The following is a 130,050-nucleotide window of genomic DNA, read 5'->3' as shown; positions in this document are numbered from 1 at the left end:
GCAAAATCTAGGCCAACACCAGCAGTTGTTGTTTTAGCAAAGTTTTAATGACCATCCATATTTATTTACCACTCTTTTTATTGAGATACAAACAAGGCACAGGAAATACACACACACACAAAATAGGCAAAAGTCAGTATTTTGTGTGACATCCCATGGCAGTAAGCACATCTTGAACTCTTTTGAGGTCCCGAAGTCATTAGATTAGAATTAGAAATTAGGGTTTCGTTTAATTTAGGTTTAAGAGAGGTTGCAGGTTTTTGCTATTGCTGACGTGTAAGGGGAGATTACACTTAACACTTGACACTTTAGCTTATAATTTTATAGTTTGATAAATAATTATATATGGCCAATATACTATTGCTAAAATTCAAATCTAATGGGGACATGGTTGTCTAGGATGTTGACTGTACAAACTTACTTCATATTTTTTTTTTTTTTTAAAAACACCGAGGACTTTTGTTTTCCCTCTCTGCCCTACTGACAAATCCAGCATAAGATTGCGAGCTGGTTTTAGTTGGTCTCCCAGCTTGGTTTTAGCTGGTTTTGCTGGTGAAGCAAGCTAGCTGTGTTTTGGTCACTTTTTAACAGACTGATCTCACGGAAAGTGATGTTTTAGTCACGCAAAATTTTATAAAATTCAGCTTTTTTCAGTATGATTTTTCAGTAGGGTGCTGCCTTTGCAATGCAATCCATGAGCCATCAACTAATAAGCAAAAAGCAACCAATTAGCATCGCATGCTAACAGGTGGTCCTGTAATAACATACATTCCTACTAAATGTTGCCATTTATATTTAATATTTATTTTCTGTTTGAATTCAAAGTAAACATCTAGATGACGGGAATATTTAGTGTTTCATTTTAATATTTGGAAATTCACTGAAATCTATTTTATAAATGTTTTTGTTTGTTTGCAAAACACTTATTCCCTTAAGACATATTATGAAAATCTGACATCATGTTTAAGTGCTATAATTGGGTCCACAATGCATCTATCAACCTAGAAAATGTGAAAAAGATCAACCCAGTAACTTAGTTCTGGTAAACCATTCTCTGTGAAAAATGTGAAAAATAGGGAATTGAAATTTGTCTCCCCCTGTGATGTCAGAAGAAGATAATACCACACCTTATGGGCATACTCACCAAACGCGAGTTCAACGATTTGCGCGAGTAGATTACATACAAAGTCAATGCAAAGGCGCAATCAGATGCATCGTCGCGTGGTGTGATGCGGATGACGCGATATGGGCGACCCGATTGCTGTGAAAACACGCGCTATTCACCTCAAACAAAAGTTGAAAATATTCAACTCAAGCGAAAAATTCACATGATACGAAGTTAAATCCCGCGAGTAATCTAGAGCAGTGGTTCTCAAACTTTTTCCACGTGTGGCCCCCCTTGTACGGTGCATTCCTTCGCGGCCCCCCCAAAGAAAATTTATGACAAAAACTGTTCTAAAATTTAACATTTTAATTAAACAAAACATATTAAGTTATACAAAGTAGTGCTGTTGGTTAGTAGCCTTATTTTTTTAGGTTTAATTACACAGAATTCATGATAAATTAATGTATTTTATAAAATGTCATAAAACTGCGGCCCCCCTGGCACCATCTCGCGGCACCCCTGGGGGCCCCGGACCTCAGTTTGAGAACCACTGATCTAGAGCAAGTAACGCGATGCCCCGCGTTTGGTGTGTATGTACCATAAGTCTGCAATATCCAACCACGACACTGCCATTTACTATAAAGATCAGCTCATTTGCGTTTAAAAGGACACACCCAAAACGTCACATTTTTGCTTACACCTACAAAGTGGCAATTTTAACATGCTATTATAAATTATCGAAATGGTATTTTGAGCTAAAACTTCACATATGTACTCTGGAGACATCAAATATTTATTTTACATCTTTAAAAAGTCTTGTGAAATGTCCCATTTAAAGTCCCATTAAAACGGAAATAGTGATTGTCTTATTTTCCCCGTCGTGACGTATATCGGCTTCTGAAATGAGAAAAAAGGTACTGTAGGACAGGACTTGAATTCATCCATCGAGATTTGATTGGACCATTGGAAGTTGGGTCATGTTGCTAATTGCTAATCGCTGTGATCTTTCCCCGGGCCCCGCCTATCTGACATAGCTCGTGACCAGAGGTAAAGAGAGATCTTTACGGCGAGGATATTAGCATTTTTGATTAAAGATTATGAGGGCACATGAACTATTTATTTAAAAAATAATGAAGCTCACTGATAAGTTACTTGTAAAAAAAATACCACATTATTATAAAAAGAAGTTTTTAATTTAAATTTCATTGTGATTTTACTGAAATATTGCATATATCTGTCTTCAAAATACAGTTATGTTTCTTTTCAATTTATTTGTTAAACATCACTATTGTAACTTTACACAGATCTACTAACATCATGATGCTAACAAGGCTTGTTGGATTTTTTTAATCTATGAAGCGTCACTCAGGAAACCGAGCATCTCAATTTGGTTGTTGACGTCTGGTACAAGCACGAGCTTCACGCAGCAGTGATATATCGATTAGTAAATAATCAAACGGTAATGAGAGATGACATATCCGTTTGCATGTGGTTGGGAAAGCAAAGCAAGTTATTAATCACATAGCAGTTACATAAAGGCGTGCTGGAATTGTGTTGCATGTCAACATTTGGCTTCCCCCTCCTGAAACATGTGCTCCAAATGAGGCTTTTAATGTGTTTCCCTGCTATTCCAAGAGAACAGCAGGCTCTGATGGAGTGCAGCCTTCAGATTGGCAACGGGTCATGAACCAGTCAGAGGAGAGCAAATAAAATCAATGCTTCATATCTTGCCATGTGCTTCATTCATCATTGCTAACCTTTATTTATGACGTAGGGTCGCCTACTGCATGTCGGGACTTAGAGATCCAAGTATTGGATCCAAACCATTAATATTTATGAGTTAAAATGTATTTTTTAAATATATGTTTTAAAGAACATAGCGCATTACGTCAATTTTGTGTAATTGCTTGTTCGGTTAAATTTACGATGAACTTATACGGCTTTTTTGCGTTCGGTTTACAAACAAGACCGTTAAACACAAATCCAACACATACATGATTTCATGCTTAGATTTTAAACATCATGTCAAAATTATGCTCTTTTTTTATCTAAGCCCAAGAAATGCAGCTGTGTTTGGGTCCAGACCGTACAGTAAAGGTGCTGGAACTTTGTCAAGAAAAAGATGTAATGAGATCTAAGGAGGTGAACAAACGTCCCTGGGAGAATTACTCCAGCCAAACGGCACAGGCTGACCATATAGCTCAAACCATCAGTCTGATTTATGTGCTGCTTTATCTGATTTAATGAGCATTTCAACAATTAGGTTAGCCCGTATCAGAGCGTCGAGCGCTCTATCAGTCATGACCTGCGAAACTGCAGCTGTTTTTATAACGATGGCAAACATGGGGTTTCTTTTTAATGGGCGGATATCACAGCTCGGTCGCAGGCGAAGCTCATTATGTCATCTTGTAAGGGGAGCCGTCATTTCTGTCTTTTTCTGTGCCACGGCCACTGACTTTTAGGGGAATAATATATCATCTCTTAAAATAGCCGTCCCACACTGCAGGTACGAGGGAGATCGGAAGATCAATTAAAGCCACGAGGCGGCTTGTTGTCACTGACGCGTCATTAGTAACTTAATCAAGAGTAGCTTGATGCCTCTTCAACCAAAAATGAATTCAAAGTCCATCCCCTGGTGGGGCAAATGAGGCATGGTGTTTTGATTCCTTCGGTCAATACAGTGGGAAGGCACACGGTCTCTGTTGACATGTGAAGGGGTCGGTGAAGGATTTCTTCACCTCCTGTGTGTATTGTGAAATGTAGTTAGGTGTAGAACAAGACTTTTTTGGCTCCACCTGCATACGCAGACACTTTTTTTTATTCTAGCATGGTGGGGACTTGCCATTGACTTTGGGTTGTTTTTATACTAAGCTAATGATATTTTTAGCCTCATACATTTTTAGGTTTTCAAAAAAACTGCAATCTGTAACTTTTTTAGGTAAAAATAAATCCATAAAAAAATCTGTAGTATTTAGTATTTAAATTTGAACTTATTGCTTGATCTGTCACACTTTTGTATGTAGCCTACTTCTTACTGTTATGTCGATGTAAAATGACAGATCATCTCTAATGTCGTGATCACAGACATCAGATTCATCCGTGAAGAGTAGCGGGGCGAAGCACAATGCACGTATGGAAAATTACTTCACAAATAACTGCAATTTAATGTTTCAAACAGAGATGGCGATAGAGGGGCAAATGTCTTCCGAACATAGACTGCGTCCGAAAACTTCAGGTTGTTGCCTTCTGCAGCAGCTTTCCAGGGCAGGAAGGCATCAAGGCATGTCCGAATCCAATGTTAGGTTTACTTCCTGACTCCTGAGATCTTTTCCCGCAATTCTATGCATGTGCGCACATGGGGAATGTGATTGGTCGAGCCTGGTCGAGTTCAAAAAAATTAAATGGTGGCCAAGAAAGCGGCTGGAGCACAAATTTAGTGTAAATAAATGTATATTTTTACATTTTAATTGCATTTCTAGCGAGAAATTAATATTGTAGTTTTCAAATATATGATTAGTTATCACAAAGGCGCTCTCTGTTTATATTTCAAAAACGCTCCCTTTGAAGTTTGTCCGAAAGCATTTCTCTAAGCTGCCTTCCTGGCTCTGAAGTCATTGCCTCATGAGGCAGCGAGGCAACAAGTCAGCTGCCTAAGTTTTCGGACGCAGCCATAGAATGTAAAAAAAGATGGACGACGTGACGTTGCTTCCTTCTGTTGTAATAAATTGGCAAATGTCCAACCATAATGGGCACTGCCATGTTACGCAAAAATGTCAGTTTGGGGCCAGGGCATGCGCAGAAGGAATCGTCCGTGGAGCCCGAGGTGTAGCCGCGGTATCAAACGTCCACCCAAACGCTTGCACGCCCAATTCAACAACGCTCACTGAACGTCTCATTTGACTGGCTTGCCAAAATAAGGTAAGTTAAATACAACTCATTTTGTCAGTGTGTAGCATAAACCAGAATCAAAAATGAATTGTTGGTTACATCTTTATCAAGAGTCGTCTCAGAGAAGCTGTCAATAACAATGTCAATCATAATGACACGCCCCATTTCTATAGCATCAAATTACTAGCTAAAATGAAACTTATCACAAAAATGAACAATTAAACATACAGTATATCAGCGTGATAACACTAAAACCATCTTTCGGAAATTTTTTTGAAAGTGTAATTTATTTTGACCAGAGTCTCATTAATTTGCATGGAGGGGGCAGGGTTTATGACTTGTACTGCACCCAGCCACCAGGGGGCGATCAAAGAGCCAGCAGCTTCACTTTTCAAGATATACGAGGTACGACCGCTCTTGATGTCAGGCTTAGGAGCGGGAATAAGGGTGGGGTTTCGTTATTATTTTTGTTTATGATGATCGTACGTTTTTGCCGAGGGGCAACCGTCCGAATTCTCTGATGAAGCCAATACGGAAGTGACTTTTACTGCAATTCATTGACGGGCCACTAGAGGCTGGCTCCAAATGGGAGTCAATTCCCATAGACCTCCATGTTAAAATGCCCAACTCTACATTAGAAAATAATATGTTTACAGCCTGGTACAAAAAGTGTTTTGGTCTATATAGCTAATTTTGCCCTTTATGACGAATGTGAGAGGGTGACTTTTTTTGTAACTCATCCGTTTCAATTATATTAAGCCTTAAAGTTCTGAACTGCCACTGCTGTCACTAGAGTCGAGCTAGGTGGGCGTGGTTTTAGCAACCAGCCACCTCCCCTTCACCCACATCCTCCCTCTTTACCCATTTTCGGTTATCTGCAAGTGATGCGCGGTGACGCACGGCCAAGATGGTGATGGCAGGCACTGCCTACTATTGGCTTCAAAAAAGCTCTTCACAAACCTATGGGTGACGTCACTGACAATATTTACAGTCTATGGTTTTTGCACAATTAACTTTGTACGAATTGATACAAATTATAGCCAACTTGTAAAATATGAATGAATTCTCGAGAGATCAGGCTGGATGTTTCATGTAACAAGAATGTGCAGCGTTGCAAACTATATATCAGAGATATGAATTATCTGTACTCAATTATCCGTATTCAATGTTTATTTTTTCTAAACGAAGTGAAATATGATTTCTTTAGTGGAAAAATCCCTTATATACACAGTAAAGAGTGGGTACAATGTTACCCAATCCAGACTAATAAAAATGTTCAGCATAAGATTCATTAGTCTTAAAGTAAATCAGTAAATCAGTTATTTATCAGGCCTGACTCTCCAACTGGATTTGATTTAATGATCTGATCCAAGAAGTCTGTGTATATCTGGAGTTTCACACAGCATATGTTGCTAATTTAAGGGAAGGTCTTGGTCTTAATCAGAACTTCTAAACTCAATACAGCTCTCACAGTCATTCCTATGATCTACATTAACTTTGTGAACGGTGAATTGAATTTTCACAGTTCCTCCTCTTTGGCTGGCCACTGTCTCAAAACACTTCAACTCTGTGGTTTGCTTGAACTTGTTATAGCTACAGTATAATCTTTTAGGTAAAAAGTATCTACCAAATGCATAAATGTAATTTTGTTCCTAATTCAACATGAATTTTATTAAAAGCGTATATTGGATAAGGCATGGATCTAACATGGGTGGGATGAAGAAGTTGAGAGATCTAAAGGAATAGTTCTCCCAAAAATGAACGTTCTGTCATTATGTACTCACCCTCATGTTGTTATGAACCCTAAATTACAAAAAATGGAGACTAGAGCACCAATAAATTACAATAAATGTGGTCTGATACAAGATCTAACACAAAAAAATAATGCTTAATTCATGGCATTACTTCTCTAGTGAGCACATCAAAGATAGCTACATGTAGAGAAGATATCATTATCTTTAGTAAACAGTGACTTTTTTCTCACAAAGCTATCATATGTCTTCAAAAGGCTTAGTAATATAACACTCAGGGACCACCGTTGGCAACCTTTTTGTAACTTTAAATCAACAAAGTCAACAGCACATGTTCGGGATTTCCTCTTATGTGTTTTAAGGAATGAAGAAAACAGAGATTTGAAACACAATTTTATAATGTATTATTATTTTTTGATTGTTTCTGGTGCAGCTTTTAAACAAGAAAAATATATTTAGTTTATAAATAAATGTCAGGGTTTATATTAAAGGTATAGTTCACCCAAAAATGAAATTTCTGTCATAATTTACACTGTAAAAAATTAGCTATAATTTTGATTAATTTACTGTAGAAAATACATACTGAAAATGTTTCATGTTCATTTAACTTTGAACAAACTGTTGCCAGTAATACACAAATGTAAAATCTACAGTAAGTTACTGGCAATCAGACTGTAATTTCTACAAAAAATGTTTACAGTGTACTTACACTTAAGATCCAAACCATTCATTTCTTTGTTCTGCTAAATAAAGGAATATAAGCAAGCAAAAAACAGGAGCACCATTGAATTCTACAGTAGGAAAAACAAATAGGCCTACTATGGAAGTCAATGGGGCTCATAAACGCTTTGGTTACAAACATTGCTCAAAGTGTTCAGCAGAACAAAGTAAATGTTGACAGAATTTTCATTTGTGTGTGTGAACTATCGCATTATTAGTATAATTACAATAATGTTTACGTTTTAAAATGGCATTATGATTGAAAACCAGCATGGTTAACTGCAGCAAAAAAATCACACTGTATCGGTTACAGAGGACAAACTTCTCGCTGGAGAAAATGACACTATTTTCTTCCTTCCCAGTAAACACAGTGAAAGGCAGTGGTAAAACTATTTGACACAGTTAAATTAATCACATCTTCATGCCTCAGGCACCCCATGTGAATCTCTGCATGGTACCAGGACAGACAGGATATTGGCACGCTTTAGATTAGCAGATAGAAAAGGACAGTCTGTGTCAGTGACAGTGTCTGTCTAAAAAACAAAAATAAATGCAAAATACCCCATAGGCTGGAACTGTAGATAAACAGTCTACATTTATAAAGGTGTTTATGTGCTGTCCTCACAGATAAATGATTTGGACTCTTGAATAAATAGGGCCGTTGATGTTTGTTTGATTAAAAATCACAGTCACTGAAATCTAACCAAGCAAAGTCAAGGTTTATGTGAGGTCTACAAACAGTATATGATGGAAAAATCTCAAGGCTGATGGACACATAATAGGCATTCTGTGGTCCTATCTGCGAATGACTCATGCAACACTTAATCTGGTGATTCAGCTGAGGAAAACCCGACATTTTATAAAAAGCAAAGGCTACAAATTATAGGATTGTCCAGCTCCTCCATTATTTATTTGATCTTTAGACACATCTCGGTCTGATAATGAATTGGGTTGTAATTTGTTAGTGAGGACCGATATAATCTCCTGTTCTTAGCTGGTCTGAAATGGGCAGTATTCTCACAGGAGGGCTGTAAAACAACACATCGTGTCAGTGATTAGACAAATCCATTATGTTCTAATTAAATCACCACATACAGCACATTACTGTTCTGTGAGAGCTACGATGCCTTTTATCAGTAAGACCCAGAGACAATTATGTGATTTATTTCATTAGCTGGTTTTTACTTCACAGAAGGTCCTAAAAATAATGCACTTCTCAGAGTTGCTTTTTATAGATTCTCTCTCTCTCTCTCTATTTTTAATAAAAAGCAGTTTTCCCTTTATAATCTTAGTTCATGTTAAACATTGTCTAATCCATCTTGCATCCCACCCTGCTGTTTTTAATCACCAGCTTAAAACGCTGATATATATAACAAAAGAAAGTTGGCGAGTGAAAGCAATTCCTTGTGTAATGCAGCTTCCTTCCTAATTTTACCCTTTAACCTGATGTTAGACTGGCGCTCTTGTATTTAGGTGACCCACCTGGGGAGAGGGCAAAAGTGTTAATTATTAAATCACCGTGACCCCTGAGGCTTAGAGTCTTAACCCTACTTCACTTTCTTCATATATTTGGGGGACCGGGGCTAGTTGTCACACTTTTTACTGCTCTCTTTTAATGTCTCAAGGTGAGTTTATTTAAAGTATTTAAAATTTGAGGTTTACATAGAATTGTTGCCTAGGAGAAAGTATAAAGTTCACTGAACGCCTGTTTTCACACTAAATGGTGTAAGCTGAGCCTGTCAGACTGTTACTTTGGCCTGGAAATGTGGTAATTAATAGTATATATATTAAAGCTGGGCAAAGATTAATTTAGATTAATCGCATACAAAATAAAAGTAATTTTTTTGCGTAATATATTTGTGTGTGTTGTGTGTAATTATTATGTATATTTAAAAACACAATATTTATTACACACACACACACACACACATAAATGTTCCATAATAAATACATGAATATGTGTGTATTTATATATACTTAATAATTACGCACAGCACACACTTGTATATCATGCAAAAAAAATCACTTTTATTTTGGATCCGAATCTAGATTAATCTTTACCCAGCACTCATACATATACACTCACCTAAATGATTATTAGGAAAACCTGTTCAATTTCTCATTAATGCAATTATCTAATCAACCAATCACATGGCAGTTGCTTCAATGCATTTAGGGGTGTGGTCTTGGTCAAGACAATCTTCTGAACTCCAAACTGAATGTCAGAATGGGAAAGAAAGGTGATTTAAGCAATTTTGATGCCAGGCATGGTTGTTGGTGCCAGAGGGGTCGGTCTGAGTATTTCACAATCTGCTCAGTTACTGGGATTTTCACGCACAACCATTTTTAGGGTTTACAAAGAATGGTGTGAAAAGAGAAAAACATCCAGTATGCGTCAGTCCTGTGGGTGAAAATGCCTTGTTTATGCTAGAGGACAGAGAAGAATGGGCCGACTGATTCAAGCTGAAAGAAGAGCAACTTTGACTGAAATAACCACTCGTTACAACCGAGGTATGCAGCAAAGCATTTGTGAAGCCACAACACGCACAACCTTGAGGCAGATGGGCTACAATAGCAAAAGACCCCACCGGGTACCACTCATCTCCACTACAAATAGAGGCTACAATTTGCACAAGCTCACCAAAATTGGACAGTTGAAGACTGGAAAAAATGTTGCTTGGTTTGATGAGTCTTGAATTCTGTTAAGACATTCAGATAGTAGAGTCAGAATTTGGCGTAAACAGAATGAGAACATGGATACATCATGCCTTGTTACCACTGTGCAGGCTGATGGTGGTGGTGTAATGGTGTGGGGGATGTTTTCTTGGCACACTTTAGGCCCCTTAGTGCCAATTAGGCATCGTTTAAATGCCACGGCCTACCTGAGCATTGTTTCTGACCATGTCCATCCCTTTTGACCACCATGTACCCATCCTCTGATGGCTACTTCCAGCAGCATAATGCACCATGTCACAAAGCTTTAATCAATTCAAATTGGTTTCTTAAACATGACAATGAGTTCACTGTACTAAAATGGCCTACACAGTCACCAGATCTCAACCCAATAGAGCATATTTGGGATGTGGTGGAACGGGAGCTTCGTGCCCTGGATGTGCATCCCACAATATCCTATCAATCCTATCAATATGGGCCAATATTTCTGAAGAATGCTTTCAGCACCTTGTTGAATCAATGCCACGTAGAATTAAGGCATTTCTAAAGGGGAAAGGGGGTCAAACACAGCATTAGTATAGTGTTCCTAATAATCCTTTAGGTATATATAAATATATACACACACACACACGGAAACATTCCTCAACCCCACTTTTCGGAAAAATTCCCATGTCCTGAGAACACAGTTTTCTTTTCTGGTAAAATGCATCTTTATTACATCGTTGACTTTTGCTTGACTGCATGCCAGTGCGGTTTTGTTGTGTTTACTTAGAGAAAACAAAATTGTGTACTTGAACTTTTGACTCAAAATCTTACTTTTTTACCAACTTCCCTTTGTGACGACATTCCCCAGGCCTTTACTCACCAAAATCGAAGTGCATTAAAACATTAGTGCACATCAATCTTTTCCATAAAGTTAATTGAATTTGTCTCCATATATAGTCTGTGCACAGTCAGTACAGACATCAGTAGACACACCAGGACATTTAAAGTCTCACCGTGTCCAATCTCCTACCAGGTGGCTTACATGTTCTGACATGTATACGCTATACCATAACATGCATGTTAATTCTGAATGGTGCATGCTGGGGGGGGTAGATAAATTGAGACGTATTAACAGTAATTGCCACTTTTACAGTAGACAAAATAATGAAAATAAATGAAAAAAGTACACTGTTTCGCCCACGTCCGTCCAGCATTCCTAGCCCAGCGTGTCATGCGGTCGTCCCTGTGCAGCTAATAAATTCACCCCTAACAGTAAGATACTGATGGCAGGTTTCCCCTTGCAAAGCTCCCGCCGCACATTAACTTATAAGTACCCGACACATGGAAATTGGCTTTTACATTTTCTGCCCCTCTGCTCCTGTTGGAACCTATCCCAGACAGATGTGTCATTTTGAAAGATTACACTGTACTGCAACCAAAAAAAATCACATTAGTATCAGCTGAGATGTCAGGCAGATATTAACAGGTTAAAGGTTACAAAGATGCAGGGTGCTTTCAGATCATTCTACATCATTTTGTGATTATTCTTTCATTGCCAAGATTATTTTCAAAGTACAAATTTATTTCGGGCTATAAGGTGCCAAAACATCCCAGGTGTTGTTTGGAAATACCATCTGGTTCATTCATTTAAAGTATTCCAGAAAATTGCAGACCCCCCTACCAATGATGTATGAAGTGAATATATAACTCAAGCACATGGAGCATTTTAAACACCCAGCATAAAGGAAGAAAACTTCAGATGGTGTAAGTGCTCGCAGCATGTGTACAGTGATTAGAGTAGAAAGTGTAAAAACTAACCACTGAGTATTCCTAGGTTACGGATTAATTGGCTGACAGACTTTCGGCCAGTGGTTGAGGCTCCTTTTGAATAGCAATACCTGGAAGTGACCTGTGGTAAACCAGGGTAGACCTGTCATGGCAGTGTTTGACATATTTACCCTCGAGGGGTAGAGAACCAGTAGTCTCCCACACTCTCTGGTTAACCTTTTGTCACTTAAGGGCAATGAGCAAGACCCATTTGAACCCTAATAAAGGAGACAAGCACTCACATGTGTCTGATTGACAAACGGTATTACTAGTAAAGTCGTTTTAGTAAATTAAAAATGTAAAGTTACTCTTAATTGTGAATTTACATTGTGTAGACTTTCACATGGTTTTCTTTGCTGGCTGTATGTGCCCCAAAAGCATTTCTGATTAAAACTATTCAAAATTATTGTACAATTTCAATTTGTACGTTAAGAACACTCAAATAGCCAAAGATATTGGATATAATCAAGATATATCACTGCTATTTCTGCTAGAAAGACCCAGAAGGCAATGTAACGTTACAATGGTATTTATTTAACAATTCGTCAGCAAAAGGATGCTGCAATGATGTAGATCTTTGTTGTAGGCCCTGTCTATAGCTCAAAGCCAGAGCGTGGTAGATCCTTGCTGCTCCTGCCTGAGACGAAAGCAGGGGCGGAGCCTACCCCCAATGCATAGACAAGGGCCAACCTGGTGGGGGTAGGAAAGGTGGAGGTCAGCATCTGCACACGCAAAAGAGGTTGAGTAGGGCACTTAAATACTCCAAGAGTTAAGTGATGATTGGCAAGATCAAAATGTAATAAATTTTGTAGCATTAATGCCCAATCCCAATTCTACCCCTTTCCCCTTCCCCTTTGTTTTGCGCGTTCACGTGAAGGGGTAGGGGTGTCTCAATTCTCTTTTTGCTGAAGGGGAAAGGGTAGGGGGAAGGGCCAGGTACCCCTTCAAACGAAGATTTTTCGGGACCACACTTCAGACGAAGGGGTATGATAAATTTCAATATGGCCCATAAACTTAAATATTTTTTGACATTAAAAAGTATTTTAATAACAAATAATCACTTGTTTTATGTTGCCTTTATTTTGAGCTAAAACTTCACACATGTGCTCTGGGAACACCAAAGATTTATTTGACATCTTAAAAAAGTCTTGTGACATGGCCCCTTTAACAAAAAAAGGGGGTATGTATCCAAAAACATGTGTCCAAAAGTAGGAGTTACTTGACATAGGCTAAATCGTTTACATCTGTGGTTCACCCCAAACTATGATAAAACCAGTAATCTCACAAAATCATGTATGTATCATATCAGAGCATTTAAGACAAGTCCAATGGAATCATAGACCCAGAAATCATGGGGTTAGACAACAAAATTACTTAGCCAGGTCAAATAATGAAGGAGTTAGGATATTTTGAGGGATTCCTGCCCATCTTGGACGCCATCTTGAAATTACACCTTTCTAGTGGTCAAACTTTGGTAAACGTTTAGAATGTTATTAAAGACACCTAATACTACAAAAAACAGCTGAGAAACCTTTTATTACAATTTTCTATGGTTAGGTGTTTTTTTCATATATGCAGCCGCCTAACAGGATTTTGGTATAGTGCATGCTAATAAGCTTGCCGCCTATACCTACATGAGCAACAGATTTATCTAATAGGATTTTGTAACTATTTTACAAGGTGGCTAAATTTGTATGAATTTGTTTGATGTGTAACATACAAAAACATGATTATTAGAAAAAAAGCAATAACATCACCTCTTCACCCAACATCACTCGTAGAAATGAAATCATAGGAGCTTATATAAATTAGCCATCTTGTAAAATTATTTGAAATGACATATAGTAGTCAAAGACTAGTTACATGTCTGACTATACAAATTCAGCACTTGTAACTATAAAGAATTAAAAATAAAGTAGGGCTGTCACAATGATGAAATAATCGTCTCCTCGCGATTGTTTGACCTCATTGCCATGATTTCAGATCACCACAATGATTGCACATCTCTAAAAAACACAAGGGGGAGCTGCAGCGCCTGTATAAACAAGTAATGGCGCTCCTTGACTGACAGTGTAACGCAATACATTGCAAAGCCATTTAATACAGTGGAAAAACAAAACTTTGATGAGCAGTAAACTGCCAAGTAAAACATACATTTCCAAAAAGCCATTTCAAATTTAGGGAAGTGAAGGATGCTATTCTTAAGGATCTGTAAGGAATAGATTTTTTTGCAGCCACTACAGACATGTGGTCCAGAACTAATATGACCTTTGTAGGATTAGCCTATATTTAAGGCCTGTTTTGGTATAGTCAGTTCATTTTGATTGCATTTTTATTTTCAGTTATTTTTCAGACACTTTATTGTGTTTATTTCAGAAGAATTTTCAGTTCTAAAGATATATTCATTATGTGGATTATTATTTACTGACAGGTAAACTTTGCAATGTGTGAAAAGTATTTAATGAACAATTAAAAAATATGAGAATTAAATCTCAAAGCAATAAAACAGACAATTAATCGTCATAACTGTCACAATTTATTAGTCAAATAACCATCAGCCAATTTCATAATTATGACAGCCCTATTATAAAGATGTATAAACATTACTTAAAACAAAATTAACACTTTTGTTATACAAACATACTAATTCGTAAAATAGTATGCTGACATTTTAGAATACACTGCATGCAATAAATAATGTTGTTCACCTGCTGTGAGTAAACCATACTTTATTACGCCGAGATTTGGCAAGGCGAAGACAAAGGGGAATACAAACATTTGCAATATATAAAGTGTTGTAATGGATATCCGATAGCCGTGCCGTTAAAGTCAACAGAATCCTAATTCATTCACATTCATCCAGATACGCCACCTTTACCAGTTTACGAGAAGCCAATTAAACACACATTAGTAAGTTTTTATGATGGAAAAAATTTCACAACAACTCGCACCTTTCAGGGATTTCCAGCAGACCTTATTAATGAGCGCAGAGACTCGCTCGTACAGCTGTTGGCACACATGGGCAAAACTGCTTGATAATGTACAGGTGTGTTTAACCCGAAAATCAAGAGGACAAACTTTATTTACAGTGAAAAGTTGAGCATGCCATCTGCGTAATATGTTTATGTGGTTGTTATACAGGCAGCTATTCCATGCAGAATACATTCAAACCCCAGAAACAGTATGAGTAGTATGAACAAAGCTGGCATGTTAGCCGAAAAATACATTGAGTACTTAAAAGTGATCAAACTGATCTAAAGTTCAAATTCTGTATGTGATAAGGTCAAGTTCACAAATGATGCCGTAGGTCTATGAATGCACATCTTTTATGGCCTGTCATAATGCAGAATCAATGCATGCACACATATCACAAACAAAGCATCAGTGATTGCATTTCTACATCATTTCAAGGCAGGGCCCGCCGCATTCCTGCCAAATAAATGCAAATGCCTGTGAAACATGAAATTAGGGATATTTTTGTCACTTGGGGATGTCAATAAACAATGAAGACATTGTAATGAGCTGTATGAAAATACATCTATCAGCGCAGATGGAGGCGAGCAGGAGAGAGAGACGGTTATTGAATGTTCATGCCATGGGTGCCGCTACCCCCCCAAAGTGATGGATCTCGCGCCAGCGCTCCAGGGCTCACGCGACCCCGATGCCAGATTAAATCTGACACTCATGACCGCAACTGTCAGGCCCACAAAACGAATGGAAAACCAAGAGCGACAGACTAATTAGGTCTTTCCTGAGAGGTGGTTTATTTTCATATTTACTCCAGAGCGGTGAAGGCCAAATCCCAGCTCACCCCCTCGAACTACCGTTCCACACAAACAGATCATAATTACAAAGAAAATAGGCCTGATTGCTTTTTGATTGGTTTAATAGGCATATTGAAACATACTTCATCTGCTGGCACATGCACGGGACAACAGGGGTGAGAAAAAGCACAGGTTATTGGCCTCGATTAGTTTGGAAGACACACGATAATGGTTTTTAATGAATATTGTTTGTATTAATCTTGTCTGTGGTAAAACATATTGAAAGCGCAGGGCTGGCACTCCATTATTCCTCAAAATTACACACAAACAGAGAATGAATCACGGGTCATGAGTGACAAAAAATGCTGTGAATTACAAGCCATATTTACTGATTTATAAGACTGTCCTCTCAGTTTATGGGTTTGTCGGGAAGATGGAGAGGGCTGAGGGAATGACTCCAGATTCTACAGCTGCAAAGTCAATGTTAAGATACAATATGTGTGCCAAAGATATGATTTCTAAATTTAGGACTTTAATTTTTAATATACAGGGGTGTATGTATTTACTACACATTATATGTCAATATAATGTGATGTAAAAAACTTTATTAATGACTGCTTGAATGTCTATACATTTCTTAATATTTGCATTATTACATTTATTTTAGCTTGGTTGACTGTGTTCATCAGTGTTGATATGTTTATGTAGCCCACGATGAACTAATTCCCACATTTTTCTACACATTCCTACAAGTTTTAAGTGGGACGGTGCCCTTTAAAAAGGCCCTATCTAGTAACATTGTGGTGCAGATGTGAACCTTTGGGGTACTTATATGCGATCTTTATGTACAAAGGTATCATTTTGAAAGGGTAACGCCCAGTGACAGCTTTTGTGCCTTTATTCTTGAGTGTGTTGTGTGTGGGGAGGGAAAACTAAACCAGCACCTGTAGATTATACGCCCTCTGGTGGTTAACAAAGGGAATGCTTGTGTTTTATTCAGCCACACAGTGCTTAGCCGCCCACTAAGTACATAAATGAGCATTAATTGGACATTATCTCCTTTTCACTTGGAAGCCTATAGGAATCGTCTAGTTAATAGCAATTGGGATTTGTTTGAATGAATAATGCAAGGTATTTAGAGTTAGTTAACAAACAAAAGATAAGCACAGAGTCCTTTAGTAATAATAAATTGTTTGTTTTATGCGTACTGTATACAGATGGTTTCAGCAGTGACAACATAAACAACGCCTTGTAACTTCCGGTAACTTCGCTAAGAATAAATAACAACAAAGTACTTTAAACGTAGTTTATTTATATAACAAGCAAAATAACCAAAACATTTGTTATTTTCGACGAGGTATGAGTTCAGTTTAGCAACTAGTCAGACCGAGGGTGTGCACGTGACGTCCCTTCGGCGAAAGTGGCTGCGGTTACGCCCACTGATTGCCAAAAGACAGAGTGGCAAAATGAATGTACAGTGTGAAATCAGCGAAAACACGAGGAAAACGCGTCTAAATGGGAAACAGCTGTTGTGCGATAGACTGCAACGTTACTAAAAGATTAACAAGAATTCGGAGCTATTGTTTTATAGACTGCCAAAAAACGGAGAAGGAGAAGAAAATAGATCGTTCATTCAAACGTCCACAGACCACAGGTGGGTCACTATCAAGCGGAGGTTTTACTTACTACTTAAAAGTATTTTTTCAAGTATTTGTATTTTATTCCTGTTTTTCCTAGGAAAACATACATTCCAAAGCATATTATCATAATTTTTACTCTCTTACATTTCATAAATACAAGTTTTTGTTTACATTTAATATTTAATAACATTAACATACTTTTACTCAAGTAAAGTTACACAATTTTAATTTAATTAGGTTTTAAATAGATTTTTATATGCAATATTAAAGAATACCCAGTATGATTCTATGCTTGCTAGAATGTAGTGAAGTAAATTTTTTCCCAATACAAACACCCTAATAAAGCACAGATGCTTGGAAAATGTAACTTATGTAACCAAGTATTGTCCACCTCTGCTATCAAGTCCAACTAAATTCAATTTAAGCTGATAATAGTCAGTTTTACTGGCATTTTTGCAGCAGTCGCTATGAAAACCAGCCAGTTCTGGCGTGGTCACGTGGAAAAGTGACGTCAATGCATACCCTCTATTGCGTCACCGCACGTGCGTCCGATGAAACGTCTATATGCAAGGTTTTTATTTTAGAAAGTTATTAAGAATGTACTGTATATAAAAATAATCAGGGTTTTAATTCTTTAATAGCATTTAAATGCATTTTCTTGCTGTTTCTTACTCAATCTCAATCACTCATCTGTTTATGTGGCAGAATTTGTGTTTGATCTTCCCTCAAGCATAATTATAGTGTAAGTTTTACTCAGATACCCATAGTAATAAAATTACACTTCACACAGTTCATTTTTCATTCCATCGCCACTGTGCTTCTTAAAATATAACCTTAAGTCTGGTGAAGTTGAGTTTCTCATGCCAACCACAATACAGTGTTCTCAGATAGAGCCGCAGTTGCTTGATTATAGCATTACTATTGACCTCAAGCATGTACGAAAACAGAAAATCGCTACAAGTATTCCCAAAGCGTCAAGATTGTTTTGATAAGATTTAGTTGTTAAGCAGAGTGACAGTGTTGTGCTCCAGATGATACAAAGACTAAACAAAGCATCACTGTAGATAACATGGGTAGGGCCCATTTCCCAAATACTATTTAATTCCCAGTGTGATATTTGCATATTACCATCAGGGGTTTGTTGTGAATCTATAGGCACCCGTATAGTGCAGGTCCGCCACTGCTAACATATTTTTACTAAAAAGAAAAGTCTTCATTTTTTTGGTGCCCCTCAGAAGACCTTCACTGCTCTTATCGTGTTCCCTTTGCAGGGTCTGTTACCCATCTTCCTACCGTGGGATTAACCCAAAACATGTTTTGTTTGATGGCAACGGCGATCTGAATGTGGGATTTCAATAAGAAGCTATTTCATTCTTGGCCAGAAAGATAATGGGCCGAATGGAGGTGGCTCAAATAACACTTCCCCTTTGCCAAAGTCGATCAGAAATACTCCAGGTACAGAATAAAGAAGCGTGAAATAGTATAATAATACTGTTTGAAATGCATTTAGACACAGCTGCGGCCTCAAAAACCCGTTTTGAATTAGACTTATATTGTGCTTATAAACAGCCCAGCAGAAGCTAGTAAAGAGGAAAATGAAAGAAATTTGATATGTGACTGTCTGGTGCACTCTGGGGTGCTGACTCCTCAGGACAGACACTGATGTGGATGAAGAGAGAAAGAGTTTTTTTTCCTTTTACCGGATATTGTTAACAACGACTCAAAGTGAAACTAAAGCCGCAGTTAGGGGCTGTTAGGAGTCATTGGTGGGAGATTTTCACCGTGAATTGAAGCTTGTGTACATTCAATGACGGTTAAGGGCTACTTAGAGAACATATCGAAACTGCACACTCGAGTTCCAGGGTTTATGAGAGGCCCTTAAACATCACAGTCAAGTGAGGATTGGTTCTTGCGGTTATTAACTCGATTCAGAAAAGTTTTGAGTTTCACAGTCCGCTGTGATGATCTTTGTTACAGAGTTCACTTTGGATTTAAAGGTGACCTTCAGAAATCGCTGGAAATGGTTGAATTTACTTGCTGTGAATAAACTTTGTTTTGCTTTAATGGCGCCAAGATGTTTGGTCTTGTTAACTCAAAATTGGTAACATTTCTGAATATTTCTTTGTACAGCAAATAAGATGTGTCTTAAAAGATGTCTGCTTACACACAAATGCAAAAGTCTGGGTTTCCTTAAAGGTATAGCGGAGGATTTTCTCGAATTTTAGAAAAGAACCGCCTTCTCCACTTTTTTAAAAAATGCAATTGCGCAACACTCCTGATTGACAACTAGGAGGACCAATAGTCTTGATGATCCACCCGGAAAAAGAAAATCCTCTGCAATACCTTTAAAGGGACACTCCAATTTTTTGGAAATAGGCTAATTTTCCAGCTCCCCTAGAGTTAAACATTTGATTTTTACCGTTTTGGAATCCATTCAGCTGATCTCTAGCCGTTTCTCAATACCAAGTACGCCAAACTCGGACTTGTGTCCTTCGTAGTTCGAACTTGCAAGTTCAGACTCGGAAGAACGAACTCCTGACGCGAAATGCATAATGGGAAACTTCGCTGTCATAAGTCCACACAAGTCTCCTCTGATGCATCCTCGATAAAATGACACATCCGGGGATTTTATGTGAACTTGGGCTTGATGCGAACTTTGAATTGGAACAGTACTTGGGCCGCGACTGATGACGTTTCACAAGTCCACAAGAACGCAAGTACAGACAAGAGCACATATTGAGAAACGGCTTCTGGGTCTGGCGGTATCACTTTTAGCGTAGCTTAGCATAATCCATTGAATCTGATTAGACCATTAGCATCGCGCTAAAAAATAACCAGAGAGTTTCTATATTTTTCCTATTTAAAACTTGACTCTTCTGTAGTTACATCGTGTACTCAGACCAACAGAAAATTAAAAGTTGTGATTTTCTAGGCCAACATGGCTAGGAACTATACTCTCATTCTGGCGTAATAAATAATTAAGGACTTTGCTGCCGTAACATGACTGAAGCAGGTGCAATGATATTATGCACTGTCTGAAAGTAGTCCCCTTGGTAACTTTCAATAGCAGTGAAGTGGAGTGTCACTTTAACTCTAAACAGAGCAGCACCAGAATAAATGGTCGCAAGCTGTCCCTTTAAAGGGCTATACCCTTTAAAATGTCATAACATGGACAATGCATTTGGTACCAATATATACCTTTGCAGTACTAATATGTACTCTTTGGTATCATTATGTACCTCTGAAGTGCTAATATAAATTCTTTAGGTGCAAAGGTGTACTTTTTGAAAGGTTAAAGCCCCGATTTTTTGACAATTGTTTCTGATTGTGTAAGGACAAAACAGCACTGGTTTACTAGTAAAATAGGAAAAGCATTTTTCTTGTTTAAAAACATTATGCAGCTGACAGTGACACATACTTTGTATGTGAATCACTGTGGTTTATTTGGCAGATCTGCTGTTGTTCTTTCTTAGCAGTTTTCTGTAACATTCTTTAGTTATTATGTACGAGTTGCTTAGATAAAATCTCACGCTGAACACTATTACAGTGCTATTTACTGTAGGACACATGTTAAAGGTTTCTTTCTTGTTCATGTTTGAATGCAAGCATTCAGCAGTGGGCATTTCACCAGTGAATGTAAGAGATAACTGTGCTGCCGTGTCTGAATGCTATTTAAATGGTGACGTTATGAATTTAAGTTTTGAAGGTGAATGGAAAGGCCTTTGAGTTTGGGTTTTATTGAAGCCTCATTCTTAATGAATAATGGAGTTTTGATTTTCATTGCAGAGGCTATTTTATTCATACCTGACCTGCTATGAACCTTGAGTAATATCACTAACAAATATTTTGAAGCTGCATACTGGAAGGCTGGTGTCAATGGTCAATGTTGAGCTGAAGGGAATTTCAAATAATGAAATGTTTTTTAAAATGTAAATGGATTCAGACTTGCTTACAAGAATGAACCTGTGTTATTTTTGTAAGTCTTCAAATATGTTTTATTTATATGTTATAAAAATATCACAGATACATCTGGGGATCATGGATATAATTAGCAGATAATAAAATAAACAATTACGTAACATAACATTTAGTTTCAAAAACATCTTGTTTTTGTGTCTGCTACTCATGTCTCCCAGTGAAGAAGATCAGAGGTCTGAGAAACTGTTACTGACAAAGCTATATATTACAGTGATAGTCTGGAAAAACAAAATTGGTCCACCTATAAATCCTCCCGGTTCTTCTCTAAACACAGGTCAAGCTGCACTAATCTGCTTGTATTTTAACCATGTGCACTGTAAACCTGCAACATTTTTACAAGGTTGAAACCTTTATGAGCTTTTTGTGCGTAACCTTGTTAGCCGTCCTTCATGTGTGCCATGACACAGATTACAGCTTCCCCACAGGGCAGAAATAACACAAATTAGATCGCATATATCTTGTTTTCACCCTGCTCACAAGGAAATTAATGTGGATTAATTGGTGAGATGTGAAATGTAAAAACGTATAATTATTAGAAAAAGCAATAATAAAGGCCCACCCTTAGCCCCTCTTCTAAACCCAGTGTGACTGGGGTGACAGCAAAGGGTACACTCTAAGAAAGGATGTGTTAATTTTAACACATTGTTTTGTGTTAAACTATTTAACACACTATGTGTTATTCCAACACACTGTGTGTCATTTCGTGTAGAATGTGAGCTTAAATAAATGAAATGGACAACACAAGATGTGTTAAAACAACACAAAGTGCGTTATTCCAAATACAACACAGAGATGTGTTAAGTTAAGGACAACACACTAGATGTGTTGTCCTTAACTAGACACAAGATGTGTTAATTTAACACATTCATTTTAAGAGTGTACTAAAATGTACAAATGAGGTCATATGAATTTAATAAATATGTCGCTTAATACAATAGTTTTAGAGATTGTGTTGGGGTTTTTTGTAGAAAGTGAAAAAATGTATATGCCTTGTCAAAAAATTGAGCCGCCTCAAATTTTTATATTAATCAAATTGTATGTGAACATACTTAACTTCTTATTTTAAATCTTGATTATACACTTAAATTTTTTTGACTATACACACTTAAAAAACACTTAACCTAATGTCATACTTAACCTAATGTCATGTTTCAGAGTAAAAATAAGTTAAAATTGCTTAATCTGAAGTTAAAAATGACTTGCATAGCCAATTTGATTAAACTTAAAAATTTAAGGCAACAAAATGCCTTAAATCAAATGTTTCTTACGAGATAAAGACCCTAGTAAACTATATGTATATGCAGTGGTGCCGCTGGTGACTGCTCTTCTGAGGGGCGCAAATTCAAAAAATGTGTTAAGAGTGTCATGTGTGATATGTGTTTATTGCATCATCTTAACCATGTGTATCATGTATCTTGTCAAAATAAGTGCCTGTTGCACACACGTCAAAACCGTTTATGATAAAAGAGATGCTCACGTTCACAAAATATTTGCAAAAAAAAACCAGTAAACTCTGATTACGCATGAGATTATGCGAGTATCGATATTGCAGAGGCCAATATATCGGCCGATATTTGGATTTTTTTTTTATTGGCATCGGGCAATAATCGCCAGCAATTTTTTTGTGATTTTCACAAAAGCTTCACAAAATGCCTTCCAGGAAAATTTTCTACAAACAAAACGGGAATGTTTTTTCATCCTATCCATATTTTTATCTGCTTTTAAACTCTTAAATATGGATATTTTTCTTTAAAAATACAAATTTTTTAGAAAAAAGCTGAAATAATTGCATTTTCGCAAAGGAATTTTGTTAGAGGTGAGATTCAGAACGATTATCAAAACATTCACAGAGTTTAAAATTACTAAATAACATTTTTTCTTCAGTTTTTTTTTATAAATTTGGTAAGTGATAAGGGTATTGCAGAGTAATATAAAATTCATCAGGAACACTTTTTTATGCAAATGTTTTCTCTTAATTGATGAGATAACTGATCAATGGCAAGGAAAGGGTTAATAGGCCAGTCAATTTCTCTTATTACTTACATTTGTTGTTTGTAATGAAAAGACACTCAATGTAAATCCAAAGTCTGACAGACAGTAAAATGTCATTATTCACTTTATAACATGACATTATTGTGTTACACACACAACAACATACTAGTTTAACACACTTATTTAAACAGTACCGTGAGATGTCAGATCCAGATTAATTATGTCTTATTATGTTAATGATTAATTATGTAAATATGTTTTAAGTACTTTAAAAGAGTATATTTATAAATCTTAAGCAAAACAAATGTTTATGTAGTTTCATCAATTTTCTGTTTGTCTCTTATTTACTGTAATAACATCTGTGATATATCGGCCAGTCTGCCATACAAAAACATATGTCGACCACTAGTAAAAGCCATTACTGGTGTGTATCTTGAGACAAATCAATGCACTGGCTTTTTTTAAGAAGTTATTTTAGTATTATTTTAGTATTTTAGAAGTATAAGAAGACAGCTCGAACATGTCTAGGCCTAGGCTTAAACCTTGTCTTTAAAACCAGGGGATAGAGATTCAAAGAGCTTTCAAAAATGTTTCACAGTGCATTTAGATTTTCCCAAATGCCAAAGTCTACAACTTAGAGGTTTTAGTACAAGCTTTGTGATTTCTCATCACAAATTTTCCAAACCAAAATATATGTGCAATACTATCCACATCAATTTATAACTCCATACTATTACTCCATCAACAAATGTCTGATTTGTGTTTATTTTCATTTCTCCTACGGAATAGTACGAAAACATCAGTTGATTCGAATAAAACTCCATTTAATCTCCGAAGCTATAAAACGGCGACCTCCAAGCAATGAAATTTCCTCTGGGTCATACTGAACTTTAAGCATTTGTACATACTCAATAAAATGGCCAAATAGATGAATGAGAAAAACATGTGTCAAGAAGGCCAGACAGCATTACAGTTTAAGCTCTGAAAGTGCTTTTGGACATAATTTGACCGAAGGTATTATTGCCCCCATAACTGACATGTAGCAGAACCGGACCCTATCCAAACATATCCTGAGTGCAGAAGACCCAGTCACATACCATGTGGTCCGGCTGTTTAAACCCAATTCGGAGCTTTTTGGAAGCCATGTGGTTCTTAGTGCCGACCCATGGAATGTGCACTTTGGGGTTTTGACTCGTAAATTTGGCAAAGAAATGTGGTTCTCAAACAGTGAGGCAGTAACAAGTAAAGCCCTCTGATTAGCAAGCTTTAGCGGCTGCCAAACATTCTGTCAGTTAGCCGAATACCCAACGTCTGTACTGGATTAAATCTTTTAATACGTGCACCTTGTTGTACTGAACGCACCCATCCGCTCTCACGTGCCAGAATTTCACCCTTTATTTATTGTGGAACGTTGCTTAGATCTCGACCCCCTTTCCATAAATTATTTCACTCAGTCCATCAATTCTCCACCTACACTGAGCCATACAAAGCTAAGGGAAAAAAAGAAAAACAAAGGCCAAACCAATAAAAGCTGCCTGAAGGGAGAGCCTGTCTCACCTCATCTATTAGTATATACAAATCTTTGGTGTTATTTTAGCCGTTATGAAGCCAAATGTACAGCGCTGAGAGGTTTTCATTTGAGTCAATACATCGTTTTCCGAGTTTAGTTCTCAGGGCAATGAGACAGACGGTTTGCCAAGAACAAGTTCAGACCTCATAGTTTATATAAGTGGGAAAGCTTCAAAATGGACATGAAAGCTTATGTAGACAGGAGTACACAAGCGCTGTTAGACAGATTACATTGTGGTTATGTCACTCATACTGTATACGGTTGTCTTGTATAATAACTGATGGTCAGGAAAAAAAATTTGATTTGCTGCTTCTTGGCTTCACCGTCTAGTTTGGTTGTTGTTCTCCGAAAATATTTCGAAGTGTAGTTTATTGCAAAACTTGCATTTTATGATCACCTTACACGTCAAAAAAGCCTCACATACTTATCGTTCACATGTACTTAAGTAGCGCTGTAATAAATTTCACACTTAGAGCTTTATTACCAAGTGGGTCTCTTAAAATTATGATGTAATGAAAGACTAAAACCCCATATTTGGGAGTTTATGACAGCGCCCACGCATGCACACAACCCCACATGCATATGCGTGTGAATGTGCGCGTATAATTTACGACGCCCAAGGTATAAAAACATTCCTCACTGCAAATGAAGGGCAACATTTCAGTGTGCTTATAATGGACCATCAGCATATCATTTATCGAGGTTTGAAATATGCAACAAGTTTGCGTTTGTTTTGGTTCAATGTATCACGCCTGACACATTATGGTGCTTGAAGCTCTCGAATATATTAGCAAAGCAAATGTTAGGAATATAATGGCTATGCATTTTTATTGTCTGACTTCAGAAAAATCCTGAGGCGAACCGAGTATCAAGCGCACTGACAAATTAGAACATAAACAACACAATAAACTGTTATTCAACATACAGAATTGGTTTGCTTTGCAAGTTTGATAGCGTATTATTTTATAAAGCGCATTACCACAAATGTGACTATTTTTCTATATTAGTTTCTCGTAAATTATATAAATTCATAAAATATTCGTAGAGCTACAACAGGTCGAAGACTTTGATATTTTTTCCCTGTATGTTTGCACTTCAAACGTCTACTTCTACAAGGCCATTGAGTAAATCAAATTAACATTCACAAAGGTTTTCCTTTAAGTTCAGAGCCACTGACTCTTAAATGTTTCTAATCAAGCTCATAAACGTGGCTTTTTCGACTGCTCATTAGTAAACCTAACCTCTGTGATGTCAACCGCTTGCTCGGGGACAGATAAAACTCATCAGGGTTTATTTTTTCAGTCAGTCATCAATTAGAAAGCAAATGCTTTCCAGCCCCCCATTTGCATAATTTGGCAGTAATGTTATTAGTGCACATTATGTCGAATGAGGCATACTATTATATGACCGTGTCATTTAAATGTTTTCCTTGTATGCTATTTATTTGATTATAGGTGAAGTACAATCACACAATAAAGCAAAACTCGACTCGACTGCATTTCAAATTCAGGCTATCATATTAACAATGGCAGTCTTAGTAAGAGGGTTTTATCAAGGATTGGCAACGCAAGTCTTATGACATGCTGTGCTTGTCCTGAGCATGACTGAGCTTAAGGCTTTATTTGTGTGTAAACAGATGTGTTTTGATATCTGAGAAAAATAACCTTCAGCGTGGCAAAAGCGCACTGGTGTCTCATTCATGTAGGTGGTAAATTATGCCTTGAAGGGATAGTTTACCCAAAAATGAAAATTCTGATATAATTTACCCACCCTTGTGTTATTTTAAACCTGTATGAGCTTCTTTATTTTGTTGAACAGTGAACACATGAAGTAACCACACAGCTGCCAGTACCCATTGACTTTCATAGTAGATCAACAAATACTATGGAAGTCAATGGGTATACTGTTAACTGTGTGCTTACTATCATTAATCAAAATATCTGATTAATATAACATTTATTTTGTGTTTAACAGAAAAAAAGATGCTCGTACAGGTTTAGAACAATGTGAGGGATATTTTGACAGGATTTTTATTTTTGGGTTTAAAAGGTTCACATGTTTTTTTTTTTATAAAAACATACAGAAAAAATAAATAATTAAAGGCATGCAAAAAAATGCATGGAAATCATATTTGCACATGTAATATGCATGAATGCCAAGACAATACTGCATCTGGATCTGCATCATTCCCAATACTTTAGTTTTTTCCTACAGCCTGATCCTAGACGCCACATCGAGTGCTTTGGCTTGTTGTTGCGATGGGTCAAAAGTGCTGCCATATTAAGAAAAACAAAAGTGAATGAGCTGCATTTTTATTTTATTTCACGTGTTCGCATTAACATGTAAACGATAGGGAATGAGATAAAGAATGTTTGGCGTGCTGTCCGAGGTCGGGCTCCGAACTTAGAATTTTAGCCGGAACTCTAAAATTTGTGATAGGGAGGAGGAAGGATGCTGCAAAAACTGTCACGGGACAGAGGTGAGGGACTGCTACTTATAGGCACTTCTTCGCGCTGATTGGATCACATGACCATGCTCCTCCCAAACTTAGTTAAATAAATATTCTTTTATTTTATTTGTTAAATTATTATTTTGTCCCCATTATATAAAGAATAAAAATATATAGATAAATAAATACATGCAACAGAAAAAAAAATGAGACTGACCACGGTTTTCCTGGATAAAAAGCACAATAACATTTACATTCATTGTAATAAGAAATTGTAAAAACTTAGGATGGTCAAGCATTTTTTCTCCCGAATTTAATACATGAGGAGCTCAAATGCAAAAGCCACTAAACACCACCTCAATTAAAAATTTGATAATGACAGAATGCTTTAGGCATGTATATGTTCTGCATAATCCCAGCCTCAGGCCATTGAGAAATACTGCTTTTTTGGCAGAATCCACTAAATGCCATGTAGATTTTTCAGCAAAGTCCTTTAAGTGTATAGACAAGCTTGGGTCCCTTGTGAGTATCTGGACCTGAATACAATCCGAATGTGGCAGTGACATGCGATCACAGCCCCCCAATGTGTGGTTAAAGGGATAGTTTGGCCAAAAATGATATTAAACCCATGATTTACTCACCCCGAAGCTGTCTGAGATGCATATGTCATTTTTCAGGTTAACACATTTTCAGTTATTTTCGAAAATGTTTTAGATCTTTCAGTTAAACAAATTTAAAGTTACGGGGTCCACATCCTTCAAGTCCAAAAAATTTGCATCCATCCTTCACAAAAGAAATCCAAACAGCTCCACGATGATAAACAAAGGACTTCTGAGGGTAATCCGCACGGTGTTGTTGTAAAAATATCCTAATTTAAAACTTTAATTTTTTTTTAAATAACTAACTTCCAGTAACCCCGCCATCTTTGTCGCGTCCGCATTTAGGATGAGAGCGTACGCAGTTTACGGAGGTTTCTCTGCTGCTGCTCTGTGCCTCCACCCTCCGAATTTGTCATGCATCACTAAGAAAAGTGCGTACACTACGCTGGTACTCTCTTCTGAATACAGAGGAGTTTAAGATGGCGGCGTTACCGGAAGCTAGTTATTTTTGTTTATATTCAAGTTTTGAAGCTCCCGTTCTTTCTGTGTTTTTGAAGCTTTGATTGTGTTTACAGTGCGCAATATAACGTGTTCATGTTTCACGTGTAAAAAAACGCAGTATTTTTCACAGAATTTACTTATCTTAATAGCGCTGTTTTCACTGCCCTAAAAACAGGCTGATGTCTTCCTTGTTCTATGAAGTCCCTCCTTCAGAAATACGTATTGAGTTCTGATTGTGTAGCTTGTTTAGTGTGTTATGATTCGTTAGCAGCTTAGCTTGCCATTAGCTTAGCTGGCGCCTGACATATTCCTGTGGGCTGGGTTTAGTCAAAAACCGCTCTACTGACGTCATTAAAGCAGGAAGTAGAGGACTGTAGTCCAAACGGGCCGTTCGCTGTAGGCTTTAAAAGGCGAATTCTGTTAAAGAAAAAATATCGCCTGGCTGTGAACTTTGAGCTTTATCATTTTACAGGTATTATTTATGCTATTATAGCAACATTACACACTAACTAGGGTTTAAAAAATGGGATCAGAAAGAATGTGACCTTTAAACATGGATATTTTTGTTGCATATTTAGTGATTTTGCAACTGTCCGAAGTAGTGGAGGTTTCTGCTAAAAAATCTTGCATGCACTTAGAGAATTTCGCCAAATTTGTTAAATACCAATGAAATGACTAAAGTGAGACTTAAGGCAAAAATAAGGCATTTCAGTTACTGACTAATAACTTTTTATTGCCATCAAAGTGAAATCACTAAACGTAAACAAAAGCTCATTTACAAGAAAACATATCAGATGCACTTATAGTGTTTTGCATCTGAGCTCTCATTCAAAGTACATAAAATGTGCTTACTAAAAGCACAGCTCGTTCACTTTAAAGTACTGATATTTCACATGCAAACGCTTGGCAGATATTTTAATTTAAAGTGAACAACGATTACCATCCTGAGGAGGTAATGCAATAAATAACACAAGAATGCTATAGTACCTAAACTACACTACTTTCTTTTTTTAAAATATACTAAGCAGACTGACTGTCACTATTTGATTTGTGTGAATGAGCCGTGTTCTGTTCTGACCCGTAAAAGAAAAGCTAAAACCATGACAGAAAAAGCCACATATCATAAACATTAAATTATATTACCTTATTGATGCTCAATTATTAACCAAGAAAAATAATGCAAATCACTGCTTGACAAGCCTGAGTTTTCACAATTCTTTATGAGAATGAACCATTTTCCAAGTGTAACTATCGAAATTCAAAGTGGAGACAGAATGTTTTTGTACTCCACTTAGATCGTAAACCATTGGAATCGGTTTAAAAATGTGAAGGTTTTTGTGATTTTCATCCAGAAACCACAGCTCTTGTGTTTATAAGGCTTCCTGCCATTCCCTAATATGGCGACAACGCTGACCCGTGACTTGGCGGCCTCTACGTATCCATTGCCTGCAAACATAACTTTCCCACTAAATTAACATTTTATGCAGACATAGACGACGTCAACCAGATATTAAATCTAATAATTTTTACCAGGTCGCAGTTGTACGATAGCTGTGGTCCATGTGTACTCCCACTCCAAACTTCCTTATAGCAGTGAGCAGCATGCAGGCCACAGGAATTCATTTGATCTCATGCTCCTCACAGCTCTCTGGGTTGGCATGAGATATGGGGCTGGATCGTAGCCAGTCCCGACAGGATCCTTTAAGAGAATCATCAAGAATCCTTAACAGACATTTTAGCAAATCAGCAACATTTCTTCCTCCACCACCATCTTAGGTTACCACTGATGCAAGAATTCAACTGCTTTCTCCAAAACGCTATCATACATTAAAAAAAACACTTTTTACTTGCATTTACCCTCTCTCTGTGTGTGTTCAGTCACGATGGCTGCAGTGTTGTTAAGAGTTAAACTGAATGTGTGGTCGAGCTGGTTGGCTGATTGCAGGGTTGTCAAGTTTAACTACAGCCTTCATTATGCCATTAAAAAAAGCTAACCACAGAGTTGCCTGAAACTCCATCATATCAGAAACTACATTTGTGAAAAGATTACATCATAGCGGTGCCCTGCTCATTTACCACTAAGATGTTTGAATAACAGGGGAGGTAAACACTGGTTAAAGTATGAAAAAAAAACATTAGTCAATGAATTAATGAATGACTTTATTATTAAACAATATGAATAATAATATTACAATAAAAAACCAACAAAACATAACTCATACGTCAGAAAGGATTAGAAAAAACATAAGCTTACTGCTTACCTGCACGTTGCCAAAACAACCACTAGGTGGAGACAACAACACATTACGAATGGTCACCAACAATCAACAATGTTTCAACTGCAGAACACGACATCCAGGGGGCGAGGTTGGATCCAGATAACTTTTTATAGGTTTTATACAAACGCACAATTTTTACTATTACTTTATTATTTACCTATTATTAGTTATATAAAATTTTGTCTTGCCGAATGAATATACCTTCATTTACAGAAGTACCGCAAGAGGGCGCCCTTTGAACAATAGTAGACCCTGTACTATTTCTAAGCACACTAGGTCTGTCGAGCTTCATAAACAATATGAACAAATGGTCTTAAATAATAAACCCAGGCATTTTTAACCCCTGCTTTTCTCTAAAAATAAATCACCTTAAAACGAACTTCTACATGTCCGAAAAGGAGTATGAAGAAGCATAGCCATATTGTTTACCTGCACGTTGCGATTATAACCACTAGGTGGAGACAACAACAAATATTGCGAATTTTCGCCATTAACAACCTTCAATATAGTTTTAAACTCTGCAAGCAGAAACCACTTGTTTTGTGTCTTTTACAAGTATTTAAAATATAGGGGTATCAACTAACTTTATACTAGATGAAGAATATGCAGATAATGAAAGCACAATACCTATCTTGCCTTATGCACGTGACTTAATATCATACGATGTTCTTTTTATAGGTTTTTATACAATCGCACTATTTTTAAATTATTTAACTATTATATATATATATATATATATATATATATATATATATATATATATATATATATATATATAGATAGATAGATAGATAGATAGATAGATAGATAGATAGATAGATAGAGATTAATCTCATACAAAATAAAAGTAATTTTTGCATAACACATGAGTTTGTGTTAATCTATGCCCAGCCCTAATATATATACACACTATGGGGCGGTTTCCCGGACAGGGATTAGACTGGTCCTAGACTAAAACATTTTAAAGAGCTGTCCAAACTAAAAAAATTGCACTTACATGTCTTAAAATACATCAGTGCCCTTTGTTTTGCCTCAAAATGCACACAGGTAATGTTTTTAGTAAGGCATGTTTGTTAAAACTAGTTATATTTCTTAATTAAACTAAGGCCTAGTCCTGGATTAAGCTAATCCCTGTTCGGGAACGTAACTGCCCCTATATAAAATAATGGTTAATTTATAGAAGTAGTTCATTTATATAAGTACCACAAGAGGGCGCCCTTTGAACAATAGTAGACCCTGTACTTTTCTGAGCACACTTGAACTGTCGAGCTTCATGCAAGTGGTTTTAAATTAATCAATTCAGGGCTCTTTGAACCCCTGCCTTTCTCTAAAAAAATACTAACTTACTTAATAATACATACTTATTTAATAATAGCATAAACTGCATGCAGAACAAATGTAGTGCAAACTTTTCATAAAAATATTTTTAAGGGTATGCTGTTTGATGGCATGTTAAATTGATGAAATTCTTTTGCTTTAAAGTTATTGCACCCACCATGCTCCTGCAATAAACTAATAAATACCCTATAGCTAAATATGAAGACTTTTGTTTGTTGAAGCTTTTGAGGTTGTTTAAGCGGTGATAAAAGGTACCGGTGATAGCCAGACAAAAGCCAACGATCCTCTGCCCATATGGCTGCCCTGTGGGACCCTTTTGTGAAGTGATGGATTCATTCACGTTAAAGACAGCCATCTTTACATTTTTTTCCTGCAGTTCAGATCTCCACCTTCCCTCCTCCCTTTACCCCTTTACAAGATGGTTGTATCTGCAAAGTGTGCCTTTCGTTTTGAACACAAATCCTGCATGCCCCTTGTCCTCTACACACCCCCACCGGCCCCAGACTTTGTGTTCATGAAAAGGGGCATCTCGAATATCCAGTGCAGGCGCAGCAGCTGCTGATGCGACCGCGACGCTCTTTCAAACCTCCAACAAAGGGTGGGGAGGTTTTTTCCTTTTGACAGGGGGCTCTGTGCACTTTTGTGTTCTAACACCACCCCTGACCCCCCCCCCCCACCCCACTCCTACTCTTTTTGAATCAGGAGCAGAAGAGGAGGCTGTGGCTTTTGTCTGCTTTTGGAGCCTCTCCGCACCACCTCCTTTCAACCATCTGATATGGCTCTTCTGCAGCCCTCGGGGCCCAGGCTGCACCCGGCAGCACAGCTGGTCACTACAGACAAACTCTCTGACCCAAACCCCCTAACAATGTAACACACACACACAAAATATTCCTGATACAAAAACACGTTCTAGTCCTGCAACATCAAGAGGGGAACGAGCCTACAGCAATCTTTAAGAGTCATAACAACGTCTGGCAGATAGAGCTTCATAGAGCTTCAACACTAGCAAGCATGCATCAGCAAAGCACAGCCTTGATCTGGTGCTGATATGAAGCCTGATATGTCTGTATTTAGACAATGCACGACTGTGTGTGCCCATACCAATATGCATTCTTATCAATACAAGTGCATTTGCAGTATAGTGCTAAATTAGTTATCAATACCTTTAAGTAAATGTAAATGTAATGTAAATTACTATACATTTACATTTTGAATTTAAAGGAAATGCTTTTAAAGCAACTTAAGATATTTTCTAGAACGACATTGTTTTCATTAAATTTTGCTAGCACCATGCAACAGATAATGGCGAAACGTTATGTTTGCATCATGTTTTGCAACACAAAAAAGCAAAGCATGGAGCAACAAGGAATTTTGGGATTGTTCCAAATTTTTGTGACTAAAGCTCTACATGCAGTTGAATGTTTGAGCAGGTGATGTGGAGGAGAAGAGACCCTGGCGCTCGTGCAGGGTTGTCAACATTAGGCAGGAGGCCTGACCCTCTGACCCTGTTCATAAGGACAGCTGGCTCACATAATGAGTGATTACCATACACTGCAGACTGTAGTCTCTCCTGCTACAAAAATATAATCTGCAGGCCTCCCTTCCAGTCTGCTAGGCAACATGCAAAGCAAAAGCAATGAAAATGAAATGCAAAAAAAAAAAAAAATGCAACAAGAATGCATTTAATTGACAATTTGTTCTTATTTAATATTCATTTTAGTTATTTTTAAATCTTGTGTAGCTCATTTGTTAGAGCATTGCCGTGCAAAAAAGCATGGGTTCGATCGCAGGAAATGCACAAACTGATAAAATGCATACGTTGTAATTGATGCATCAATGTACATTTTCAAATGTCTCATTTTTATATTTACGGTACACAAATAAATAAAGTGTTTGCATGCGTTAGCAGTAGACTATTATTTACAAACATATCAAAGCAGCGTAGCTCTTCAAAATGCTTGTTGATTTTGTTGACATCACAATCAAAGCATTCCTGCTTCGGTTGTTCCTCATCTTTTTATAACACCCCAAGGCTCATTCTTGATAAGGTGTTTGTTGGGGCAACAGAAATACCGATGCCGTAACCTCGGCAACAGGAGACCCCTTCCCAATTCTCCCTTCGCCATCTGCTCCCGTTCCTGGAGCATCTATACAGGAGGGGGGCGATGAGGGTCGAATGAAAGGGCCAATCAGAGCATGCAAAAGCGTGTGTTGGGGCGACAGAGATAATGTAATATTATAATAAGGCCGTTAAAGCTCCTCATAGCATCTGTAGGGGGGTGCAGAGTAGCACTCGTATATCAAAAGTAGATGGCCTGGACGTGACAGCAGACCTCATCTCTGGGACATATGTAGATCCTCCCTCGGTTCTCCAAAGCGGTCCGCCAATGAAACACGGGGGGTATTATATGGGCCACTCAGTGGTGAGGGGCAGATGTCCCCAGGGAGAATGGTCGCATGGAGACTGGCTTGTGCCAGGCACAGGGCCTCCCCCTGCTAGGCACCCACACTTCAGCTCATTATGCAGAAGAGCAGATGGAGCGGGTTTTTGTGGCTTAGTCTCTGGATAGGTTTTAGGTTTATAGGGCTTGGCTTTATTTGTATTCTGCAGGCACTGGCTGTCTGAAGCAGCACAATGGAGCTCGCCTGCACGCTGGCGTATTGTTCTGCAGGGGTTTATTTAATTGCTCCTTTACCCTTATGGTAGTTGAGAACAATGCTGGAGATTCAGAGCTAATGTTGCAGAGATAATTCAACTGCATGCGCCTGCAAGGTCATGCAATGTTTCTGAACGAAAGTTGCACCAAAGATTAATTTAAAGAGATATTTTATAGTTTGGCTAAAAAGGTTGATTATGCACTCAACAAGTTTTACTAATATTAACTTTTGCAAGCATGCATAGTACATGTAATGATAGTTGCAGTGTGCTAAACGTTTAAAACAGTATACATATCCCCTTATATTTTCATTCATTTTAATGTTGACTAACAAAAGTTTATAAACATGCTGTGTAAACCACTTAAAAGTGTAATATTAAATGCTGAATTCTTTTTTTTCTGTTTTATGACCAGAAGTTTTGAGGGAGTGGGGAAGGGTGACCAGATGGTACTTTCTCAGCCAATCAGAAGCTGTTGTTAAGAAGAAAATCCTCGTCATCTGAGTCTTTACAAATAATAGGAGGAGAAAGTTCAGTTAGTGTCATTGACTAAGTTGATACAAAAACTGATGCTGATGCTAAGTTTGTTTTAGTTCCTGTATTCTTCAAAATGCACATCTATATTTCACTTTAAAATGAAAATTCGGTCATCATTTACTCATCCTCATGTTGTTCTTAACCTGTATTAATTTCTTTTTTCTGATGAACACAAAAGAAGATATTTTGAGAAATGATGGTAAACACACAGCAGTAAGTGACCATATCCATAGTAGGAATAAAAAATATGATGGAATTTAATGGGTACTGCCAACTTATATAGTATGCTTACCATCATTTATCAAAATATGTTTTTAGTCATTTATCACAATAATTCCAAAATATTTTTTCCTTCTGTGGAAGTCTATGGTCACTTACTGCTGTGTGTTTACCATAATTTCTCAAAATGTCTTCTTTTGTGTTCATTAGAAAAAAGAAATTCATACAGTTTTAGAACAACATGAGGATGAGTAAATGATGACAGAATTTTCATTTTAAAGTGAACTATCCCTTTAATGAATAAAACCCGGCCTGGTTTCACAGACAAGGCTTTGCTAAATCCAGGACTAAGCCTTAGTTAAATTAAGACGTTTAAAGGGATAGTTCACCAAAAAAATGAAAATTCTGTTATCATTTACTCATCCTCATGTTGTTTTAAACCTGTATGAATTTCTTTTTTTCTGATAAAAACAAATGAAGATATTTTGAGAAATTATGGTAAACACACAGCATATAGTGTCCATTGACTTCCATAGTAGGAAAAAAATATGATGGAATTTAATGGGTATCGTCAACTGTGTGCTTTCCATCATTTTAAAAAATATTTTTTTCATCATCACAATACTTCCAAAATATTTTTTTCCTACTATGGAAGTCAATGGACATGCTGTAATACCATCATTTCTCAAAATATCTTCTTTTGTGTTCATAAGAAAAAAAAAACTCATACAGTTTTAGAACAACATGAGGATGAGTAAATGATGAGAGAATTTTCATTTTTGGGTGAACTATCCCTTTTTGCATTTTATATAAACATGCCTTGAATAAAACATTACTTGTGTTTATCTTGAGACAAATTAATGGCACTGGCATATTTTAAGATGTTTCAGCGCAAGTTATTTACAGTTGAGACAGCTGAAGCATGTCACGTTGAGAACTAGGCTGAAGCCTTGTTTGTGAAACCAGGGGTAAGTGTAATAATTTAGCAATATCACACACGCAAGAGTGCTTTGTACTGAAGCTTATCCACTTAATGTTGTGAAAGTTGCCCTGCTGGATAAACATATCTATTTCACCTAAGAAAGTTACTCAGTATTTCTCACTATTAGAACTTTTACAAGTTATGTTCTTCAATCAAAATAAGATATATTGAGTTTATTAATTTAAGTATAAAACATTCATAAATAATTAATTTCAATTATACAAAGGTTTGTCAGGCCCTACACTAAACTACTTTGGAACAGACATATTATCCCTATTGTATTACCATATCTAAATTTTTGATTATTTAAACGCTGTTAAACCTAAAGCAAAACTTAATTTTAGTGCACCCTTTAAGAGGTATAACAATACAGATGATTTCTCTGTTTAATATGTATTTTTGTTAAATATGACATTTAATTAAACAACCATTTACTCACAACCTATATGCAAAGCTGGAAGATGAAGATTTTAGTTTAATTTCAAAAAATAACTTAAAGGATGAAAGTCTTAAAATGTGACTTTACAGTTTCTGACTTCTAGAGGAAATTTAGAAAGTACACAATTTTTAAGAAAACATTACGGCATCATAACTGAAGTCTGGATTCTGCATTTAAATGTCATTTGTGATATGAATATGTGTAACATTTAGATTTTAACTCTGTTAGCAAGACTTGTCATATGCACATATGGAGCTTTCATTATTTGGGCAATGTTTGTGTGAAAATAGACAATTTGATTTTAATAACATGCTTATACTATGAAGTTTTTTTCTTATTGCAAGAAAAGATAAGAATTATAAAACCTGTAACAATGTAAAACTATTGTATGGTTTCCCAGAGAGGGTTTAGGGTTAATCCAGGACTAGGCCTTAGTTATATTAGGACATTTAAGTAGTTTTTACAAACATGCCTTACAAAAACATTACTGGTGTGCATCTTCAGACAAAACTATGGCCCTGATATAGTTAAAGATAGGTCAGTGCAAGATATTTTCAAGTAAGACAGCTAAAACATGCATTTTAGTCTAGAAATATAGGCTTAAGCCTGCCTGGAAATTGACCCTATGGGCGGTTTTCCAGACAGGGATTGGACTAGTCTTAGACTAAAATAAATGTAAGAGTTCTCCAAACTCAAAACAACTTGCACTGAAATATCTTTAAATACATCAGTGCCCTTTGTTTTGCCTCAAAATGCACATAAGTAATGTTTTAGTAAGGTATATTTGTAGTTATATTTCCCAATTAAACTCAGGTCTAGTCCTGGCTTAAGCTAATCCCTGTACGGGAAACCACCCCAACTGTTATCATATCATGCACAAGAATGAATTGGCTGCACAAACAAGCTTAATTGAAACTCTTTTATTTGAATTTTTCTGACCCAAAATATCCACAATGAAAACTTTAGACAGCGTTAAACATTTCTTCATTTCTTTTTTGTCTAGAATTATTTAAAACAAATAAATATGTTTTCTTGTTTCGTATCACATCATTCTAAAGTTTAAACTTTAGATTTACTTTAATCTTTCTTTTCTGTTATTTTTATTTCTCTTTTTTTGTCAAATTAATTTTTCTAAAGTGAAACCTTTAGAGTATAAGACAATTCTGGAAAGTGGAAAGCACATTGTTGACAATAAGGTACGTTATATTGTGCAACAATTACATTTTTAAAAACGTCGGTGATGTTAAAGTCCATTTTCAAAAACGTTGCTTCGACGCACCGCCGCGTCCTCTGCGTGTCCAACGCATGCGATATTTGCTCTGTGATAAACAGAGGCAAAACTCGCTTCTCCTTTCTCTCCAAACCTCATCCGCACAAAGAATGAGGGCCATTGTGTCGCTCTCGTGGCATACCTGACCTCATTCACATAAAGAATGAGGATCATCTTGGCATGGACGTGACGAGAAACGACGTAGAACCGCGGGGGCCACTCGGGCCTGCCTCGCGCTGCCTGGACTGATAAGCCTCCTCAGGAGCATCCAGGGATGTGGAAACATCATCATCCTTAATTCAAAGAATGAGCAGAGTATTCCTCAAGGTTTACATCATCTCAGCAAAGAAGAGTAAAGCTCCAGATCAACGCTCGGGCAGGGTGATCTCAGGAACCCAGTCGTTATAACTGCGACTTTCCTCGCAGAACAGGTGGAGCTTTTCTAGAGCAGGATCTTCCCATGAATCATCAGCTGGGTTCTGTAAAAACATAAAAAATTCAATCAAAAACATTGGAATGCACTGCAAAATAAGATGATGATTGTGCTCTTAAATATAAAATCAATCTTAAGCAGCATGCGCGCTTACCGTTATAAGGACACAGTGCGCGTCCTGGCCCTTGGCACCAACCAGGTTTCGAAGACGTTTCAAGTCATTCACCCTGACGATGCTTATGTCGTTGTCAAAGCAAAAGGCTTGAATCAGAGTAAAATGGATTTGGAGAGCGATGTCACACTCAAAGTCATCAGTAGCCAAAACGCAGAAAGACACACTGTCAGGGTCCCTGTAAAAACAAAAGAAGTTTGAGGTGAGTTGACATGCAAAAACAGACATTAAATAAGCCATATAACAAATATAATATATTTCGTAAAGACGACAGATTATTTCCAGACTTACTCGTTCATTATTTGTGCGCTTTCATAGACACCAACAGTAAGTCGACCCTCTGCCTTGGCAGACAGCAGAGCTTCAGACAGAGATTTCCCTTCAATAACCATCCTGGCTTTGAATAAAGTAGACTTTGGCCGTTTAAGATACAGTATATAGTGGATCGAGAAGAGTGAGCACAAACCTGACACGCGACCAGTACTTATAGTGCGACAGTGGCACGCGTTTCCACCGCGCGATCTGATTGGCTGGTCAGAACAAAAAAAGAAACGGACGTATCCAAGACGCGTGCCTTTAGACATGCATGACATCTGTAGAAGTCTAAGAAAGGATCAAAGTTTGATCCTTTTTAGTATACTGTTCACCTTTAATAATCAGATGACATGCCAAAAAAAATGAACAGACTAAAAAGTAATGTTTATATTTATTGTATAAGCCTACGTAGGCGCTGTAACTTTAATCATTACAACATAGGTAGAAAGTTAGTTTTGGTGTTTTTTTAATGTTCTTTTATGTTAAGTTATAAAGGAATGAAAAGATAAATATAATAAGATAAATTATATATTTAAATTGAATGAGACAAAATATTGCTTGTAAAACATTTTTGTAAGAATCATGAGTGATGTGAACAGCCTATTACGAATTTGTCACAAATAGAGAAATTATAAAACTTTTGCTGCTCGTTTGTGCAGAGTTTATTATTTATTACCTATTGCTGATTGTATCAGACACGCGTGGCTAATTTGCATACCCAAAGATGACCGGACTTAAGGCGCGTGGCATCTGGACCTGCTTCTCTTTTGCTATGGAAACACTGCCCATCTGCTGATGGGGGAAGATAAGAGATCAGCTAAGCAAGGATTTAACTTATACATAACTTATATCTGACTTATCAACCCATTCTCACCAAAAAGCGTACAAATGACACGCAGTGTCATTATCGTGCAATAGATACGCCAAATTCCGATTTTGCGTGCATATGATACGCTAGTCCTTCCCATTCACTTATATGGCGAATCGTTTCGTGACGTTTTATTTATTGTTTTCTCATTTGTTTTCTGTTTTTTTACCATTTTGTTTAATTTATGGAAATGTATAAAAAAGTGTAGTTTTAACTGCATGATTAAAACATATAACTTTTGCTTAACTTTTATTGATTTACTTGTAATTCGTATACAGAAAACTTCAATGACTTTCTGACAGATGACTGTGCTAATCTGCAGCTACAGGAGGGAATGCAATTGTTCGATTAGTCTGCTTTGCGCACGAGCAGGTTTGTCTTAAAACACCTGTCACTCTCGTGCACCAAATGGGGGGTAGGGAAGAGTTGTGCGGCGGTCTGCAGATGTGATTGCAGAACAATGCATCCATCCGTTGCAGGAGTCTTTGCTATATGAAACTACTTATTGAGTTCTTTTCATTTTGCAGGACTACATTGTACTGTGTAAATAAAGCCTTTAAAGAAAGTTTTGTATACTGTATTTATTTACTGGGTGTTTCTTCTACAGCTGCCCGTCATTTCTTTGCATGCTGCATGAAACTTACAATGTGCAGTTAAACATATAAAAAAAATATTTTGCATGTAGTGTTTTCTTTATTCTACTAACGAAGAGTTAAACCGAACCTATTTTATGTCCAATTCTTAGGCACACACGCAAAAAAACATGCACACAATAGTCATATGTGGGGCGAGTGGGGGCATCCAAAGTGTGGCCTCTCCATCTGCTCCTGTTCTGCAGGGTAACAATAGGCCTGCATCAGTCATCGTCAACCTGTTATCTTGGCCCTTAAGTAACGAAAAAGAAACCTTCTTGCACTCAGTGCATATATGCTTATTTTTAGAAATTAGGACTGTGACACGTTTGTTCGTTATAACACGTTTGTTTTAAAGAACACTTTATGAAATAAATAATGTGCAGATTTAGACCCTCCTGTCTACAGAGTGAACACAGCATCAGTGCATGTAAAGCAAATCGTTTGTTAGCAAATCATTAATAGATGCTGAGTTAAACATCCTACAGAACACAAACTCGCAAAATAGAATATAAACACACTGCAGGGTGGCCTACATTTGGATAGCTGTATCTAATCACGTGGTTTAAGGGTGCAGCAGCAGGGCAGATTGGGCACCGGGGCGTCATGGCACGCGCATCTTATTTGCATTTGTAAAGGCGTCTAATAATAGAAGTTTCTGCACTCACAATAGGGCCGTTTCAGTGTATCCACAGATGGCCACACTCCACCTGTCCTTTACGCAGGGGGTGGGGGGCACAATCCCTTATCCACATTGGCTCACTTTCATCATTTATTTATTTTTTCATAATAAAAAGTTCTGAAAATAAAGCAAACTTATATTTTTGTGTATTAAAATATTATGTAAGGGGCAGAGCAATTCTGTTTGTTTCAATTCTGCATTGAAACGCAAAATTTAGAATCATACAAACATTTTCTTTGTATAAGAATACATTTCTCTTATAATATAAGCTTACATTTAATCAAACAACCCTTTTATCCAAGCATTACACAACATTTTTGAGAACATATTAGTTTTATTTCACAAAACAACAAAATCTGTTAAAGTATAAGTCCTAAAAGTGACATACAGCCCTCATCAATCTGCCACGAGCCGGAGTGTGACAATAACATTAGCATAGCAATACACCATTCAGGATGAACCAATCAGAAGACGCCTCTTTCATAGCCACCACGAGCCGATGAGGATAAAAGGACCAAGCACGCGCTACTCCAGCACCAATCCTCTCGGATTATCTCCAACTGCAGAACTGCTATCATCTCCCTTGTGGACGTATCATCTATCCTTTCCAGCATCATGACTCTTGAGGAAGTTGTCATCCAGAAGCCCATCGAGAGAGCTCAGTGCACAGGGAAAGCACTCGAAGAAGTTTTGGTTTCTGCCCAAAACAACGAATGCCTCACCGTCGGTGTTTATGAATCTGCTAAAGTGATGAATGTGTGAGTATTCCGTTCATTGCTTTTCTCATGCAACACGTTTAACTTTCATGCTGCTAAGCGTTGTACAAGTGATACTTATGTTTTGTTTTTCTTATGTTTCAGTGACCCAGACAGCGTGTCTTTCTGCGTCCTGGCGATGGATGAAGACTTTGAGTGTGACATCGCTCTTCAGATCCACTTTACTCTCATCCAAGCCTTCTGTTTTGACAACGACATCAGCATCGTCAGGGTGAACGACATGCAGCGTCTTGCTGAAATTGTTGGTGACAAGTCAGGAGAATTTGAGGATGCTCACTGCGTTCTCATCACGGTATGTACACTATACAAAATGTTTTATTTTAAAAGAAAAACACAAAATATATATCTGTGTTTGCAATTTGCTGCCTGTGGTATTAATTGCGCTTTATTTTTCACAACAGAACCCAGCTGATGGTTCATGGGAAGATCCTGCTCTAGAAAAGCTCCACCTGTTCTGCGAAGAAAGTCGCAGTTATAACGACTGGGTTCCTGAGATCACCCTGCCCGAGCGTTGATCTGGAGCTTTACACTTCTTTGCTGAGATGTTGTAAACCTTGAGGAATACTCTGCTCATCCTTTGAATCAAGGATGATGATGTTTCCACATCCCTGGATGCTCCTGAGGAGGCTTAACAGTCCAGGCAGCGCGAGGCAGGCCCGAGTGGCCCCCGCGGTTCTACGTCGTTTCTCGTCACGTCCATGCCAAGATGATCCTCATTCTTTATGTGAATGAGGTCAGGTATGCCACGAGAGCGACACAATGGCCCTCATTCTTTGTGCGGATGAGGTTTGGAGAGAAAGGAGAAGCGAGTTTTGCCTCTGTTTATCACAGAGCAAATATCGCATGCGTTGGACACGCAGAGGACGCGGCGGTGCGTCGAAGCAACGTTTTTAAAAAATGGACTTTAACATCACCGACGTTTTTAAAAATGTAATTGTTGCACAATATAACGTACTTTATTGTCAGCAATGTGCTTTCCACTTTCCAGAATTGTCTTATACTCTAAAGGTTTCACTTTAGAAAAATAAATATGACAAAAAAGTAAAAAAAAAGTTAACTTAACACTCTAAAGGTTTAACTTTAGAAATATGTGATGAGAAAAATATTTAAATATGCCTTTTCAATTTATTCATTGTAGAAATTATGTATGCATACAATAAATAATTAAAAACAAAAACATTTTGTGTCACGTGTTTACTTTTGCAGCAGATGACGAAAAACTCACACTTCATATCTGAGAGGTTATGGTATTAAAGTTGTCATGCTAAAGTATCTCAATGGGGGCAGCACATAGTGTCAGCTGCCATCTGCAGCCATCCCTGATCTGCATGTGTATAGCTACAACACAATGGTAACGCGCTGTCCCGTTAAATTGGGGGCCCCAGCACAAGGAAGTCATTGTTACCCGGCAGATGTCTGAGCTACGACGCTGCTCCATCTGCCAGGCTGCGCAGATGGGAGGTGAAGGCGGTGAGTGTTGGGCTGCCACTCGTATTGCTCCCTGTCAGTTGCTGTATTGTTACAAACCGCCTGTGGCTTCTGCACGGATTGCTGCAGCTCTCAACGTTGACAGAGAGCCTTAATGAAAACGCACAGAGGCTGTAAACTGATTATGTATGCCTATTGAGTGAAAAGTTTGTAGAGGAAAGTAGGGCAAGCTGTGTTAGGCAAGAGCAAGGATTTAAATAGAGAGCAGACAAATGTTAGACATTTTATTTACAAAAATATAAAACAGCTGGTGAATATGATAAAACTTACACTTACATACACTTACTTAGTACATAGAGGTAATGAAACAATATAAAGTATTGTGAATGCAATAAGAAGAATGTCTTTTTGATCAAATGTACCACAGAGGTCTTCATCCTATTTCAAGCCCAACCCAAGCCACAGAGGAGCAGGGACCCCCATTTATGAAATAAAGACAAATAAATTGTTACAAAGAAATTCAAATAATACTTTTTGTCATACACTGTAAAAACCTCTTATTGCTCTTAAATTTTTAAGTTTAAGCAATTTAAACTTAATTTAAACTTTTTGTACTAGTGAGGAGTTATATATATATAAAAAAGAAGTAAAAATAAACTAATTCAACTTTATTTTTTATAGTTTATAGCAACTTCTCACTAGTAAAAAGAAGTTGAAATTAATTTTAATTTTAAATTGATTAAACTTATAACTGTCAACTAGAATACTAGCCAAAAAAGTTAAAATGACTTGTAAATGCAACAACAATTGCTTTTTAAAGTGATAATATTTTAATTTAATGTCGAATATTTTATTATGGGAACACTATGCTCTTCATTCTAAGTTAGAATTTTTTATTAAATATGTTTTTTAAATAATTACATAATTAATGTTTAATTCCGAGCCCCTAAGGTGACATCGAAATTGAAAGTTTAGTTTCATGTGCCCACGTGAAACTTTCATGTGCTCACGTGAAACTTTTATGTGCTCACGCAAAACCTTCATGTGCAGAATTTTTGTAATTATTTAAAAAATATACCACCGCGTTTAGTTTCGCGTGCTAATGTGAAACCTCTGCGCGCGCACGTGAAACCATCCCATGCGCACATGAAAGTGAAAGTTTCACGTGTGCATGCGAAAGTTCCACGTGCGCACGCGAAAGTCTCACGTGTGCATGCGAAAGTTTCACATGAGCACATGAAACTAAGCGGTAGTATATTTCTTAAATAATTACATAATTAAAGGTGCATTGTGTAAATTTTAGCAGCATCTAGTGGTGATGTTGCGAATTGCAACCAACGGCTCAGTCCATTGCTTTTGAAACGCATAGAGAAGCTACGGTAGCTGCCACCGGACAAACATGTCATCGTCGGAGACAACTTAGTAAGAAAGTTTGTCCGTTAAGGGCTTCTGTAGAAACATGGCGGCACAAAATGGCGACTTCCACGTAAGGGGACCATCTGTGTATGTAGATAAAAATGTCTCATTCTAAGGTAATTAAAACATAACAGTTCATTATAAAAGGTCTTTATACACAGAAATGTAAAATAATATACTTTATATTATTTTAAATTTCTGTCAAGAGATCCTTTTAAAAATTACTCACTGCACCTAATACCGAGCCCCTAAGGTGACATTGAAGCAAAAAAAATCTAAAGTTTAGTTTCATGTGCTCACGTGAAACTTTCATGTGCTCACGTGAAACCTTCATGTGCTCACACGAAATCTTTATGTGCAGATCTTTTTTTAAGTTTAGTTTCGCGTGCTCATGTGAAACTTTCGGGCGCACATGTGAAACTATCGCGTGCACATGTGAAAGCGAAAGTTTCTTTTGCGCACTCGAAAGTTTCACGTGAGCAGGCGATAGTTTCACGTGAGCACCCGAAACTAAACGTGATAGTTTCACGTGCGCAGGTGAAACCTTTATGTGCAGAATTTTTTTAAGTTTAGTTTCGCGTGCTTACGTAAAACTTACACGTGCGCATGTGAAACTACCGCGTGCGCATATGAAAGCGAAAGTTTCATTTGCGCACGTGAAAGTTCCACGTGAGCACGTGAAACCAAACTTTATTTAATTTCTGCTCCATGTCCCCTTAGGGGCTCCGTAGTTTAATATTTAATGAACGCATAATTTAATTTTTCTAAAAAAAAATTGCATTCAAACGATATTTGGGGGACCCCCAGTAATACCACAACGGACCTCCAAGGGTCCCCTGACCCCCTGTTGAAGACCTATGATGTATTCATTGTGAAATGAGGTATGTAGTGTCACGACTCACCACAGAATTATGTTCTTAAATGAATGTCTTAAAGGTCTGACTAGTGATAATAACACATTATACAAGGTGCTCCTGTATAGCTCATTGAGCATGGCGTTAGCAGCACAAAAGGTCATGGGTTCAAACCCAGGGAACACACGTTGGTAAAATGTATGCCTTGTAATGCACTGTCACTTTGGATAAAGCTTCTGCCAAATGCAATAATATAACACATGTTAACGTTAAATTGTCTGTGAAAGACTGCAAGTCGCATGCACATCTGCAAAGTCCCACAAAGATAAGCTGATTAAGAAAGAAGACACAGTTTTGAAGAGTGCCGTAGATTCCTGTAAACACGCAGGCTGTCTCTTTTCGGGTCTTTGACAACACCACTGATTGTAGGTGCAGACTCGGCCCCCCTGCTTTTCCGAACTCTGTGCAGCAATACACGATAAACCCCTGTAATAGGACTGCGAATGCTCTTTCCTTGGTTATTAAGAATATGTTGCTGAGTGATTCCCAGTTTTTCCATAATAGCTTTTACCTCCACCTGGTCTCTGTCTAGCTCCCCCTCTAGGAGATGGATGGGATTGAGCTGATATAAGGGAGGAACAGGGCGGAATAATTCCACTGGCAACAACCATTCACAGCCGAGCATCTGGTCCAGCGCACATCGTTCAGAAGGCTCTGGCTTCAGGATACCCCGGATCAACCGCTGACAAGGAGCTGATACCCAGGTCGGCAGGACGTAGGCTCCTTCAAGGATGGCCTGCCTCAATCTGGGCATAGTGTCAGCACGGAAAGGCAAGGTGCCAGTCACCATGAAAAACAATAGGATGCCCATAGCCCACACATCCACAGGTGGCCCGATGTAAGACTCATCTTTGAAAAGCTCGGGAGCGGCATAAGGAGGAGAACCACAAAATGTATCTAGAGCTTGGTTACGATTATTGACCCTCGTGCTGAAGCCGAGGTCGGCCACCTTTACACAGGTGTTGCTGGTAAAAAGAACATTTTCAGCCTTCAAATCTCGATGAATGATGTTGTTCTCGTGCTGAAATGAACACACAAATATTTTGTTTACAATTTTAAAAAAAGTTTTACAACGTATTTCTGTTGGCACATGTCTTACCATGTATTTGACTGCTGACAGAATTTGTGCAAATATAATCTTGCTCTCTTGGTCACAGAGTTTTCCTGCTGTGCCGATTCTGGTGTGAAGGTCCCCTTCCTCCGCAAACTCCAGAACCAGGTACAATCGACTTGGAGTCTCCAGAACCTCATAGAGTTGCAGTAAGTTTGGGTGATACAAGTTCTCCATGTTGGATATCTCTCTGGTCAGCATCTTCTGGGTCTGCAGATCGAGCCTTATCTTATCTAGAACCTTAAGAGCAACCTTGTCTGCAGGATACACAAACACAGGATATGTCACTAACATGTAACTAATTAATCCTTTTACTTATACTTGTTTCTTTTTCAGTCTGATGTAGTTCTATTTATACCTTTGGTAAGTGCGTGGAGGGCCAGTTTGACCTTCGAAAAGTTTCCACATCCTATTTGACCGCGGACTTTGTAGAAGCCCACCCGTCTGCCCACAGTCAGTTCCTTTATGACATTCTTATTATTGCACATTTCTAGTGTTAATTTTTCTAGGGGTGTCAGGTGATGGGAAGGGTCCACATCTTCTTCCTCTGAACCACATTCTGAGCTGTCTGTCAGGGTGTAGAGGCTGTGCCGGTGCACCTGTGGATGCACCTGACTTGCCATTGAAGGCATTTTGTTGCTGCTTAAGGCTAAAATGAAAACAGGAACCAATAAGCACTGATTTGTATCAGATTATCATTATTATACGTACAACTTATAGAAGTCACTTTAATAGATTACAATTAAAAGTAATGCGTGTGGATAGGTGTGCAAATGTCTGATCTGCATTTTAACTACAGTGCATTTGATTTTGTAACATGATAATCATTGTTGGGGAAAGTTACTTTTTAAAGTAATGCATTATTAAGTTACTCCCAGAAAAAATGCTTACGTTACTTTTTAGTTACTTTTGCATTACTTTTTCTTGGCTGAGGCTTGATCTCTTTCAGGCCTTGCAGGAACAGAAAAGTTCTGCATTCAGAAATTGCATTTTTCATCACAAAAATGTTGAGCTCTGGCCTCCATGCATACACTGACAAAATTATTAATTCAATGTAAGCAATTTTTTTAGGTAAGTGGTCGCAATCAATTTATTTAAGCTACATTTAATCAAAAGTTTTTTGTTTTGTTTTTCTAATTTTTTTGTTTAAATGATTGCACCCACTTATCTTAAAAAATTTAGTAAATTGAATTAATCATTTTTTCAGTGTTATGTGACTACGTTTAGTTTAATTCAGTACAGAATCTAATTAAACTAAAAAAGTATCTTGCATTACTTTTTTAAAAAGTAACTCAAATATTAATGTGTACATTTAAAAATGCGTTTAACTTTACTTGTTACTTTAGAAAAGTAATATTATCACTGAAAAAATGATTCATTGATTTTAATACATTTTTTAAGGTAAGTGGTTGCAATCAATTTATTTAAGCTACATTTAAACCAAAGTTTTATATTTTATTTTACTTTACTAATCTTTTTTGTTTAAATGTAGCTTAAATAAATTGATTGCACCCACTTACCTTAAAAAAATTGAGTAAATTGAATGAATACTTTTTTTTCAGTGTAATGTGACTACATTTAGTTTAATTCAGTATTTTTTATCTAATTAATTAACTAAAAAAGTAACTTGGATTACTTTTTTAAAAAGTAACTCAAATATTAATGTGTACATTTAAAAATGCGTTTAACTTTACTCGTTACGTTAGAAAAGTAATATTATCACTGAAAAAAAATTATTCATTGAATTTAATCAATTTTTTAAGGTAAGTGGCTGCAATCAATCCATCCAAGCTACATTTAAACAAAAGTTTTATTAATAAATTTATTTAGCTTAAATAGATTGATTGCAACCACTTACCTTAAAATTTGATTAAATTCAATGAATCATTTTTTTCAGTGTATACGTATGTTACTTGTAATGCGTTACCCCCAACACTGCGATAATAGCCCACTATTCACACATTATACAGTGTTATAACTTTATACAGTGTTAAAAAATGCAAAACAACAAATCTTACCGTGAGGATCACCATTCTGGAATCATGATCATCTCTTCTTTTCTTTTTTATAATATTAGCAGTCAAAGAATATGTCCACATTTTTTAGATTCCTGAAATATAGTCAATATAGAGTAAAAAAGTTTTGTTTTTCACAGGTGATCATCCCGTCACATAATGTAAAATTCTGGATTTTCTCCATGAAAAATATTCTCTTTTTTCTGTGTATGTCAGCGCCTTCCACTCTGTCAAAGTGAGGCAGAACACGCCAGTATCATGTTTCTTAATCTACCGGCTTTATTTAGAGCTTCCTTAATCCTCCCAACTGTCCAAGGCGATGGCACTGATACACAAAAGGCAAAATCCATAAAAAAGCAAAAATGAATAAATGGCAAGCATCACTGATCCTTTTGATCCTTTCCTTATATATTATTAAGTTAGTGCCAGAGTCTGAAGAAGAACCCAGAGATGAGACTGTCTGTGATCTTAACATGTCTGATCTCTGACTCTACAGTATAGGATCAGATGTTATGTAACAGCATTACTAAATAAGATTAGTACAGTCCTCCCTGACAAACAAAAGGGCTTGACTGATAATATGATTATTACTAGTCTGCCAACCTTCAAATGTGCCACGCTTGTGATGAAAAGAAAGCAAGGTGCTATCAGTGGTTTTCTTTGTGTAGTCCTATATTTTTATGCCTTTTCTCTTATACATAAAATTATTTTTAATTCATCATAAGCATGCTTTTAATAATTGTTTTTTGCAGATGTGTTTAGAGTTAAAAATATAAGAATGCTTTAAATCCAGTACATTAAATGACGTATTCCACTAGTTTGATTATCTCTCTAAGTCAGCATTTTATTTGATGTCATGTGAGAGACTTTGTGCATTTGTAGGCGTGGGCATGTGTGTGTGTGTGTAAGCCTAAAGCAGAGGCAGATTTACCAAGCGTTTCTATTGATGAGATTAAAAGCTTTATCTTGAACTAGCTTTATTGTTTAAGGACACGAGCACACACAGGCCATAATCTCTCGAAGTCCAAGTCACCTGCCAGATCCCCTCCTTTTGAATAACCTCTCCTGTAATCGCAGCCATATACTTTTATTTTCAATGTTAACCAAAAGAACCGCAGCCAAAACATTGAAATAAAATGAAGGATTAACCGAGAGACTATGAATTTAACACAGACAACTTTACATTGAAGAATACTCAGAAATATTCTGAAGGAGAAACATTTTAAAACTCAATAAACTTAAACGGATGGATAAAAGTGGCACATGTCACAATAGGCAGATCCAAACAAATTAGTTTTTTCTTCTCTTCTGATGAGAGCCTATCATCCCATGGAGGCTCTGCTGTTCCAGTTCTCGCACCCTCTGACGCAGGGCCTCAATCTCTTTGTTTTTCTCCTCCTGAATGAACTGGAGCTTCTGAAAACACAAAAGCATTGACAAAAAAAGGCTCTGCCACTGACAGTATTTTGCAGTATAGGCTGCAGTATGACTTACTCTTTTAAAGATGTTTTGTGGGAGAGGACTGGATGCTTGTGTATGTGTCTGATTCTTCATGCTCTGGGCCCTTGCAAGCTTAGCACCAAACTGCAAAGGATAAAAGATTTTTTCAGCCACAAAAATATAAATTAAAAGTATCTCATGCTTCAGGGCAAAAAAAAAGGTGTCACTTATTTTACCTCCATTTGAAGTTTAATGATTTGACTTTGTTTTTCTTTCTCTTTTTCCCTGATCTGCATCCTCATCTGCTCCAAAGCACATCTGTTTTTCTCAAGAGCCACTTTCATTTCGGCATCTTTAGCTTCCACTTTTAAAAAAGTTGTATAAAGTTAATTTAATTTTGCAAAATGTGAGTACTAAACTATAGTGGCTGTCTCAGTTCTATGGATAAGAAGAATATACATTGGGACTTTTCACGCACGTTTCCTTTGTGTTTCTTTAGCAAAGTCGTCTAACTCCCTCTGGTGTTGATTTTTCAAAGCTCGCATCTCAGCTTCCAGTCTCTGAACATGAGCCTTGTTTTCCTACAACCGCAAGAGGGCGGAATCGAGCACAAACACGCGTAAAGTCTTATGCTTTTCAAAACACATTAAAACAATACGACCTTTTTTTTTTGTTATTTATAGTATGATCTCATAGCAGTTTTTTATTTTATTTTAATAAATTATTTAGGTATAATTTTTGAGGTATCATTGTTCAGCACATTGTTATACAACTTTTGAGATGTAAGTGAGTTTTGTTTTGTTTTTTCATTATATGCGACTGTCAATAAAGAAAAAACATCTACCTCTAGTTGGGCTTCATTTTCTTTCTTCATCTGAAGAGCTGCACTTTTCAGTTTCTGATTTTCAACTACAAAGGTGTCAACACAATAATGCACGTTTGTTTTTGCCATAAGGGACGCAATGTGTTACATTAATATAATATAACGGATTATGATGATTTTGGAGGCCCTACCTCTGAGGTCGCACTGTTGTTGTACGGTTTGCTGAAGAACTTTGACAGTTTCTAAAAGTCCACCTTTCTCTGCAGAAAAAAAACATGACAATGAAACACTGTAAGTACACTGCAACTGAGAGAGATTAAATTATACGCAAAACTTAAATAAAAACAAAACAAATAGCCCACATTTTCTACATTAAGTCGCTAGAGGGCAGCAGAGATTTAAACATCTTGTATTCATTCTTAAGCTATTTAATTACTTTTTTTTTTAAATATTACGTTTACGCTATGTATATTTCTAACCGCGTGTATTTGTGTGTTAATGCGTATGTATATTAATGTCGACAATTTAAAGCGTATTTTTTACACTTTTATATTTCAGTCCATCGTAATACCATACCTTCAATTAACTGTTTCTCCTTGTTCTGGGCGAGTTTTAAAAGTCTGCTTGTCTCGTCTAGCTGTATCTCAAGTGTAGTATTTCCCCCTTTCATCTCGATTATTTTCTTAAACACACAGTCATTTACCTCAGAACTTATTTTCAGATAAGGTATTTGGTGCAATTTTACGTATAACGTTACATTTAAATGTCTCACATGCTCCAGCTGGATGAAATCTTTAATAATTTTATCCAGGTCGACGGAAGTCGCCTTTTTCATGATGGAGGTCTAATTGCGTAACAAGTAATTAAATAGGCGACGTTTAAAAGTCTATTTTAACTAGTAAAACCAAATCACAGAAATTAAAGTACCCGTCAGCAGATTAGCTTGGCAGTCTGATCGACATATGACACAAGAGTACCGCGAGAGCACAACTTTTGACTTGCTCTCGCGATACTTTTCCGTCAGACGTCGATCAATCTGCGCAGCACAGCATAAAGCCAAAAATGTCTAAAGGACGTTTCACACGGTATACTTTATTTTATATAGTAGCCTGCTACAAAGTCCTTTAATATATTTTATAGAGTAGCCTACGTCACTTTTTTATTAACCCACTTAAATATCACGTGATCTCTGTAGCTGTTTGATGATTAGGCTACAGGAGTATAAGTACAAAACCAGTACTGTATGAATGAGGTGTGCTGCCTTTTTATTTTAGAGAAGTCTTGTATATTACAAAGACGCATACTTCAAAAATGTCCCATTTAAAAATGTACACTATGCGCTTGTTAAACAATATTGATAAAGCAAGGCCCCAAATGCAGCACTGAGAGGTTTGTTATAACAAGTTGACAGTATTTACATCATTGTGGCACAAAAGTCTGTTCAGTCCTTCATCGAACAAAAGCCTGTAAAAATCACATGAACACAAACAATCGCCATGATTCAAACCCAAATGTGAACATTTTTTATAACACTGATATTGAAATCCAAAAAAATCCAAAATAGGCACTTTACATAGACACAGTGGTTAGTGCACTGAAAGTGTATTCTTTTCAATAATGAAACAGATAAAAGCACACATGCCTTATAAGCAGTGAAAATGTGAGAACATGAAATGTTGGTATCTTTTTACATGACTATAAACATCCAGGTAAAATAGTTAAAATGTCTGCTCAGAATAACCTATGAGGAAAGCTGTGGTAATCGTGATAATGATCAGTATAAAAATGACTCCAGGCCTTATACAACCATTTTTTACTTTTGTTTAACTTTAAACCACAGGATGTTTTTTCATTATGGGCCCGTCTGTTTTTCTTTCAAGCTTGTCTGGTGTCGGCCAACCATGTCAGATATCCCACAAACATAAAAGCAAGCATAATTCTCTTCTGTGACACATCCTGAGATGCTCCTCCACTTGTAGTTAAATGGTAATGTTGTCTAGCAAGTCAGCAGTCAAATATCCTCCAGAAGTTGGAATCGTCTTTACAACTGTTTTTTGTGGGGACATTTGTTTATTTGGTTTTAGGAGGAGACTGTTTTTCCAGTCAACCCCATCTACAACTGTGTACTCTGGACTGGGAGGCTTTGCAAGGATGGGAAATGCTGCGGACAGAGGCGAAGTGTCAGTGCTCAGGTTTTGAGGTTCTCTAAATGGCATCTGTGGTTCTTGACACTGTTCTGTGAAGAGCGACTGGTCTGTTGTGTTTGGGTTTGGATTACTGTGGGCACTGAAGGCATTAGCGGTAAACTCGGAGGTGTAGCCTCTTTCATCAGGAATTACAGTCGACCACTTCAGTTCTTTTCTCTTATTTCTTTCATTATCCTTTATAGCATCATTATGACAGCAGGCGATTTCTTGCTCTTCTGGAGACAGAACTACTTCACCACGCTGAGTAAGGTCACTCACTTGAGAGTAAAGACTGTTTGGCCAGGTATTCTCTTGTGGAGAGACAGACGCAGGTTGCGGTGTCTCATTCTGAGTGTGAGACAGTGAGTGGAAACCGTCGTGTCCACTGGCTGAAGGATGATGAAGATCGGTCTGATCATGATCGGACAGGTCCGGGTCACAGCAGCTGGCGCGCCCGGAGTCATCATCCCTGAACCCACTGGACATTTGAGGCGAGTTAGAGACCGATGAGTCTGCGATCAGGAGCTCCTCTTGACTCTCATGTGGTTCATCAAAGTCCACCTCTATAAACTCCACCCATGGATCATTGCTGTACAGTTCTGGACGCAAGTTTGGGTGGGTGCCTAAAATTGACGTAAATTCAATCAGCTGGCCTTTCTGTGGAGAAACAAGCATATAGAAATGTAAAGAAAATTATTTGCGTGTTTCAAATTATATATACAGTGCTTAGCAAATTTATTAGACCACCACCCAATGTAAGGTGGCGTGCACACCAAAGCTTTTACGCTCGCGGCCGACGCATGTTTTCAATTGATTCCAATGGAACCTCAGCGTTTTTCAAATCAGTCAGCAGCTAGCGTTTTTTCCGCGCTGAAAACCGGCGCTCTGCGGTTTTTCCGCGCTCGGCGCTGAGCGTCGAGAGTTGAAAGAGATTCAACTTTGAGTGAAAAGCTCTGCTCATCAATGTTAGTTCTCACACGGCCATCCAATCACCATGGAGGAGGGGTGGAACATTACCACAGCAACCAACCGGCTCACAGCTCAAGTATCAGAGCTACCTAAGCCCTCGGCTAAAAAACAGCTGGCATTCGGCGTCCTCAAGGCGTTTTCCGCAGCGTTTAAAAGGTGTGGTGTGTCCAGCCCCTAAGGGTTGTGCCACAGCTGGCCTAAACTAACAGTACACTAGTAATTACCAAAAGTTTCTGTAAGGTTTAATCCACCAGTATGTGTAAGCCATTTAGTCACAGTAGTATTTAGTGTTGGGGAAAGTTACTTTTATAAGTAATGCATTACAATATTAAAGGGGCATTCAGTAGGATCTACCCCCATCTAGTGGTGGAATTGTATTTTCCATTCAAATGAACAGTGCTTACTAGCTCCTCCCCTTTCCAAATGCGTGTTTCAACTACGGTAGCCGTTATGTAATCACTGATCTCCTTGTCCGTTGCAGCTGGTTCACGTGTTCTGAATGAAAACGCGTTGTGGAAACGCGTTGGTAGGCTAGTGCTTTTTGTCCCTCTCTGTTATTATAGTTTATCAATACGGCGGAACGATATGGATGCCTCCTTGGACTTACCCGTTCAATGTAAGTAAAGAGGAGAAATTCTAAGCTTACAAACAAAAGTCAGATCACTGGCAGAGGTCATTTGACACCAACGAGGACATATTTATGAATAAAGACATTGATTTTGATTAATAAAACACTTAAAATTCTACTGATTGCCCCTTTAAGTTACTCCCCAAAAAGTAACTAATTGTGTTACTTAGTTACTTTCCATGGAAAGTAATGCTTACTTTTAAGTTACTTTTGCGTTACTTTTTCTTACTTGGCTGAGGCTTGATCTCTTTCAGGCCTTGCAGGTAGCTTTTATTACTGAGAAAATTGCATATTTCCGTCGCAAAAATGTCAAGCTCTGGCCTGCCATCTTCCTTTCTGACTGAATAGGTTTCCACTCAGGCGCGCACGCATAGAGTACGTAAATCTTCGTTAATACGATCAGTTTAATGCAGTACATTGTTTTTTTGACATCAAATTAATTAAACTGAAAAGTAACTCGCATTACTTTTTTTAAAAAGTAACTCAAATATTAATATGTACATTTAAGTAAAGCTTTACTTGTTACTTCAGAAAAGTAATATTATTACGTAATGCACGTTACTTATAATGTGTTACCCCCAACACTGGTAGTATTTCTAATTCTTAAATGCAGTTATTGTTGATATACATGAATTTTCGGTTTTACATGAAGAGCAGAAAAAATATCACTTTATTATTTTTTATTTATAAAACGGCTAGTTCCAATCCTTGATTCTGATTGGTCAATAGGTGTGCTTTATTCACAATAAAACACTGCTATGACCGCTTCACCCAACGGTTCTATTTAATATCACTGCGCCCTTAGCAACATCCTTAGCAACACATAAACATATAATGAGACAAAGTCTGAGAACAGTTTGTTGTTTTTATTTGAACTTTCATGTTGTTTTTCGCAGTCAGGGACTATTTTTTCTAGCGGAAGGAATGCTTTTATTGATTTAACTTCATGAAAGTTGCACTAATATTATTTTTACTTTAATATTGTGTGGTAACCGTTTTATAAAAGCAATAAGGTACTCGAGGCAAGTGCTGTATCGTGAATAAGTAACGGCTGAAGGGGTTGCAGGCACTCCGCTTCGCGTCGTGCCTAACAACGCCCTTCAGTCGTTACTTATTCACGATACAGCACAGCCTCTCGTACCTTACCGCTTACTTAGATGCCCAATAGAAAAGTAGGTTTTAATAGTTGAATGTTTTGCTTGATTAATTTCTGACTCTGAGGGAAGTTGAATGGGCCAAATATAGATATAACATTTTTATTCAGTTTAACGTTCCTCAGTCCTGTTCAAAACTCTCTGAAATAGAAAGAGTCCACATTACAGCACTTCACAATGATGGATGGTTTTTGAGGCAAACTGTTTTCATGTGTCGTCACACACTTAGAGAAACGCCCGGTGGGCAAGAAAGCACTACCTGCCGTTGTCCACAGGTGATTAGTGAGTGATTAGTTTAGCTTATATACTGAATAGTTGTTGTGCAATAAAATGCACTAACTGACAAGGAGACAAGCCTGGGCTATGCTTTTAGTAAATGCCTCAAGAGACAAAAACCCAGAAAGGAATTTGTACAATTTGTGCCATAAACGTGAATTTTATATGGTATACATGTAAGCATATCCAAAGTGAAGGTCTGGCATTAATCTGATGGTTTTTAGTGACTAAAATATGGAATCGGGTGATGTATATAATACTAAGTGCCCTAAACGTGTAGTATTATTTATATCTTAATTTTTCTTCTATTAAGAGGTCATTTAAATAATCTTGGCACGAAACAGAAGGAAAGTTGACCGGCTTATGAAGGGAAAATTGTAATGGGTCAGACATTATTTTCGAGTCTTATATAAGTTTTGTTTGCCACTTTAAAATGAATTTCGTTTCATATAATTTGTCTCTTAATTTTAATCGATGTTTTGTTGATAAGTTTCGTGAATATAAATTAATAAAAACAATAAAATCAACGTTATATTAATATTTAATGCTCGTTTAGCTGATTGGCTTTTTGCTATTTCTGTGTTGCTAGAGGATGACGTGCACGGACCTCGCACACTTTTAAAAATTAACGTCATATTAATATTTAATACTTTAGCCGGTCACGCTTTTTTGTCGAAGAACGCGTGTGAGGGAACACACACACGCACTGAACAGCGACAGGTAAGGGAAGCTAAGTTATTTGGTGTTTTTCTGAAGAATACAGTCAGTTCGTACGAAAATTTTCAAATGGACTATAAAATCATAAATATGAACTGCGAACAATTAACTATAACGTGAAATGGCTGAAGAGGAACTCCCTACATTAAAGCAATAAGCATTTGTTTAGGCTAAAGCTATACTTCACTTCCTATTATGTTTGATTGAAGTTTGCATTTGCTGAAATTTATTTTTGCTTCAAGTTCGCTACTGTTTAGTACTGTTCACTTGAATGCTTCCTTTTTAAATCATAAAGACCTTTCTGTGTGGTTTATAACATCAACATTAACCTGTTAATCATATTAATATGTTGTAGGGGGGAGCTAGAACAATATAAGGTTTTCCCAAACACATTTTTATAGGTTCAAAAATAGTGTCTGTTGTAGTTGCCGGGAAAGGATCTAGGTATGAATTTTTGTCAAAGCGCACACCCCTAGCATGCATAAATGCGCAAAGGTAAGTTATTATTAGAGTAATAAGTTATTTTACACCTTTATGCGCATTCCCAGTTTCGTGATTGGTCATGTTTCATGCGTTTATGGTTGTGATAGTGTGGATGAAGATTCTTTTTAAAATGCCAGTATAAACGAGGATCGTTTTTATTTTAAAATGCCTTATTATTTCCCTTCGTGGAGAGCCACTTTCTTGACAGCTAACCCCCCTGGTAAGTCACGTGACTAAGACCTATCAATAGACAGGTGGACTAATAAATTTGTTAAGCACTGTGTGTTATATAGGGTGAACTCAGGTCAAATGTGACACCTTTTGAAAGACTTTTTAAACCCAATCAACCTGAATTTACTCTGAATAGCAAAAATATGTTATCAAACCTTTAAAAGCGCTGGATCAATGCCTTTGATTTTTGGTCCAGGTACAGGTGGCAGAAATATCACCATTAGTCTAGAACAGAAATCATATGCCACATATAAAAAAAACTTAAATACTAGGTATTTAGTGAAATAGCCATTATTAAGAGGTAGCTGCTCAAATATGCATATAACAAAAATCTTTGAAATCCAAAACTTGTAAGAAAAAATGGTCTCAAATGGGCCCAAGCTGTCACTGGGGCATTACCCTCTTAAAAAAAGGTCCTAATATGTACCATTTGGGTGCAGATGTGTATACATTTGGTACCAGTATGTAGCTTTGAGATACTAATATGTACATTTGAGGTGCAAAGGTGTACTTTCTAAAAAGGTACCCCCTCCAGTGACAGCTAGGGACCATTTTTGACAAATGAAGTGCTGACAGATTTCCTTTACACTGAAATGTATGAACAGAGCAGAAACTTACTTTTGTTGGCGTGAAACTATAAACACCATCAAGGTAACGCCAATACCGATGGCCACAAAGATGAACACAGCTGTAATCATAATCCTTGATTCTGCAGTTAAAATAGGACATTCAAATCAATCAATAAATGCAATTAACTTCATAAACACCTACACACATAATCAAAAATCAGACCTTTGTAGGGAACGAGTATGAAGATGGATTCACTGAAGTCCCCATAGTTGTAACCTCTCATTTGTGATCTCACTCTGACTTCATATTCAAAGTTGCTGCGCAGACCGTAGATATACGCCTGTGTGATTTTGCCATTATTCAGCTATATAGAGAGAGAGATACAAGGCTAATTGACTGCACAGGAAGCAAAACAATCTTAATGTTTGGAACTCATTATGTCTGAATATAGTCATCACTACAGTGAACTGGTTTAATGACTCATAAGCTTTCTCGGAAATGACTTTTTATGAGGAACTCTAGCAGAAAAACACATTTAACCTGTCTGTTTCTTATTAGGAGTCAATACAGTGCGGATGCATGGATTGCACAAGGTTGCATAAGACTCAGTGAGATCCATTTGTCTGAATCCTTTTCTCTGTACTGCGTCTCGTACACCAGCAACATCCAGCCCGTCTTCACGCTCTCTGCTGCCGAAGGGGGCGGATCCCAGCTCACAACCACATCGGAAATTAACCCAGAGGTGCTCATGCTCAGCAGAGTCCAGTTTAGTCCCACGGGCGGGTCTGGAAACACTAAAGGATTCAAGAACAATGAGTCATGACATGCTTAAAATCCTGATAAGGCTTGTGGGTATCTTTAGGGTTAAGAGTCTATCACTTGACGTGTACTGAAAAGCATGCCAATAAGGAAACAACAGAAAGGTCAAAGTTTGGGTTTATGATATGGCTTACCGATGTTCTCTACGGTGAAGGACATCTCATCGTAAACAACATCAAGAGAGCGTGAACGCAGCTGGATCGTATATTGTTTCCAAATAACGGTATTGGTGGAGTTAAAATAGCATTCATTTTTCCTCAAGGAACTGTAACTTGGACATTCATTCCATTTCCTCTCAGTTTTCTTGGAATCCCTGCAGACGGAGGAAGAGAATGGTAGTCAGAAAATGACAGAACGGATATTTTTCTGTCTGATAACAAAACTGCGTTTCATCAATTTAAACAATTAAAGTATTTATGGCATGCAGACTGCATGGATTATGGCCTACAACAGTAAGCTGCAAAAGGCCGGGCAGTAAATACGAAAAACACAGTATATTTCATTGCAATTTCATTTTTTTCTTTCATTTCTAAAGCATGAGATACTGAGTGACATGTTTTATAGTGTTAATTTACTGTAGCAAAAATGGTGCTTGATTAATTTATGTGAACGTCTGTTTCAATCATTTAAAGGATGAAAAATAAGTTCACATACTAAATATTTTTTAGCTTTATTGCCCAGGCTAATAAATGTCACTGGTATAACTTCTGCTGTATTTTACTTCAACTATTTCAAAGCTCTTTCACTTTACAAGTGCTAAAAAAGTTACCCTGCCTGTGAAATCCAGTCTGAAGTCTCATAATCTAATTAAAGTTTGATTTCACTTTAATTTCAATTTATAATATGGTCTAACTCAAAAGATATCAATGTTATATTATCACAGAATGTTATTTACATATGCAAATCACAAAAATGACTTTAGCTAGGTTTTCACAAGCTGGGTAACAACTGTGTTACCATACAGTTTTTCTGTTGTTGTTGTTATTTATTACTTGTCTAATATGTAGAAAAGTCTTAGATCCCCAGGTTCGGTGAGGTTCTGGAAAGATCCAGCCTTCCATTGACATCGGAAAGTCAACAACTCTCGGGAGAAGCAGGCCGTCAAATGAGGCAATGTGAAACTCGGCCCTAAAAAAAAGTGCACCTTTGTCAATATTGCATACACGTTTTCCAAGAAGTCTGATGGACCAGAAGAAAAAAACAGGACTATCAAGTTTCTTTTTTTTAATTGTGATATGCTTCACTGCAGGTGATATATTTACAATAAAGCCAAATGCTGCGGATCACTGATCACAATTATAAATGGTACTTCATAAGAAACACATGAATGTGAATCATGAAACTTTATACAGTACTAGTGCATTATAATCTGCAATAATTAATTGACTTCTCTAATAAGGTTTACTTTATGCTAGATGAAGTAATACTCTGCATAAAGCCATTTCCATGAACCAGCTAACAGGATGTAACTTAAATCCCAGTTGGGCCATAAATGTGAGGCTGTCAGCTGTGTTTTCCTGGAAATGTGTGCAGGCATTTTTCACATGTAGAAACATTTGAGTGGCAGTGTGTGGTTACTGCCTGCAGTCTCTCCTGAGCTACTTGCTGTCAGCGTTTAGACTGAATTACAAATAAAACTTTGATTGATGATAAATGCTGGCTAAATTTACATGTAGTGTGAGGTTTTTGATATGTCAATAGTGTCATTCATTAACCTACAGATGTACCAAATTAATTTGCATTCAACACAAATAACATGCATATTACTTTATCTCATTATGCTACATAAATAATTGTAAATTGAACATGATAATGTACTGCCTGCAAAGACATATTAGTTCCCATAGAAACTAATGTAAGGCAATTTAAACATAGCAACATGCATTACTCCTACGATCTCTCTGTTATACAGAAAGCGTATCATTTGATTGAATTCGTAATGACAATCATGTTCAAAAGACGACACTTAAAAATAAAATCATTCAGAATTGGCCATGTAAAGAGTAGGGACCTGGCAGGCTAAAAGCCAAATTCAATTTGCACAGTGTAGTCCAACAAATTCATTTTATTCTCAAAGCCAATAAACTAAGTTTAATATCCTGATTCCTGTTCTGCAACACATGAATCAGTTTATTTCTGCATGCATTTCGGTTTGAAGACCTTGCCGAATGCCCCTTATAACAGAAAGTAAACACTTATAGACATAACATTTGCAAAAAAGCCAAATAGCTCTCGCAGTGTTTCTCACAACAGTGTTCCACAAATGTGACCTTGTCAAAATATTGAGAAAATCGCCTTTAAAGTTCACCAAATTAAGTCATTAGCGACTTCATCCATTCACAAAAATAAAGTTTTGGTATATTTACGGTAGGGAATTTACAAAATATCTTTATGAAACATGATTTTTACATAAAAAAATCTTGTGCAATGTATTTTTGGCTTCGCTTCAAGTATACCCGTGCTACTTATAACTGGTTTTGTGTCCCAGGATCACAAATATTCAGAGAGGGTGCAACAATGGCTAGGTTTCCAAAGAAAACATCCAGTTTGCTTGTTGTTTACACACAATGTTCCACAGCAGCATTTTAAGGACATGATTAGAAAAAATAAATTGATGTAATTGTGCATTTATGTCTACAAACAGTTTAAAACCTTTAAAATTATTTTCTAATAGACATACCTTGCACTGCAGTAGGCACAGTCTGTGTTTCCACAGTAGTGACAAACAAGATACAGATGAAAAGGATGAGCTCCATGGTAGAGTCCCTGTGAAACCCAAAACATAAAATCCGTTAACAAGCAACGATGCAAATACACAAACAACCAGCAGGCCACAGATATACATACAGGGAATCCTCAAGCTCTCTGTTTTGAAGTTTATTCAATGATTTAGGAAATGTCCTTTTCAAAGTCCTGACAAAAACAATCAAATTATGAATTTGTTTTTGTTGTAAAAACCAGTACTATCAAATGTCAATCAGTCCATGATACTGGTGGTAGCATTACGAAATCACTGCTCTGTGGGACACGACATGCATTTAAAGCCAAGGCTCTGGCCAGTGGTTGTGAAATATATCCCGTCTGCATAATGGCTCGGGTCCAATCTTCATCTGGAAAACATCTTCTCAGAAGCATCTTCCCAGAAATCCTAACGACCGCACGCAGCATGCAGATCACAGCCTTTCTTTATAAGATTTAAATGGCCTTCATACCCACTACCCAGAGGGCTAGTCCAGAGATAACACATACATAGTGGGTACAGGCTGTGCTTTTGTCAAAATACATCATTAGAGTGTTGACAACTGCCGCACCGACTTTGATATGGTTTTTCCTGAAAGGAGTCTGACAGAGTCAAAACTCAAATACACTCACAAAGAGATAACAAAACAAACTACAGACTGATTGGTGATCAGTTTTTACCAAATATTACATATAGCAACTATCAGACAGTTAATGGTCACATAACACTTTTCCACTACTTGTCAAATAGATCTGTGTGAAATGACCCACATACAAAAAATAGGCTACTGTGGTAAACTTTTACTGTAGTGAACTGTGGTTGTGTACTATATTATACTAATTACTACACTTGTTAATGTATACTACACTATTCTGTAGTATTAACTATAGTAAACTGACAAACTGTAGTGAATAGTATTTCATCATGCAACCAAGCGTTCAGCACAACGTAATCAAAATAAAAAAACGAGTTAATGCAGTTACGTTACATAAAACCTTTGCACTGAAAATCCACAATGTAGAAAAATACGTTTAATTTTATTTCACAAATACACAAATAAAAAAGACAACCGAATCAACTGATAAAATGAAACGTAAAACTGGCATAAACAATTATTTATACCATACATCACGTAACAGAAATACTTGTTACGTCAACTCACCTCTTCGAGTGTTATTGTGAATCGTTATAGTAAACTGAAGTGTAGATCCTGAAGTTAGATGGCAGTATTCCTCAGGGAACCGAGTTTCTCGCATTATAGTATTCACACAGCTTGGATAAATTTCTATTCCCTTGGAATTTCCAGAAATTTCGCAGATAGCGTCCTCTACCCCTTCACATGTCCTAGTCCTCTGCCGATCCTATAACTGGACATCTGCCTGCACTCTATTCCAACAGCATCCGTTCTAGTTTTTCTAGGACACATTCGAGGAATGGCGTCACTTTTCCTTGAAGTACCACGAGCAGGGCTCCAGTCCAAACCTTCAACAGCATGTACTACTTCTACGTACACTTCACTTTCGCAGTCGAAACATAAATGTACATTGGACTCCGCCCTAACAGGCGTCAATTTTCCCACTACTGAGCTTTAATAAAAATGCGCGTTCACACTCGACTCTCTCGTTCACGTGCATGTTTATCTATATTTACTGCGTGCTATTAGAAGAATGCGGCGGGAAAAACCAATCCTCGCAGCCTCGCAGTCAGTGCTGAAATGTATAACCTCTGTAAGTGCAAACCATTCAAATTAATTTATGACTGGGTTTTCGCAAGCTATCAGATTTATGATGTGGGTTCAATAGGCGCGTATATATACGATAAACAACGCAGAGCAGAATGGTTACACGTGACAGACGTGGAGCACGTGCATGAGGGGTCTTGCAGTGGCCGAGAAACACAAGCATGTGGTAAAAAAAAGTTTGAGGGGGAGAGGTGGAGGACAAAGTTAATTAAGTTAAATGTCAGTTGTTTTTTTATTATTTTTAAACTGTGCTGCACCCTTTATTCCAATTCATATTTTATTGCGTAGTCAAATTCTTTACATTTCTGTATGCTCAAATATTTTAAGGGCTTGGCTACAGAAAAGCTATTGAACATGTCACGTTAATTTATAGAACTTAATAAATTATTGAAACATAATTAAAACATTATTAACATTAAGAACATCAAGTCATTGGAGAACAAATCTTCAACCATCATGGCCAGTGTTAAAGAGGACATCACATAAAATTAAATTATATCAAATAATCAAATAAAATTAAATGATAAAATGGAAGAGCATTTCACATTTAGTGGCTGAAAGCATATCACCATTGGTTTGTCATTAGATTTTCACCAATACGGCCCAGAAAAAATGCAGTTATGTAACCATTTTCCTTTTGTGACAACATGCCCCCATAGCGGGCATTTAATTTATATGTGACTCATTCTGTAAAAACCCAGCTAAAGTAATTTTCTGGTAATTTACCGTTTCCATATAAAATCACCCTACACATGTAAAAAACATTATGTGAAAATATAACCTTGATATAGACAGGGTCAAATATATAAACTCCCAAAACATTAAACAAGTGACAGCATGGTGCCTTTTTAATTTTCTCCAAATGCTGTTTTTACATAAATGTATGTTACATTCATATTTTTGTATTAGAGTTTATGAGAAAAAAATATGAGTCTTATAATGTGTTCTTGTAGCTCAATATCATTGTGTTAGCAGTGCAAAGGTTTGTGGGTTCATCATTTCCAAATGATCACACATACTGAAATTGTAGACCCCCTGATGCACTGTAAGTTGCTATGGATAAAAGCATCTTCTAAATGTAAATGTATAAATGTTATAACTCTATCTTTGTGGCCAAGGTATAGCAAAGAAGAATCATCTTTGTTAATAAAAGTCTGTTTCCTGGGGAACAAGCATACTATTAATTATACATTACAAAAGAAGGTAGTTTACATGTTTTTATACAATTTACTAAAACGGAAATTATTCATACTGGACATCGGTTGCACATGATTAAATGAGGTTTTCTTAAAATGAAATTAACATGAATTAAAATAAATTTCATTGTAAGACAACGTGATTTAATCATGTTAAACTGGTGTACATAATTAAATTACGTAGATCCAACAATTTTTTAAAGAAAATAATCATTTTAAGAAAACTTAATTCAATCATGTGCAACTGGAGATTTTTTTTCAGGTATGTTTTAGCTAACTGAACCAGGATCTGTTGTGTCCAATATCATAATGTAACCCTAATTTCTAAGTGCTGTTACTCTGGAACACTGAAAATTACACAGCTATCAAACTTCTCAAACCTGACTGAACTTTGACCCTGCTGGTCAATAGTGTGGCATGACGTACATTTAAATGTGATTATATAAATGGGGGCACCTTTACGTACTCAAAATGACTTGAATCAGAATTATAAAACGTTTTTCGTGCAGTCAGTGTAATAAAGGCATAGCAGTCTGTGTGAAAGGTAGCTTCATGAGCTACTTGAATTATATTGCGTTACTTTAATTTAATTTAAAGAAATTATAATTCTGTTGTATCAGTCCATTGGTTTACTATACAAGCTATTGGAGCTAACCCCTGCATGTTAACAAATATAACATCATGTTTCCAAAAATCTATCTATAATGACAGAACTGTCCTTAAATACCCCGAAAACCTGCCCTTTACCCACCTCTGAAGCTAAGCAGGATCGATGCAGGTCCTTTGCTAGACAGTGGCTGCTCTCCTGTAATAAGTTTAAGTTGTTATGAAAATGTCAATTCAGAGATTATTATCTAGATCAGATACTTTTCTTGGAGGCAGACTAATTTCATTAGGACGTCGGGGATGCATTTCTATTTGGCATGGTGAGGTAAGTAACCTGAGAACATGAAAAATCTACATTAAAAAAAAATCTTTTTTTACATTTTTTATAATTTATCCTTTGCTCTTTAACTGTTTGTTTACATCAAAGTGTTTAGTAATGTTACTTTTTTCAAATAGAGAGGTACATTTTTAATGTTTAAGCTAATTCAAAGTATTGATTGCTTGTTTAAACAGTGATGTTCTCAGTAAGTGCACATTTGCACATTTTTACTTCACGTGAAAAAACTCTGTGCATTTTATTAAAACAGCTTCTTTAAGCTCTGAGATTATAAAAGAAACACTTGGACAACATTATGTAATTTTACTTTGAACTTTTGTTCAGAGGTGGTTCTTGTTTATGTTGAATATTTTTAAGCCTTCCTTAGAGAGCTATAATTTCCTCTGTAGCAGGAAACAACTTTTACAGACAATAACTTCACACTCAGTGTTGTATAATTTTAGCAATGTTTTGTTGTAAAGATCCGGTAATTAAAGACAATGACATGCACTTATTTTAAGCCATGACTTAAAGTTGCATATTCAATTCATGTTCAATTAACATTTATGCATTGCCAGATGCTTTTATCCGAAGCACCTATTAATGCATTTAATGCACATTAAGGATTTATAAACCTACAGTATAACCTTTGCACAGTCAATCCAATGCTCTACCAATAGACAGGATCAGTGTCCCGAAGTTCAAATGGTAGAGAATAGTGCTTGCAAAGGCAATGTTGTGAGTTTCAGGGAAAACTATAAAATATATATGCTGAATGTACTGGATAAAACTTTGATACATATATGTAAATGCTTAAAATCCACAGGCATGCAACAGCTCCCATTTCTCAACTTCTCAGTCATGGCATGCACGTTTTTTTACGGATCCCACAGAGACCATCAGAGACATTCCAGATGGCTCCAAGCTTCTTGTCGGAGGTATAAGTAACTCTGATATGAATGATTATGCCACATCAAGATTAATGTGATTTCTATTAGCCTACATGTATTTCTGCCTATCTGGGACACAGTCCTATCAGATATGTTGTTCTTGCAGTTAAGTGGTATTTCCTTTACTGATATCCTTTCCTCTAGACAGAATATAATGAGTCCCCATTGAGTCCTTATGAGTCCTTATTTAAGTCCTTTTCTGTCCCAGGCTTTGGATTGTGTGGGATCCCAGAGAATTTAATCAGTGGACTGTTGAAAACAGGAGTGAAAGGAATCACAGCTGTGAGCAACAATGCCGGGTGAGAGAGAGAGATCACCATTTAATAAGTCAATGATCTCAGGGCAGAAAGTTTTCCAGAGAATTCCATTATGCACTGGGCTGTTTACAGTGAATCTTGGGAATCAAAGTTGCATTTAATGATAAGTTGAAATAATAACTGGTTATAATGTAATATGTCTGGTTGTTTCTGACTACAGGGTTGATAACTTTGGCCTTGGACTGCTTTTGAAAACTAAACAGATAAAACGCATGATCTCTTCATACGTTGGGGAAAACGCAGAGTTTGAGAGGCAATATCTATCAGGCGAACTGGAAGTAGAGCTTACCCCTCAAGTAAAACATTCACATCATTCACTTTTAGGAACTGGTGAAGCATTTTTGATTTAAGACTGATGTACATGTAATAGGATTAGTGGTCTTATTTCTTGGCTGTGTTTTGTTTTTGTCCTCTATCATGATGTTTGATGATTTACAGGGCACACTAGCAGAGAGGATACGGGCTGGTGGTGCCGGCATTCCAGCTTTCTTTACTGCCACCGGATATGGAACCCTCATCCAGGAGGGTGGCACACCCATAAAATACAACAAGGATGGCAGCATTGCCATTGCAAGTGAAAGAAGAGAGGTGTGGTTATATCATCACTGTATAGTCACAATCACTTTCGCTTGACCTTTCGCTAAGGCATGTCTAAAAACAACCAATACTGGGAAAAGAATGTACATCTCACCATGTGTCACTACTCTGGCAACATTTTACCATATTTTGGGATAAATTATGTGAAATTAAGTTTATCGAAACTTGCACATTAGAAAAGAGAAATGCTTGTATAATATTAAAGTAAATGGCAACAGTTGCTAACCTTTTGGTCAATTTTTTGATGACGTTTATAGCAAAAATTGCTCTCTCTCTCTTTCTCTTTCTCTCTCTCTCTCTTGATACAGGTTAAAGAATTCAATGGCAGGCATTATGTTATGGAGAAAGCCATCACTGGTGACTTTGCTTTGATAAAGGCCTGGAAATGTGACAAAGCAGGAAATCTTGTTTTCAGGTAGAGATTGACAAAATTATAAATGATTTGCTGAAGATTATATGAGAGATACCTATAAAATGAAAAACAAAAATAATGAAATGAAAGATAAATGTTTTTTCATCTTTGTAATGCTTTGTAAATAGAGAGCTTTAAAAATTAGATGTCTCTACTCAGTGTCCACTAGGTGTCAGTATTCGCCTCTAATAAATATCTTTTATTCTTTCATGGAGTAACGGTATATGACATAACATCACAAACTGATAAACATCCAAATTAATACAACTCTGATGCATGTGATCATTTTTCAGGAAAACTGCCAGGAATTTTAATCAGCCAATGTGTAAAGCAGCCAAAGTCACCATAGTGGAGGTTGATAACCTTATTATTCATGACATTTGTGTGCCTGATGCTGTGAACAAGAAGATAAAGTTTCTTGCTTTGATTGGTGGCCCACAGGTCGAAGAGATTGTTGACATTGGAAGTTTTGCTGCGGAAGACATTCACGTCCCCAGCATTTATGTAGATCGGATAGTGAAAGGAGCCAGTTATGAAAAGCGAATTGAGGTGACTGAGACATTTACAACAATATCTTAATTTTACAAGAATAAACAAGTCATGTTTAGCCTCTAATTCGTGCACTTACAGAAAAGAAAGCTTCAGTCTAAACAGGCAGAGCTGGGCACAGATATTACTCGTGAGAGGATCATCCGGCGAGCAGCACTGGAATTTAAGGATGGGATGTATGGTATCCTTTAGTGGCTTCACCTACTGATAGATGAATGGATGAAATGACCATAATGTAGAACATACAGTGTGTCCTCTATGTGTCTTAACTACCCTCAAGCAAATCTTGGCATTGGAATCCCTATGCTGGCCAGCAATTATATAAGCCCCGAAATTACAGTTCACTTACAGAGTGAAAATGGTATTTTGGGATTGGTGAGCATTTGTTAAATAACCTGAGCAATTGTGATCATGTCTGTGCAATCCAAGCTAAAATCTTAATCTAATTATGAGACGAGGAGCATAAAAATGTTTAATTTCACTGATGGATTTTACATTGATTTTAATCTTTTACACGGTCTTACTCAGTCAATATTAAAGATAAATCACAAAAAATATATTTTCACAGACTGGGTATAATATATGATTATACCCTATAAAAAATCCACTTCTAATATCCTAATCTTTATCTCATTTTAGGGTCCTTATCCAACAGAGAGTGAAGTGGATCCCGATTTAATCAATGCTGGTGCTGTGACACTTTTCCCCTAAACTTTAAAAAATAAATAATGGTTTGGAAAAATTGTGAGATGTACATGTGAAGAAAATACTTCTATACAGCTCAGATCATGGTACCTGTGTTCAGGTAAGGAGACAGTTACCGTTTGTCCGGGAGCAGCCTACTTTTCCAGTGATGAATCCTTTGCCATGATTAGAGGGTTTGTGTCACATCAAATCAGTCATCTGTGATTAAACTGTATGATTAAACAAACGTTAAATGTCTATTAAGGGTATTATAATGAAATATCAATATGTTATAGGTAGATTACATAGACCATGATTCTTTTTCATGTTCCATTTTTGTTTTCTTTTAACCTCTTTACCATTTGTACCAAACTGTTTAGAGGTCACATTGACCTGACCATGCTGGGAGCAATGCAGGTTTCCAAGTATGGTGATCTGGCAAACTGGATGATTCCAGTATGTGTTCCATACATGTGTCTATATATCATGCTATGGTGTTTGCATGTGTTGACATCTACCTTTCGTTTTGCTCAGGGTAAAATGGTTAAGGGAATGGGTGGGGCGATGGACTTGGTTTCTAGTTCTGCCACTAAAGTAGTGGTTACTATGGAACATTCTGCTAAGGTACAATAAACTTCATATGCTACCGTCTGATGATTCTCACTCAAGGATGTTGTTTTAGTATTTCATATCACTTTACAATCACATTTAAATTCATAGGGTGGGAAACATAAAATCCTTGAGAAGTGCACTCTTCCTCTGACTGGAAAACAATGTGTTGATCGTATAATCACAGAAAAGGTCAGGAAATCTAAAACAGTTATTTTAATGTTATGCACCTTTTCAGAGTCGTTCTGATTTTTAAAATAATTTGTTTTAGGCTGTGTTTGATGTAGAGAGGAGTACAGGTTTAACCCTGATCGAGATTTGGGAAGGGCTGACCCCAGATGACATCAGAGCGTGTACTGGGACAGAGTTTCAGGTAAGTCTGACAGACCAGCCTATAATGAGTCTGTGACTGATGAACTCTGGTAACATATTATCTGCTGAAAAGATATATGAAATAGAATATGAATCATACATTCAGAAAATGCTAATCGTACCTTAATTAATGGATGAACTGTACATGATATAGATATTACAAAATAAAAGTGCCATAGAAATAACTGCCATAAGAATTAAATGTATAAACGGCTATTGTGATTGACGAGGTTGTTTTGTAAAAAGATGTAAAACAGCACTACAGTATATCTTATATAACTAAATTTGATGTTTGCTAGGTGTCTCAACACTTACAACCAATGCGGCAGATATGAATGAGGCAGTATGCTGAGGACTGGTCTGCCTTAATATCAACTCTTCATGCAAATTGTTACTTTGGGGATGTGGAATATGAACACATTATGCAAATGAACGACCAATCTTCATCCTTTGTGTGCACGTGTTTAGTGCACATACAGTATACTCTCCGAATATAAAAAAATAATCTTGTATGGGTTTACACACTGCTTTGTGATGAGTCTGAAACAACAGCCATATGCATTTTGGTAGAGTCTTAAGATAAAACGTAATGGAATATGTATACATAATTTTGCGTGATGCGACCATTTTTTTTTATTATTCCTAATGACACAATTTGAAATAAACAATGATTTGTTAAATGATTTACCTTGTGAGCCTTATGAAGCAGGCATGAGTTGGAAAAATGTTCTGAATAATGTTTATGGGTATCTGGTTGAATTGGCGCGGTGGCGCATGCGCAGAGAGGGGCGCACCGCTATGAGACAACGAGTCGGTAAATAAAGTCGGCCAAAGACGTGATATTTCCCATCGTTTAGACTATGCCTGCATTATTCTAACCAGCATCTTCATTTATCCTTCCTCATCTTAAGTAAGTAGCTAACTTAAATGACTGTGTGAAAACATTTTGGAATGATCCGTTATATTTAGTGGATCTTAGCTCATAGAATTTTGACCCCAGTGTTCCTCTGGTATTAGTCATGAAGTTGAACAACAAACATTGCACAACTCTCTAAAGATAGGGGTCGGTGTGTTCTACAAAACACTATTTCACAATACTAAAGCCCTTGTTTTTTTACATTGTAGCAGCAGCAGAATTACACTGTTGACTGCAGGTTGCCGACAGCTTTGAAGAGTAGGTCAGATAGTGAAATGTTAACAAATAGTGAAATGTTAACAAATAAACAAATAATCCCAACAAAAGTTGGCAATGAGGCAGCACTGAATGTTCGGCAACGGATAATGGCATTGAGTAATGCTGGGAATTCCTATCCAACAGTAAATTGCTGATGTCATTAGAGCTGCAGTATATGAACAGGACTCCCACTGTACAGTATAGCACAAACCTGTCTTAACAGTACAGACATCTACAGAATAAAGGTAAGGATACATTCACACAGAAAGATTTGTACAGATAGGCTACAGGCATAAAAATCTATTCTGGAGTAAACATTGGTTCTTTCATCACCTGTTATTTTATATCAGCAACTAATTTTAGGACTAAAACAAGGTCTGTGGTTAACATTCTTGCACAATAAATAGGAAAATTGTTGTAGTAAACATAAAGTAAACCATTTAATGCATGCACAATAAACTTACATCTATTACATTAGTGTTTAACATGTGTTTTAAGGAATGTTTGTTTAAGTTAACCACACAAACACTTTTAATAATAAATACAAAAATACAACAAATCAATTCAAAATTCAAGACCAAATCCATAGTCAGGTTTTAGGACTGAACAGTTATATACTAAGCAGAAAGCATTAATAACAAGTATTATACTGTACTGTATGGCTGAATTATGTTTTCAGATGTGCACAGCTGTTGCTCAGTCCGGCATATTAGTTCTGCTTACAGTTCTGCCGTATATTTGGTAAGCGCTTAATAAAAACCACATTCTTACCAGTTAACAGTAGTATTTTCTTTTATCAGCATTGATTACTTTTTACTATAAGGTGTGAACAGCCAGTAAACTGCAGGTGGGGACCTTATGGGGAATGGTCAGAATGTGACGGCTGTACCAGGACACAGGTTTATGTCTTTGAAGTTTAAACATTCAAGGTTATTTATATGGATAACCCTGCCACAACTAAACGATGACTCCCGCATTTTAATTTTTTTCAGGTTCGAACACGTCATATAGAGATATTCTCTCAGTTCGGAGGCAGATCTTGTACAGGGGATGCCATTCAGAGACAAAACTGCGTTACAAAGAAAAGCTGTCCCTTACAGGAGGGATGCGGAAACAGATTTCGTTGTACATCTGGTCGATGTAATATCTTACAATGATATTGAATTGGATTGTTGTGTGTTACCCTGTCTGTGAAATCCAGGGTAAAGTCTCATTATCTAATTATAAGATTAGAAGCATTGAACTTAGATTTCGCTATTTGATTTCAATCTTTGACATGACCACAATCAATATTAAAGGATGTAGGATGATTTTATGTAAGGAAATCACCTGTCAATGACTTTAGTTGATTTATTACAGACTGGGTCACACAGGTGATCGTGAAAAAATTAAATGTGTTATAAGTCTCAAAAATCATCACAGAGTGTTAAACAGTGTTTATGGGCCTGTAGGTCGATGTATCAGCCAATCTCTGGTGTGCAATGGTGATCATGACTGTGAGGATGGTTCAGATGAACAGCGATGCAGTGGCTCTATAGTGTGTAATGAGCAAAAGCCACCACCCAACTCTGACCTCACAGGACGAGGGTAAAAAATATACCTCTCTTACTTTCATAATAAACTTAATAATCATATTAAAGCAAAAGTTTAACTAGAAATTAATTTATTTTCTCACATAATAATGGCACTGAAAAGGTTTGACGTGTTGACGGGTGAGCTGAAAGCTGGGGTCATTAACACTCGTAGCTTTGGTGGGCTGTGCAGAAAAGTGTTCAGTGGAGACCACAGTGATTTCTACAGACTTCCACAGAGTCTGCTAAGATATACGTTTCAGGTGAACAACAAGAGAGTTTAGGCAATGTTATAATGAAAGCTACACTGTAAAAAAATTATTTGTTAAAGGATTAGTCCATTTTCTTAAAAAAAATCCAGATAATTTACTCCAACATGTCATCCAAAATGTTGATGTCTTTCTTTGTTCAGTCGAGAAGAAATTATGTTTTTTTTTTTTTTTTTTGAGGAAAACTTTCAGTTTTTTCAACAGAGGACGATCCCAAACGAGGCATAAGGGTCTTATCTAGCGAAACGATTGTCATGTTTGACAAGAAAAATAAAAAATATGCACTTTTAAACCACAACTTCTCTTCTTCCTCCGGCTGTGTGACGAGCCAGCGTGACCTCACGTAAATGCGTAGTGACGTAGAAAGGTCACGTGTTACATATATGAAACGCACATTTGCGGACCATTTTAAACAATAAACTGACACAAAGACATTAATTAGTATCATTCGACATACAACAATGTCGGAACGGTGCTCTCTTTTCCCACTTGTAAACACTGAGGCATAGTTTCGCATACATCATCCGTGACCTCTTGACATGATGACGTTTTGCGTGAGGTCGCTGGCGCATCACAGGACCTGAGATAGACGAGAAGTTGTGGTGTAGCCCCTTATGGAATGGCAGAAATTCCACAAGGGGGCGTATTTGTTCCTCAGACGTTGCACAATAAACGTGACATCCGAATATATTCATTATAAATCGTGAATGAAAAGTGAGATTCGAACGAATGTCCGTTAGTGAACTAATTGTATACACTATTTATATCGTAATTCGGTCAGAAACGTCAAGATTGTTAGATGAACAAATCGTTTTGGATTAAAAGGCTTGGATATTCCATTTCTTTGGACTTTGGGGATTTATTAACTATTTGTTTTGGACAATTTCACCGAAGCGGATAGAGGGAAGATTTTGTAGTTAAGTAAACATCCTAAATCGGAGCCGCCCGGTTCAGGTAACTAACAACTAGATTACAGTTTTATGACTGCTAAAAATCATATTATGCTTTGTGTGTGCGCTTAATGGAATCCCGAAAGTCTAAGCTTTACAACGATGTGCCACATGACCGTATATTTTGAAGATTTAATGCTTCAAAGTTACAATGACGTAATGCACAGGGTGTCCGCGGATCCTTAAAAAGTCTTAAAACGTCTTAAATTCTGTAGTATGAAAATAAGGCCTTAATAAGCATTAAATTGTCTTAAATCTGCATATCAAAGGTCTTAAAAATGTTGTCCAACCAACACCAATAGGTGGAATCTACTAAAGCACAAGTATGTGAGCAGTTTGCTAAAGTGCGTGGACCGGGTATCAGCAAATGGAGAAAAGTGTGAGTTATAGCTATGGGGAAGTACAAATTTAATAAAAACGGGTTACTTAACGCTGATTTTGAGCCATGGTTAAGATCAGTAAGCGTACGATGTCCGTTGTTTATTTTGCCAGAAAGTTTTAAAACTCGACACAATGGGCATCAAAGCTTTGGAGGCACGCATGCAATGTAACACAAAGCTGCTGCAGAAACCAAAACAATGTGAGTGAAATAATTTATGGCAAAAATAGGAATAATTAAATTGATGAGACATTGGCACATCTAATGCACAGGATACGCGACCAGTGGGCTTTCATGGATGACCGAGTGAGAGACCACACCAATAAATTCTAATATATCATATTATACTTAGATATTTACATAGACCGAGTTAACAACTTATGAAAATCTTTGTTTAATTTTGTTTTAATTCAGAACTGTTAGAATTAATTAGCAAATTATTATTTTTGTGCAAACAGGACAGGCTTCCTTTCATTTCAATACATTTTTTGTGTGTATTTGGGTAAATGTGGTTCTATTTTTATTACAAAAAATATCAGATTACTTGATCATCATTGTTTACCAAATTAATTGTTGGTGAAACCCCTAGATTGGTGAATTTTTTTTAAATGTTGTGATTTTAGTTAAAAGGCTATTTTTCTTCATATATTTTATCATTGGGGATTTCTTAAAACTTCGTATGACGTTTAAGGTGAAAAACTCTTGTAATATCAGCAAAGTTGTCTGATCTTATTCTCGTGAACCCAAGCTCGATTCATTTTGCGATCACACCCCTAGAAAATACAACTTGTTTTTTGTCATGAAAGATAAAAGGTTCTAAAAAACACATGGATGCATGCACACTGGACTATAAAATTGGACTTCATTGTCATGATAGGTCTTAAATTTCATTCATAATAGTCTTAAAAAGGTCTTAAAAAGTCTTAAATTAGACTTGGTGAAACCTGCAGAAACCCTGAATGCAGCCTCACGTGCAAGGGAGGGGGTGTACCGTGTACGGCACAGTGTTCCTTATCAGGTTAAAAGTGCATATTTTTTATTTTCACTAGATAAGACCCTTATGCCTCGTTTGGGATCGTTTAGAGTCCTTGAAACCCTGTTGAAAAAAAACTGTTACGTGTTGAGTTAAGTGTTACGTGTCGGTGTCCATTAAAGTCCATTAAAATGAGAAAAATCCTGGAATGTTTTCCTCAAAAAACATAATTTCTTCTCGACGGGACAAAGAAAGACAACAACATTTTGGATGACATGGTGGTGAGTAAATTATCTGGATTTTTTTAAGAAAATGGACTAATCCTTTAAGTTAAAGTAACATAAAAATATAAGTTGATTTTATATAATTTTTATGATGTATAAGATGATTTCGCTTTCCAAATTAACAGTGTCTACTTTTTTAGGTCAGTGTTGAAAATGATTTTAGTGACGAGTATTATGACAGCTCCTGGTCTTACACGAGGCATGAAGAGGATAGAAAGCAAATTAGGGGAGGCCACGACCATAAAACCTTTCATAATGAACTCAAGCAGGATAAGGTAAAATTCAAGTAGACACATTCAAATTTAATATACTGAATTTAATATGACATAAATGATAAAATATATCTTCTGTCCTAAAGGAATATCACCTGCTAATCATTAAGAATGATGTAGAGGTGGCTCAATTTCAGAATAGTGCTCCTCAGTATCTCCCTCTATCTGAAGACTTCTGGAAAGATCTATCTGTTCTGCCAAGCACATATGACCCAGCGGCCTATCGATCATTTTTACAACGCTATGGTACCCATTACATGGAAGAGGGCACTTTAGGTGGCCAGTACCGAGCCCTGCTGGAGCTGGATGCAAACTCTATGATGGAGATGAGTATGTATCAATAACTTTTCATCTGTCAAACTTTAACAATGCCATTTTGTTTTGCTTAAGGTTGCTTCCTATTATTGCAGGTAGAACAGATGTTGATTTCCACCAGTGTATTACACGGGTGAAGCGACGCCTCTTCTATAAGAAAAGAACAACCAAGTGTGTGAAACTGATGAACACAATTGAGAATCTCAATAGTAAGTCTAAATGAATGTACATTTAGATCACATTTGAATCTTGGGATCATAATAATCATAAAGATCATATTTTTGTTCAATTATTATATTTTTAAATGTTTTACAGAAAACAGTAATCGTCAGATGGAAGTTAAGACAAATATTATCGGAGGGCATACTGCGTATATTGGTGGTCTTAGTGTCCTAGACTTGGAGGATCCTGACAATAACAAACGGATGTATTCAAAATGGGCAGGTTCAGTGAAGGACTTTCCTACAGTGATTAAAAAGAAGGTTGGTGAAACCATTTTGGCAACTGATATGTACACTCACCTAAAGGATTATTACCTGTTAAATTTCTTATTAATGCAATGGTGTAATTGTGTGGGGGATGTTTTCTTGGCACACTTTAGGCCCCTTAGTGCCAATTGGGCATTGTTTAAATGCCACGGCCTACCTGAGCATTGTTTCTGACCATGTCCATCCCTTTATGACCACCATGTGCCCATCCTCTGGTGGCTACTTCCAGCAGGATAATGCACCATGTCACAAAGCTCAAATCATTTCAAATTGGTTTCTTGAGCATGACAATGAGTTCACTGCACAGTCACCAGATCTCAACCCAATAGAGCATCTTTGGGATGTGGTGGAACGGGAGCTTCGTGCCCTGGATGTGCATCCCACAAATCAACTGCAAGATGCTATCCTATTAATATGGGCCAACATTTCTAAAAAATGCTTTCAGCACCTTGTTGAATCAATGCCACGTAGATATATATATATATATATATATATATATATATATATATATATTGTATATATTCCTAGTTGCGACCACTGTATGAATTGGTCAAAGAGGTGCCATGTGCTGGACTGAAAAAACATCACCTGAAGAGGGCCCTAGAAGTCTGTCTGGAGGAGCAGAGCCCCTGTCACTGCAGGCCGTGTCAAAACAATGGTAGGCCTGTGCTTACAGAAGGCCAGTGTACCTGTGTGTGTAAGCCGGGCACCAGTGGAAATGCCTGCCGGAACGGTCATGTGATTGGAGGACAGCCAGGTAAGGCCCCACCCATAGTTCTCATCATTAATAGAGCACAAGCAGTTGCACCATGACCAGCTTGATATTAGAGGTATACTTGATAGTTTGTAGGGTAAAGCTGATAAGCATTACATTTATTGCTAAATAAATAAATGTAAAATATTGTCTTTTATTGGGCTACTAATATGACTGGAATACGTGTACATTGTTTTAAATGTTAAAACCTATAAAGAAAAGACTAGTAACCCATACGGCAAAAATATATATTTTTAAATGTAATTTTAAATACATTACAAAAAATGGCCCAAAAATATATTTCCACTTTGAAATATATGTTAACAATGAAAATATTTTGAAGCATTTATATTCATGTCGCATTGGAAGAAAAACTTGTATACCCGTAAACATAACAGGTATGAAAAGACATTTAGAAATGTATGTTAATACATTTCAAAAATTCAAAAATATATTTAATTAAGCTTAACTTTCTACAAAATGTATTTAGCATATACCTGTATTACATTTTTTTTAATGGTAATGTTACATATTAGGACCTTTTAAAGGTACCGTCCCAGTGACAACTTTTGTATTTTTTCTTTGAGAGTGCATGCTTGTTGTTTGTCATAGTCTCAAATATAATGCATAAAAATTTTTAAGGGATAGTTCACCCAAAATGAAAATCCTCCGTTCATCTTCGGAACACAGTTTAAGATGTTTTATATTTAGAGAGCTTGTTGACCCTTTATTGAAAATCTATGTACGGTATATTGTCCATGTCTAGGAAGGTAATAAAACATCATCAAAGTAGTCCATGTGACATCAGTGGGTCAGTTAGAATGTGTTGAAGCATCGAAAATACATTAACGAAAATTACAACTTTATTCAGCATTGTCTTCTCTTCTGCGTCTGTTGTGAAGCACATGCGCGAGACTAAAGTCACGTGACTGCAGTGACACGGATGACGTGTTATCCTCAGACATGTTTGCAAATTTTTTTTTCAAACTTACAGCGTACGTCTCCCTCAGACTGTAAACAAAGCCCAGGCACACAAAAAACAACAGCTGGGGCGCATCAGATGCATAACTGCAGTCACGTGACTTTAGTCTCGCGCATGCGCTTCACAATAGACGCGGAAGAGAAGACAATGCTAAATAAAGTCGTAATTTTTGGACCAAAATGTATTTTCAATGCTTCAATACATTCTAACTGACCCACGATGTTTTTATTACCTTTCTGGACACGGATCGTACGTAGATTTTCAATGAAGGGTCAACAAGCACTCGGGCTAAATCTATAACATCTTAAACTGTGTTCTGAAGATGATCGGAGGTCTTCTGAGTTTGGAATAATGACATTATTTTCATTTTTGTGTAAACTGTCCTTTAATATTTAAGGAGTGATTGAAGGTGGCTGGAATTGCTGGTCTGCCTGGAGCAGCTGCTCTCAGGGTCAGAAGTCAAGGACTCGTTCATGTAATAATCCTGCTCCTAGAAATGGAGGCAAGCATTGCATAGGAGAGACCACAGAGCACAAACGCTGTGAAGACCCTGATCTTGAACATTTAAAGTAAGAGTCAATAATTTCTGTATTTTATCTCTTTATAATATTAAAACCAATATTTGACCTAGTATTACGACATTATATTCTAGAATGATGGAGCCCCACTGCTTTGATTTCTCACTGACACCAGTGAAGTCATGTAAAAGTCCACCTCCTTTGAAGAATGGATTTGTTTTGGTAAGTATCGAGTGATATTCATTTGACTTAATTAATGCTTATTATTAGCTATTCGTGTTGCTGTTGCTTAACTAGTTAATACTCAAATAGCATTGTGCATGCAGTATTGTCATTTGCAGAGGTGGAAAGTAACGAATTACATTTACTCACGTTACTGTAATTGAGTAGTTTTTTTGTGTATTTTTACTTTTTTGAGTAGTTTTTAAAATCTGTACTTTTACTTTTACTTAAGTATGTTTTATTTAAAGTATTGTACTTCGCTACATTTTAAATCATATCCGTTACTGAGTAAAAAAATATTTTAAAAAGAAAGGTGATAAAGACGCGCAACGGATGTAAATGGGCGGGGCCCGGGGGAACGCGCAAAAAGAACCATGGAGACGGACGAGACAGGCGCGCGTGAATGCAGACCCGCCTCAGTTCAAATCTTATGAAAGAAACCCCTGGTCATATTTAAGCGACCACTGACGCGAAGCGAGTGTTTCATTTCTATGAAAGGTAGGATTCATGCTCTTAAGTACGAAATTGCACGACGCGATTTTAATACCATGCGCATTATCTTCCGAGGTCTAGCAGCTTCGCGTCAAGTCAAACACAACTTCAAAACGTCCTCCAGAATGCGCAGGTCATTAGACATTGCAGAGAGAGAGCGCGAGAGAGAGAGAGAGAGAGAGAGAGAAGAATAAAGGTCATCAGGTCCCCAGGTCAGGGAAGTAAGAAGATAATAAATGTGTCAAATGTATATAGACATGGCACTCATCTCATTATATGCTCATTTAAACTAGATATAGTTTAATAAAATAATGTATGTTACCAGCAATACATCAATTACAACCTTACTATAGTGATTGTATTTACAAGCTGCTGACCACCTTCAAAAGTGCATAACTCACATGTAAAAATCATTAAACAATTCCATAAATAAAAAAGCTTTTTATTTTATTAACTTTTTGTTATTGCACTTTAATTGTAAAGATGTTCCTATTATTAAAAACAACTAGTTTGAGATGTATATTCCCTTGTTGTTTTTGAACTATACTAGAATCCTCCACCTCTTCCCGCTGTAAAAAAAGTAACTTTTACTCTGAGTAAAGTTAAAATGATTTACTTTTTACTTTTACTTGAGTAGATTTTTAGACAAGTAACTTTACTTTTACTTAAGTAAAATATTATTAAAGTAACTTTACTTTTACTTGAGAACAATATTTTAGTACTTTTTCCGCCTCTGGTCATTTGCTTTACCCATGTGTGCTTAGGATCCAAAAGACATCTATCCAGTGGGAAGTAAGATTGAGTACACCTGTACAGATGGACATGATCACATTGGGGACCCGATTGCAGAGTGTACAGAGAACCTGACTTGGAAGACTTTTCCTATGGAGTGCAAAAGTAATTTAAATTATATTTAGTGATTTTGTATTTTATAATGTTTATAAACCTGACTGTTATTTACAATCGAAAATGTGCCTTTATCTTCTCCTTAATCCACATTCACCAGAAACTGCATGTGACCCTCCACCCGTTCTGAATAATGTCATTGCCACACCCTCAAAACAAGCCTATTTGATTGGGGAGAGCGTGTCCCTGTCATGCCCACCTGGGATGCAACGAGAAGGAGAAGCAGAAATCCTGTGCCGTCTTGGCCTAAGCTGGTATCCAGCACCTAAGAATATCAGATGTCAACCAGGTATAGTCCAATATCCTAATACATCAATGCAACATCAGGTACTTGGTTTGGAAACTTCATATTTGTTGTTGTGACTTTTATGTCCCATTAGTGGAAACAGTTCCCACCCAGCCAAGCCTGCTGTGCAAACCATGGGAGAAAGTTGGAAAGGGTCAGTGTGTTTGCAAAATGCCATATGAATGCAAGTAAGTCCGCCAAGTAAGATACTGACCATTTAAAGCAACACTATGTAGTTTCCATGTAAAAATGACTTACAGCTCCCCCATGTGGTTGAAAAGCGCAACAGTGCCTGGTATCAGACACTCTTCTGCAGGCAGGGGGAGGGGCGGGGCTGTGTGCTCTACCCTCCACTGCCACTTTCAGGGTGTGCTTGTAGCAGCTAGGAGGCTTCTCAGGTTGCAGCAACAGTACAATTTGTCCAGTTAAAAGTTGTTCTATCACTGAAATAATTTTAGAGACATTATTTAAAGGTAAAAAAAACTACATAGTGTTGCTTTAAATCATAAAAAACATAACAAAGCAACATTTATGTCAAATTTCTATTTTATGTCAACCAGGGCGTCACTCCAGGTTTGTGCCTCGGTACGTCCCGGTCGAGTAAACAGAATGAGCGTCTGCCAGCTTGGAGCTTTGCAGTGTTTGGGACAAAAACCCTCTCTGCTACAGGACAATGCATGCAGTTGGCCAAAAACCAATTTTACATCTTGTCAAGACTGCCATCAATGGGAGACATGTGACGGTAGGTAATATACAGTACGTGTACAGCCAGTCTTATATAAATGTGATGATAATACATTATCTCATTATTCTTAAACATGTATCTTCAGGGATTAAATGTGAATGTAAAGATCCTGAGGACTGCACTGTTGACTCCGCCCACATGTGTGTCTCCGTAATGGGCGGAGCTTCTGAGATGATCTCAGAGTGTGAGGCGGGAGCTTGGAGATGTAAAGGAAAAGAGATCACAATACTCAACATCGGAGACTGTCAGATATAAAGACTTTTCATTATCTCAGTGTTATGACAGCCTTGTATGATGGTTTAACTGCAATTAATGTATTATGTAATATAATAATGTATTTTTATTATTTTTTTTATAAAAAATAATATTGTAAATAAGTCTGTAAAAAACAGTTAACACATTTATATTTTATTAAGATGTTTAATAGAGTTCAAATACAGGAACAAATACAGGTTTTTAAATTTATACAAAAATAACCACATTACATGTTGTGAATTAATCTGTCATCATTTTGATGTAAAAATAAATCCAAAAAGATTTATTAAAAATTATACACTTGAGCAAGGACCTTCATTCACTACGTCAAATTCCATCTTGTTGCACTTCAATGCAGCCATAAAGCATAGGTTCATGGTCCGTGTGCTCTTCATCCTTATGATATTCAGGCAGTAGACATGTTTTCCATCTTTTGAGCAATCTTTTGGGAGTTTGCATTCGCACTGATTTGACACTATGAAGAACAGACAGCAACAACAAAAAAGGTTAATTTGACTTGACAAAAAGAAGAAACCTCTATATACCATATTTAAATTTTTTCTGCAAACCCAGACCCATTTTGTTTCAAGATCAAGTTTAAATTGTACATGTTTTTCTGTTGCTTAGATGGTTAGGTATTTGTAAAAGCATACAGTAGTTGATTCATAATAAAATCTATACCCGAGCATGTCTCCCACTCGTAACAGGTGTCTGATCCACAGGACTCCTGTACTGAGCTCTGCTCGGATACACGGGCCCTGAATTTGGCCCAGTCCAGGCTGTGTGCGTCAGTTTTGCATGGTCCATTATTCATAAAGTATAATTTGTCTCCGTGACATCGGCCGGCATGAAAAGCGCAGGAGGACATCATAAAGGCAGCTTCTTTCAAAGCATCAAAAATGCACAAGTCTGCCCTATAACTTTTGCAAAAAATAAAAGGCACACAATGAGATAAGGGTCCCAGCAGACTGCAGCATAACTACATACAAATAAAAATGATCAAGCTAAATTTGACAAAGAAAACCAAAATCGTATTGCAACCGTGTGAAACATACTTGCAGTTTTCTTTAGACATGCAGCTACATTTAATCCCATCATGTATTTCTCCAGGTTTACAGTTGATGTCTGGAACGAAAGGCTTATCTGTATAGGACAAAAAGCACCATGTTTACATTAAAAAAATTACACAAAATGGCACAGTAAATAATAATGTATTTGGTGAGGGTACCAATCTTGCAGTGTATGTCCTCTGGAATGCTTGGCTCCCAGGTGAGACTGTTTCCACAAGTGTAATACTGAGGACCTGATGGGCTCATACCGCTATCTGAGCAGGTCAACATGAAAGCACTTCCCACTGTATACTCGCTTTTGTCTGGGTATCGCGTCATATCATGAGCCACTGTGGGTTTGGGGCAAACTTTTTCTGAAATCACAGGAAAATGTTCAAGTTGAACACTGCATGGAAAGTACACAAAGTTTATGCATTTTCTATGACTTACTAATGCACTTTCCCTTCGGAGTCTCCCAGGAACCACTTTGGAGACAATGAAATAGCTGGTATCCATCCAGCTCGAAACCAGTGAAGCAAACAAACTCCTCATGATCCCCATAATTGTATACACGTTTGTTAATCTGAAATTAGAAGAAAAATGTGGAGGAATATGAGCATTAACATTTGAAGGAGTTTTTGGGGACTTCTTTGGGGAGACAGCAAATGTTGTGTCTCCTCACCCTCAGGTGGCTGTTGGCAGGTGGTTTGGGTTTTGGACACCCAGTTACTCCTGGAGGCAACTCACTCTCACTGTCTCCTTCAGTCACAAAGTCATCGTCATTAATACACACATTTTGCCTGTGATGAAAAATAGACAAGAAGAATGAGGAGCATTGTGATTGCAATGAATGCAATTGTGTAAAGATAACATAGGCACTTACTCCTGGAAAATAGAGATGGTACACTCCTCCACCTGTTTCTCTGGACCTTGGCACGGGTTGCCCCCTCGTTGAGGTGCAGGGTTGGTACAGGTGCGCGAACGATGTTTCTTTAAGGTTGCATCACAGGTACTCCAGGGACTCCAACATGTCCAACGGCCATCAACTGCCTCTGAGGAGTGAAGAGACCATACAGAAATTTTACTTCTCACCCTTTAGTGAATGTGTAATGTGCACCACTTAACTAACAATCGCAATGTGTATCAATTAACAATGAACTGTCAAATGCCTGATTTTTTTTCAATAATTTGCAATTTACTCTTTAAATCATTATTTCATAAAGGTACAAAGTTCATCAGTTTACCAGGATCTTAGCAAACCTTAGTTGGGTCTTTAGTACCTACACTCTCAGAAAAAAGGTACACATGTCATTTGGACACTACCTTTTATAAAGGTCCTAATATGTACCATTTTGGTACAGATATGTACCCCTGAGGTATCAGTACCTTTTAGGGACCAATGTGTACCTTTGAGGTACCAATATGCACCTTTTAGGTAAAAAAGTGTAATTTAAAAAAAAAAGGTACCGACCCAGTGACAACTTTTGTACCCTCTTGTACCTTTTTTCTGAGATTGTAGGATTGAACCTGATGCCTTGGTATCAACAGCCAAAATTTCGAACCATAATTATGCATATAGATTTTGTTTATATGGAGGTATGTGAACCTGAAGTGTAGTCCGGGGCTCGTTTTTCACAGTTTGATCCATAGGTCCCAGTCTGGCAGATGCAAATGCACTCGGTTCCTGAGAGAGCTGGTCGTGCATTGTTAGCGCAGGGGGCACACTTGCAAGAGTCAAACTCAGTCAGATAGTCTATCAGTGCCTTATGAAGATGCCGTCTCTTTGTCGTTGCACAAGGAAAACCTCGCACCAAATCCACTATAGGCAACAGCTGTTTAAGACATATTAAGACAGATTTTTATTGCTTTTTATTATCAATGTGTATATCAACCAGGGGTCCAGAGACACTAGGGGCCTCAAAAATGTCTAAGGAGGACTCAAGATAACTTTTAAATAAGATGAAACAATTCAAAATCAATACATTTCTTAGTGTTTGGTTAGTTTTAAAACACATGTACGTACCAAGTCTTAGGCCTTTAAAAAGTGTGGACCAAAGATCAGATCCCAAGTACAGCAGGGGAAATAAGTATTTGACACATCATCATTTTTATCAATAAGGGGATTTCTAAGTGGGCTATCGACACAGAATCTCCACCAGATGTAGCATCAAGCCAAACATTAAACTGACACAAAGAAATAATAACATTTAAGCATACAAGTTGAGTCATAATAAAGTGAAATGACAAAGGTAATAAGTATTGAACACATGAAGAGAACAAGGTGCAAAATAGCTGAGAAACCAGGAGATCACCTGAAATCTGTCAGTATTGAAAGAGAAACCCTGTCCCCTCTCAGTACTAATTGATATCAGCTGCTTTATTCCTAATTGATGGCCTATAAAGACTTCAAGGAGGTACACAGTAAAGACGTCGTAATGGGTAAAAGCAAAGAACTCTCTCAAGATGTTCTCAATCTTATTGTTGAAAACTAAAGCATCTTGATGGGAATGGTTACAGGCGCATTTCCAGAATGCTAAATGTTTCTGGGAGCACTGTGGGGGCCATTATACGGAAATAGAAAGAGCATCACTTCACCATAAACCAGCCATGATCAGGTGCTCAACGTAAGATCCCTGTCTGAGGAGTCCAAAGAATAATCCGAAGAGTTCTCCAAGAGCCAAGAACCACTTGGACAGAACTTCAGGAAGACCTTGCATCAGCAGATACTGTTGTTTCAAAGAAAACTATAAGCAATGCACTGAACCGAACAGCCATGGCATTCCATGCACGCTCACCACGCAAGACTCCATTGCTGAACAAAAAGCATGTTGAGGCTCGTTTAAAGTTTGCGAAAGAGCATTTGAAGAAGCCTGTGGATTATTGGGAGACTGTAGTTTGGTCAGATGAAAGCAAAATTGAACTTTTTGACAGTCATTTTACACACTATGTTTGGAGAAGAAATGGCACTGCCCACCACCCCAAGAACACCATACCAACACTTAAGTTTGGGGCTGGAAGCATCATGGTTTGGGGCTGCTTTTCAGTAAGGGGTACTGGCAGACTTCATATTATTGAAGGCAGGATGAATAAAGAAATGTACTGGGACATTCTGGATAAAAACCGCTGCCATCTAACAGAAAGCTGAAAATGAAAAGAGGGTGGACATTTCAGCAAGACAATGATCCGAAACACAAGGCCAAGGAAACAATGAAGTGGTTTCAAAGAAAGAAAATCAAGTTGTTTGAATAGCCCAGTGAGAGAACTGAAGATCAAAGTTCATAAAAGAGGCCCAAGGAACTTTCAAGATTTAAAGACCATTTGTGTGGAAGAATGGGCCAGAATCACTCCTGAGCAATGCAGACGACTGGTCTCTCCATACAAGAGGCATCTAGAAGCTGTAATCACCAACAAAGGCTTTTCTACAAAGTTCCCTATGTGTCATTTACTTTATTTATTATGACTCAACTTGTATACTTAAATGCCTTGATTTCCCTGCATGAGTTCAATACCTGGCCCGACGGCCACATCTGGTGGAAACCCCGCGTCAGTAGCCCACCCAGAACCTGTATTTGACACATTATTTTGTGGCATTTTTAGATCACACACATTTTAATTTTTCCACCTAACCTCAAAATCTATGACAACAGGATTTTCTATTGTAGACTGGACCCAGTCGTAGTAAGTAGTGCTGGTTGGTGATATGCCCTTTTTTTCCCAGGCCAGCTTTGCTGCATATTCAGCTTTACCTCCTTGCACTGATGTGAAAGACTTCTCTGATGTTTTTACAATTGACCCTGACAAGCATGAAAAAAATCTCATTTCAAAATTGCGTTTACATACAGCAGAAGAATTGTATAAATGCTTAATAGTGAATGTATACAATTTTTTACCTTGATATTCAGTCTTTATTTTAGTTGATCCACAGCCGGAACTGTGTGATACTCTATTATAAAATATGGTGAAGAGGGTGGCATCATGACTAATGCAGTTTTTTGTTTCCTCTTCTGTCAGTCCTGTAAGAAGACAAACGCTTAGCACACTTTTCACGAGTTTAATGAATTCTGCATGTCCAAGATTTGTGTGCATGTTATGCAAAAATCATTTCTTATAATCAAAAGATAACATCATCTCACCAGATGTTTTCAGTTCTTCTCGATTGAATTGGAAAAGGAGGTCATACCTCCCCCCTAATGTCCCAGAGCTGAAATAATGCGTCCCAAACTTCTGAAAGATTTGTCTGTAAAGGGCATAATTGTACTCTAATGGCAGAGCGTTTAGAAACTCAAGGAATGGATCTGACAAGTAAAGGTCAGATGATTTAGTTTTGAATGTTGATGTGGCAACAACCTGATGTACCCTGTAAAACTCAGAGTCCTGCAAACATTAATATAAAAATAAGTGTATTTTCTTACCATATTATTATATAGGTTACAAAATATTGTTTTAAAAATATAATAGTATAATTTGCAGTTTGAAAAGGTTCCTTGCCTTTTGCTGAGATGCTTTGATTGCCTCCTTGAAATTGCGAGGCCTTAATGACCCGGACCAAATAGCCAGGAACAGTCTGTGAATATCTGTTATCTGTCCGGCAATTTTAGATGGATCTGACTGTGATTCTTTGGATAAGGTGATTTTTTCAGGTTTGATTGCACTCTCCTTAATGTCCTCAATATATTCAACCTGGCATTAAGTAAAAAAATCACTGTGATCAAAATATTTATTTTTTTCTTTAAGAAATTTGCTAAAACATGCATAAATTCTCTATGCACAAATGATCTGTAGTTAGTAATGCCAGCAAAATGTACACACAAAAGCCCACCTTGATGTTAAACTTCTCAATGTTGGCAGGGATCCGATAGTACTTCCTATTAGGACCTTGCTTCTCTATTGTGCATTGCCCACCCATGAATGTGTTATCCAGAACAGCACCCCTCATCTGCTCTGCCATAGCATCAAATCTGATCGAAATAAAGGGACACAATCTTAAATCTGTACATCTGTTAATTTTATAAGTTAAAGGGACATTTCACCTTTTTTGAAAATATGCTAATTTTCCAGCTCCTCTAGAGTTAAACATTTGATTTTTACTGTTTTGGAATCTATTCAGCTGATCTCCGGGTCTGGCGCTACCACTTGGCTGCAGGAGGCGCAACTATATTACTCAGCAGCCATAAAAAAGTCCCCTTCGTAACTTTCAATGGCAGGGGACTATTTTCGGGCAGTGGGCAATATCACTACGCCTGCTGCAGCCATGCCACAGCAGCAAAGCCACCGACCACCACGCCAGAATGAGAGTATAGTCCCAACCATATCTGCCCAGAAAATCATACAATTTAATTTTCCGTCGATCCCAGCACACAATGTAACTAAAGAAGAGTCAAGTTTTAAATAGGAAAAATATCGAAACTCTTTGGTTTTTTTTTAGCACGATGCTAATGGTCTAATCAGATTCCATGGATTATGCCAAGCCACGCTAAAAGTGGTATCGCCAGACCCGGAGACCAGCCGAACGGACTCCAAAACGGCAAAAATCAAACGTTCAACTCTAGGGGAGCCGGAAAATGAGCATATTTTCAAAAAAGTGGAGTGTCCCTTTAATTTGGTGCTTGCTTACCCATAACCAATCAGATCTACTCCAGGAACAGGCTGAAAATTGTCACGTGCACACACTGGCTTTAATTTCCCACAGTCCCTCTCGTCAGAGTTGTCACCACAATCGTTCTGCTTGTTACACTCCAAAGTAGAGTTTATACATCTTCCTTAGGTGGCAAAGTTTTGGGTATTGTAAATAAGCAAACTATTAAACTTATCATATTATTACATCTAACATGGGTGGCAAATATTATAGCATGTCTTGAAAAGTAATGAGGGATGTTAAAGGTCAATACTGTACCAGTGTCACACTTGAACTTGTCTTTACAATTGACAGGCTCAATCCTGCATTCCTTGGAGGGGTGACAAGGTCTTTCCTCCGTAAGAGATTCACTACAGTCTTCCCCACCAAACTGAGCTGGCGTCAAAACAGACCTGGTCCTGAACTAAATCACACACAAACAGTTAAAAGACTATATAGTAATATTTGACCCTGTCTGTGAAATCCAGGCTAAAGTCTTACAATTGAAACATGAGAAGCGTCAAAGATTAATTTCACTCATTGATATCAATCTTTGACATTACAAAATATCAATGTTATATTTATATCAGAATGTTTATGTAGGCGGATTTTTTTTGTAAAAAAACAGTAAATCTCAAAAAATTGGTTACATTTAATCTGGGTACATTTATTTAAGTACTTATTTCTGTTTTACTCACCGATTTTTTGGCACACGGTGAGCACTCTGACCAACCTCCAAACTCAGTTAGTTGGCAGTTTATTGGACAAGTCTCAACATTGCATATCCTGCTCTCATATGTCTGACAGTACTGTGCACAATTAGCTTTGAACCAGTGCTCATCAAAGCGCACAGCCCTGCATCAGCAAATGTATAGTCCATCAGTAACATAAATTATAAAAGATATATATATCATGTTAAATAAAGCTTACCTGCTACGTTGTTGGGTTCCAGAGTTACAGGTTTTGGTGCAATATGACCATGAGCTCCATGGATAGTGTTCGCAGAAACACCCCAGTATGGGGTTGACTGAAGCAAGGATGCAGAGTAGGACTAAAGGTATTGTAGTACGATCCATGGAGAAGATGGACTGTCTGAACTTACCAGCTTAGGACTGAGCAGAATTGAAACTATTGAAGCTTTGATGATATCCACAGATTTTGTTATATTTGCACATGACATACTGTACATGTAGCCCAAGTTATATTTTCTGAATGTATTGTGTCATTAAAGCAAATATTAAACAATGTCAACATTTTTAACAATTAAATAAATTTTTAATTTATAATAAAAATGTTTAAACCAAATTTAAAAAAATGCTAAATTGTACCCTACCCGTGCAAGGTACTGAATAAATCTGAAATTAGATTTTTTTTAACTAAGTTAACTCTTGACCACACCAATTCTTTGAGAGGAAATCTAAAAAAGCATTTAATAATACTTACATGTCAATTTCAGACCCTTTCAAAATATGCATGCATGTACAATCACACCAGATCACTTACAATCTGTGTTCGCAATGTTAATATCAACATGCAATAAAATGCAAAAGAAATATTATCTCTCTTGAACTAACTGGGTGAATTCCTTTTAAATTCTCCTTCTCTTTCACAATTCGTCCATTCCCTTTGTTTCCAGTAAATCCCTGCAGCTGGAAGTCTTCACTTTGACAACAAGACAACCCCCAACTGGAACATGGGAATGTGGGAGGGGTTGCAATGAGATAGTTTTACACTAAAGGAAGCTTGTTGTAAAGTTTTTTCGCATGTCATACTTTTATTTATTTATGTCATTTTAAGAATAAACATCACTGATTTTTAAAGGGTTAGTTCATCCAATAATTGACCAAAATGTATTTCCAATGCTTTAACAAATTTTATCACCTTTCTGGACATGGACAGTTTACCGTACACATACATTTTCAATGAAGGGTCAAAAAGCTCTTGGACTAAATCTGAAACATCTTAAACTATGTTCTGAAGATAAACGGTGGTCTTACTGGTTTGAAACGACATGAGGGTGATTCATTAATGACATAATTTTCATTTTTGGATGAACTAACCCTTTAAGTATGAAACACAACTGCCTATATTTTAACAAAAACTATTTTGAATATTTATACAAAAAGCTGAATTAGTATACAATTAAACAAAACAATACATTAAACAAATGTGTTTATTATCATTAAAAAATGATTTATAGCTTGATATGAGTTTTAACTCCTGACAAACAAAAAAAACATGCTGCAAACTCTTCTTAAACTGTTATATGCATTCATACAAACATGATGTTTTGAATGGATAAACGAAAAATACATCTTTAAAATTAATTATAATAAATACAATGTTTTATTTACAATTATTTGTATTATTTACATCAATTTATGTTATTTTCAAGCTTAGAATAAAACAGCAATGGCTTTAGTGCAGAGCGCTCCTGTGCCCTTAAAAACTAATACAAGTCTTTCAACATTTATGGAAGACTAAATTAAAAGCATTGCACAGTGACTAAGGAGCAGTTACCCGGACAGAGATTAGACTAGTCCTAGACTAAAATAAATGTAAGAGCTGTCCAAACTGAAAACAACTTGCACTGACATATCTTAAAATACATCAGTGCCCTTTGTTTTGCCTCAAATTGCACCCCAGGTATGTTTTTAGTAATGCATGTTTGTTAAAACTAGTTATATTTTATAATTAAAACTAAGGCCTAGTCCTGGCTTAAGCTAATTGCTGTCTGGGAAACCACCCCTATATGTTTGTGAGAGAATATATTAGCTTATATTCTCTTACTCAATTATATAAAATAAGAAAAATGTGAGAGATGTTGGTATTTGTGGATGTAAAGATTTCATCAGTTTACAATCATATGGTTTCACAACAAATGACGTAGAGAACAAATCCTTTGGTAAATATTAATGGACTCTACTTGATTTTACTGATAGGAATTTTATTCACTGTATGTGGTTTTGAATCAACTGGATTCTGCCAACACAAGCGAGTAAGTAGTTTTGAGACTTTCCAGGGAAAACTACATTAGCCAAACTAATGTCAAGAGATATGAAAGCGATGAATGAAGCACTGATCAATGATTAGAAAAGAAGACTTGACAGTAATATTGAAGGTTCAGCCAGACACAAGGCAACAAAGCCCAGAGAATCGCCTCTTCCTCTGCCTCACCAGGGGGTAAGGAGTTAAATTTAGCAGGCTGCTGTCATCTACACAAATAAAAGGGCACCATTAAATACAGTTATAAACATTTTTTTTTAAATTATTTATGTATAAACTAGGGCTGTCAACCGATTAACTTTTTAAACAGATTAATCACATCATTTTTGTGTGATTGATCGTGATGAATTGCATTCTAATTGTGAAAATTATTTTGCTCAATTACTATATGCCACAAAGTAAACCATCAGACTGAATTCAGTCAATTTTTGCATTTAAAGGTAAATGCATGTGCATTTTTAGAGTAAAAATAAGTGATAATATCTATGAGCAACTGTATGCACTTGGTAACAATTTTGTGCTATATTAGTAAAATCTAAAATTTTGTGTAATATTGTGTGGCGTCTTTTTGTAAATATCAGCCTACATTCGAACTTGACCTATTCTGTACATTCTGCACATAGCAGGCTAATTTACATTGCACTCGTCCATATGCTGTACATATTTAGTTTACCACCGTATTTCATTGCTTATATTCTGTATTCAGCCGATTACATTGTTATATCATATTTTTGTATGTGCCTGTGTATGTGTGTACTTCTGAAAGCTAATATTCTGTCGCACAACTGTGCAATGACAAAAAAATTACATTTCTAAAAATATAGGGTACATATGAAGAGTTTGGTTCCAAACCGCGATAAACACCATTTAAAAAAAAATGAGTTACCACCAAAATCAGTTTTGTATCAGGTCAGTATTAAAAGTAAATTCTTAATTTTACACAAAATGCAATATCCGTTGTGTTATTTTATCATCTTTTCTCCTTTTTTCAAAAAAGGTCATAAACGTCAGTCCTCCTTCTCTGCAGAATGCAATAAATTCACTCAACAAATCACAGCGCACCATTCCACACATTGTAAACAACAATGGCGGTGCTTTGAATACACACTAAATACTAGTTTCCTCATCTACTTTGTACTTCGTGATCGACAAACAAACAAAAACAAAATAATGGTGGCATTGATAAACATGTGGTGGTTTTCTGTGAAGGGGTGGTTTTCTGTAAGCCATCAAAATCGAATAATTTACGCGAGTGGCACTCGGGAGACGGAAAAATGCCGGCTGTTGCTTGTTCTCCTGACAGCATCAAGCTTCTGTCATGCTAACACATTGACCCCAGATCTTATGAAAAACTATTTTACTCAAAGCCAATGAAAATCGAGCAGGACCAAAACATTTTACAGCTGTTGCTGTCAAAAAAGTTAAGCAACGACGTCCCAAGGATGACAGCAGCAATGACAGTGTTCTTAATATGACAAAGTAAGTGTTTTGATTAATGCCATTAATGTTCATTTATTTTTTTATCAGTGTATACAACTAGTCAACTAAATGAATATTGATTTAAATGAATGATTTATATGTTGATTCAATAGATTTATAGCATTTTGTGGAAAAAATTATCTATTTTTATAACGAATTATGGATTTGAATTTTTAATGTTTTATGTTTTTTTATGTTTAAAGTTTGTAACAGAAAATAGTGGTTTTCATCTTGTAACTTTCTTGGTATATAGAAAACACATTTTTACTGAAATTAGTCAAAATTGATTTATTGCGTTTTGGAACCAAATTCTTCATATATAGCCTACTTTGAATTTAGACTCACCTTGGTTTTTCAATGGTAAAGGCATCGTCTCCCTGAGTTTGCTTAATAGGTTCCTCATTTCTCGCATATCACTGAAAGAAATTTCACATCTAAAATTTCACAGCACAGAACATGAACTAAAACTCAGACTCAGGCCATGAGATATAAAACACATCAAACTATATCTCTCCAAATCCATAAATCTCATGTTGTTACCTTTCTATGTTTTCAATGTCTGTACACACAAGCCAAGATTCCTGTGGAAAATCTACAGGTGATGACGACCTGTCTTCAAGCATCGGTACATCAGAGCTTTCATCCACCCTGAAGTCCGTGTTTGGCTCAGGACACGTCTCATTTCCTAGAGTAAATGCAAAGAAAAGTTAATTATAGTTAATGAACTACAAAACTACACGTTGTTTTAACTTACACAAAATATACACTCAAGGAGGGCTGTTTGTTTAATATTTAAAGTGTTGTTTCGTAAATACCCTGTCAAATACAGGCAGTATTTCACCATGCAGTAAGCTATATTAGCTTTATGTACTCAGGTCTGTTTATTTGAAGGATTTGCTGCCCTCTGCTGGCTGTCATTGACACAACACCTTTCCTGTGAAGCTGCAGCACACCCAGCAGACACATCGACTTGAGCATCTCTGTAACGTACATCTCCAGGCAGCACTGAAGCTGGATGAATAACCTGCATATTTCTGGGTGGATTTCTCCATCCTCTGGCCTACGACAAAATACGCATAAAGAAAAAAAAACGGGTTTAAAATGAATCATCACATCACGACAGCCTCTCATCATCCACAAACGTAGATGCTTACCCAGATATTGCGATGAGGTTGTGATAGGCGGACTGGGCTACTGCGCATCCTTTGATGCGAGTCTTGTGCATCTGCGCCCTTAAAGGAGGACAGTCAACTGTATTTTCACCAATAGAGATGACCTGCTCGCGATGGAGGGCCACGAGAGTGTTGAACTCCTGGACAGTCTAAAATTGAGACAAAGCAGTGTAGCCTACCTCTCCGTTTATTTTTAGAAAATATGCATGTGCGCGTGTAAACACGAATTTAGCTGCCATTACCTAGGCTAGCTGCCACATAGCATCACATAAAATTGCACTCATGCAATACACAGAGTAAAATGAGCTGTTTTGTCTGTGTAAATCAATTATGTGAAGCACGCTAAATTATCTTTATATGTGATCTATATAAACAAACTCCACTTGCCTTATATGGGCATTATATTATTCTATGCAACAATTGTTTGATGGATGGCAAGCAATTGTTGCATAAGAAAATATAATACCTATATATATATATATATATATATATAATTGCTAATGATAAAAATAGGTAATGAGAATTAAGCTTGCTTGAGTTATCAGATTATTCTCCAGTTTTGTGTTAATAAATAACAGTTCGTGCGATTCTAAGTAATGCATTTATATGATGTTTTTTCGCCACTTTAAACATGTGAACTTTGCGCAAGAATCTAACCAATGTGTAACTAAAAATCCATTAATAGCCTCCGCACCTGTCACCTCTATCTCCTACAAAACACAGCTTCTATGGTGACAGCATTCCTAACGCGGCCGTTGTGCAGCAGACTCACCAATCTACAGTCATCCATCGCTCGATGAGCTCTCCGCGCGCTCTCGGTGCTCTCCCGACGCTCCGGGTCCCGCAGTGAAGGCTTGCCGATGTGAAAGATGTTGGCTGCGGATCTGGGGCGGTGCTTTCGCCCGTTCGGTGCAGAACACATGCATACGCATCCACGGATACAACAAACCCGCAGAGAAAAGCTCTTCAGTCCGTTTGCGCGTGAAGATGCTCGAATGCGGGTCGTTTCTTAGCTGTCGTAGCTGAGTGATGAGACGCGAAGCGTGCGAGCAAGCGAGCGTCCGCGACGCTTCCTCTGCATGTCCTCCGCGAGCAGGAGAGTCACCTTCACCCCTGTTGAGGGCCGACGGAACTCAGCTGAAGACCTAAATGCGCTTTTGTGTTGGCATCTCTAAAATTAATATCTGCATACATTTTCATTGTTCGTAACATGTCCTCATACACTACATATTAAAAATAAATGTAGGGTTTTCACAGCAATGACATATGAACCATTTTTTTTAGCTTTTTATAGTCTGTAAAACCACAAAAGGGTTCTGTTGATGGTTCTTTGTGGAACCACACAGCGCAACAAAGAACCTTTAAGGAACCTTTATTATAAACAGTGTATGGGACACGATCATGACGTTTGTTCACATCATCGGCTTAAGCAACCTGAAAAAAGCATCAGCAAAAAAGCTCAAACACTTAACTGTGTAATAGAAGCCATTGAAACTATTAATACACACATCTGTAGCAGAAGGCAGATAACATCCATTCAAAAAAGTTACACAATAAAAAAGCATCTAACAGTCTCAAATGTTATAGCAGGCAACTTATTAAAAGCAGGTAGCAGATAAAGCATTATTGCTTTTTATAAATTTCTAAATCATTTAAAATACTGTTTACATGTGAAGTGTAGGCTGGTGAAGTTACATGAAATTGCACAAACCCTGTAAGACCTAAACCACAAACAAACACACAAATCATATTTCATATTTAAAGCTACATTGTAATAAAAGAATGAGGCACTTGATGAGATGTCTACTATCAAAGTTCATCGTCCAGCAACAGAAAAGTGGAACCGACCCCTTCGCACATCAGAGAAGAAAGAAGTAACAGAGTCCACAGAAGATCATCAATGCAAGCACCCAGTGCAGAGAGTAAATGGAGATGATCACAAAGTCAATGTCAAATGGCCAGCCCCACATATCCCCCAAGTCCAAAACATCCAGTCCAAACGCTCTGTGTGGGAACTGCCAGCGGCTAGCAGGACCCCCATGTCTCTGAAAGCCTGAAATAATAACAAAAATGTCAACATGCAACTAAAACTTATTTGTTATCTTGCAATATTTTAGTAAGTGTCAAATGTACAAACCCCAAAAAATGCGGAAACGCTTTGGGCAGTTGGGCAGGGGCCATTTTGAATAGTTGGTCTTTTGAAAGATCTCATGTCTTGACCAATACACCTTTGGGAAGCAAGTCTTTGTAGTTTGACTGAGCTCTGAAAGAAAATATTCATTCGTTAATATTGTTTCTAAGGCAATATAACTAACAGAAATGAAACAAATTAAAGGATTAGTCCATTTTCTTAAAAAAAATTCAGATAATTTACTCACCACCATTTCATCCAAAATGTTGATGTCTTTCTTTGTTCAGTCGAGAAGAAATTATGTTTTTTGAGGAAAATGTTCCAGAATTTTTCTAATTTTAATGGACTTTAATGGACCCCAACACTTAACAGTTTTAATGCAGTTTAAAATTGCAGTTTCAAATTTCTCTAAACGATCTCAAACAAGGCATAAGGGTCTTATCTAGCAAAACAATTGTCATTTTTGGAAATAAAAATATGCACTTTTAAACCACAACTTCGTGTCTTCCTCCGTTTGTGCGACCTCACGTAATACGCCATCACGTCAAGAGGTCACAGATGACGTATGCAAAACTCCGCCCCAGTGTTTACAAGTGTGGAGAAAGAGGTCCGTTCCGACGTTGTTGTATGTGGAATGATACTAATTAATGTCTTTGTGTCAGTTTATTGTTCAAAATGGTCCTCAAATGTGCATTTCATATGTAACATGTGACCTTTTGACGTCATTACGCAATTACGTGAGGTCGCACTGGTGCGTCACACGAACGGAGGAAGACGAGAAGTTGTGGTTTTAAAGTGCATATTTTTTATTTTTCTGGCCAAAAATGACAATCGTTTCGCAAGATAAGACCCTTATGCCTCGTTTGGGATCGTTTAGAGTCCTTTGAAACTGCCATTTTAACTGCATTAAAACTGTTAAGTGTTGGGGTCCATTAAAGTCCATTAAAATGAAAAAAATCCTGGAATGTTTTCCTCAAAAAACATAATTTCTTCTCGAGTGAACAAAGATAGACATCAACATTTTGGATGACATGGTGGTGAGTACATTTTTTTAAGAAAATTGACTAATCCTTTAAAGCAAGTGTATAGATTTGGTTTGAACATGGGTGGAGTTGAAGGCTCCAAGTACGTACTGGACGATTTCAATAATCATTAATTAAATATTGGGGGTGGATGTAATTGCTAGTTTTGATTATTGGGGGGGTTACCTCACCCCATCCCCCCCAGAAACTACACCTCTGAATGAAAGAGTAACGGTGCTCAGAGAAAGATCTGTTCTACTCACCTTCCTGAAACAGCACATGGGATATAAGGGTTCTACAAAGGGGGCAGGGCGTGTTGCTTGGCCGGTTTTTAGCCAACGTTCTCAAACACGGCTCACAGAACACATGACTGCAAGGATGGCACTTGTAGGGGCTGTAATACACATCCAAACACACAGCACAAGTGTATCCCTCCCTCTCCTCCTCATCACTGCTCGTGAGGTCCCACTTCATAGCCTGAAGTAACAAAATAAACATAAATTAACTCTTAATCCCGAGATGATTTAGAAATGCACTGGAAAAGCAGATTTAAATGTTTTTTTTTGTTTGTTTTTATCATGCTTGTAATATTTTGCATTCACACTCTCTCTCCCCGTCATATCCTGTCTATTCTTTTCCCAATAAAGCCAAAACAGAATAAAAAAAAGATTTTCAATAAAAATAACACCTGCTGCAGGAGCCAAGTGCTACTGTGAATGGCTTATTTCGAGCCTGTGGATTTTACAGCTGCCCAGAATGTGGATTTATGCCCATACTGATCCGTGGATCTATTTTTGGCTTCATGCCCGAATTCAGTACAACGCAGCTCCTCGTCTAATAACCCTCATCCAGTTTTGCTCGTCTGCTACCTCATACATAAAACAAACTAGATAGCAGGGTTGTGTGCCGTTAAGAATAGAAATGAGAATGGGATTTAAGATTCCAATTCAATTATTGACTTTGAATTGGGGTAGCAAACAGCATGCCGTATATCAAGTGTAGTTGTTAATAACATATTTGAAGAATGGATTACCTATAAATCAACAATAACTTATGTTGTTATATTACGCATATAAAAAAATTATGCTCAGGTTCAAGGATGCCAATAAATCTGGAGCTGAGCTTAAATCAAGAATTGATAGCTCACTAGTATAGAACAACCACAGAATGAATGGCCTATTAATTTTTAAAACAACTATGGATGTAGCTCAATATGTGTATTATATAGACGAATACATTTTTTTTATATTTATGATATCTCACCAGTTCTTTTGCCTCCTGTTGGCTTTGAATCCAACGTTCCTTCTTTCTCTGCTTCCTTCTCAAGCTTTTCAGGCGATTTCTCTCTTTCTTGGAGAGCTTTGGTTGCAGGTTGGGGAAGATGTGTCTTAATGGCACCTCTATTACTCTGGGTCTGACACCCTCGGTATCCACTGCTAGGTCCAGAGAGGCTCTCATCTGGGAAGCAGAATCCACATGACGTTCCTCTAAGTTTTCCTGATAATCAGATAGCTGTGGTGGGTGTAGCAATTCAGAAGGTAAAGTGACATCTGTGCCCACTTCAAAACTCCCAAGAATGTGTGGTTCTTCGGTGGATGCAAACTCAAGTTCATTTCGATCTACATCATCGGCTGTGACTGCAGGAAACACAGTACAGGAATAGCTGAAGGTTGAGGAAGAAGAAGGCAAATATTGTATTTCTCTATTTTGTAGTTCTGTCATCAAGTTGTTTGTTTGTGGGAGGGACGCTACCCTATGCTCCATTCTCTCAGTTTGCCTCCCAAACCTGCCTGGTCTAGTCAAGAGAAGTTGAGGTTTTAAGTCCTGATCAACACGACTTTTATTGAGATGCACAGTTGTATCAAGTCCGCAGGTGCATTTGGAGTAATTTGTAAAATTGAAGCCCCCTAATCGAGCTCCACAGTACTGGCAGTTTAATTTCCCCACTGTCCAATGGACCTGCGAAAAGTGCATATTTCATCAGAATAGATCATTATGTGTCAGTGGTACAGATAAATGTCAATAGCCTATATTGCATATAAATGTCCAAATTAACATATTAATAACAATAAAGATATGAAAACTCAATACCTGATTAACACTTGCCAAAATCCAGTCTGGCAAAGATTCAACATTCAAATGCCACACATTGCATGTGGCCGCATTCTCCCCAGATGTTACTATCTATATTAAAATAAATATCAGACAGACATAACATTATTCTCATTAAACAACATTGGACATATTATTTTTAATATTTCAGAAATCAGTGTTAGAATAAAGTTTGCATTTTATGTGGAAGCAAAGAAAGCATTCTTTAATTTGTAAGCTTGAAAAACATCAGATTTTAACCCACCTTAAGGAGGCTGCTTGAATCTATGAGACATCTGCGACATTTTTTGCAGCGAAGGTTCGTAGATTCTTCTAGTGTTTCTGACAGATCCTCTTCTTTAGTCTGTTTGAAATACATATCATATTTTCTTTTTTATATCTTTGACTAAAACAATACCACATCTGAATGACATAGGGTCAATGACAAAACAAGCTCCTAGAAACTTTAAAAAATATATTTTTAAAAAATAGATGCATTGTATATTTATGAGTCAGGAACAATGTGTTTAAAAAGTTTTGTTTGTTGAACAACATTTTAGTACATTTTAATGATTTTATTTCACAATATTATTGATACCGCCTTAAAAAATGTCAGGTAATACAACCAATCATTGTCTATTTGCAAGATAAGTTTTAACGCGCTCCCTGTGTCATGCTGCTTGTTTTTTTATTTGATATGGGCATTTAATATTATGATCCTTAAAACGTTTGTAGGTGTACAAAAATCTTTACCAAAAATCTAACATTTGAGAACTATAAATTTAAGGACAAAATTAAAAAAAAAACTATAATAACAATTATAGACACCCTTCCCTTGCATTTACTAACAAATAAAATAACGCTAAATTATTAGCATATTGAAAAACGTAATGTTTTTTATTTCTTGACTTTAGGGCATTCATAGCAGTTGCACCCTTTGCCTTTCTGGTTGCACCACTTGACCTCCGCAATGAATTAACATTTAACAAACTTCTACTTGAATGCTGGTATAATCTTTTGCCTGTGATATCAAATTCTTAAAAATATACTTTTTAAATACAAAATGTGTTTGATAAAATAGCATAATTTCTAGTTTGTTTGTACCACCTGACACAGAAAGTTTACCAACCTACCCATTACATTAAAATAGCTATTTTATCAGCATTTAAAAGAAATCGACAAACTTTTTAATAAGCCATAAAGATCATCTGGGGTTCACTGAATGATGTGATATCAGGTTTACTCTGTATATTTGTTAACTACTTAATAAAAGGCTCATGATTGTGGTTGTACTACCTTGACATTTGAGAAAATCAAAATTGTTGGACAAAAATGTTTCAATTATCCTAAAACCATACTGATAATTGTTTATAGGAAAAGTGTCAAACATAAAATAATGCAAAAAAAAAGGTAATTTTGATTTTTTTTATAATTTAAACATCCTTTTACAGTTGTCTTAAACTGATTATTTGTGTGGACAGTTGCCCCCCACCTGCCACTTTACAAGTCTGAGATACCAAAACAAAAACTAGTATTAATAAAAAAAAATACTGGAAATGTATTTTAACGCAATAGGTTTCATTGAATAAAGTGACATGTGTCATAGATGTATTATCAAGACACAAAAATATGTCATGCCATGGACCCATATGTGTAAATATTGACCCCCTATTTTGACTATTAAGTATATGCCCGTGGTTGTCATCAATGTAACGTTATTGGTTCTTAATATTCTAACTTTTATGGACATCAGAGGAGTGGAAACAATTTTAAATTTGCTTGAAGTATATATAAATAAATACAAAATCACAGTCTCGTCTTTACAAACAAAATAAAAATCACTAATGTATTACTATCTGCACTAGCTTTCCCCAAAATGTAAACATTGTGGTTTCCGCCGGAGTCATTTAAGTTACACCCATAGTTTCCTCCACCGGTTAGTTTCTTTGCTAGCCAATATCGCTAACATGCAAATATTTGCTATTTGTTGTCACAGTTTAATATTTTGAGTCATTTATGTACAAAAATATGTCTTACCTCAAAAGACGCAGCCATTTCCGATTTCTAAACAGCAACTTCTTTGTTTAGCTAACAGCTAAAAACAACACATCAGCTGCTACAAGTCGAGTTGGCGTGGCCTCACTACGGAGGCCGATAAAGGACAATAAACCTTGCACGTGAAGTTCCGCATAGCTCAGTTTACGCATTCGTTAGTTCACTCATTCACACGGATACAAATATTAAATCGAGAAAACATTTTAGAGCATGCAAATGATTTCCCTCAAAACTATTACAGGCACAAAATATTGGGTTTTAAATAATGCATCAGCGTGTAATATGGACAACTCAACCGCTGCATAAAAATTAAAAATAACAATGCTGCGTTGTTTTAGCCCATATGGTTCAGATATGAACATTTTCTACAGTATATATATTTTTTATTGAATAATTTTAAATTTTCTACAGTATATTAACAAAGGTTGGGGTTGTCCAAATTTTTTGTCAAGCAAACAGCACATAATTTTAAGATTGTAGGCCTACTTCATTAAAAGCGTTTGATAGATGTAGGAGATTAGAGATTTTGTTTGGAAACAGTTGTAATGTAGTCGGTGCGTGCGGCGAGAAAGGGTACTTTTGACCGATTTTGGTTTTCTTAGCAGCAGAAGGGTTACAGCAGGTGGCAGCAGCAACACCAATACAATTTTCAGCTCTATGGGATACACGGAGTCGCTGACTGTGGTGCTGAATCGAATAAACGCGCCATGCTCATATCTAAAAGAAAAGTTTCATTAATGCAGTAACAGTTCATTTCAGGCCTCCCTCATACGTTCAGTGAATTGAAGCTTCCTTTTTGGGATTTTTTGCTAATTTCATCCGGAGTGGAAAATGTCCTGCTTCCACTTATACGTAGATGGTGAAGACTACTACTGGGAAAACGCGTGCTGTGCATATTCCGTGCGAGCCCACCCGATACACCTGCGTAGGTAACTGACGTCTGGTCCACTGCTGATATAAATGGACCCGCCTCGCCACAACTCGTCAGAAACAATGTTGATAGTCATCACATTCAAATGTGTCAGCTCCTCTGAATGGAGTAATGATGCGCACTGAAGCTCCTTTTGTGAATTTTACGCTGTATCGCGACATGGAAGAAACCAACGACACATTCTCCTTATTTGAGAATGACACTGGTGTAGATCACCAAATCGACAATGTTACTGTACCCGTCAAGGTTCGGCTAAGTTATCAGATCTCCACGTCTTTGCTGATCGGTGCGCTCATCCTATGCTCAATTTTTGGAAACGCGTGTGTTGTGGCGGCTATTGCTTTGGAGAGATCGCTTCAAAATGTTGCAAACTACCTGATCGGATCACTTGCGGTCACGGACCTCATGGTGTCGGTGCTTGTATTGCCAATGGCTGCTCTTTATCAAGTTTTAGATAAGTGGACACTTGGACAGGTAACTTGTGATATTTTTATTTCTTTGGACATTTTATGCTGCACATCCTCTATTCTGCACCTGTGCGCTATAGCTTTGGATAGATACTGGGCTATCACCAACCCCATAGACTACATGAAGAAAAGGACATTAAAACGCGCAGCTTTTCTGATCACCGTTACCTGGCTGGTCGGCTTTTCGATATCCATCCCACCCATGTTGATCTTGAAATCCCAACCCAAGAGCAAAGCCGAAGACATGGCAAATCCCGAAGCTTGTATGATCAGCCACGACCCGTGGTACACTATTTATTCTACCTTTTGCGCGTTTTACATACCTCTTATTCTCATGTTGGTCTTATATGGACGTATATTTAAAGCAGCGAGGTTTCGCATTCGCAAAACAGTTCGGAAAACAGAAAAGAAGAGGGTTAAATGTTTGACTGTGTCACCTGCTCTTTTTAAAAGAACAAACGGCGAGCTGGGAAAGAACTGGAAAAGCGCAGTCGAACCCAAGCCCGTTGCGTGCGTAAACGGCGCGGTGAAGCACGCGGAGGACGGCGAGTCTCTGGAGATCATTGAGGTTCACAGCAACTCCAAAAACAACCTTCCTCTACCCAACACACCAAACTCTGTCCCTCTGTTTGAGAACAAACATGAGAAAAACACCGAGGCGAAGAGGAAGCTCGCCCTGGCACGGGAGCGCAAGACTGTAAAGACTCTGGGCATTATAATGGGCACTTTTATTCTGTGCTGGCTGCCATTCTTTATTAAAGCGCTTGTGATGCCTTTCTGTCCATCTTGCGATATGCCGTTATGGCTTACAGATGTCATTAATTGGCTGGGCTATTCAAACTCTTTATTGAACCCCATCATTTACGCATACTTCAACAAAGACTTTCAGAGCGCGTTCAAGAAAATCATTAAATGCCATTTTTGCAGACCATAGCGTAAGATTGATTTGTATTTGTGAGAAACATGCTTTAACCAGTAGGCTACAGAATAAAGAGAAATGGTATTTTGATGTCTTTTCTCAAGTACAGTATATTATAATACATAAATAAATACGTTCAAGCTCTTTTATCTTATTAGATGTATATGCTACATGATTTGTTATATGTTCATATCAGGTTCACAGAATGTGTACAGAAAACATGTCTATGCGTCACACATGGATATGGTAAATAAAACAGCTTCACTATTAATTTTCTCCTTGTTTTTTATTAGAAATGCTAAAGAATTTAAATAATAAAATTTGTAAATAAACAATGTGTTCAAATTGTAAATTGTACAATGATTTAAGAGAAATTGTGATATAATTGGTAAACATAATGTTATGAACCTGATCAGTAATGTCATAGAGAAAAGTTGTGTAAAAATATTTTAAAATCTCTATACCCTACAAACAGATTTAATTCTGTAAGATTTAATTCACAAATTTTCTGTAAGGCGTCTATGTGTTCTTGGATGGAGGCATATATTTTATTGTTAAGTGTAATTAGAGACTTCTATTCAGAGGGAAATCTATTCTGTATGACAGCACTTATTTGTTTTTAATTTTTTCAGATCCAAAAATTTCAAAAAGTTGATCACAGGACCTGTAGACATTACATTGCTATTTGAGCACAAACTTTCATAAATATGTCTGGCTTCTATGACATAAGAGACATATAATAATATTTGTTGATGTAGTGTTTCCCTTACAAAGCACTCTGAAACCCATTAAATTTGCCTTGCACTTTCATCCTTGGTGGAAAACAGTGTAATCCCTGCATTTAACAATGTATATAAAAGAGCAATGAAGAGGGTTTTGATAGTACAAGATCCTACTTTAAAGAAATCTCTTTATAGAACGTTTTCACAACCAAATTGCAACCTGAATTCTGGCAGCAAATGTTTTTTTGACAAATATTTTAAGACTTTTACGTTGTGATGAATGTGCCAATGTCAATTAATATTAGCTACCCCGGCTGTCATTGAAAATGTTAACTGGAAAATATATGTCAGATTTAATCTAATGGTACACTGTAAAACAAGGTTTTGCAAGTCAATTCAGCCTGTTTTAAGTCTTGACTTGTGATAAGTTGATATAACTTATAAAAACAAGTTGAAATTGTTTAACTTAATTTTTTAAGTTAAAGTAACATATTAACGTATTGTAGTGCCTAATTTTTTTTTTTGCATATATTTATATATAGTATATATGTATGTGCAACATTTTGGTTCATGAATTCATACACTGAAATTATTCTTAAAATGTTTTTTCTTAAATAAATTTGTTGGATCTACGTAATTTAATCATGTACACCAGTTCAACATGATTGAATCAAAATAAAATTAATTGTAATAAATTTTGTCCAGAAGTTTTTTTTCAGTGTATTAACAATCTTTATTGTCCTATTCCACTTAATAACAAGGATTTTAGGACTGGTGTCTTGTATTCAAAAGTTACGGCAGCAGTCCTGCAGTGCAGTCCAGTTGTGTCCGTATCACTAAAAGCACTCAAGAGAGCAGCCACAGTAATCCTGGTCACCATAGCGACACTCAGATGTTTCAAACTCCGGCTCTGAGGGGCAATTATCTGATCAAAGACCTCGGACAATACATAGAGCCCATGTGCCCACCCACAGCTGGCATGATTTAGCAACCTGAGCATCCACAGCTATTTATTACCATTGACAAACCCCCAGAACCCCGCAGAGAAACCATTGTTGGTCCCTCAACAAACACTGCCAACAACAAACAATGGGAAGGTCCATAATTGTCTTTTGTTGGGTATCAGAAGTGCTTTAGAGATAGCTTGAGAACAAAGGAATATTTTAGAAAGTAAACTTGTAAATTACTGAGCTGTAGTTATTTTTCTGACATTCAGGACCAAAATAATCAAAAATGGTAGTGAAATAAAGGAGCAAACAAAACTAAGGCCTTTTGTGATTCACAATTACAGCTTAAGTGCAAGCCAATGAAAGCTCACCCAGAGGTGCCAGGTGCCAGTAGCCCAACTTCATTTAAAGTGACATATGAAAGGTAATACTTCAAAGCTACTTCAGTTTAGATCAGTACAGAAGAAAATTTGTCCACATACTACAGAAGTGAGTTGTTGTTTGCTTGTGTTTCGACAGGTGGGATCCCATAAAGTGCCAGCTCTTTTTTGTTCTTTGCTATGTTTCTGGCCTTTTGCAGTGGCGGCTGACTGCTCTTCCAAGGGACGCAAATTCAAAGTATGTGTTCGAAGTGTCATGTGTGTTGCTCATGTTTTCAAATTATGTGTTTGTTGTGTCATGTAAACCATGTGCATCACGTGTTTTGTCAAAATAAGTGCCTGCTGCATACATGTTGTGATGAACTTCGCATCGAGCTCCCTCAAAAAAGAAGTTACTGGCCGCCACTGGCCTTTTGTAACTATGGGAAAAGTTGGGAAAGTAGAACTAGAATTAATACAGCAAATATTACAAAACGTGACTGGTTCTCTCTCATGGTGACATGGTAAATTGATAATACCAATTTGTTTTCATGTAAAAAATGTGCTTTCCAGTGTGAAACTGTTCAAGTTAATGTACGATCGGACGCCTGTGGTTGGGATTATACCACAGCCCTAACAAGAGAGCATTTTTACAATTGTCATGTTCATTGTTATCAAAACCTATAGGCTGCCAAGTTTATAAAAGCAAATGTGTGGTCTGGTGTAAATAAAGACATGCACACTTTCCTTGAGATGTAAACAGATGACTTGTTTTTTAAACAGAAATCACACCTGAATATTTAAACCCACCATCCAGAACAGCATTAATATGACAGATTCCTTATTGTGTGTGATATCAGCCATAAAAGTCTCTAAGTGTTGAAAAAGACGGTTTAGAGAAGAGATCAGTAATTGATGCAAATAACCCGGCAGTTTATCCAAAAACTCTGAGGTTCAAATGAAGATGTATTACTTTATTTTGTCACACACTGTGAACTCCTAAAATGACAAATTTCCTTTGCCTTCAGATATTCATTACAAAGAAATAATAAATACCATGTCAGAGACATCTGTTCTCATCCGTGAGGCTCACTTTAACAGCAATTCACAAGTTCACCTGCCCATTCCATCTTATAAGAAGTAATGATAAACAAATATTTCATACCTAAAATGACAATGTTCCTTTAAAATATGCACAGGCATTGTCCTATAACAGGAATTATAGTGCTTCCATATCAGACAAGCAAATGTTGTGAGCATCAATACAATAACATACCCTGAATATTTTCATCATTTTATCAGCCATATTGCGTAAGCAGTGCATGCAAGGTTTATAGTACAATGCTACACTCATTGATTTGAATACATTATAGATTATGGAGAGTTTTTATTCATGTATGATTTAATTGTGGCTTCAGCTGAGTACAATACTGAAAGTTATAGTTATTATTAAAGAAAGTGGTGGAGACAATCAATGATTCAACTTTGTAGTTATAAAATGTTTGTATTGATATATAAAAAGTTTGTCATATTTTGGAGAGGACAAATTTCCAACAAAATGCACTATGCAAAAAATGCTGGGTTCTTTTCAACCCAGCATTTGATCTAAAAGGGATGAACCCAGTCTGTTGGGTTGTAATTCAATCTATGCTGGGTTGTTTCAATCCACCTTTGGGTCAAAATATAAACATTTTCTGGGTTAATTTTACCCAACAGCTAGACCCAAGATGTGTTAAAAATAACCCAGAATTTTTTAGAGTGCGAACTTTCATTTTGATTGACAGAATTAGAAAATCACTTTCCTTTAGGCCTGGCTCCACGGGGGACCAGAGTGGGCCTGGCCCACCCAATACGAGGCTTGGCCCATCCTGGCCCCACACCACATAACAATGTGGCCAAAAATCTGAAATGTTATACTATATTAATAATTAATAATAATAATTACTTAAGAATATTAATAATTCTTAAGAAAAACAGCATTTCAGATCAAATTAACATTTTTAGTTTGTAACAAGTTTGTTTTAGTTGATGCAAATAGTTATTTTAAAAGAACTGCCCCTTTTTTACAAAACATTACAAACCCAATTTTTACTGTTCATGCTTCACTCAAGTAACAGGTTTGTTTTGGTTGATGTAAATAGTTATTTTAAAAGAACTGCCCCTTTTTATCAAATCTAAAGTTACTTAATTAATACAAGATCTGTTAAGGGGTCAAAAAAATATTACAAATGCAAAAAGAGAGAATGTTAAAATAAACATGTTAACATTTATATTAAGTTACCAAACAGTTTCAAAATATGTACAAAAAATATTAAAAATGAAGAAAACACAAACACAACAATAACAAACAACCCTAACAATTGTCTTAAATATATGATACTAAAACTATTGTGAGATTAAAGCATTAAAGACCCCCCATTCGACCGGCCCACCTGGAATATTTCTTGGCCCACCTTTCATTTCATATATAGAGCCGGCCCTGCTTCCCTTAGCCTACAATTTTATTAAAATGCTTTAAATGTACTTTACATTATTGTTTGCCAAGTAATTGGAATACATCAAATTCATAAAGGCTCTTTCCTGAAATTATCTTTTCATCAGATATTGGGGAACCATTCTCACCTTGAATAAGTTGCCTGTTTGCAGGCATATTAGCTGTTTATTGGTACTTATAAAGTACATATTAATGCATTACTATATATTCTACATCCCTTAATCTTACCTCTATACCTACACTTAAAAGCTGCAACATACTAGGTATTGCCATACTAGGTATTGATAAACAGTTAATAAGAGGGTAGTTTCCCAGACAGGGATTAGTTTAAACCAGAACTAGGCCTTAGTTTAATTAGGAAATATAACTAAATTACTTGTGTGCAAGTCTCACTCTCAGAAAAAAGGTACAAAAACTGTCACTGGGATAGTATCCTTCCAGAAAGTACACCTATATATTATGTATAATTCCACAGAGTGTATACAGTATATGATATCTAACAGTTTCAAATAGTCAAGGCTTACAGTATGCCAAGACAGCATGGAAAAAATAATTTGAAAACCTAAGAGGCAAAGGAAAAACAAAGCAAAGCAAAGGAAAGTGTCCTCAGGAAATCCCTCCCTTTAAAGGAAATAACAAAGTCATTTGATTTGTGAAAGAAAGTATATGTTTGTGTAAAAAAGCCTCTTTTACTAACATTTTATTAACATAACACATTTGAATCCTCTTAAAACTACATATGCAAGCAATGTTTAAATATACAGAGAGGCTATAATAATGTTAGTGTATATTTTATTTTTTTATTTATTTTGCAATGTTAAGGTTTTGAATTGAACTCCCAGAGAACATAAAATAATTAATAAAAAATGTGTATGCCCTAAAAGTCACTTCAGATAAACATCTCCACCATATCCATAGATGTAAACGACAAAACACCCCTTGCATTTAACTCTGGCTATCAAAGTGCAGAGTGTTCAAACAGGATCACCTGAGCCTGATTCGCACTGGATGGTCTTGAAGGCCTCAGATGTCCAATTCGTGAGTATACCTCTGCATCCGAGCCTGCCCCACAAGATGGGTGGGGGCTGGGCGGGGTGGTGTGAATCATAGGTTGGGGCAAATACAGCAGTGGTGGAGGAGTGAGATGGACAGGAGGATGATTGGAAGGAGGCTGAGGTAGGGATGGAAGAGAAGGGATGGCAACAGAAGAAGAGGAACCCTGTGGTGGCAAAGGAGGTACTGGCTCCTTCAGATCATACTGTGCCATGTGATAAAATCCGAAGTATTCCAGAGCATTCCCGGCCTGAGCAACACGGAGTCTGTGGCGCAGCAGAAGAACCCAATACAGTAAGAGCAAAATCAAAAGCCCAGCCAAGACCATCAACAAAACAGCCAAGGTAAGCTCAAAATCCCAGCAGACCTGGGGCAGAGTTAAGGTCTTACAATCCATTGCTGACTGATTCAAAGAAGGCGGCTTCTTAAGCGACACGTTGCTTATTCCTAAAACAATCTGGTTTCGGCAACCGCCCACAGTTTGAGCGGGAATTTGCAGAGCAGTACTTTGAGTGGCTAGTTCAGTTGGCATAGCGACCGTCACTGGGGAGATGCTCATCGACATACGTGTTTCAGCTGTCCAATGCAGTCCCCCATCGCTGAACGTCTGTTCTGGAGAACACCGATGAATTGAATCAAGGCCTGGTGGCGACTCCTGGAGCTCAATTAAAACAGCATTGAAACAGAATGAGCCGTCATGTGACTGAATGAAATATGTAAGTGGTTAACCTGCTGAGATCGGTCTAGCATGAGCCGGCCGTCCTGCTGAGATCTCTTCTAATATAGATTTTAATAAAAGGCTTCGGTGACTCGCGCTCACCACAGAACTGAAGTTATTTGTGTGACTGCTACTACGAGACGAAGTGTGTCATTCTGCAATCACTGAACATACAATCTCATACTGAGAGGAGTACAAATTTGCGCAGTGAAAAAAACTAAACTTAAATATATAAAGAAACTTACTTTTTCCCTGCATGGCTTTAATGTTCCAAAGAAGTATTCCCAAAGATAATAGCGACTAACTCTAGCAGTGCGGGAAAGAAGTCTTCTCCTGGCAGGAAATTCATAGAGAGTACAGGAAACCATTCCACACAAACCTGGCTAGGGATTGGTCGAACTGACTATCTCTATGGTTACAGGAAACTGGCAAAGGATATATGTGTGTGTATCGCGGAGGAATTTTTTTGTGACAGGAAACTTATCAAAAAATGCAGACATGCCGACCAGGGCCCAACCCGTAGCGTATGCTGGGTCTTTACTAGACAAGCAATGTCACAAAATAGATGAAAAATACATAAAAAAGCAGTACTGTTGTTATACAAACAGAAACTCTTTTCTTTTTCTACAAGACTTACAACCAAAAGAAATACTACAAAAGGCATACAGATCAATTCTTTATAAATTATCTGTCAATCACTTTTCTGTTCTTTGCATTATCAAGGCCAAGCAGTCTTGTGAGAGACTTTGCAATTGAATGTCAATATTTGAATACAGTACTGTATTGTATTGTGGGTGCACACATAATAAAAGAGTAGATCAAATAATTGTTGAAGGATGCTTAAAACTTCGTCAGTTTTGCATGTTTCAATACAGATTTTGTGACTGGCACTGCGGTGAAGCTCAAAGCAAAGGTTTTGTGCATTACAAAGTGCTGTGTTGTTGACTCGGATCTACTTTGGTCTCAGCCACCTGTAGCTTTCTCCAGGCACAGACATCGTAGCGAGACAGATTAAAGTCAGTTCACAACCACTCATGTGTATTCCCCACAGACAGGTGGGTCAGTAATGGAAAAAGTGCAAAATCTCACTTGAGGTCACTACAGGCGAATTGAGTTATTTGCACAGAAAAATTCTTCTTGTAAGATCATTGCTTGGACATATGAAGAGTTTTGTTGCAAAACGAGATATCCACCGTTTTTTTAATTGTTCAGAAATCACGTTTTTTGGTTGTGCATTCCAATTTATTTCAATGCAACTGCAGTAGATTTGTTTTGATTTAAACCTTCATAAATTAAAAAATACAGCTAGGTAGCACCATAAAACAAAATAACACGATAACATAATAATAAACATGTTTTGACAAAAATTTAAAAAAATGGATTTATCTTGTTTTGCAACGAAACTCTTCAAATATATACACAGTCTAAAAAAATTGAAATTAACTCAGAAAATGTTTATATTTGATCCAACAATGGGTTAAAACAGTGGTGGCTCGCGACTGCTCATGCGAGGGGGGCTAATTCAAAATAAGTGTTCGGAGTGTCATGTGTGTTGCTTGCGTTTTCAAAATATGTGTTTGTTGCGTCATGTGAACAATGTGCATCACGTGTTTTGTCAAAATAAGTGCCTGCTGGACACGCGTCAAAACCGTTTATGATAAAAGAGACGCTCGCGTTCACAAAATACACACAAGACACTCCCTTAACAGTAAACTTTGATTACGCATGAGATTATGCGAGTATCTGGCAAAGGCGAGCGTCTCTTTTATCATAAACCCTTTGGACGCGTCTGCAGCGGGCACTTATTTTGACAAGACACGTGATACACATATCACTCAACACGCAGAACATATATTTAAAAAAAGGAACCACTATATACATGTTGTGACGAACTTCGCATCAAGCGCCCTCGAAAAAAGAAGTTATCGGCCGCCACTGGGTTAAAACAACCAAGCATTTTGGGTTTAAACAATTCAAACACAGCGGACTGAGATCGTCTCTTTTGACCCAATGTTGGGTTGAAAATATGACCCTGCAAGTGAAAACTCAGCTAAAATAAATTTTTTGAGATTTATTGTTTTCTGTTAAAATATTACCTTGACATTTTTAATATTGACAAAGATTGAAATCAACACGGCATCTAATCATCACAAAGAACAAACCCTGTAATGAACATTCACATAAAGGAAAACTGAATAGCCGGTTGTGTACAGTAATACTATACCTTTTGGGAACAAGTGAAACATGAAAGATTTTATAGATGTTGTGAGTGACAGGTTATGATTGGTGCTTGAGCTGATGGCTCGCTGACTCTTTACTCTGTGAATGACGCACATAATTTTCTGATAACAGATTGTGTGCTGTTCTGAAAGCCTCCATCCTTCTTCTTCTGCATCACACTTTGAGTATTACATCTTTAAGTATGTGTTTATGTGTTATCCGTGTGTAACCTTTCCATGATTGTTTCCAGCACTACCAGCGAGAGACCCAACACCGAGTTCATAAGAGTTTTACATCATGAATTCTTTAAAACAACAGCAGCAAGCGTGTGAGCACAAAGGACCATCAGCTGTGTAGTTTGCAAAATTGAAATGCCACCATGTATTTTTAATATTTCATCTGAGGAAGAGACCTCCCCGTGGCTTTTCCGAGGAGTAGACGGATACACTCAGAGCAACATGATGTTGTCAGGGATGGAGCGCTATGAAGCAGCACACGTCTACGGGCTCAGGGGAGTTATCTGTCAGATCATCTTATCACACGAAGCTGGACGGGACAAGGTCATCCAGCTATCACCTCCAAACACAGGCAAACCCCACGGCCACACCTGTTTGAAAGAATTCTTCCACAACTATAGTCTGTCTTTTTCCAAAAGCAAAGGAGGACACCTTAAGACCTTCACTGAGTCACAAACAAGGATGCAATCTAAGAGAAAACACTGCAAACTTTGCAAAGATACATTTGGCAGACCCATTTATATACATTGCATCCATGGAATACAAATGCACAACAATTCTCTACCAGAGCTAATGTCATATCATAACCGCATGATCGCACACATTTTTATATGTGAAACGTCTTCGTCAAAACCAAATTTTAAGGTGGGTGGGGCAACCAAACAAATTGTTCAATTGCTTCATGGTGGCTGGTTAAAAACCATATCCAAGTTGGCATACCAAAACCACTTGCACGAAAGATGTCTTCTCTTTATTTAGCAGTTCACCGAATGTTCTCAAAGTACATAAAGAAAAGGGTCACTGATAAGACTGAAGGGACTCTTTATTCTGAAGAGGGGACGAGGGAAGTGCAATTGGAAATTTTTGGTGGTAATCAGCTCTGTTTGATATATAGATACCAGCATGTGAAGACAAGGATATTTTTTACATGACTACACAGCAGCCCACTGATGGGCACTTCAGAGAGCCCACGCGGTGAACTGCAGACACAGATCTCGTTCGCTTGCGTGACCTCACTGATTTGCCCAGGCGTTTAATGAAGGCCCTCTGTCCACAGAAAGTCAGTTCAATCACCTCCACGCCCGCTTATAAATATTTATCTCATCAGTGACAAAAGGACTTGCTCACTGTCATTATGTCCTTTGTAAGTCAAATAGAAGAGGTGTGTGTGTGAGAGAGAGAGAGAGAGAGAGAGAGAGAGAGAGAGAGAGAGAGAGAGAGAATAAGAAAAGATTTTCAACTTTACCATTGAGAACCTTGATAACCTTTTTAACTGCTGCATTATTGAGCTACAAGAAAAAAAATATGTTTTTGCATTTCTAACAGTGGCGGCCGGTGACTTCTTTTTTTGAGGGCGCTCGATGCGAAGTTTGTCACAACAAGTATGTAGCACGTCGTGTTTGTTTCCTTTTTCAAAATATGTGTTTGGTGCGTCGAGTGAACCTATGTGCATCACGTGTCTTGTCAAAATATGTGCCTGCTGCAGACGCGTCTAAAGGGTTTATGATAAAAGAGACGATCGCGTTGTCTAATCGCTGCCTAATCAGAGTTTACAGTTAAAGTGACACTTTGTAGTTTTTCAACCTTCATAATATATTATTCAAGACCCTTGTGATGGTACATCAACTTAAAATAGGTTGAATGACATGTCTACCGTAGCCTGATGGGGTCTGTATCGCTTTTACTCGTACACTTAAACTTGGGGTTTCGGGTAGTAACCCGAGCACAAAAAGAAAACTACAAAAATCTGCTTTACGGCATACGTCACTTCCTCCACTTATTCAAATTCGGACGTGAGAGCGCAACTATTTATTTTCCTGATGTTTTTGTCATGGCCGAAGCAGCAACTAAGAAAAAAAACCTAAGGTTTTATCGGAGGAGACCAGAAAGAGAAAACGTGAGAGTTACAGAGTAAAAAGAAGGACGAGGATCAATATTGGGCCAGCATTCGCTCGCGTGAACTAAAAAAGGAAGAGGGGTTCCTGACCGATGCTGACTTGGCCGTCATGCCTTTGGACAAGTAAGTAATGTTATATTGCTTGCATATAAGTCCTGTCTGGCTGCCAAACAGTTTTTTTAAGTGAATTTTGCTGGTGGAGTGTAGAGAGAGACTTATATTGCGTAACACTGTGGCGCCCTGGTAGCGTCATGGACCAACGACACTGGCGAGCTGGGTTCGATTCCCCTTTAAGGCAATTTTTTATATAAACTTTAACCAAGAGACCACCGTTACAACTGGCTTGAAAACGTGAGCTACGCGATCTTTTGGCGTTTGAAATAAAATAAAACCCATGAAATTATATTCATATGACATGCTGGAAGGCACACTTTGTGACCTAAAGAGTTGTCTTCTTTTCCTTTGCGACAGTGCTGCGGCGCTTGTGGTCTTTAGGGGAGCTAGACGTGAAAAACATGTCTAGCACCCCCTAGTGGTCAAAAAGTGAACATGAGCGTCTCTTTAATCATAAACTGTTTTGACGCATGTGCCGCAGGCACTTATTTTGACAAAACACGTAATGCACACAGGATCTCTCGAGGCGCAGAACAAATATTTTGACAAAAGGAACCACACACATGACACTTCGAACACTTATTTTGAATTAGCGCCCCTCGGTTGAGCAGTCACGAGCCGCCACTGATTTCTAACCTGTAAGTTGTGTATATATCAGCTAAACTCTGCAGGACACCGGCCCTATTCTATTTTGTGGCACCATACTTACTGGTATAACTCCTCATGTAACAGTCTTTAAATAGGGAAAACACGGAAGTGTTTGGTGGCTTCCCTGCTTGGTACCATAGAAATGAATGGGTCTAGGCTAAATGCTAACACATTCGCGACGCGCTGTACAGTGCACGCATTGAAAAAAGATAGATATGTATTGGTTCGTGGGTTGAGGTAATATCATAGTTTAGTGTGGCAGAAGGGTAGACTATTCCTTTAAGTAATTCAAAACAACATCCAAAATCCAGGACATTCTATTGCATAACATGATCACAGGTCAGTTCCCCTAACCACAGCTGGGCATGTAACCGATGATGACAGAAGAATAACATTTGGTGATCAAATATTAGAGTAATTGGCTAATTTGCGCCAGCGCTCATGGTCACCATGTCAAATTCATTTTAGGGTTTCAGAACTCATCAGAGGTATTTAATAAGAGCATTTATTAAACAGACATTAAATACTTAACAGGCATAAAAATGCCGTGTGCAAGGCCACTTAATCAGAGCCTAAAATGAAAGCAATTTCCATATTCAAAACTTATGCCCCAAGGTCAGGCTATAAAACTCTCTAGAGATGTCCTTTGCGACTGTCACCGACTTCACAGGACCACATTTTTATCCAGCAGCGATAAAAGACAGGATATTTCTAAAAAGCAGACGGACGGAGTGGAACTATTCATTTGTATTTTAAAGATAATAGCAAACTTTCAAAGGGCAAAGAAGTCATTGAAATCCTATTAATGATGCACTTTCATTTTAGATTATAAGAATATTTGACCTGCTGAACCGCATACGCCGATTACTCGCAAAAAAAATTACGGCTGGCAGTTGCAGATAAATGAGAAAACGAATCAGTTTCCTGCATCAATTAATGGTTTGACATTTAACCAATCCAACACATACAACCACACATCTTGTTTCAGCACAAACAAACGCCTTAAAGGATTACATGATTTTTCTCAATTTAATGGACTCAACAGTTTACAGTTTCAATGCAGTTTAAAATTAGCGTTTCAACACAGCTTCAAAGTGCTCTAACTATCCCAAACAGTCACAAGGGTCTTCTCATCTTGCACTAGCTGTGTGATGCGCCAGCGTGATCTCACCTAATGCACAAGTACATCAAAAGGTCACGCATGACGTATGCAAAACTACCGCCCCAGTGTTTACAAGTGTGGAGAAAGAGGACCGTTCTGACGTAGTTGTACTAATTAATGGCTTTGTGTCAGTTTATTGTTTAAAATGGTCCGCACATGTGCGTTTCACATATGTAACGCGTGACCTTTCGACGTCATTACGCATTACGTAAGGTCGCGCTGGCGCTTCACACGGCTAGTGCAAGATGAGAAGTTGTGGTTTAAAGTGCATATTTTTATATTTCTTGCAAAAAAGGGCAATCTTTTTGCTAGATTAGACCCTTATGCCTAATTTGGGATCAATTAGAGTCCTGAAGCTGCATTGAAACTGCATTTTTAAACTGCATGTAAACTGTTGAGATCCAATAAAGTCTATTAAATTGAGAAAACTCCTGGTATGTTTTCCAAAAAACTTAATTTCTTCTTAACTGAACAAAGAAAGACATCAACATTTTGGATGACATGGGGGTGAGTAAATCATCTAGATTTCTTTTTTTACAAACTGGAGTATTCCTTTCAGTTTTGCAGGAATCATCTTCAATAATTACATTCCATACCCGGTCTAAAAAAAATTCTAACACACACAGTCATACACTGCAAAATATATTGAAAGCTATGATGTTTGGCATACTTCCACCTTCTTCATTGTGTGCAATAATTAGTAAACAGGATAATTGCACGTCAAGGTTTGAAAAAAACGTAAAACTACGATTCTTCTTTCCATTAAGCACATGATGATTCTTCTTGATCGGCTGCTTATTATGCATCCCATTTGCAACCTTCCTAATTAGCTGCCCAGAGAAAGACTGAAAATGTAAATGCATTGACTAAAAGGATAAGTGCTCATCACAGGCTGACTGAATCACTTTCAAGATAATTACAGTGTTTTAGCAGCCTGCTCATTGGCTCTGGAGGTATTACATCTATACTGATATCCACTCACGGAGTAGTTGATTCGGTCCAATCGCTTGAGTGAAAAATAACATTGACTTGAAGTCTATCGCTGCATTCCACTTCACTTATATTATGTGACCTTTTGTTTTACCACCTGTATTTTTTGTGGATGCTACCAAGGTTGCTGTATATTATCAATACTGTTTTAGCAAGGTTTAAAATAGGTATTAAAATGCCTGAGCAGCATTGTGGAAGTTTTTTGTTTTGCTATTGGTGCTCAAAACTGTCAAAAATATGAAAACACTGTAAAAAAATTCTGTAGAAATTACAGTATTACTGTGTATTACTGGCAACTAGCTGCCAGTAACTTACTGTAGATTTTACATTTAAGTTATTTACTGGCAACAGTTTGTTCAAAGTTAAATGAGCATGAAACATTTTCAGTCTTTATCTTATTGGAAATCAGCTGCATTACAGCAATTTTTTTTAAAGTGTACACTTATGTAAACAAACATTCAAATGCATATGATTTCCAACAATTCTAACAACACTTCAGTTTCAACCTTCATGGGAGGAATAATTTTTTTTATAAAAAATAATTTTACTATTGATTAGGGTCAAGCCTGAGCATCTCCAAATGTTTTTAATTTACTCACAGCGTTATGCAGTTTTGTGTTGGATTTTACCAGCAAAGCCATTGGGATGAAGATAGTCACAAACCATATAATTGTTCTGTTCCTCAGGTGATTGAACTGTTCTTGTGGTGTTGCAGTCGGTGAGCACACAAAGCTGAGTGATCAGAAGAGCATAACCACGCTCACACAGCTTGATATGTCCAGACTGGTCAGCTCAGTCCAAGCGGAAAAAAACGAGAAACCCTGTGAGGCTGAAAGCAGACGGGTTACAGCACCTGACTTTAAAGGGATAGTTCACTTTAAAATGAAAATTCTGTTCTAAACCTGTATGAATCTTTTTTCTGATGAACACAAAAAAAAATATTTTGAGAAATTATGGTAAACAGACAGCCGTAAGTGACCATTGACTTCCATAGTAGGAAAACAATATTTGGAAGTATTGTGATAAATGATTAAGAAAATATTTTAATAAATGCTGGTAAGCGCAGTTGAATTACCCATTAAATTTCATCATATTTTTTTATTCCTACTATGGAAGTCTATGGTCACAAAATATCTTCTTTTGTGTTCATCAGATATAAGAAGTTCATACAGGTTTAGAACAACATGAGGATGAGTAAATAATGACAGACTTTTCATTTTAAAGTGAACTATCCCTTTAACTCTCTTTTTCAGATGCGACACCTAAATGCATGCACAACTTTAAAAAAAATTGCTTTAATTCTGATCTAATGTATACATTTTAAATGTTTTAATTTGCAATACGTTTTTCAAATAAATGCATATTGCAAATAATCATTGCACAGATGTATAAATATAAATAAATAGGTTTATTTAAGTAGAATAGTAAATCCTTATAAGTATCAAATCTTATTTTTTGAAGAATTCCACAAAAATATACATTTAACAATTATTAAATATAAGCGAGGATTAGATAAAATATTGTACTGAAATTATTTACTGCTGAGGCAGGCCATAATGCATTATAAATCAGTGCTATTCATTTTTTATTGCACAAGACTTTGCTTGATAGGGACCCTATCTTTAAAATCCAACTAAAGACATGTTTGTGAATTATTGTTTTCTATATAAAATCATCCTACTAATGTAAAGAACATTCAGTCAAAATATAACCTTAATATCTTTAATATTGACTGAGTAGATAATCAATGTGGAATCCAATGTCTGCTCCTCATTATTAGATTATGAGACTTTAGCTTGGATTTCACAGGGTTACATATTGAATTACTGAAATATATAAAAAAAAAACATTTTGAATGACTTTTCTAAAAATAAAACGCCCCCGTTCTTCATTTCACCCACGTCTGCATCACCCATTTAAAGCTGCGTGTAATGTGTGTTATCAGTATGATGACTGGTGGCAAACCTCTGCACTCACATGAGTGAGTATTGATTTGCCCTTCTGTTTTTTCCCTCTGGTGCACATCACATCTACTCACATCTTCACAGAGTGATGTGGTCAGCGGCATCCACATACCTGGAATACAGATAGGCTATCCAAACCAACAGATCCTTCATCATCCAATAGACCAAACTCTTTACTAAAATAAAAAAAATTCTGTCTACAGCATTTACATTTATGCATTTGTTTTATCCAAAGCAACTTACAGTGCATTACAAAGTATACATATTTATCAGTATGTGTGTTCCCTGGGTTTGAACCCATTACCTTTTGCGCTGCTAATGCAAGGCTCTAAATATACAATTGAATGCTTCATACAATTTAAATATATATATATATATATTTAATGTTTTGTAAATGTGCTCTTTGCCATTCAATAGAGAACTGAGATTTGAAAATAATACTATACTTTAATTCAGATAGAAATTTCACAAATTATTAGACTTGCTGCATCACTTTCCAATGGGCATTCAACCCAAACATCTCCAGATTTATGACTCACCTTATTGTCGTCATCTCTGGGTGAAGGAAGTTCGCATGGACTGCTAAGATAAAAGGCGTGAGTCACTTTCATTTTTAGGGCTAAGTAAGAAACAAATCACCATATTATTTAAAAAAAAAACACTCTCCGACTAAAACCACCTATATTTCATGCTTGCAACCTCCTCTTGCTTTGATAATTGCAATATGCTGCAAAAATTGTATTTTGGAGAACTGACCCCTGAATTGTATCATGGCGGATGACAGGAATCATTTGCTCGAACAGTGACATCACACACAGCAGTTATTGTGCATGTATGAGATGACGGCAATCAAACTAAGAGAAGACCTGTCATTGTCGACAGATGAGGGGCTCTTACCTTGCCCTTCGTCTGATTGATGTCATCACAGAGAATGATAATGAAGGCCGACTAAATAACTTCAGACACGCTCGGAAATTCATAGTATCTATTACCATAGCTCTAGTCGTGTGTTTAGTGTTTTTGCTTGATTTTTATTTATTTTTTTATCTGGGAGAGTAGGCAACAACATGAATATTAAAGTATTGTTTTGATGCTTTTGTTCAGACATGTCTCAGTTGCAAGAAAAAATATTTAAAATACGAGCCCTGATATGCACAAAAATCCAAGAGCAAAGAATCATTCTTGCTGCATTCTTTTTGCAAAAATAAATAAATAAATAAAGCGAACAAGGTCACATCATGATTTTTTTATTTCTGAAAGTTCAGAGAGTTCCACAGGCTTACCTACAAAATTATAAAAGTTAAACAATAATGCAACCCACATATAGTTAAAAAAAAAGCATTACAGAATTGTAATAAATTGAGATTTCTGTCATTCCAAACACATTGAGTGTTGATGTGAGCTTTGTAACTCTGTCACCATCAATCAGAGTGAAATCTGGTGACAAACAGAAATAGATACTCGCTTGATAGCATGATAAATCAGACTGACGGTTTACCCAAGAGAGCCTATTTTATCTCTCTAAACCTCTTCCACTGAAAAAATGTTTATTTCTATATTTATTCCCACAATTACAAACAGCAGAACTATTTGGATTCGAGCCGTTGTGTGTTTGTGGTGGGAAAGAGATAAGGTTGTTTACCTATCTGGCTTTAGGACCTGGCATTATCACCCACTTCTGTGGCACACACAGATTTCACAACACACTTCAACCTTCAGAGGGCAAACCCTGTTATCTGTCTACTATTCATGGTGCTTCTGAGCACAGAGAACTAGCCGCAATTTACACCGAAAGTGTAAACATTTATTTGGACTTTGCACAAAAGTTCTTGAAATCTTTGATTTAAAACTTCATAAGATGACAAAGATTGCTTCCAATTTGTGAAAGGGCCTTTGATTTTAAAAATAAGCCAAACACTTTCATCTGTGGTCAAAAACCTTTTCCTTTGTTTGTTATGTGCTTCCACAGCTTAAATGTAAATGTTATGGTATATCTAATAAGCTTTAGATGGAGACGTTTGTGAATGTGTGCTAAAGAATCTAAAATAATTATTCTCCAATACATCTTTATATTCACAAGGACGCGTCACGTCTAGGATTTCGGAAGTCGTATTTGTTGACCGCATACTTCATAGAGGATTGTTATTATTTTTACAGAAAAGCAACTGTTACATTTTAAGATAAGAATGAAACTACGATTGCATATCTTATGTTTTTAACTAAATGGCGTATATATGCAATCAACAAATACGACTTCCGGAAGACGCAGCGAAATCCTGGATAGGACACGTCCGGGAAGAAGGGCACGTATGGTCACCCTAAGAAACATAAATATGAATCAGCAGTATTTTCACTATAAAACATTTCTGGGGAATTTGGGTAAATATTGATTTAACATTTACTGGGTTATAAGCATTATGGCAAAGTTTTGTGAAGCACAAAAACTCATCCTGTCCTGGAGGCAAAAGCTCAACCTCTTTCAATTCCAGGTGTCCTGAAAATCTTTTGTTTACCATGGCAGTATGAATGGCACAGGACTGACTGTAGTAAGGATAAAAAGCACAAGCATCAGATGGCCGTTATAGTGCTAGGAAAAACAAAGCAAAATATCTAATGAAGGCAAAACCGGCCTGTTCTGTTTCTTTTCTGTTATGTCTAAATGTGCTCCGGAAAATGTACCAAATGTTGACTATTTGTGACAACATGCTCCACTACATGGTGTGTAAGTTGTCAAAACAGGAACCTGCCATATTATAGATATTTTATAGGTTTGTGAACCAGCAAATTGTCCTCAGGAAAAAGTTTTACATAACTTTAAGACTGTTACAATAAGCTTAAGATATATATTATTATGCACAAACTCCCTACACAATAATGTTATTCTTGACATGTGGCTCACAGTGAACATACGAACTGTCCATATTGGAGCATATACAGAAAGGATGTATACATTTTTACACATTGTTTTGTATTATCCTTTTAACACGTAGGGGTGGTTTCCCGGACAGGGATTATTTTAAGCCAGGACTAGGCCTTAGTTTAATAAGGAAGTACAACAAAGTGCATTACTAAAAACATTACTGGTGTGCATTTTGAGGCAAACCAAAGGGCACTGATATATTTTAAGATATGTCGGTGCAAGTTGAGAGCTCTTACATTAATTTTAGTCTGGGACTAGTCTAATCCCTGTCTGAGAAACTGCCCCATTTTGTGTTATGTGTTATTTTAACACAATAGGGTGGTTTCCCGGACAGGGCTTAGTTCCAGATCAAAATGTGTTCAGAAAGAATAACGTTTTTGGTGTTTGTGGTCTGATAGACCCCAAACATTTAAAGAGCGATTGCATAAGGAAATATAAAAAAAATTATGGAAAACTATATATCATTTTTTAATTTACTTCTCAACTATACATTTATGCTGTTTTTTTGTAGAAATTTGGAAGTTTTTACCTATTTTCTGCACAATTACTTAACTAGGCCATAAATTGGCTCATGAAAAATGATTTTTTTTAAAGAAAAAATCACTTAAATGTCGATCTTAAATAAATCTAAATTATTTTTGGAGATTGCTTTATGTGTTAGGGATAGAATACTGATATCTACTGGTTTGTGGAAAAATTTTAGAAATTATAATTAAAGAAAGAAAGGAAGTGCCATATCAAAAGAGGTCTATAGAGACTCATTTCATTTTACCTAAATTTTCTTGATGCTTCAACTTCTCCTCGCAACTTTATGATATATATTTTGTGAATAAAATAAAATATCTGTGTTTTGTGTGTGTGTGTATAAAATGGAAAGTTTGTTCCACTTTTTATTGATGCTCCAGGACCAGACCTTGGTTTATATGTAGAAATTTTCATTTTTATAATGGATTTACCTCTATTTATTTTTTTGACAAACAAAATAAAAAAAATGATTTTTTTTTTTCATTTTACCATTCATTCAAAACGTGTTTTTTTTTTTCATTTTCCCATTCATTTTCAATGTTGGGTCATTTTGACCCCAAACACCTTAAGCGGTAAATTTTTTTTTACAAACCTTTAAAACAACCAAATCAAGCCCAGTTTTTTTGTGCATATTTAGATAGATTATTTAGGAAAAGTTACAGAGTTTCATGCCCCTAAGATGAACGTAAACTTTTAAAAATTGAATGTAAAGTCAAGTCATGTTTAATTTTAGCACATTTCGTTATCTTAAGATGCACATCTGTAGTTTTTTTCTAAGGTATGTTTGTGAAAACTTCTTAAGTGATCTAATATTAATAAGGCCTATTCCTGGATTAATCTAAACCCTGTCCGGGAAACCGTCCCAATATATATCATTTCGTGTGAATTTTGTGCTCAAATAAATAAAAGGGACAACACAAGATGTGTTAAAACAACACAAAGTGCGTTGTTCCAATAATAACACAGAGGTGTGTCAAGTTATTAAATGTGTTGGCTTAGCTAGACACAACATGTGTTGTTTTAACACATTTGTTTTAAGAGTGTAGGATTGTGTGAGAATCCAGCTCTTATCAACAATGATCCTTTTCAGTAAACACTATTGGACAAAAAGCAAAAACAACCCTACTTTCCTAAGAATTTCATTGCCTTTGTGTTACAATGACCCTGTGATTTTTTTTTCTACCACAGTGACAGAAAAAAGTAATCTATACCGAACAATGTCAGGACCGTGGTTTAATGAGAAATGCAGATTCTTCAATAGATTCCTGGCTGTCCAACCAAATTAAAAAGAGATAGCTTTGTAGGTGCTTAAAGAATATCTGCAAGGAGCCTGTTTATCTAGTATGCCAGGATATCTGTATATCTGTATGACTTCCGGTGTGCTTTGAAAGTGCCAGGTCTGGCTGAAATTGGCAAATAATTTTAATATAAGACAAACATTATCTTCACTTTAAAGAGGTTTATTGAAAAAAATAAAAAAACTGGAAAGCGGCTACAAAGCATGCATTGCACTGATGTTTATCTATTTATCATATGTGTGCAGGCAGCCTGTTGACATCTCTCAGCTGTTGTAAAGGCAGAGATAGCCTATGCCTGAATCTTAATCAAACAGCACCATCTCACTGGATTTAAGTTGGTATCAAAGGCTTATTTCAAATGCAGGTGCTTCGCCGGACAGAGGGTAATTATCCCCATTATTCAAATGACACAAAGGCGGCCCTTTCATATTTCATGGCCTTTTTGTTTTGTTGCCATCTAGAACGCAAGTGTGCACTTTTCTTCCAGCACCACACAAAGGGCTTGATTCTGTTTTCCTTCTCCACGAACCCGTTTTTTTTTCCTACGGGAGAGGCCTAAGGTCTCTGTTTTGCAAACCGATTCACAACAATTAGGATGCCTACTGATTAATTAGGCCATCTGCCCAAAGCAAGGACACTCTGTCACGGCAGGTCAGCATCACATATAGTTTGTGGTGTCCATATCATGCCACACATCCACAATCGGGATAGATAGATAGATAGATAGATAGATAGATAGATAGATAGATAGATAGATAGATAGATAGATAGATAGATAGATAGATAGATTTATATTCACATATTAACATCAAATGAGTGCATATGGTATTGTAACTGGGTGGGGGACTCTGTGCCAATTTCTCTCTTATCAGCGTTGCTGTGTGCGAGATTGCCACTGACATTCACAGCTGGTCTCCTTCAATTCTGTGGGAGAATAATGATGTGTGCTGTGTGTGCACCTCGCAGTGGCATATGCTTCAGTGTTTGGAAATGAATATCATCCGAGTATACTCAAAATCTGCACAGAGCTTGTCAACAGATCATACAGGAGGTGTCGGGAGAAATGAGTGACGCAAGGATGAACAGTCAATATGTTTTGTTGTCCTACAGAGAGACTTACTGGGGTGTATCATTTTGATTACAATTTGGCAAATCATATTTCAGAGAGCCATGATGAATTTTGAGAACAGCGCCCCTTGCTGGATAATCTGCGGCAATGCAAGTAGAAAGAAGTGTCTTTTTGATGATCTACAATGCATAGGCTGTTATTAGCTGAGATCTGTTTTCACATTTGCATTGGTAATGTTTTATACAATGATAAAAAATGTAATTTAAAAATGTATAAGCTATTTAGTCAGTTCCAGTCTACACCAACTATTCAACATAATTATATATTTGAACAATTAAAAAGTAAAACAGTGCATTTTTGGAGCCAACAGATGTAAAAATTATTTAACCGAACGAGGAGGTAATGACTTAAAATGTTATTGTTAAAATAATGTGGAGATTTACCAAATGACATAATTACATGTAATCGTCTGATATAATGCATGGACATAGAAACAAAATGACTTCCTCTATTTTCATTCAAACTAAGAAATAATCCAGCAGTTGGAGTGTTTCTCCGTTTAATCAAAGTCGCATTGATGAACAAATGTAGTGCACTAATATTATTGTTGTAGTGAGCTTTTAAATGGACCTCCAATACACAGCGCGTGAAGCTGAAGAATTAACGTTTTCACACCTACTGACGCACAAAAGACTGCTGGTTTCGATACACGACGACCCTGAGACATGAACCCCTTTAAACTCCCCCTAAGCGAGTATGGATCAGAGGGGAACTTCAAAGAGCCCAAATACCCCATAGACCATCAAAAGACTGCAAGTTTCTATAAGTAAACTTAGTTGGTCAGCTATGACTTTCATTCTGCAGAGAGCTGTGTGGGAGAAACATCTCGAGATATAAGATTTACTGCGTGCTGGATTATAACTCACTGTTTTAGATATGATGCTGTTTGTGTGTGGGATTCTCGCGCTGTGGGTCGCTTCGGTGCGCTCCGCAGCATCCTTCCCTGGATTTCACGAGGCGTTCAGGAATAGGATGCGCGAGGCTGGCAGGAGCGGCGGAGGTCAAGCGGGTCACAGCCGCCACACGAACCGATATCCGCTTTATATGTTGCACCTCTACCGTAGCCTTCTGACTGGAGACGATAGACACATGAGCCACGAGAATCCAACTTTATACGACTCCGATTCAGTCTTGAGTCTCGTCGCCAAAAGTAAGTAGCAATTATTTATTATATTTTTATTTTAGGTGTAACTTAGCTTGTTGACATTAGGCCTATATTTTACAAAAATGTAGTCGTCTTAAATAATTAATTTAACCATTTATTTATACAAATTAAGCAATAATTAATTGATATAAACATTTTAAAAAAATGTATGTTAAGTTAAAAATAAAATGAGTTTTCTTAAACGTATGTTTTGACGATGTAACATGATGACGTTTTATTCATACATGTTTGGCGATATTTCATATTTAGATATGAATTTCCAATGCAAGATTTTTTTTAAGATTAAGCTCATATTCGTTTACTAATTTTTTATAACTAATTTGAAATATATATAGGTTAAATATATAGGCTATGTTATGTCATTTTATTTACCAATTAATCATATTTAGATATTATTATTGAAAATAATATTAATACAATTTTGATATTTTTTAAGATAAAGTAACGTTAATATTAAATTAAAATATTTTTGTAACTAAATGCTTAATGTGATGGGTAGCAGTCGAACTGCTACTATTAGCCAAGTCACGTATTATGTTTATTAGTCAGTGTGTGTATTAGCGTCAAGACGTCTGTTTTAAAGTGGCTTTGGTAGCAATACACATCAACACAATAAGAGCTTTCTGCTTTATTAACTGCTTGTCCCGAAAGCCCATGTGTGAAAACTTAATTAAGCACCACACATCTCTTATCCTTGTAGACTTCATAATTGACTGACCTAACTTCTGTGTTCATTTTCTTATTTTATATCTTTGAGGAGAACTAACATCACATCTGCCTATTTTTCAGGTTTCCATCAGGTTGGTGACAAATGGGCGGTGACATTTGACATGTCCTCCATATCAACAAAAGACAACGTCCAGCGGTCTGAACTTCGGATTCGCCTTCCAGAATTCCCATCCGCCGGCGACATAGAGGTGGATATCTATCACTCATCCAAAAGGGAGTGTGACCGGAACCCGTGCGCCGAAGGGCGGCTTCACCTCGGCAGTGTGAAGGCCAAACCGAACGACCCGGGCTCCCATTCCTCCTGGAAGGTTTTCAACATCACAGCACTTCTTAAATACTGGCTGCATCAGGGTGAGACAATGGTCGTTGAGGAAAACGCCCAGATGTCTGCGGTGGATAAGGAAGCGGATGCAGGACAGAGTGTCCACCATTCCACGGCAAACAGGGTCATGATGGTGGTCTACTCCAAACTGAACCAGGCGAAGACATCCACCCTCATCAAGACTGCTGAACTCTCCAAGTATGTGGCTTTGGACCGGGTCAGTGGTGGAGGTGAATCTATGACCCGACGTCATAAGAGGAACCACAGATCTGGTGAGAGACTGCGAGGGGGATCTAGCATGAGCGCCAGTGCTTCACATGATGATGAGGAGAAGAAGTCACTTTGCAGAAAGGTGGACATGTGGGTAGACTTCGATCAGATCGGTTGGAGCGACTGGATTGTTTATCCGAAACGCTACAACGCGTTTCGCTGTGAGGGTAGCTGTCCTACACCCGTAGATGAGAGCTTCACCCCAACAAACCATGCTTATATGCAAGTAAGTGTATTTTTAATATTTTCAAATATTCATTGATTTGAGTTAAATGTTTTCTTTCTTGAATGAGTCTAATGTTTGCCCCTTGTTTTTATTTGCAGAGCCTTTTAAAGCTGCACCACCCAGACCGGGTCCCATGCCTGTCTTGCGTACCCACCCGTCTGGCTCCACTCTCCATGCTCTACTATGAGAATGGGAAGATGGTTATGAGACACCATGAAGGGATGGTGGTAGGAGATTGTGGATGCCACTGACCTCCCCAAATCCCAAATGAACTCAAAATCAGCACTTAATTTGGATATGTACCTAAATATATAAAAGCACAAGAGAAGATGATACTTTGGGGTGAAAATGCAAATTTTACTTGAATGTTATGGACATGAAAATCTTAGTATGAATATGAACTTTAATATTGTGCAATATTGTGGTATTTTCCTTGGAATTATTGAGGCATTCTGCACAGAGGCACCTGAATAACGTGAAGCTATTTTTGAAAGATTATTACTTTTTGTGTTTACGGATTTGTAAATAGTAATGTAAATTGCCAAATTTAATAAAAATTGTTTGAAATATGGTCTTTGTATTTGGTTGATTTCTTTAAAAACAGCACCAAAAGATAAATAAGGGAAAAAAACTTGTGTTCATTGATTTTTTTTAATGCTTAAATGTCTCTTCGGGAATTACAGGGCAGTGTAGAGAACTTCACAGCAAAAAAACAAACAAAAAAAAACAAGAAAGGCATTTTACATTCAGTTGAATGACACTTTAGGTGAAAATTTTCCTCATGACCAACAGAAATAATTGAATTCAATCATTACAAAATTCATAATGGAAAGTGGTCAAATTCATCACAGTATGCAAAATTGTATTTATTCCATTCGAGGGTGTTTTTCTTGATTTTCTCCCCATGACTTTTAATGAGAATACAACCCAAAAAAACTACTGTTGCCCCCCCTACTGCTCATTTCTCAAAATTACACAAACAATCTGTATCAAAACAATGCAACATGGTGGTTTTTAAGATACCCTCCATGTTTTAGGCAGAAGTAGAGCTGAGCAGGATTGCCTGCATCAGTGTGCTCGAGATGCACCGATCTGACATCCGATACAGTGGCTCTTTCAGGCACAACAGTGTTAGCTGATGTTGAGAATCAAGAGTAATGGCTTGTGCGTGTCTTGAGCGACAGCATCAATACATAAAAGGAAAATGCCATTAGAACAGTACATAATGGAAAGAAAATAAAAGATGACATAGAAGGAGGACTCTTCTGTGCCTTCATCCTCTCAAGGAACGGTTATCATCACGGTAATATTTGTTACAGTCGTCACCTCCTTCATGTAGCAAGTCCTCTATTGTAGTTAGATATCCATCTCAAACTGAGCATCCTCTCCTTTAAAAAAATTAAATAAAATCACAGACCCAAATATTACTAAAACCATATTAAAGGAATAGTCTACTCATTTTCAATATTAAAATATGTTATTACCTTAACTAAGAATTGTTGATACATCCCTCTATCATCTGTGTGCGTGCACGTAAGCGCTGGAGCGCGCTGCGACGCTTTGATAGCATTTAGCTTAGCCGCATTCATTCAATGGTACCATTTAGAGATAAAGTTAGAAGTGACCAAACACATCAACGTTTTTCCTATTTAAGACGAGTAGTTATACGAGCAAGTTTGGTGGTACAAAATAAAACGTAGCGCTTTTCTAAGCGGATTTAAAAGAGGAACTATATTTTATGGCGTAATAGCACTTTTGGGAGTACTTTGACTCGGCGCAGTAACACCCTCCCTCTCCCATTATGAGAGTGAGAAGGGGAGCGGACTTTTCAGGCGAGTCGAAGTATCGATGCGATACACATA

At 37.1% G+C, this 130,050-nt stretch overlaps 14 protein-coding genes and 1 long non-coding RNA gene across 22 annotated transcripts in view; 5 read left to right on the top strand and 10 right to left on the bottom strand.

Moving 5' to 3' along the window:
• Window positions 1–12,483: 12,483 nt before the first annotated feature.
• Window positions 12,484–30,647, bottom strand: LOC129424515 (uncharacterized). 2 transcript variants are annotated; one of them, XR_008638088.2, is made up of 3 exons: window positions 30,300–30,647; window positions 29,973–30,141; window positions 12,484–12,639 (listed from the first exon to the last, which is right to left on the bottom strand). It is a non-coding gene; the product is annotated as an uncharacterized lncRNA (long non-coding RNA). The 2 variants fall into 2 exon arrangements; XR_008638089.2 differs by lacking the exon at window positions 12,484–12,639 and adding an exon at window positions 29,195–29,900.
• Window positions 30,648–37,989: 7,342 nt separating this feature from the next.
• Window positions 37,990–39,192, bottom strand: LOC129423958 (growth arrest and DNA damage-inducible protein GADD45 gamma). Its single transcript, XM_055180499.2, has 3 exons — window positions 39,059–39,192; window positions 38,750–38,945; window positions 37,990–38,641 (listed from the first exon to the last, which is right to left on the bottom strand). The coding sequence occupies exons 1-3, from the start codon at window positions 39,157–39,159 to the stop codon at window positions 38,528–38,530; spliced, it is 411 nt and encodes a 136-aa protein (XP_055036474.1). The 5' UTR covers window positions 39,160–39,192; the 3' UTR covers window positions 37,990–38,527.
• Window positions 39,193–41,647: 2,455 nt separating this feature from the next.
• gadd45gb.1 (growth arrest and DNA-damage-inducible, gamma b, tandem duplicate 1) lies at window positions 41,648–43,090 on the top strand. The gene is made up of 3 exons (XM_055181194.2): window positions 41,648–42,022; window positions 42,125–42,332; window positions 42,442–43,090. Exons 1-3 carry the CDS (start codon window positions 41,880–41,882, stop codon window positions 42,553–42,555), a joined length of 465 nt encoding a protein of 154 aa, XP_055037169.1. The 5' UTR covers window positions 41,648–41,879; the 3' UTR covers window positions 42,556–43,090.
• Window positions 43,091–45,598: 2,508 nt separating this feature from the next.
• Window positions 45,599–49,571, bottom strand: nim1kb (NIM1 serine/threonine protein kinase). The gene is made up of 4 exons (XM_055180887.2): window positions 48,928–49,571; window positions 47,268–47,558; window positions 46,898–47,166; window positions 45,599–46,819 (listed from the first exon to the last, which is right to left on the bottom strand). Exons 2-4 carry the CDS (start codon window positions 47,539–47,541, stop codon window positions 46,073–46,075), a joined length of 1,290 nt encoding a protein of 429 aa, XP_055036862.2. The 5' UTR covers window positions 47,542–47,558; window positions 48,928–49,571; the 3' UTR covers window positions 45,599–46,072.
• Window positions 49,572–49,995: 424 nt separating this feature from the next.
• On the bottom strand, window positions 49,996–52,099 carry LOC129424272 (coiled-coil domain-containing protein 152). Its single transcript, XM_055180889.2, has 8 exons — window positions 51,960–52,099; window positions 51,764–51,869; window positions 51,379–51,447; window positions 51,209–51,273; window positions 50,843–50,945; window positions 50,601–50,728; window positions 50,419–50,508; window positions 49,996–50,340 (listed from the first exon to the last, which is right to left on the bottom strand). The coding sequence occupies exons 1-8, from the start codon at window positions 52,020–52,022 to the stop codon at window positions 50,215–50,217; spliced, it is 750 nt and encodes a 249-aa protein (XP_055036864.2). The 5' UTR covers window positions 52,023–52,099; the 3' UTR covers window positions 49,996–50,214.
• On the bottom strand, window positions 51,960–63,486 carry ghrb (growth hormone receptor b). Of its 2 annotated transcripts, none has more exons than XM_055180879.2 (9): window positions 63,123–63,486; window positions 61,901–61,986; window positions 60,213–60,348; window positions 59,355–59,533; window positions 59,011–59,195; window positions 58,624–58,765; window positions 58,450–58,540; window positions 57,987–58,056; window positions 51,960–54,030 (listed from the first exon to the last, which is right to left on the bottom strand). In XM_055180879.2, the coding sequence occupies exons 2-9, from the start codon at window positions 61,974–61,976 to the stop codon at window positions 53,167–53,169; spliced, it is 1,743 nt and encodes a 580-aa protein (XP_055036854.2). In that variant the 5' UTR covers window positions 61,977–61,986; window positions 63,123–63,486; the 3' UTR covers window positions 51,960–53,166. The 2 variants fall into 2 exon arrangements, with proteins under 2 accessions (XP_055036854.2, XP_055036855.2); XM_055180880.2 differs by lacking the exon at window positions 63,123–63,486 and adding an exon at window positions 62,068–62,582.
• A 126-nt stretch (window positions 63,487–63,612) lies between these two features.
• Window positions 63,613–70,992, top strand: LOC129424268 (succinyl-CoA:3-ketoacid coenzyme A transferase 1, mitochondrial). Of its 3 annotated transcripts, none has more exons than XM_055180882.2 (17): window positions 63,613–63,687; window positions 66,646–66,757; window positions 66,978–67,068; window positions 67,247–67,382; window positions 67,525–67,674; window positions 67,992–68,098; window positions 68,389–68,449; window positions 68,537–68,644; window positions 68,726–68,825; window positions 68,925–69,019; window positions 69,284–69,332; window positions 69,450–69,522; window positions 69,709–69,784; window positions 69,863–69,952; window positions 70,049–70,129; window positions 70,209–70,310; window positions 70,609–70,992. In XM_055180882.2, exons 1-17 carry the CDS (start codon window positions 63,628–63,630, stop codon window positions 70,642–70,644), a joined length of 1,527 nt encoding a protein of 508 aa, XP_055036857.2. In that variant the 5' UTR covers window positions 63,613–63,627; the 3' UTR covers window positions 70,645–70,992. The 3 variants fall into 3 exon arrangements, with proteins under 3 accessions (XP_055036857.2, XP_055036856.2, XP_073727406.1); XM_055180881.2 differs by lacking the exon at window positions 63,613–63,687 and adding an exon at window positions 65,606–65,828; XM_073871305.1 differs by lacking the exon at window positions 63,613–63,687 and adding an exon at window positions 66,455–66,557.
• A 640-nt stretch (window positions 70,993–71,632) lies between these two features.
• c7b (complement component 7b) lies at window positions 71,633–82,440 on the top strand. The gene is made up of 18 exons (XM_055180878.2): window positions 71,633–71,728; window positions 72,163–72,224; window positions 72,307–72,382; window positions 72,476–72,617; window positions 72,935–73,070; window positions 73,179–73,317; window positions 76,050–76,184; window positions 76,268–76,511; window positions 76,592–76,705; window positions 76,812–76,978; window positions 77,513–77,741; window positions 79,118–79,289; window positions 79,373–79,460; window positions 80,717–80,849; window positions 80,959–81,147; window positions 81,239–81,332; window positions 81,705–81,886; window positions 81,975–82,440. The coding sequence occupies exons 2-18, from the start codon at window positions 72,163–72,165 to the stop codon at window positions 82,142–82,144; spliced, it is 2,472 nt and encodes an 823-aa protein (XP_055036853.2). The 5' UTR covers window positions 71,633–71,728; the 3' UTR covers window positions 82,145–82,440.
• On the bottom strand, window positions 82,290–90,449 carry c6.2 (complement component 6, duplicate 2). Its single transcript, XM_073871304.1, has 18 exons — window positions 90,251–90,449; window positions 89,738–89,919; window positions 89,506–89,662; window positions 89,087–89,231; window positions 88,808–88,952; window positions 88,013–88,151; window positions 87,682–87,873; window positions 87,327–87,567; window positions 87,084–87,206; window positions 86,821–86,987; window positions 84,800–85,025; window positions 84,077–84,245; window positions 83,876–83,993; window positions 83,644–83,776; window positions 83,373–83,567; window positions 83,205–83,287; window positions 82,826–83,072; window positions 82,290–82,619 (listed from the first exon to the last, which is right to left on the bottom strand). The coding sequence occupies exons 2-18, from the start codon at window positions 89,881–89,883 to the stop codon at window positions 82,438–82,440; spliced, it is 2,808 nt and encodes a 935-aa protein (XP_073727405.1). The 5' UTR covers window positions 89,884–89,919; window positions 90,251–90,449; the 3' UTR covers window positions 82,290–82,437.
• A 513-nt stretch (window positions 90,450–90,962) lies between these two features.
• rgs7bpb (regulator of G protein signaling 7 binding protein b) lies at window positions 90,963–95,685 on the bottom strand. 2 transcript variants are annotated; one of them, XM_073871306.1, is made up of 6 exons: window positions 95,237–95,685; window positions 94,447–94,613; window positions 94,222–94,352; window positions 93,833–93,977; window positions 93,638–93,726; window positions 90,963–92,022 (listed from the first exon to the last, which is right to left on the bottom strand). In XM_073871306.1, the coding sequence occupies exons 1-6, from the start codon at window positions 95,384–95,386 to the stop codon at window positions 91,931–91,933; spliced, it is 774 nt and encodes a 257-aa protein (XP_073727407.1). In that variant the 5' UTR covers window positions 95,387–95,685; the 3' UTR covers window positions 90,963–91,930. The 2 variants fall into 2 exon arrangements, with proteins under 2 accessions (XP_073727407.1, XP_073727408.1); XM_073871307.1 differs by having other exon boundaries at window positions 93,638–93,708.
• A 135-nt stretch (window positions 95,686–95,820) lies between these two features.
• On the bottom strand, window positions 95,821–101,903 carry rnf180b (ring finger protein 180b). Of its 2 annotated transcripts, XM_055180886.2 has the most exons (8): window positions 101,746–101,903; window positions 99,974–100,072; window positions 99,709–99,801; window positions 99,408–99,576; window positions 98,881–99,254; window positions 97,881–98,094; window positions 96,602–96,727; window positions 95,821–96,517 (listed from the first exon to the last, which is right to left on the bottom strand). In XM_055180886.2, the coding sequence occupies exons 1-8, from the start codon at window positions 101,761–101,763 to the stop codon at window positions 96,324–96,326; spliced, it is 1,287 nt and encodes a 428-aa protein (XP_055036861.2). In that variant the 5' UTR covers window positions 101,764–101,903; the 3' UTR covers window positions 95,821–96,323. The 2 variants fall into 2 exon arrangements, with proteins under 2 accessions (XP_055036861.2, XP_055036860.2); XM_055180885.2 differs by having other exon boundaries at window positions 98,881–99,576.
• Window positions 101,904–102,429: 526 nt separating this feature from the next.
• Window positions 102,430–105,300, top strand: htr1ab (5-hydroxytryptamine (serotonin) receptor 1A b). The gene has a single exon (XM_055180888.2). It carries the CDS (start codon window positions 102,806–102,808, stop codon window positions 104,093–104,095), a length of 1,290 nt encoding a protein of 429 aa, XP_055036863.1. The 5' UTR covers window positions 102,430–102,805; the 3' UTR covers window positions 104,096–105,300.
• Window positions 105,301–108,615: 3,315 nt separating this feature from the next.
• On the bottom strand, window positions 108,616–110,945 carry LOC129424436 (uncharacterized). 2 transcript variants are annotated; one of them, XM_055181104.2, is made up of 2 exons: window positions 110,619–110,945; window positions 108,616–110,316 (listed from the first exon to the last, which is right to left on the bottom strand). In XM_055181104.2, the coding sequence occupies exons 1-2, from the start codon at window positions 110,739–110,741 to the stop codon at window positions 109,561–109,563; spliced, it is 879 nt and encodes a 292-aa protein (XP_055037079.2). In that variant the 5' UTR covers window positions 110,742–110,945; the 3' UTR covers window positions 108,616–109,560. The 2 variants fall into 2 exon arrangements, with proteins under 2 accessions (XP_055037079.2, XP_055037080.2); XM_055181105.2 differs by having other exon boundaries at window positions 108,616–110,310; window positions 110,619–110,943.
• Window positions 110,946–125,943: 14,998 nt separating this feature from the next.
• ndr1 (nodal-related 1) lies at window positions 125,944–128,759 on the top strand. The gene is made up of 3 exons (XM_055180588.2): window positions 125,944–126,626; window positions 127,431–128,188; window positions 128,287–128,759. The coding sequence occupies exons 1-3, from the start codon at window positions 126,353–126,355 to the stop codon at window positions 128,437–128,439; spliced, it is 1,185 nt and encodes a 394-aa protein (XP_055036563.2). The 5' UTR covers window positions 125,944–126,352; the 3' UTR covers window positions 128,440–128,759.
• Window positions 128,760–128,820: 61 nt separating this feature from the next.
• Window positions 128,821–130,050, bottom strand: part of eif4ebp1 (eukaryotic translation initiation factor 4E binding protein 1) — a 4,347-nt gene continuing 3,117 nt past the window's right edge. Inside the window, exon 4 of the mRNA XM_055180589.2 lies at window positions 128,821–129,576. Coding sequence (XP_055036564.1) covers window positions 129,545–129,576 — 32 coding nt within the window. The 3' untranslated portion in view covers window positions 128,821–129,544. The remainder of the gene's footprint in view (window positions 129,577–130,050) is intronic.

The sequence above is a fragment of the Misgurnus anguillicaudatus genome, chromosome 9 (assembly GCF_027580225.2).
Source record: "Misgurnus anguillicaudatus chromosome 9, ASM2758022v2, whole genome shotgun sequence".
Classification (NCBI taxonomy): Eukaryota; Metazoa; Chordata; class Actinopteri; order Cypriniformes; family Cobitidae; genus Misgurnus; species Misgurnus anguillicaudatus.
Note: the sequence above shows the minus strand (reverse complement) of the source record. Positions and strands in the feature narration are given on the sequence as shown.

Excerpts from the sequence above, each read along its gene's own strand:
- gadd45gb.1 (XM_055181194.2), top strand. The coding sequence starts at position 41,880 with ATGACTCTTGAGGAAGTTGTCATCCAGAAGCCCATCGAGAGAGCTCAG. Across the intron at positions 42,023-42,124 it reads TCTGCTAAAGTGATGAATGT|TGACCCAGACAGCGTGTCTT; the intron begins GTGAGTATTCCG and ends CTTATGTTTCAG. Across the intron at positions 42,333-42,441 it reads CTCACTGCGTTCTCATCACG|AACCCAGCTGATGGTTCATG; the intron begins GTATGTACACTA and ends TTTTCACAACAG.
- ndr1 (XM_055180588.2), top strand. The coding sequence starts at position 126,353 with ATGATGCTGTTTGTGTGTGGGATTCTCGCGCTGTGGGTCGCTTCGGTG. Across the intron at positions 126,627-127,430 it reads CTTGAGTCTCGTCGCCAAAA|GTTTCCATCAGGTTGGTGAC; the intron begins GTAAGTAGCAAT and ends CCTATTTTTCAG. Across the intron at positions 128,189-128,286 it reads CAAACCATGCTTATATGCAA|AGCCTTTTAAAGCTGCACCA; the intron begins GTAAGTGTATTT and ends TTTTATTTGCAG.
- ghrb (XM_055180879.2), bottom strand. The coding sequence starts at position 61,976 with ATGGAGCTCATCCTTTTCATCTGTATCTTGTTTGTCACTACTGTGGAA. Across the intron at positions 58,766-59,010 it reads ATTCAGACAAATGGATCTCA|CTGAATAATGGCAAAATCAC; the intron begins CTGAGTCTTATG and ends CTCTCTATATAG. Across the intron at positions 54,031-57,986 it reads TTGATCCAGCGCTTTTAAAG|AAAGGCCAGCTGATTGAATT; the intron begins GTTTGATAACAT and ends GTTTCTCCACAG.
- rnf180b (XM_055180885.2), bottom strand. Across the intron at positions 99,802-99,973 it reads ATTCAAGCAGCCTCCTTAAG|ATAGTAACATCTGGGGAGAA; the intron begins GTGGGTTAAAAT and ends ATTTTAATATAG. Across the intron at positions 99,577-99,708 it reads TTTTGGCAAGTGTTAATCAG|GTCCATTGGACAGTGGGGAA; the intron begins GTATTGAGTTTT and ends CACTTTTCGCAG.
- LOC129424272 (XM_055180889.2), bottom strand. The coding sequence starts at position 52,022 with ATGAAAAAGGCGACTTCCGTCGACCTGGATAAAATTATTAAAGATTTC. Across the intron at positions 50,729-50,842 it reads TAAAGAAACACAAAGGAAAC|TGGAAGCTAAAGATGCCGAA; the intron begins GTGCGTGAAAAG and ends CTTTTTTAAAAG. Across the intron at positions 50,341-50,418 it reads CACAAAACATCTTTAAAAGA|AAGCTCCAGTTCATTCAGGA; the intron begins GTAAGTCATACT and ends TTGTGTTTTCAG.
- htr1ab (XM_055180888.2), top strand. The coding sequence starts at position 102,806 with ATGATGCGCACTGAAGCTCCTTTTGTGAATTTTACGCTGTATCGCGAC.
- nim1kb (XM_055180887.2), bottom strand. The coding sequence starts at position 47,541 with ATGCCTTCAATGGCAAGTCAGGTGCATCCACAGGTGCACCGGCACAGC. Across the intron at positions 47,167-47,267 it reads CCTCCACGCACTTACCAAAG|ACAAGGTTGCTCTTAAGGTT; the intron begins GTATAAATAGAA and ends TGTATCCTGCAG. Across the intron at positions 46,820-46,897 it reads TGTCAGCAGTCAAATACATG|CACGAGAACAACATCATTCA; the intron begins GTAAGACATGTG and ends TGTTCATTTCAG.
- rgs7bpb (XM_073871306.1), bottom strand. The coding sequence starts at position 95,386 with ATGTGTTCTGCACCGAACGGGCGAAAGCACCGCCCCAGATCCGCAGCC. Across the intron at positions 94,614-95,236 it reads CGATGGATGACTGTAGATTG|ACTGTCCAGGAGTTCAACAC; the intron begins GTGAGTCTGCTG and ends TCTCAATTTTAG. Across the intron at positions 93,727-93,832 it reads GACATTGAAAACATAGAAAG|ATGTGAAATTTCTTTCAGTG; the intron begins GTAACAACATGA and ends GTGAAATTTTAG.
- c7b (XM_055180878.2), top strand. The coding sequence starts at position 72,163 with ATGTGCACAGCTGTTGCTCAGTCCGGCATATTAGTTCTGCTTACAGTT. Across the intron at positions 72,225-72,306 it reads ACAGTTCTGCCGTATATTTG|GTGTGAACAGCCAGTAAACT; the intron begins GTAAGCGCTTAA and ends TTTTACTATAAG. Across the intron at positions 73,318-76,049 it reads TGCTAAGATATACGTTTCAG|GTCAGTGTTGAAAATGATTT; the intron begins GTGAACAACAAG and ends CTACTTTTTTAG.
- LOC129423958 (XM_055180499.2), bottom strand. The coding sequence starts at position 39,159 with ATGGTTATTGAAGGGAAATCTCTGTCTGAAGCTCTGCTGTCTGCCAAG. Across the intron at positions 38,946-39,058 it reads AGCGCACAAATAATGAACGA|GGACCCTGACAGTGTGTCTT; the intron begins GTAAGTCTGGAA and ends TTGTTTTTACAG. Across the intron at positions 38,642-38,749 it reads CGCACTGTGTCCTTATAACG|AACCCAGCTGATGATTCATG; the intron begins GTAAGCGCGCAT and ends ATGTTTTTACAG.
- LOC129424436 (XM_055181104.2), bottom strand. The coding sequence starts at position 110,741 with ATGGTTTCCTGTACTCTCTATGAATTTCCTGCCAGGAGAAGACTTCTT. Across the intron at positions 110,317-110,618 it reads TAAAGCCATGCAGGGAAAAA|CTCCAGGAGTCGCCACCAGG; the intron begins GTAAGTTTCTTT and ends GTTTTAATTGAG.
- c6.2 (XM_073871304.1), bottom strand. The coding sequence starts at position 89,883 with ATGGATCGTACTACAATACCTTTAGTCCTACTCTGCATCCTTGCTTCA. Across the intron at positions 87,874-88,012 it reads TTGAGAAGTTTAACATCAAG|GTTGAATATATTGAGGACAT; the intron begins GTGGGCTTTTGT and ends ACTTAATGCCAG. Across the intron at positions 84,246-84,799 it reads AGCCCCGGACTACACTTCAG|AGGCAGTTGATGGCCGTTGG; the intron begins GTTCACATACCT and ends TTCACTCCTCAG.
- LOC129424268 (XM_055180881.2), top strand. The coding sequence starts at position 65,724 with ATGAAAATGTCAATTCAGAGATTATTATCTAGATCAGATACTTTTCTT. Across the intron at positions 68,099-68,388 it reads GCAGGAAATCTTGTTTTCAG|GAAAACTGCCAGGAATTTTA; the intron begins GTAGAGATTGAC and ends ATCATTTTTCAG. Across the intron at positions 70,311-70,608 it reads GTACTGGGACAGAGTTTCAG|GTGTCTCAACACTTACAACC; the intron begins GTAAGTCTGACA and ends GATGTTTGCTAG.